General features: G+C 43.5%; 4 protein-coding genes and 1 pseudogene across 8 annotated transcripts in view; 3 read left to right on the forward strand and 2 right to left on the reverse strand.

The window, feature by feature from the left end:
* The window catches only part of ZDHHC3 (zinc finger DHHC-type palmitoyltransferase 3), a 40155-nt gene extending 1227 nt beyond the window's left edge, over positions 1–38928 (reverse strand). The window contains exons 1-8 of one of the 5 annotated variants that reach the window (XM_035129274.2): positions 38741–38925; positions 24914–25057; positions 18251–18580; positions 16169–16293; positions 13666–13762; positions 11856–11937; positions 9166–9296; positions 1–1752 (exon numbers count right to left, since the gene is read on the reverse strand). The exon at positions 1–1752 is cut by the window's left edge and continues 61 nt beyond it. In XM_035129274.2, the coding sequence (XP_034985165.1) occupies positions 1594–1752; positions 9166–9296; positions 11856–11937; positions 13666–13762; positions 16169–16293; positions 18251–18556 (900 nt within the window). In that variant the 5' untranslated portion in view covers positions 18557–18580; positions 24914–25057; positions 38741–38925 and the 3' untranslated portion in view covers positions 1–1593. Of the gene's footprint in view, positions 1753–9165; positions 9297–11855; positions 11938–13665; positions 13763–16168; positions 16294–18250; positions 18581–21859; positions 24830–24913; positions 25058–35910; positions 38624–38740 lie in introns of those variants that run through there. The other 4 variants (XM_035129269.2, XM_035129271.2, XM_035129272.2 and 1 more) reach the window with 4 other exon arrangements.
* A 1716-nt stretch (positions 38929–40644) lies between these two features.
* EXOSC7 (exosome component 7) lies at positions 40645–58527 on the forward strand. Its single transcript, XM_060280631.1, has 8 exons — positions 40645–40978; positions 42154–42255; positions 43469–43563; positions 50417–50582; positions 50829–50899; positions 52772–52892; positions 54355–54510; positions 56270–58527. Exons 1-8 carry the CDS (start codon positions 40922–40924, stop codon positions 56372–56374), a joined length of 873 nt encoding a protein of 290 aa, XP_060136614.1. The 5' UTR covers positions 40645–40921; the 3' UTR covers positions 56375–58527.
* A 2807-nt stretch (positions 58528–61334) lies between these two features.
* CLEC3B (C-type lectin domain family 3 member B) lies at positions 61335–67470 on the forward strand. Its single transcript, XM_035130070.2, has 3 exons — positions 61335–61580; positions 64297–64395; positions 66406–67470. The coding sequence occupies exons 1-3, from the start codon at positions 61484–61486 to the stop codon at positions 66804–66806; spliced, it is 597 nt and encodes a 198-aa protein (XP_034985961.2). The 5' UTR covers positions 61335–61483; the 3' UTR covers positions 66807–67470.
* Positions 67471–82196: 14726 nt separating this feature from the next.
* CDCP1 (CUB domain containing protein 1) lies at positions 82197–121322 on the reverse strand. Its single transcript, XM_035129484.2, has 9 exons — positions 121101–121322; positions 100229–100429; positions 98041–98394; positions 95433–95795; positions 94003–94215; positions 92590–92976; positions 90098–90463; positions 87837–87924; positions 82197–83461 (listed from the first exon to the last, which is right to left on the reverse strand). The coding sequence occupies exons 1-9, from the start codon at positions 121177–121179 to the stop codon at positions 83026–83028; spliced, it is 2487 nt and encodes an 828-aa protein (XP_034985375.2). The 5' UTR covers positions 121180–121322; the 3' UTR covers positions 82197–83025.
* Positions 107138–107724, forward strand: LOC118091904 (myosin light polypeptide 6-like; annotated as a pseudogene).
* Positions 121323–131723: the final 10401 nt, after the last annotated feature.

Consider the following 131723-nt stretch of genomic DNA (forward strand, 5'->3'; position numbering starts at 1 on the left):
ACCTCCTTGGGCGCAAGTGGTTGTTCAAAGATGTTTAACAACAACAGCAGCAGCAACACCAACAACAACAACATAAAAAGGCACAGGAACAGTGTTCAGAAAAAGTTTATTGCATTTGTTTCCCATATGGAAGCATTGACAGAATTGAAAAGATGCAGCATTCACAAAGTTTTGAAACGAGACAGATCTCAGCCTCCTTCACTGATTCCCACCCCGGCTTTGATTCAGTCAAGAGAATTAATTCAGGAGCATAGCTTATTTGCAGTTCTACCATTTTATAGTGCTGGGTTTTGTTTTGTTTTGTTTTTTTGCAATTACTGTGATGGCTCTAATCAGTAGTTTTTCGGATCCAAAATATACAATGAAATCCCTGTCGAGATACCAAACAAAAAAACCCAAAACAATGTTACAGGCTCAAGTCATTTCGGGTGTAATCTAGTTAATTCTAGCGCTTTTGTTCTATACAGAATGCCCTCTACTCAAGTCCCTGTTTCCCAGATCTTACTACATACAGAGTTTGCCGTCCACAAAGCCATGACAGAAGGCATGCATGATCCTTTTAACACTTGACATCTCCCCAATGTAAAATATATAATATGTATAAATATAAAGGAGGACAGACATTTACAGAGATATAAAAAAGTGGCAATATTTCTTTTAAAAAAAGACAACGCATCTACAGAAACGTCCTGTGCTTAGGTTTTCATTTGGACCAGCAAGCCTACATACATATGAACACTGTTGAATAAGCATCCCTCCTTTCATTTTTATTTTCCAAAACAAGGACAGACATTCTCTTGCTATTCTATACATGGAAATAAAAGATTTCTCCCTCCTCCAATCGTAAGGCATCAAAACCCACACACGCCGACAAAAACCTTCCGCCGTTTAACCCAGGAACCAGGGAGAGGATGGAACCAAACCAAAAAAAAGAAGAAGAGGGGGTGGGGAGATGGAATCCTTTCTGTAGCTTTCCAAAGTACGGTAATGTCGGCAATAGGTTTGAGACATTAAAAGCTCGGCAATTTTGTTATTAGCGGACCCTTTGACGGGCTCGAACGTTTGTTCTTCCATCACTTTCGGTTCTTAGCTCGGGGTGGGGGTGGAAGGGAATATCGCAACACCCAGAGACCCCACAGCCCACCAGAAGCGTCAGATGCCATCCCAAAGTCCATAATTTGTTACGTGGCGAGATGGCACTGTTGGCACAGACTGTCACTCGGGTGCCAGTCAGGGTGTGTAAAGACTGGAGGCGGGCACCAAGAAAAGAGATTCACACACACACACACCCTTCCCATTAGTTATGTCATACAGAAAGCAGAGAGGAAACCAAAACAGACCCATAAAGTTAACAGGTTAAAAAAGAAAAGAAAAAAAAGCTTCAGCCACCAGAGACAAAGAATTACCGAAGAGTTCTCTTTTTAGTTGTTGTTTTTAGACTACAGGGCTTTTTTTTGTCTTTTCTCTGCCATCATCAGCCATTTAATAGGCGTTTTTTTTCTTTAAAAAAATTTGTTTGAAACATTCATGTAGAATAACAGTAGTGCTGTAAATGTGGTTTTGTGTTTTAGTGGCAATGCTGTTCATGGATTCTTAGACCACATACTGATACGGGTCTGCTTTTCCTTGATCGGGAGTGGCAAATGGGCTAAGCCAAACTATAGAGAACGGGTGGCCAAATACTGCTTTCATGTTCATCCATTTTGTTTTTTTAGCCCATCTTCTCTCTTCTTTTTTCAACTGTTCTATTCCCTGAAAACAGAAACATGACATTTTCAGTCAGGAACTTAAACTTTGTAGTTCTGGTTTCGGGGAAAAAGGGCCCCTCTTGCCTATACCCTTTTATCAAATGGCTGGAGCAGGAAAATAACCAATTCCCTGAACATTTCCCCACTTTGTGAGTTTGCAAAAGGATAGAAAAAGAGCGTACACAAACCAGCAGCAAATTTATGAACAAAGAGGAAGTCATATAACTGTTATGAAAGTTTTAGGAACTGTCCAAATAAAAGCATTGGATACGGAAGTCAAAAGGTTTTGTGCAAATGGTTAATTCCCTCCAGCAGCTTCCAAGTTCTCCACAAGGAAGTTCGAGAAATGCCCGCTTTTGAAGCCCCACTGAATCTCCTGACTAGGAAGCTACAGGCTGTGTCAACAGGGGGAAAGAGTTGCAGGATAAAGACGAAGCACACATCAAAGTGAAAAAGGTACCCCATTAGTTTAGGTTAGGAACAGTTAGGGGGAGAGCAAACAGACGCTTCTGATAGCATGCCAATTGTTTGCTGACCACTTCTGTGTTAGCATTTGCAATCATGACTCCAAATCTGGAATAACACCGGCACAAAGTGTAGAGTTGAACACTGGGAGTGAATCGGTTTTCAAAAATACAGTGGTATTTTGGTTCTCAAACGCCTTGGTGCTCAAACAACATGGAATCCAAACACTGCAAACCCGGAAGGAAGTGTTCCGGTTTGCGAACTATTTTTGAAAGCCGTACGTGCTCTGTTTTGAGTGTCATGCTTCCAATTTGAGTGCCACGTTGAGGTCTACAGGTATCTGTTTTTGCTATTTATTTTGCACTTTTGTGGCTTTTTTGTTTTGTTTTTGCGACTACAGTGGTACCTCTACTTACGAATAACTCTACTTACGAATGGAGCTCCGTCCGCCATCTTGGATGCGGTTTAGATAGGGTTGCTTCTACTTACGATTTTTTCTCCCAATGCATTCCTATGGGATTTGACTTACAAATTTTTTCGACTTACAAATGTGCGTTTGGAACCCATTAAATTCACAAGTAGAGGTACCACTGTATGTGGAACCCAGTTCAGCTACTGATTGACTGATTGTGTGGCTGCAGTACATTGCTTATTGCTTTCATTTTATGGATCCACGGTTCTCGTTAGATAGTAAAATTCATGTTAAATTGCTGTTTTAGGGGTTGTTTTTAAAAGTCTGGAATGGACTAATCCATTTTGCATTACTTCCTATGGGAAAGCGCGCCTTGGTTTTGGAATGCTTTGGTTTTGGAACGGACTTCCGGAACGGATTAAGTTTGAGAACCAAGGTACCACTGTATGAAGATTTGAGGCCCATTTTTCACAATGACATTTAGAAAGGTAGGAAGGACAGAGTGCAATAAAATGAGAAACTCTAGGGAGAACCAAGTCACAGAGCCAAAGGAAGCTGGGGCTGGGCCCTCACAATACCAAGCCAAACACAGGGGAACTACAGTTGTCACGTTTATCAAAATGGGGACCTGGAAATATACTGAAATCTTGGGTATAGCCAGAAAGGATCATGTGATAACAGGTGTTAATTATGCAGAAAATGTGTCATGGTGGTTAAGTGTACACACTGTGGCAAAGAAAATAGTCCTGTATTTCTAAATATTTCTATGCACACACACACACACACACACACACACACACACAAATGACTTTGCCTAAAAATAGCCATGCAAGCCAAGGAGAGAGAAGGTGATCCTTGATTTAAATGCTCAGCAGTGACTGGATCTCATCTGAGCAGCGAGCAATTTCAAGCCACTTGAAGAGCAATTAAAACAGTATCAAATTCATCGTATACACACCAGAAGAGAATTGCCTAGAAAGTGCCCCATAGTCAAATGCATTTCCAGAAGCAGCCATCCCTCAAAAAAGGGGCAGGGGGGTGGAGATCAGTTAAAAAGGACGTTGAAGGGGAGTGTCGGGAAGGCCAAACATTGCTTTATAGCCGCTATTAAAAAATTGATCCAACAGAACATAAACTCCAATTTAGGCAGGCATCAACTGATGGGTGCTTCTGGAACACTTCAAAAACTTATTTGCTCAGGCTTTTCCAGGTCATTAATGCCAGTTTTTAGCAGCCTGAATCCTGTAGTTTATATTCCTATTTTACTGAAAGGTTTTTTGTAGATGTTTTATGATTCGGGGGAGAGATTAGTACACTCTGGTGTCTTTTTGTGGCGCTTCCTGGAGTCAAAGGCAGTACAGAAAGTTGTATTAATCAATAAATCAGAACTGGTATGAATACAAAAAGAGCTGCAAATGTGTTTCTTTAATAAAACAGAAATCTTGCTAACGGAAGGAAATGGGCGGGTGGGGAGATGGAAAAACCTCTGGCAAAATGCAGAAATCGCTAAGGCATAGAGATAAGAGATGGGAGGAGAGATTTGCTGGAGGCACAGACGCAGCTAAATATTTATTTAAGAAACATCATAGGCAGAACCCCAGTCATGGAGATGGTAGGACCTCTGGATAAAAGGGTCATCTGAAGGAGGACCTGGCGACAGCAGAGAGCCAGGTGGATTATTTTCATCTGCTTACACCGCAGAGATGCCAACATCTGACACATCCGAGAAGTCAAACCAAGAAAGGCAATGTGTTTCAACTAACGATCGCTGGGTCTGGATGACATTCATATGCAAATGTAAAACTGCTCATCTAAATATTCTACTTGAAAACCAACCGCTTTACCAACAAATATAACACTTCTTTTTTTTAAGGGAGAGATTCGGAGGCAAATTGGGCTAACCACAGACTCATCATAGCCTAATTTCTGAGCCAGGTAAGATAAAGTTATGAAGCGTATCGAAGAATAAGCCTTGCTGAGAATGAAGTAGCACGGCTTCTGGAAAGCCAACTTCTGCCTTAACAATATTTGAGTCTCAACAGGTGTGTGAGCCAGTAGATACTGAATGGATTCAGTTGTAACAGCAAAACATGATTTACTGTTATGAACAGCTATAAACCTGGGACCTGCACACACCCTCTTCTCCTTTGGGATTCAACCAGAGGAGGGATTCAGAAGTTTCTGCTTGCAGCAAACCTAGTAAACTGTGGCTTACGCAAAGCAAGATTAGGCCACAGTTTGAAATCCTGCCTTTGCCTTGATGCTTGTGATGGTAAAGTACTGTTTGCCATCATGCCTGGAAGCATAACCTGATCTTTTAACGAAGTTTGGCAGGATGCACTAAGGATGGTGGAATCCAAAGCAGAATGGAGAACTTTTGGAGCATCTCTAGGTGATGGGCAACAAAATGGCAAAACGATATTCAAGTAAGTGCAAAGTGATGCTCTTGAGGCACAAAAAAGACCCCAAAGTCTAACTTCATATTTACATCGGTGGGATCTGGATTTACATGCAATTACCCAGAAAAGAAATTTTGTAGTTCTGGAGGACTGTGCATAGAAAACGACAGCTCAGCATGCAGTAAAAAAGCAAACTCAGTGCTGGAAAGGAACCGATGATAAAGTTTCCAGTCCCATAATGACATACGAAGCTCTCTGGCCCCTGGCTATGCTAGCTGATGCTGGTGTGAATAGGGGTCCAATAACATCTAGAAAGCACATAATGCCCCCCTTTGTCTGAACATTTGAGGCATATATATACAGTTGTACCTTGTTCTCAAACAGAATCCGTTTCAGAAGTCTGTTCCACTTCCAAAAACCAAGGTGTGGCTTCTGATTGGCTGCGGGAGCTTCCTGGACACAACCAGTCGCATTGGACATTCGGCTTCCAAAAAAAGTTCGCAAACCAGAACGCTCACTTCTGGGTTTGCGGCGTTTGGTAGCCAAAACGTTCGAGTCACATGGCGTTCGAAAACCAAGGTACGACTCCGTGTGTGTTGACAGCAATTTGTCAAGATTTACTTTAAGCCGTTCTAAAGCTGATCACATATATGAGCATCTGTATTCAAAATATGAGTTGTAACTTTTCTAGATGTCCGAGTACCTTATGGACTGCCTTCTGCATGGACCTTTCCAGGTATCAAGATCTCCCCCCCCCCATGTGCTTCTCTGTGTCATTCCCCCTATACACACACATGAGGCAAGGCCTTCTCTGCTATGGCATCATGGCTTTGGAATGCCTTCCTCAGAGAAACTGACCCGCTACTGAATCTGACGTCTCTTTGGCACCAGGTGAACAACTTTGTTTTGCTCAAGTCATTTAATATCTCTTAGCCTTCTGCTTGCTGCCATCAGTTAGTAACTTGCCATTTTTATACAGAATCATTTTGTTGTGTTTTAACTCCTGCCTGCTGCTGCTGGAGTTTTGCATGCTGTTCTGTTATGGATGCTGAGCTTCTGGCACCTACTGAAGACTTTTATATTCCAGCAGACATTTTAATTGAAGTTTAATTTTGCAGTTTTAACTGATTTTTACCTTTTTTAAAGCCAATGGTAGTCAAGTGGTATATAAATAGTTTGAATAAATAAGAGCACCCAATTAAAATTTCATAGCGACAACAAATGTGAGTGACATTGGAAGCAGTGACTGGGTAAAATAACAGTACTGTATAGCCGTACCTTGGAAGTCGAGCGGAATCCGTTCCGGAAGTCCATTCGACTTCCAAAACGTTCAGAAACCAAAGCGCGGCTTCTGATTGGCTGCTGGAAGCTCCTGCCACCAATCGGAAGCCATGGGACGTTCAGCTTCCAAAAATAGTGCACAAACTGGAACAGTCACTTCCGGGTTTGTGGCGTTCGGGAGCCAAAACGTTCAAGAACTAAGCTGTCTGAAAACCAAGGTATGACTGTATAGAACAGTTTCTTCTTTGAAGAGAATTCATATTAACTCTTTCTGCTTTGGCACTGAACTTACGTTCAGCTCCCTAGAAAACATGGATAAGAACAATGCAGTTAACCTGAAAGTGAGCATAGAATTCTTGGAAGGTTTATGCTTAAGCAAATCCCTCTGCAGCCTGGGGGCTGCGGTCTTAAGCATGCTTACTAGGGAGCAAATCCCACATAAAGTGAAATATGCTTAGAATCACAGCATGACATGTAAGTTTAGGCAGCTGAACTTAGACATGTTCACCTGGTAGGATGTGGGTGGGTGTAGGAGATTAAGTAGTGACACTACAGGTTCTGACTCCATTTATGCACTTTCATTGGTTCAAAGTCGTTTACTCCAAGAACCAAGTATTTCCTCCCCACACATAGCAATGGATAGTTAAATATTAGCTCATCATCTGTAGGAGAGGCCCTTTGCAGAAGATGCTCGCAGAAGCGCTTTTTTAAAAAACGGGGTAACTGTGCCCCTGAAAGACCAGGTGTGCAGCCTGGGAGTCATTTTGGACTCACAGCTGTCCATGGAGGCGCAGGTCAATTCTGTGTCCAGGGCAGCTGTCTATCAGCTCCATCAGGTACGCAGGCTGAGACCCTACCTGCCTGCAGACTGTCTCGACAGAGTGGTGCATGCTCTGGTTCTCTCCCGCTTGGACTACTGCAATGCGCTCTACGTGGGGCTACCTTTGAAGGTGACCCGGAAACTACAACTGATCCAGAATGCGGCAGCTAGACTGGTGACTGGGAGCGGCCGCCAAGACCACACAACACTGGTCTTGAAAGACCTACATTCTCTCCCAGCACGTTTCCGAGCACAATTCAAAGTGTTGGTGATGACCTTTAAAGCCCTAAACGGCCTCGGTCCAGTATACCTGAAGGAGTGTCTCCACCCCCATCATTCTGCCCGGACACTGAGGTCCAGCGCCGAGGGCCTTCTGGCGGTTCCCTCACTGTGAGAAGCAAAGTTACAGGGAACCAGGCAGAGGGCCTTCTCGGTAGTGGCACCCACCCTGTGGAAAACCCTCCCATCAGAGGTCAGAGAGATGAACAACTACCTGACATTTAGAAAATACTTAAAGGCAGCCTTGTTTAGGGAAGTTTTTAATATGTGATATTTGATGTGTTTTAATGTTTGTTGGAAGCCGCCCAGAGTGGCAGGGGAAGCCCAGCCAGATGGGCGGGGTATAAATAAATAATAATAATTATTATTATTATTATTATTATTATCATCATTATTTAAAGATACTACTAAGTTGCCAAGCATAGCTGCATGACAACCTTTTTATATAAGTAAAGGACCCCTGGATGGTTAAATCCAGTCAAAAGCGACTATGGGGTGGCAGCGCCCATCTAGCTTTCAGGCCGAGGGAGCTGGCGTTTGTCCACAGACAGCTTTCCGGGTCATGTGGCCAGCAGGACTAAACCGCTTCTGGTGCAACGGGACACCGTGGCGGAAACCAGAGCGCACAGAAACGTCATTTATCTTCCCGCCACAGCGGTACCTATTTATCTACTTGAACTGGCATGCTTTCGGACTGCTAGGTTGGCAGGAGCTGGGACAGAGCAACGGGAGCTCACCCCGTTGTGTGGATTCAACCTGCCGACCATCTGATCGGCAAGCCCAAGAGGCTCAGTGGTTAGACCACAGCGCCACCTGCGTTGATAATGGATATCAACAAAGGAAATAAACAGGCCTTTCCCTCTGATTTATGAGGGGAAACAAGCAGAGGACAAAAATGACTATTTGGGGTCAGAGTGGCATCTATTTACAGCTGTCAATTCACACACAAAAAATAACATCCTACTAGGGAGGAGCCAAGGAAGAGGGGCAAATATCCATACACACCCCTTGGCAGCCGTGTCGTAACACAGACACATCCATCCTGTGACACAGAAGTTGTGGAAGGATGCAGAGTCTACAGGTTTTCTCCAGGTGTGCCGAGCGAAGCTCAATACTATAACGTAATAGTTCCTCACAATTCTCCTTTGAAAGGGGCAGAAGGCAGAGACCCAAGACATCCACTTTAATCAAACACACTATGGTCCAACAATTTGCATGTTTCCCACCTAACTGGATGGTGAAGATTTTTATTTTAGGATACAGCTCCTCTGCAGGCCCCATTCAAGCTGCACGTGAATAAAAAAATGGCTTTCTACCATGTATCTCATATCGTCTTTGCATGTCACTTCATCGAGGTGTGAACAGTAATAAGAGACAATAGGTTGTACCCAACCAAGTTCTGCCTAGTGTAGACCCACTGATATAGTTAAGTGATGTTTATTAATGTCAATGGGTTTACTCTGAGTAGAACTGACTTTTGCTACAACCCAGTGAAAACTGGGAACTTGGAATTACAGAAGCCGTTAAGATACCAGACTGTTGTGTGAGATTCTAGTCTATTTGGTGGAGTGAAAGAAAACTGCAAGACGATTCTGATTACCATTCATAAAAAAACTTTTTACACATGACTGCCTGGGGAACATGCTCATCAAAGTGAGGAAAGGCGTTTTTCTTAAAAGTGGCACTCACCTACTAGCATAAAGCAAATTCACGCGCTGTACAGAATTGGGGGTGGGAGCAAGAGATCAGGTAAGTACTCACCGTTTCATCAGTGCAGATGGAGTGTACCTGCGTTCCAAACATTACAGACGTGAAGATTAGAAAGAGGAGAGCCTCAAAGCACAAGAGGATAAGGAGGATCACAGTCGTCGGTGGAGAGAAAGAACTGCACTCTGCAAAAACAAAGCGTGATACGGTGTTCCAGGCAGAAGCAGGAGCCAATGGATGTTGTTATAGTACAGGCAACTCCCCGTTTAGGCGCATCCGAATGACAGCGCCAGACCCGGAAGTAGTCTTTATGACATCATAAAGATGTCATGAAAAGGGACACAACAGGGTGGGGAAGATTTAGGTGCGTGGGGGTCTGCAACGGAATCCTCGTGTGAAATGGGAATTATCTGTACAGTTGTACCTTGGTTTTCGAATTCTACCCATTCTGGGAGTCCGTTTGACTCCCGGAACGCTTTGAAAACCACAATGCGGCTTCTGATTGGCTGCAGGAGCTTCCTGCAGCCAATCAGAAGCTGCGCCCGACATTCGGCTTCCAAAAATCGGAACAATCACTTCTGGTTTTCTATCGTTCGGGAGCTGACACGTTCGAGTTCAAAGGCTTCCGAGTTTCCACTGAACTCAGAGTGGGTTACAAAAAACAATGCAATTCAAAAAACAATAGACTAGAGAATTTTTTAAAAAATAAATAAATACCTGCAATTAAAATAGTTAAGAACAGAATTGAGTCTTTTAAGCCTATGTAAATAGTAGTTTTTAGGAATAATCAAAGTCGTTTGCATTTTAGTCATACCACCCAAGTGTAGAATTGGAAATTTGGCTTTGTCAAAACCTCAGTTTTCAGTTTCTTAAAAATAAAAGCTTCTGGCTTTTTTGTTCCGATTGTTTAAATGCACAATGCATGGTTAGATCTCAGTAGCAAAAGTTTGTTTTGGGGGGGCGGAGGGGGGGGACATTGAGCAGAAAGCTGGCAGCCAGAGACATGGTTTCAGCTCTTTGCAGGAGCTTAAGCAAAACAAATATAGAGGGCACAATTTATACACTTCCTAGAAGGTTCTTGTATAAATTGCATAGAATTTGGGTTGCGCTTAAGTGAAAATATTAGCTTTAAGCATTGTGCACTAAATGGAGGCGTGGTATGAGATAGAGAAAGAAGTACCTGTTCAACTGCCAAAGCTAGAACACACTACACCTTTGTGGAAAGGATGTGAGGAATTTAGGCAAATGTTAGTTTTATTGATCTGAAGACATTCAGCTGTGTTGGTCTCTTGCAACATGAACAGCAAAGTATTGTGACCCCCTAAAAACTACCCAAATTCATGCTGTGATAGAATCTGGGTTCCTATTCCAATCAAGTACAGTGGTACCTTGGTTCTCAAATGCTGAAAACCCGGAAGTAAGTGTTCCGGTTTTTGAATGTTTTTGGATGTTGAACGTTTGATGCGGTTGTCGGCTATTGTTTCAGGGGTGCCTGCGCCAATCAGAAGCCATGCCTTGGTTTTCAAACATTTCAGAAGTCAAAGTTTGGCGTTTTATTTTTGCTAGTTATTTTGCGTTTTTGTTTTTGAGGCTTTTCTGGTTGGTTAATTTGTTTTTGTGGCTGTGTGGAACCCAGTTCAGCTACTGATTGATTGATTGATTGAGCGACTGCAGAAATGGATAAAAGCCCCCCACCCAAACAATGACTATCTTCAGTGCAAGGAAGAATACTCTCTTATTTATTTTATAGTACAGTACATTGATTGTTGCTTTCATTTTATGGATCAATGGCCTCGTTAGATAGTAACATTCATGTTAAACTGCTGTTTTAGAGGTTGTTTTTAAAAGTCTGGGACAGATTAATCCGTTTTGCATTACTTTCTATGGGAAAGCGCGCTTTGGTTTTGGAACGCTTTGGTTTCGGAACGGACTTCCGGAATGGATTAAGTTTGGGAACCAAGGTACCACTGTATCTCTCCAGAGCTTTGACCTAGCCCTGGGCTCTTGTGCATTCTGAAAGCTAGAGAGGACTATTATACATGGTTGTCTTTAATACATTGATCATCATCTATGTAACCTACACTGTGACCTTAGGGCGAAGGGCAGGAAATCTCAAAATAAATAAAACACAAAAGTGTAACCGATGCTCTGCTTTAAATTTATTTTTTTGTAGAAGAGAGGGAGAAAATTAATATAAAACAAGTTCAGTCACAGCACATAGATTAAACTGTTAAGAGGAATTTTTCAAAGCCTTACAAAATAGGCGCCTCACTCTGCTTCACACAAGGAGAGGTTATTATTTTATTGTAGGGGTTCACTGAAACATGAAATGCTCTATGTTTCTTGTAACACATGTCTGTGAGCGTTGTACCATGCAGATGGTCTCCAATGGGGTAGTTTTACCCAAATCTGAGTAGGATGGGAAAACAGCTTTTAAAAAAATGTGTCACTTAATAGAGTCTTCAGAGCATTGGCTCAAGAGCAAAACGAAGGATGCTGAACAGTCCCTGGCCTCTGAGAGTTCTTCAAACTTATACAGGACCTAAAGGGGCTGATTCGTGCACAAAAGCACAGTAGGAAGAGACTATTCTGCATGTCTGGATACCATCCTGATTTGGCAAAACCTGCACAAAGCAACTTTGTGGCTCGGGGGGCACAAAGCAATTATTTCCCACACATTTCGCTAGCTCGAAAAGAATCGGATCCAGTTCACGAGAAAGCATTGCATCTGTCCATATACTCACTTGTCCAGTCTTCTTCAAAGCAATACAGGAAGTGAAATCCAACCATGATCAGGGCATGCAGGGAAATAAGTGCTATATACATCTGAAACACAATACGATTTTGAACTATGAAGACACAGAGATTTCAAGGCGCATTTCTGCATGCCCCAAATTTGTTTGCCGGTTTTAAGCTGAAGCCGAAATCAAAGACATGGCATTCGGGACAGATAAATATATTCAAGCTCGCATGCTTATAGAGATCGCCTTATCTTCAACCTTATCTCCTAAATTACTTCTGCCAAACAATTAATAGGCCTAGCTATATCCAGTGGAAAAATACCTGGAGCAAACTGACTGAACAAGAGGTCTATTCTTCTCTAACAATACTGAACTATGAGAAAATGGCAAGGGTAAGAGGGAATCTATTCTGCCATGCGATAATAGCAGGGTGTTTTCCCCCCAAGCCAGGTCAAACCCTTTTGAAATATGATTGTTTATCAAGCAAGCAAATTAATCTATAGAAGATAGACTTGATTTAAATCATTTTGTTTTTACAGAAAGACTCATTCTTGCTGGTACAATCTTAATATTTACAACCAGATGAAGGTTTCATCTTTGGAATAGTAATTTTTTCAGAGTAGTTTTTACAGTTATATAAAAATGACTGATTTGGTTATACTATTAGAAATACACAGACAGATAATTATGAAATTATTGTGAGGTTTAATAAGTTAACTGTTTATATTTGGACAACTTTTCTGCTGTACTTTATTGGAAGGAGACACTTCCTTAATAACAAATTATTTAACTAAAACAATAACATTATAGCATATGTATCCATGTTTGTTAACTGGTGTGGTTAAACAATTTTTTAAAAAAACTTAGACTGAGGTTTAGCACACATAAAAAACTTAAAACAAATCCTTATTTCCTGATGAATAACCTTTGGACTATAACAGGCACAGGCAAACTCGGCCCTCCAGATGTTTTGGGACTACAATTCCCATCATCCCTGACCACTGGTCCTGTTAGCTAGGGATCATGTGAATTGTAGTCCCAAAACATCTGGAGGGCCGAGTTTGCCTATGCCTGGGCTATAATGTAACTTAAATAGAAAACTATATTTAGAAAGATTTTTCCTCGAAATGTATTCTATTTTAAAAATCCGATTTAAATAAAAAAAATTGATTTACATTTTTAAAAATCTATTATTTTTTTAAAAAATAATCATTATCCACCCCTGCTTAGAAAGGACCAAAGGCAACCTAGTCTCCCCTGCTGCCGAATGCAAGGCTGCTTTAAGCCACACACTTCTCTCTTCAAACTCAAATCAGCTAAGTTTGTTCTGGGTATAAGCTTTCGTGTGCATGCACACTTCTTCAGATACATGAAAGCTTATACCCAGAACAAACTTAGTTGGTCCCTAAGGTGCTAGTGGACAATTTTTTAATTTGAATGGATGATTATTATTGTGTCCTGATATGTAAAATCACAGCATTCAAAGAGGATATACCTTCTTTTTCACATAAGTGTGTGTGTGTACATATATATGTACATAAATATACATATATGTATGTATGTTGCCCACCACTGTGAAATCTGATCCAATCCAAGATGGGATGGTTTAAATAGGTAATAATGGATACCTTTGCCAGCTTGCTTTTATCCTTTTAGACTACTTTGACCCGCACATTTTGCAGTGTTAACAATCCATTACTTTCCCACAAGAAGTGCAGTGTAATTATTTCAGCCGATAGCCACAGAAGTCCCACTTGACATTTCAAGGCCCCTTTATGAATTCCAGGAAAAATCCACACAATGAACTACTTACTGTAAACAGTACAAAGTACTTCTGGTTGTTCTCTCCTACGCAATTGTTAACCCATGGGCAGTGGTGATCCATTTTCCGTATACACCTCTTGCAAACACTAAAAGAGAAACACACACCGTAAATCAAATGCACATCGTAAATCCTTGTGGACTTGTAAAAGGGTAAATGAGTATTGGGAAATAATCCATAATGAAGTGAAGAAAAAAATGTTTAAAAGTACTTTCCCAAAAAAAACCCAGAGTCCTTTCTGTCAGTGATAATTCAGACTGAAATTTCCAGGTGTCAAAAATGGTTATTTATGTAAGCTACTAGTGTGGCCTGTGTTTTGTTAGTGGGTGCTTCCTGCAGCCAATCAGAAGCAGCGCTTTGGTTTTTGAACGTTTTGGAAGTCAAACTGACTTCCAGAAAGGATTCCGTTCGACTTCCAAGGTACAACTGTATACAAATCGAAGTGGAATTCCATCCACTTCAAAGACCCATGTCTTCTCCTGATATCAGATCGCAATAGAACTATTTCCACTTGGCCAAAAGCTTGAGGTCACATTATTTTAGGTGAACAACTTCATCCAGCTGATGGAGGAAAACCACCACTTGACACGGAAAACGGGTGCATCTAAGATGTACAGTGGGACCTCGCAAGACGAATGCCCTGCAAGACAAATTTTTCGCAAGACGAATGTGTCTTGCGATCTGATGGTGACTCACAAGATGAATTCGTTTTGCGAAAAATTCGTCTTGCAACCCAGAGATGCATTTTAAATAAAAGGACACATTCTACTCATGTAAAAACACACTGATTCCTGGACCGTCCACGGGCCGGATTTAGAAGGCAACTGGGCTGGATCTGGCCCCCGGGCCTACCCTTTGCTGTCGGTCGAGGCTCAGGTGGCCTCAGTGGCCTGGAGGGTCTTCCATCAGCTTTGGCTGGTGGCCCAGCTACGCCCCTACCTGGACAGGGATAGCCTAACTAACTGTTGTCTATGTTCTGGTAACCTAAAGGTTAGATTACTGCAATGTGTTATATGTAGGGCTGCCTCTGAAGACGGTTTGGAAACTTCAGCTAGTGCAGAACTCAGCGGCCAGGTTGCTCAAGACGGTTTGAGCGTATTACACCGATCCTGGTCTGACTGAAATGGCTACCAATTAGTTTCTGGGCCCAATTCAAAGTGCTGGTTTTGACCTATAAAGCCTTAAACGGCTCAGGATTGCAATACCTCAAGGACCGCCTCTTTCCATATGAACCTACCCAGACCCTGAGATCATCTTCTGAGGCCCTTCTTTGTGTGCTTCCTCCTTGAGAGGTCCAGAGACTGGCAACACGAGAAGAGACCTTCTCTGCAGTGGCTCCCCATCTATGGAATGCTCTCCCCAGGGAAGTTTGCCTGGCGCCTTCATTATACTTTTAGGCGGCAGACAAAAACGTTCCTTTTTAACCAGGCCTTTGGTTGATTTGATTGACATACTCTCTTATTCTATTGGGAGCCGCCCACAGTGGCTGGGGAAACCCAGCCAGATGGGTGGGGTATTAATAATAATAATGATAATGATGATAATAACAATAACAATAATAATAATAAATGTGGATTGGGGGCTATTGGGTTGTTGTTCCTATTTTGATTATGTATTTTGTGGTTTTACATTTTGATTTTATTCTGTGAACCGCCCTGAGACCTCCAGGAATAGGGCGATATAAAAATAATATAAATGATTAATATAAATAAAAAACAAGAGCCGAAATGCAGCGAAGGTGCAAATGAAACATGGAAATGTGCTTGCATCACAATAATGACCAGTACAACCAGCCGTATACAATGGTGCCTCGCTAGACGAATGCCCTGCAAGACGATTTTTTCGCTTAACAAATAGGTTTTGCGATCGGAGGTTGCCTAGCAAGACGACGAGGTTTTCTATGGCCGCCGCTTCATCTTGCGAAGCATGGCCATAAAAACCTCCGATCACAAAACCTACATTTGTCTAGCGAAAGGGGCATTTGTCTAGTGAAAGGGGAACCAGCTGTAGCAAGGAAAGAAGGCAAAGGAAGATCAGCTGAGAGGCGCTGACAGCTGTAGCTGGTTCCCCTTTGTGTTCCGCTGGTCTCTGCCGGTTGTCATGAGCAGTGAGGGGCAACCGGCAAAGACCAGCGGAACACTAGCATGGGAAGAAGGCAATGGTTTTTCCCCAATCCGATCCAGGCGGGAGGCGGCAGCGAGAAGAGCTTCTCCCCGCCACCGCCTCGCGCACAGCCGGCATCAGACGGGGCTTCGGAGATCTTCCGACGCCAGTCCCCCGGAGCCCATAGGAGCGCATTGATTAAGTTTCAATGCATTCCTATGGGAAACCGGGACTCGCTAGATGAAAAATTCGTTACACGAATTGACTCGTGGAACGAATTAAATTCGTCTAGCGAGGCACCACTGTACTGGGTTACTGCAGATGTAACGTATCAAGCCATCCATCTCATCATCATCGTAAGTAAACCATAAACAAAAGAAAGTGCCCCTACCTGCAGTGATGTGCTCTGTCAGGTTTGATGCTACAGCATTTTGGACACTTGTAAACTACTTGCCCGGGCTTCAGCTGCAAACTTTCTATGAACTCTTTTGTGGCGTTACCTTTGGGCACTGCACCCTGCAAATGAAAATAAAAGGGTTTTGGAGTGCTTTCAGTCACGATCAGAAAAAGCTCAAGAGGCCCCATCACAGAATTGCTGAATATACAGGGTAAAGTTAAACTTCGCTCTCCTGGGTACATTAACAGAGTTCTGTTGAAATGGTATTCAACATCAGTGCAAACATTTTGAAAAGTTAAAAAACACAGGACCCTCACCAACCCCGGGTTGGTACAACCAGCCTGGAACTCTTCCATTAACTATAGTTTCCCGTTACAGTGGCATCTTGGTTCTCAAATGCCTTGGTACTCAAACAACTTGGAACCTGGAAGTAAGTGTTCCGGTTTGCGAACTTTTTTCGGAAGCCAAACGTGCTCCGTTTTGAACGCTACCCTTCCATTTTGGGTGTTACACTGAGGTCTGTCTGTTTTTGCTATTTCTTTTGCGTTTTTGTTTTCGCGGCTCTTTTCCGTTTTTTTTTTGTGACTGTGTCGAACCCAGTTTAGCTACCGATTGATGGATTCTGTGACTGCAGTTTACCGCTTTCATTTTATGGATCCATGGTCTCATTAGATAGTAAAATTCATGTTAAATTCATGTTTTAGGGGTTGTTTTTAAAAATCTGGAACGGATTAAACCATTTTGCATTACTTTCTATGGGGAAGCGCACCTTGGTTTTGGAATTGTTTGCTTTTGGAACGGACTTCCGGAAGGGATTAAGTTTGAGAACCAGGGTACCACTGTATGTCCAAACTGGGGGACTCTGGTTAACGACTTCAGAGCAAGGCAGGACACGAAGACCATTTCAAACCATGGCTTCTTATTCTGACTTATTCTGAAGCCATCAGCCACTTTCCCTGCTGAAGTGTAATGGGAAGCTGTAGTTAATGGAAGTCCTGTTCATTTGAAATGTGAAACAATACAGGGATAGAGGGAAGACCATGGATTTTAATGCCTCTTTCAAGGTCGGCTAGAACTCAAAATGAAAGGTTAGGAAAATGGAAACAGGCCCACCCATTTTGCTAGACTGGGAGATTCCCATCTATGTCATCTGTTACTAATTTGCAAGCTGAAGCCCATAGATAACATTTGGGCAATAATCCAGAGAAGAACATAAATCAAGACTTAAACGCAAAGGGGAAAGCTGCTTCTTCATTGAAATTTCAATCTCGCAGCCCTCTAAAGAGCTGAAAGTTTGAAACAGTACTTTAGACAGGACCCACAGTTAAAATACACTTGGATAAACCTTGGGCGTCCTTCAATAGCCACTAGCCAGTGCTAACACAAAAGACGGAGCAAACGCTTTTACAGTATTCAGAATAGATTTTGGTCGCGGTGGAACTTTCCCAAAGAAACAGGAATGCAAGACAGGCTTTCCCCAGCTTTTCATGCCACAACATGTCAGCAGCATTGCACATACTACTGAAGAGAGAGAAAAGGACAGACTTCTTCTCCATCCTCTTTCATATCTTATTCAAATGATGCCTTATTGCCACTCCATAGCTTCATTGAATCATGACTCCAGTATAATGATCTGCCCCACCCCCACAAAAATGCATATAAAGGGACAATGCTTCAAATAAATCAGGTTGATAGAAACCCAGACGTTTTATCAATACAGTGGAACCTCGGCTCTTGAACTTAATCCGTTCCGGAAGTCCATTCAACTCCCGGAACCGTTCAAAAACCAAGGCACATCTTCCGATTGGCTGCAGGAGCTTCCTGCGCTCAAGCAGAAGTCGCGTCGGACGTTTGGCTTCCAAAAAACGTTCAAAAACCAGAAAACTTACTTGCAAGTTTTCGGCGTTCGGGAGCCGGTTTGTTCGCCAACTAAGCTGTTTGAGAACCAATGTTCCACTGTATCGTGCTTGTGTGTGTTCAACAGGTTCAATCTAGAATATTTAGTCCCTAAATCTCCCTCAAAAGAACAAGAGAACTAGCTAGCAGCTGGTTAATATAGCCTGAGAGGAAACTTACTGGATCTGTTACCATAGCTCTCATGTGCGAAGCCAGAGCCAGGAATGCCAATGTGTTGAAAACTATGGCGTTGATCACACTGTAAATATAGTCTCTGGAGGGAAGCAGCATTACGAGGATGACCACAAAGTCGGCATAGAGGACCAGGAACCAAGTGACGACCGCACAGGCAATACCACAGCCATCACGGATAAACCACATTGTTCCCGAGGAACCACGGCTGGGAGGTGGAACGCACTGGTCCGGTTGAAGGTATTCCGGTTTCCTCTCAATATCTCTGCAGCGGTGGATTGGAGGAATCATCATAGGCTATAATGTCCATTCTTGCATCTGGAAAAAAAGATGAAAAATAAGGAACGGTCCTTTGTCTCATGAACTTCGTCTCTAGGAACTGTATTAAAGGGAGATTCATTGGGGGGGGGGCTCGTTTAAAAAAATCATGGTGGTGGTGGTGGTTATTGAACCGGGGGTCTTAGGGTAGTTCACAGAATAAAATCAAGATATAAAACCACAAAATACCTAATAAAAATAAAAAAAACCCAGTGTTATGTGCGTAACACTTCACAACCAAACACGTTTTGGCATGCTGCATTAACATTAAAATTAATATGAATAAATTGGGTATACATTTCCCATTTTGGACTGATTCTTTTTTTAAGTTTAAAAGATCAATATGGCACAGGGATATAAAGGAAAATTGTTAATGAAACTTGAGATCGCCTAGGAATGCTACAAGCACCTACTATTCTACCACACATGCTACAAGGACTTGTAATTTCCAAACCATGAATGGCTCGTTTTCATTGTAGAGGCCGATGGCGACAAGTTTTATTTTACAGTATAGGTACAATTAAGATGAGTTCTCAGGCTGTTTGGATACGCAAGTGGAATCCATAAATAAATGTTCCATGCTGTATTACACACAGAGCGAGACACAAAACTATATCCACATACAGAATCAGCTCCTGAGAACGTTCTAAAAATTCAAATGAGGAATTCTATTCCTTAATATGGGTTATATGTAATTAATGACAATCTCACTGCAAGACCGTGAGTTGATTATTCTAATTATCACTGTTCAGATTGAGCAAACACATAAATGGAAATTGCTCAAGGTCCACAAATTAAAAACTAGTTGAACAGGGCATGAGCTACATTATGCACAAGTAAGTATTCTGCAATTACTACCGTGTTTCTCACATTTTAAGACACCGTCTTATATTTGTTTTACTCAAGAAAATAAGCCTATGGCTTATTTTCGGGGGGTGTCTTTTTTTTTTTTACCAACCGGTAAGTTGCTGCTGCTGCTCAAGCACCGACAAAGCGCCCAGCAGCACGCACTGCGTGGAGTCCCGAGCAAGCGGGACCCAGCAGCGCACCCCGCTGAAGCGCCGACAAAGCGCCCAGCAGCGCCACGCGGACCACCCCGAGCCAGCGGGACCCAGCAGTGCTCTATAGCACTTTGAATCCTCCTCCTCCTCCTGCGGCTCGGGGCGCTCTGTGCGGCGCTGCCGGGCACTTTGTCGGCGCTTCAGCTGGGTCCCGCTGGCTCGGGGCTCCACGCGGCGCGCACTGCTGGGTGTTTTGGCGAGGCCCTCCAGAACTGCACTTACGGTAGCACTACGGCTTATTTTCAACGCATGAAAATCGTGCCATGGCTTATTTTATAGGCACATCTTAAAATGTGAGAAACACGGTACTGTTTAGAGAAGGCCGGGAGGGGATAGTTACCAAGAGGATATTTATTTTTAGCCGGAATAGGTTGGGGTTTTGTGTTAACTAAGACAAAGGAAATTACAATCTCTGGGAAGAGACTCTTCTGTGCTACGGCTTCACGCTAGTTTTCAATCCATTAATCATATTCAAGACTTAAATTGTGAGAAGCCCTAGAAACCCAGTAACCTCCCTTCTACCCACCACTTTAAACATTCAATGGATTTTTTTAAAACCTGCAATTTCCAATTGGGAAAACATTTAAACTCAGCAATCCTTTCTTCTTTGGCCATCACTCGTAGCCAAGGAAGATTGTCTTCCATAAACATGGTTTTAACAATGAGTCTGTAAGTGACTGTGGATGCCAATTCTGGATCCACACGTCCTTCCACAGTGGGGACATTGGTTTCCAGGCGGGAGTTGATCACGGTGAGGGTTTGCCAAGCGTGCCTTCCTCTTAGCGCGTTTCTCCCTTGCGTCCTGAGTTCGAGTGTCTTCAAAGCCCATGACACCTTTGGTAAAGGCTGTTCTCCAACTGGAGCGCTTGCAGGCAAGCCTTTCCCAAATGTTGGCGTTTATACTACATTTTTAAAAATTTGCCTTGAGACAGTCTTTAAACCTTTTTTGTTGACCACCAGCATTACGCTTTCCATTTGTAAGTTCGGAATAGAGTAGTTGCTTTGGAAGGCGGTCATCAGGCATCCGCACAACATGACCAGTCCAACGAAGCTGATGTTGAAGAATCATTGCTTCAACACTGCTGATCTTTGCTTCTTTACGAGATTCCCAACGGCTTCGCTCACAAGGGTCATAGGACCGTGCAAGCCCACTCCCCACGGCAAGGTGGTGATCCAGCGAGTGAGACTCAGCAATTAAACAAGTTTATCACTGACTTCTGTTCGGAATCTGGGATACAGGTGGTAATGCTGTAACAGCTTTACACACTTGCATTGCCCCCGCATCTGCCTCCCCATGCTCGGCAAATGTCCAAATGCTGAGAATTAAAGATCAAAAGACACCACCTTTGCAGCTTCGCAACCCACCACAGATGGCAAGGCTTTGTCTGCAATGATAACCACAGCGACGGCAGCTTCCTATTCTTGAAGCCAACCAGAACTACATCTGCCTCCACCCCAGGGTGGATAAAAATGAATGTTTTTTTTTAAAAAAAAATTAAAATAAATTTAAAAAAATTTTTTTAATTAAATCGGATTTTAAAAAATGAAATGATTTTTTGGGGGAAATCTTTCTAAAGGTAGTTTTCTAGTTAAGTTACATTATAGTCCAAAGGCTATTCATCAGGAAATAAGGATTTGTATTTAAGTATGTAGCATGAGGCTTTGTATGCAATGTTTTAAATGTTTTGGTAAATGAATTCCATTAATCCACTTACAATGTCATGCTCTTGCAGAGGTTTCTGTAAGATTATTTGGGGCAGTTTTTCTAACAAGAAGATAATTATCACAGGTGCTTGTTTTTGCAGTTCTCAAAAGTGTGAATCTGTGTCTGCCTTTTCTTCAAAGGGAAAAATATTATAAGCATACACAGTTGAAGAAAAAAACCTTAAACCCATTGTTCCTTTCCAAATTTATATACAAAGAATTTTAGTTAAATAAATTGTTTAAATTGTTATTAAGGAAATGATTATTCCAATAAAGTACGGCAGAAATGTTACCCAAATATAAACTTAATAAACCTCACAATAATTTCATAATTATCGGTCTATGTATTTCTAATAGTATAACCAGATCAGTATTTTTTTGGTATAACTGTAAAAACTACTCTCAAAATTTATTATTCCAAAAATGAAACCTTCATCCGCCTGTAAATATTAAGATTATACCAGCAAGAATGAGTCTTTCTGTAAAAAAAAAAAAGATTTAAATCAAGACTTACCAACTAGTGATTTAAATTGTGATTTAAATCGATTTGATTTAAATCAAATCCGTTCTGCTCCATCCTCTCAGCAATAGCCACCAAGCCTCCGGGAATCCAGATTACTCTAAATCAGCCTTCCCCAACCTTGGCTCCTCCGGGTGTTGCTTGACGAAAACACCCATAACCCCCTACCACTGACCATGTTGGCTGCGAACTGCATTTCAAGAACATCTGGGAAAGCCGAGGTTGGGGGAAAGTGTCTCCATACAAGAGACTCCAAAGCCATAAACCTAACCATTAGGAAATCTTCTGCAAAGTCAATGAATAGAGCTGGGTCCGTCCCTCCCCTCCAAAAAACCTCCCCAACCTGTTTGACCAGATTCAACACTGGGGGAAAGGCCGTAGGTGTGGGTAAGCGAAGCGTCTTCAAACTACTGTTTCAAACTCTTGCCTGCTTTTAAGCCTTACAGTGCTGTAGTCATTCTCCGATCCAGTTATGGATTATCAACCGCCTCACATTTTTATGGTGTCAAAATACAAGGGTGACCTTCTGGGAGCACCCATTCTTCAAGCGAGAAGCACTTTGTGGTTTGAGCAAATCACTGGAGCTCATTCCCGTTCCTCCGCCTATAATACTGCAGTATTAGTTATGTAACACCTTACGCAGAGCTGTTGTGAGAATGAGTAACATCAAGATTATGCAGCTGAGGGGCAGAGCTGCCTATAATCAAATAATACATTCACGAAGAGCAAAGACCTCTTTAAGCGGAAGAGAAAAGAAAAACAACAGAAGAACGAACAGTCTCCATTGAAAGCAGTGCCTGTGTCCAGGCAGCAAACATTTTAATGACTTCTCAAAAGCTAAATGGACACGAAAATCAGGGTACAGTACTTATTGAGAAGAAAAGACTCCCTGGAAAAGACCCTGATGTTGGGAAAGATGGAGGCACAAGGAGAAGGGGACGACAGAGGACGAGATGGTTGGACAGTGTTCTCGAAGCTACAAACATGAGTTTGACCAAACTGCGGGAGGCAGTGCAAGACAGGAGTGCCTAGCGTGCTCTGGTCCATGGAGTCACGAAGAGTCGGACACGACTAAACGACTAAACAACAACAATTATTGACAGTAGCTGAAAGTGTCATAAAAGTGACTGGAATTATTGGGATTATAACCGTCCCTTTCAATCCGACAAATCATTATGGCGCACCTACAACATCCCCGACTGAGAAAGTTGACAGTGAGACCTCCGTGCCTAATTTTCTCACGAGGAACTGAGTGAAATAGTGAAGACCGAGACAGAATTCCAGGCCTTGCTGACAAATTAAAAACCAACAACAGCTCCAGATGACATCCTCGCAAGAGCTCTTAAAAGAACTCAAATGTGAAATTGCTCATTTTCTAACAAAAATATGTAATTCGCCCCTAAGACTGGCGAGGACCAAAACTCAGTAGTGTAACACCAGTGGATTCCAGGAAATTACAGGCATTAGCTTGATGTTAGTTCCAGGAAAACTGGTGGAAGGCATTATTAAAGATATAATCAGCAAGTATATAGAAAATGTCTTGCAGGAGAAGAAACATCATGGCTTACACAGAGTTAAGTCTTGTCCTTTCAGAGCACAGTGGTACCTCCAGTTGCGAATGGGATCCGTTTCGGAGGTTTGGCCGTATCCTGAAGTTTTCACAACCGGACGACCGCTTCTGTGCATGCACGAGCGGCGAAACACTTCCGGGTTTGCCACTTTAACAACCCGAAGTTTACGTTACCCAAGGGTAACGTAACCCGAGGTTCCACTGTACTTTGAGAGCATCAATAAGCACATCAATAGGGGAGATGCAGTAACTGGTTAAAGAATTGGAAGTCTCAAGAGTAGGGGGGGAATGGCAGTTCTCTCAAAGGAGGGGTGTAAGAAGTGGGGTTCCCAAGGATCTGTATTGGGGCTGGTACTTTTTAAACTTGTTTTTAAATGATTGGCATTTGGGGGTTAGGAATGGGATGGCTTGGTTTGCTGACTGCTCTGGGTGGTTTAATCTAAAAAGGATCTCTCTAAACTGGGTGAATGGGCATTAAAATCAGAAATGCAGTTCAATGTAAGAGAGTGCAAAGTGATGTTCACTAGGGCAAATAACACATGATTTCACGTAGACGCTTCCGGCACATGAAGCAGCCAGGGAAAGTAGCAGATCGCTTGATGAAGATGTCGACCAAGTGAATGGCAGCCGTGAAAAGATTCCAAGTTAGGGATCATTAGATTGAAAGTAAAATTGCCAATATTCATGGTGTGACTCCGCTTTGAATATTGTGCTCAGTTCTGATTGCCACATCTCAAAATGGATGTTGTAAAAGCTGGAAAGTTTCAGAAAAGGGTAGCCCAAAAGGGGCTGGAACAACTCCCCTACGAGGAAAGGTTACAACATTTGGACTTAAGTGCTGGCTATGAGTGAAGTGTATAAAATTGTCCATGTTGTGGGGAAAGTGGGGAGAAGGGAGTTTTTCTTCCTCTCATATAACAGTAGAATTACACTGAGTAAAAGCGAGTTAAGGGACGCGGGTGGCGCTGTGGTCTAAACCACTGAGCCTAGGGCTTGCCGATCAGAAGATCGGCAGTTCGAATCCCTGCGACGGGGTGAGTTCCTGTTGTTTGGTCCCAGCTCCTGCCCACCTAGCAGTTCGAAAGCATGTCAAGTGCAAGTAGATAAATAGGTACTGCTTTGGCAGGAAGGTAAACGGCATTTCCGTGCGCTGCTCTGGTTCGCCAGAAGCAGCTTAGTCATACTGGTCACATGACCCGGAAGCTGTCTGTGGACAAACGCCGGCTCCCTTGGCCTATAGAGCGAGATGAGCGCCGCAACCCCAAAGTCGTCCACGACTGGACCCAATGGTCAGGGGTACCTTTACCTTTTTAAGAGCGAGTTAATTCAAGGCTCAGTAGGTAATGGCTGCAAGCCTGGAACCTACTCCCATGTCTTTTTTAAAAAAAATACATTTTAATACTGCTAAAAACCACTACCAATTAACCACAAACACCCAGCCTCCAAAATACAGTACAAAACTGAATGTAAAGGGTTACCTAGCAACCAGGATACAGGGCCAACTAGGGCCTTTGGCTGTGGGATGGAGAGAAGGGGGCATCAAACTTCTGGGTCTGATAAGGATACCATCACCAAGGAGCCTTTGACCCTCCGCATCTCGGCTGGGGAGAAGCTGGCCATTCCTGAGAAGATATAAAAGTTATCTAAATGTTCTCCAAGGTATTTGCTTTCCTGCAACTGTTAGCATTCAACAGTGTCTTTGTTGACATAACATAGGTGCGCGCACACAGATGCCCAGATAGTTGGCCGGCTTGAAGCTGAAGCCAATTTGCTTTTAAATAAGTCGGTTTTGCCAGTAGCATGCATGCTTAAACTTTCTGAGACCGACTGCATGCTTTCAAGGATCCAGAATCTCTGCATCGCCGAATTTGGTGATTCAGCCAAGAGTAACAAGTTCTCAAATAGCAACAGGTACTTGCAAAGGATATTAGTTAACATAGCAAATATATCAATAAACTCTCCTTTAATATCCAGTGGAGGGGTCACCTCGCTCTCTCTTTTGTTTTATTTATTTGGGGTTTTTGCTATTTTTGGTGCTGCCTTCCTTTCTATTGTAGTCATTTCCATTTTCCAGAAAGCCAGGTATAGGATAATCACAGAACCCTTTGTCTGATACGCAGTGCCACAGAATAAGTCTTCAACTGGCTATACTGTTAAGAGATTTTTTTTATATTAACTGCAGTGGAAAAGAGGAGGTGATTTTAGTTGGGATAGTGGCTGGGAAGCAACATGGTGTGTGCTGCAGGCCCAATGAAAATTGGGATATCGACACATCTACGTTTAAAAAAATTTAAACCTCCTGATGTGGCTACTAATCAGGCAGGTAATGTAACAGGTAACTTGACCCCTACTCAGTTCCATCTTCCAGAATGAACGCACAAAAGCACCTTAGATTCAACTACTGCTCTACCACCCAACCCCATATGGCCTACTCTTAGTTAGTGGCAGCTCTCCAAGGTATCAGGGTCAGTCCCATTGCCAGCTCAAGCCCTGAAGATGCAGAAGTCTCCTCCTCTTTGATTTTTCATATTCCCAAAGACGCTCACCTACTTTCCCATTCACTGCTCTGTAGCTTGAGTCCTCCCCAAGCAGCCTAGATATTTATAGCTTAATTAACAGTGTCTACTCCACCCTCCTGTTTCTTCACTTCATTTTAGAACAGACTCAGTGGGTAATCATCAGCTTGTCTATAGGAAAATCTGTTATATTTTTCTGCTGCAAAAACACACAGGGTGGCCCGCACAAATAATAATAATATACCCTTCCACCTGCTTTTCATGAAAGGCTAGCTGAAATTTGCTTTTACTGACTCCGAGATCAATGCTATGTTAAGAGACACAAGCTCCCCATTTTCATGTACACTGTTTTTTCCCCTCTGTGCTAATTGGTCTTTTAATTTATTTTTAAATGGATTTTCATACGTTCAGTTTTTAAATTTTTTATGTACAATATAAAATAATAATCTGCTTGGAATTAAGAACTGCTTCATATGGTACAGAAAAAAGATGGGATTCCTATACCTCCACTATGAAATGATCGTGTCTTTTATGTAAAATTCAAACAACACTTTGTCTGAAAATAAATTTACTCAAGAGGCCTTGAGCAAACACGACTCCCACGTACAAGATTGTTCAGATCCTTAAAAAAAATTCAAAACAAATAGCAGAAAATCTGTGTCATAAATACAGGGTGCTTGGTATAAACTGCTCACTTATATGGTACAGTGCTACCTTGGTTCTCAAACTTAATCCATTCTGGAAGTCCATTCCAAAACCAAAGCGTGCTTTCCCATAGAAAGTAATGCAAAATGAATTAATCCGTTCCAGTCTTTTAAAAACAACCCCTAAAACAAGAATTTAACATGAATTTTACTATCTAACGAGACCATGGATCCATAAAATGAAAGCAATAAACAATGTACTGCAGCCACACAATCCATCAATCAGTAGCTGAACTGGGTTCCACACGTTCACAAAAAATAAATACAGTAATACCTCGGGTTACGAACGCGATCCGTTCCGGATCGCAGTTCGTAACCCGAATAGTTCGCAAACCGAGCGCTATGGGCGCCGCCATTTTGCACATGCGCAAAGCGCGCGATCGCGCGCGCGCGGCTTATGCGCACGCGCGGGCGGCGAAAACACTTCCGGGGTTGCGCAGTTCGTAACCCGAACTGTTCGCAAACCGAGGTGGTCGTAACCCGAGGTACGACTGTAAATGCAAAAACAAAAGCGCAAAATAAATAAATAGCAAAAACAGACAGACCTCAGCAGACAACACTCAAATCGGAAGCATAACACTCAAAACGGAGCATGTTCAGCTTCTGATTTATTTATTTATTGCAAACCGGGTTTGCAGTGTTTGGCTTCCAAGTTGTTTGAGTACCAAGGCATTTGAGAACCAAGGTACCACTGTGCTTGAATTCATACTGGATGCCACATGTAGCCTTGACCTGGGATCAGACGCTGAGTCCTCAGAGGACAAACCAGACATCAAACATGTCCACTTGATGGGTCATCTGGGTCAATGAGTAAGATGTCTGCTTGTGAGTAAGCAATCCCTGGTACGCCTTCACTGCCAGGAGGTGTGACTTAGGCAGTAAGAATATACTGTTGTACCTTGGATCGGAACTCGTACATTTTGGTTCCTGAATGCTGCAAACCCAGGAGTGTTCTGGTTTGCGAACTATTTTTGGGAGCCAAACGTCCAATGGGGCTTCCGCAGCTTCCAATTGGCTGCAGGAGCTTCCTGCAGCCAATCAGAAGCCACGCTTTGGTTTCCAAACTTTTTGAAAGTCGAACCAACTTCCAGAACGGATTCCGTTTGACTTCCAAGGTACGACCGTATAGAGTCTCCCTCTTCAACAAAAACCAACAAATGAATAGAACCTCCCCAAGTGATACTGACACAAAACCTTACACATAGACCATGTTGAAGAATGGAAGTTTACATCCCCACCTCTTTTCTCCCCCAACTTTACACTGCCTATAACATTGGTGGCTCACATCGAACATGAATGATCTGTAGAAAGAACTCTATGAACTTCTTTAAGAAAAAACCAATTTTAAAAAAATAAAGCCTCCCTCTTGAACTTTCCAGTTGCTAGAAACAACATAAGTCTTTCACTCCTTGGTGAAATATTAGATTGTTTCCCGATCGTGTTTTGTTTTCTGTTTTTAAAAAATATTTTTTATTAGTTTTCAATTACAACAATCCAATAAAAGCCTCATTACAACAATGCCAAATTATAATACCATTAATAAGGCCAAGCATTCAAAAGCCAAATTATACAATTTAGGTGGGAGAATTGATGGTTTGATGATTTACTCTATTTCTCTGTTTCAAAATCTTATAAATTTCCATTACGCTCCATTCAGAAACCCTTATACCGCAGCTGCAATTTTAACGACTTCCATTCGCATTAACACCTTAAATGATTTATAGTCCTAGAGGTCAAGTATTCAAACTCTCTCTCTGCTGTTGTTATGTGTGGCAATTATTCTGTCCATGATGTTTCTCCCTGTCCTTGTAATATATTATGTCTATCCACTGTCAGATGCTGCTGTTCTCCATAATGCCTTGGTCCCACCTTCCGATCACATTTGGGAACTAAAGTAATTCTCTGTGCTTGTCCCTGGCTTTGTTGCGCCTATATTGCACACTGAATCCTACTCCCCTGGGCAAGTATTTGGGTAAAAAGCTTTATCCTCCTTGGACTTTAGGTCCTGAGGGCATCCCCGGAGCATAACCATTGATGAATCAAACCTTATGAATAAGCCAAAAGAAGATAACCAGCCTGCAAACATTTTCTCTAGCCTACCAAGAAGTTAGCAGCCTGTGTTTCCATGCTGAATATGGAGAAAGGGAACCTGTCTTCCTCCTCTACAGTCAACATGAAAAAGTATTCTACCAAGTGGATTTGTGGCAAAGCAACAGAGCAATATTCTGCAAATCTGCTCCATTTCTGGGCTGGCTGCAGAGGAAAGGGCTTTTGCTCCTAACATGGCTAATACAGATTCATCTCTCTTCTGCCAACCTGCTTGTCTTCGTGGGATTTCCAGGTGAACCATGAGGCTGCCAGGATACTCCCTTCACCTCCGAATTGTGCAAAACGGAATGGGAAACCACCATAAAATGAGATGCAAGTGTAGCAGCGGCTCATTACTTGTTGGTACAACTAATTATTCCAACCACTTGAGAGAGAGAGAGCCGAACAGAGCAAACGTCCTCATAAATATAGCTCAAGTCGAGGCAGGTGCCTTCATTTACATTTAAGAAACGCCCCGAACTCTGTGATCCACCAAGAGTTTGTGAACGGTGCCAATCGCTCAAATGTGTGTGTGTGTGTTTTTTGGCGTAACAGCAATCCTACTGTATCTGAACATCTAGTCTATCATCAAGTTTCTCACAGTGGCCAGTCAGAGGATAGACAACTGTCCTTTGTATTCAAGCTCCAACAACTAGCACAGTGGTACCTTGGTTCTCAAACTTAATCCGTTCCGGAAATCCATTCCAAAACCAAGGCGCGCTTCCCCATAGAAAGTAATGCAAAACGGATTAATCCGTTCCAGACTTTTAAAAACAACCCTTAAAAGAGCAATTAAACATGAATTTTACTATCTAACAAGACCATTGATCCATAAAACGAAAGCAATAATGAATGAACAGTACGATGAAATAAATAAGACAGTGTTGTAGAGGATAAAAATTAAAATTCATTTTTTTCTTTACCTGCACTGATGATAGTCATTGTTTGGATGGGGGGCTTTTATCCATTCTTGCACTCACACCATCAATCAATCAGAAGCTGAACAGTCACAAAAACAAATGAACCGAAAAAGCCCCAAAAACGCAAAATAAATAGCAAAAACAGAAGCACTAAACTCAATCCGTCCCAGAAGTCCGTTTGACTTCCGAAAAGTTCGAAAACCAAGGTGCAGCTTCTGATTGCTGCAGGTGCCGTTGAAACAATAGCTGACGGCCGCATCAAACGTTCAGTTTCCGAAAAACGTTCAAAAACCGGAACACTTACTTCTGGGTTTTCGGCGTTTGGGAACCAAGGCGTTTGAGTACCAAGGTACCACTGTATTTGGAAACATGTTCCATTCGTGGCTAATAGTCACTGGTCTGGTTGGCAAAAAACGAGAAGGCAAGCTTACTCTGACTGCATGGGATATGTGGCTGCAGCCAAAGGCAAATGTTCGTGATTTAAATCATGCAATAAAATGCCTGCGATTTCGCTCAGTCCACACTCCGCTCTACCATATTCATGCAATCACTCATTTTATCTGAGCTTTGATAATCCTGGTTTCTTCCTAATGTCCCGAGGATATTTGATCATCCTGACTTCAACTTGCTTTAAACTAATCCTCCGATATATTTCTTTACAAATGACTCCTTTAGAAATTATATGTCACCCTGTTGGACTTTCTAGGCAAGTTTCCACTTCTACTGTAGTTGAATTTGACAGTGTGGCCCCTGTTTCCAAACAGAGTGACAGTGGTTGCATCTCACACTAGATTCTAGCATCACGGGATTAAATCCTGGACTGGCTCCAGGGCATACAGCAGATCGCATACAAATTTACTCCCTTTGTTCACAAAACAACACAAAAAGCAACAGAAAACAGACTCGTAATGCCTCTGAAATGCCTGTAAATGATTCAGTTATGTCCTGGAAGAACACAAGGCAGCAACAGAATAATCCCTAGCAGGAGTAAATTGCAGAACGTACCCATTTTTTAACAAGACGTTTGGAAAGCTGTACTCCTTGAGCAGGAGGGTAGAATTAAATATTAGCCCTTGGGTTCACCAATGCAAACTGTTATCTCCTGGTTAATAACCTACACCCTGTAGTTGGGGTAAAGTATTAAATGAAAGTTTTTGGAAATATGTATTTTTCGCACAGAGTGACAGGAAAGCTTCCATGCGGGCAAGACTGCTATGTATTCCATGTGTGGCATTGGAGAAACAGTATAATAATATATGGTTTCCCCAGCCACTCTAGGCAGCTCCCAACAGAATATTAAAAGCACGATAAAACATCAAACATTACAAAAATATCCCTAAACAGGGCTGCCTTCAGGTGTCTTCTAAAAGTCAGGTAGTTGTTTATTTCCTTGACATCTGATTGAAGGGCGTTCCACAGGGCGGACGCCACCACCAAGAAGGCCCTCTGAGATGGACCTCATGAACGATGGGGGTGATGCTCCTTCAGCTATACAAGGCCGAAGTCATTTAGGGCTTGAAAGGTCACCACCAACACTTTGAACTATGCTTAGAAATGTACTGGGAGCCAATGTAGGTCTTTCAAGACTGGTGTTATGTGGTCTTGGCGGCCCCTACCAGTCACCAGTCTGGCTGCCGCATTCTGGATTAGTTGCAGTTTTGAAGGTAGCCCCATGTAGAGTGCATTGCAGTAGTCCAGAGTGCCCAAACTTTCTTCAAAGAAGGCCAGATTTGATGAAGTGAATATGCGGGGGGCCAACCAAAGTTGCTGAACTTTTTTAGAATTTAAGTTGTTCAACTTTGGGGGGATTTTTTCCCCAGAGTTGTTGAGCTTTTTTTAGGATTGCAGTTGTTGAGCTTCTTTTACAATTGAAGTTGTTGAGCTTTTTTAAGGATTTGACCCCAATAAATTCAGCCAAGGGGCCGAATTAGGTCCCCAAAACAGATTTTGGACATGCCTGCAGCAGTCCAAGCCCATGAGATAATAAATTGAACAAAATGAGCTGTTTAAAAACATAGGAGGAGGATATATTCTCCCTGCGCTCCTGGATTTATCAGAAACAGAAAACCCTGTTTTCCCAAACTATTGCAATTGGAAACAGATGCAGCAGGGGATAACATCTGGGCACTGGTGCATCTCTTAATGAGTCATAGCAAAGCAAGGTAATAAAGCCTTCATTGTCCAGAGTTGCAGAGAAGACCAGAGATAAGTTATCTCCTGCAATGAAATCCCCTCTATTCACCGGCCATCTGAGTTTGATGGGAGGGTGCAGCAAGAATCAAAAAGGTGCTCCTCTATCCTGGCTCCTTGAATTCTCAACTCTTCTGCAGAATCTGCTAACCAGGGTTTCAAACATCTGTGTGATTTAAGACGATGTCCAAAATATTGATCAAGTGTTCTGAGACCAGGTCCATGTACAGTCGTATCTTGGATCCTGAATGCCTTGCGAGTCGAACCTTTTGGCTCCCGAATGCCACAAACCCGGAAGTGAGTGTTTGTGAACATTCTTTGGAACCCAAACACCCGACAGGGCCTCCGATTGGTTGCTTCCTGCAGAAAATCAGAAGCCATGCTTTGGTTTCTGAACATTTGGAAGTCAAACGGACTTCCGGAACGGATTCCGTTCAACTTCCAGGGTCTACTGTATGTAGATTTCCATTGGTACAAAATGCATGGTATTGCTGAGTCTTCCATTATCAGCAACTGCCTGTTTATCTTTGTTCAACTGCAAATGCACGCCCCACTCCTTCCCTAAAGGTAAAGTAAAGGGACCCCTGACCGTTAGGGTCCAGTCGCGGACAACTCTGGGGTTGCGGCACTCATCTCGCTTTACTGGCCGAGGGAGCCGGTGTACAGCTTCCGGGTCATGTGACCAGCATGACTAAGCCGCTTCTGGCGAAACCAGAGCAGCACACGGAAACACTGTTTACCTTCCCGCCGGAGCGGTCCCTATTTATCTGCTTGCACTATGACGTGCTTTCAAACTGCTAGGTGGGCAGGAGCTGGGACCGAGCAACATGAGCTCACGCCGTCGTGGGGATTCGAACCGCCGACCTTCTGATCAGCAAGCCTTAGGCTCTGTGGTTTAACCCACAGTGCCACCCAAGTCCTTCCCTAGTTCGTTGCTAATCCCCCCTTAAAAATCATACATACTGCTTTGTAGCTTTTACTGAATCTGCTTACTGATCAGTGTTAGAAACTCAGATATATAAGCTAATCCACCAAATGGCACTTTAAACCTAGGTTCCAGTTGCCACAACGGTATGTCTAGGCGGCGCCTTAATAATAATAATAATAATAATAATAATAATAATAATAATACTGTAATAGTTTTCTTTTCTATATTGCTTTATAGTTTAAAGAAAAAACTCAAAGTAGTTTACAACACATTAAAACAGCCCAGAATAAACCAAACTCAAGCTTCAAGAAAAATATTTCAAGATCCTTCTCTAAGTGACATTTTGCTTTCCCCATGTTTATTCACCTTGTTAATTTATAGAGCTGCCCCATAGCAAAAGTGCTCCAGGAAGCCAGTGTGGTGTAGTGGTTGGAGTGTCGGACGAGGACGCGGGAGATCAGGGTTCAAATCCCCACTCAGCCGTGAAGCTGCGGGTGACGTTTCTCCAGTTGCAGCCTCTTAACCTACCTCCCAGGGTTTTTGTAGGCATTAACTGAGGAGTGGAGGGAACCATGTACTCCTTGGAGAAAAAGGTGGGATATAAATGGGGTAGGTAAGCTCTCCTGCTGACCTGCTGAAGAAAGATGGGAGGGGCCGGACAGAGGGAGATGTCAGTCGGCAAGCTGGCATCCAGAGATCTCCACGTGGTCGAAACTGGACCCGTGCCAGTCGCAAAACATGCCTGGCAAATTTCCATCACTGCTGCTTTTTATGAGAAGTGTGTTTCTTTGCCTATTAGGTTATGCCACATACAGGGCTGGTGACTATCTTTCAGAAAAGCCACTGTATTCACCTAAAGCAGGCATCCCCAAACTGCGTCCCTCCAGATGTTTTGGCCTACAACTCCCATGATCCCTAGCTAACAGGACCAGTGGTCGGGGAAGATGGGAATTGTAGTCCAAAACATCTGGAGGGCCGAAGTTTGGGGATGCCTGACCCAGAGCTTCAGAAGGAACCACTGTGTTACTTCAGAAACCTACTAGTTTATGTCTACACGAGAGATCATAAGCAGCAGTCTACTTCATCCGATTGCCGTAACTGGGCTGAAAAGGCAGTAAACACATTCCTGCAAGCAGAAATGGCTTTAACGGAGTGAGATTAAAGATAATGGGGATACAAAATACCGCCTAGCTACTTCTATGCAAACACAGTGTACAGCCAAATGAAAAGCAATTTACTTGTCGTACTCATCTCATTTAACGCTTACTCTAGCCTTAAGATACTAAAATCTATTAATTCATACGCTGTGGCTTCGCACAGTAACTATCCTGTGAAACTGCTCTGTGAAGCCATTGTAAAGCCAAAGAAGAAGTACCAAAGGAGCCTGAGAGTTTGTCAAGGCGGCGGTCTTTCCCCCGGCCAGCTCTGCGCCACAACACAAAAACCGATGTATCTGTGTACAAGTGTGTTTGTGCAATACTATAGGGGGCATTTAGAACTTCGCCAGCAAGCAAAGCCTGGAACAAAATGAGCTCTCAGTCTTATTTTCCATTGCTTTAAATCCCATACGTTTGTTCGTTCCATTTGCATTCCCACTGAGAATTCGAGGCAGCCTCAAACATCCCTGTGAAGTAGGACAGGCCAAGAGATCTAGTGAGCTTGGCCTCTCCAGTTTGTGGCCTCATCCACTAACTACAGCACGTAAAAGTTCCTTCAAATACGTTAATTGTGGCTAACAGGCATGAAGAGCACTGCAGGGAAGTGATATGCGACATTAGACAACATGTCTCAGACATAAAATTTGCTTATGGTCGGCAAATCAAGGGAAATTCATGGCTTGAAATATGTTACGATTCTGCGTAGCTTCTCTTCTGTGCCCAAACATGCTTCAAGAAATCTATCCATGATCAAGATATGAAACGGTTTACCATTGGAGCTGCCTGAACCAGTAGACTGAACGTTCTTTTGGAACTACTAGTTCAGCAGAATTTGCAAATATGATACACTTATCGTATCACAATTCAGGGCAGACATGCTTTTACTGTACTTTAATTTGTGTGCGATCCAAGTTACACGGGGGCAGATTATGCAGATGCAATGCTTCTGCTATCCCTGTTCTGAATCACTTCTCCCTCTTTGCATTGATGCGATTAACCAATTAACTTAAAACAGGAATACAACTTAGAGAATGACAAAAACAGAACGCCTGTATAAAATGAATACTGTAGTTTCTTAACAGCATAATCCTAGGCTCCTGAAAAGCAAATTCAAGTGCAATGAGAGTTGCTCCCAGGTTAAGAATGTGTTATCATGGGACTACAACCTCAGGTAAGAAATAACATTCATGTAAAAGGGCAAACAGATGATCAGAATAAAGTTATTTACTATCCCACACAAAGGGAAATCTTAAGCCCTGTAACTAAAGGCTACCCACAGTCTAGATAGCATGAAGAGGCTGTAACAAAGAATAAAACAGCTCTGTACAAGTAAGAAAAGTTACAGATATACAGTATATTGCTAAACTTAATGGAAAAATAAGCATTTCACCGCTTAAAATGTACTCCTATTGCAAATTTATGCAATTGCCTCCTTTTGAAAAACACTGCAGTAAACTAATTTATGTAGCTTGAAAATTACAAATTAATATGAGAGATGAAACGATCTAAAAAAGTGCTGCCTGAAACTTTCTATTTGTTTTAACTGTTCAGGCCGAAGAGTAGGGTCCCCACCTTTTGTTGGGATAACTGAAGAATGCTAATGGAAAATAATTCAAGGCTGCACTACAGAGTACTTTTTTTTTTCCTGGACAAGCACTTCGAGTACATTTAACAAAGAACTGTTGGTTACAGCGACAAACTTCTACATTCCTCTTAGAGTTTAGGTTACTGATCAATTAACCATTTACAAATCAAGATCTGAATACTTAATACATTATAAAAGAAAATCACTACTGAGCACTGCAAACATTGAAGCCTCCCATCCATCTCAAACACCACCAGTTTAACAAGGAAGGAAACAATCTACACAGGAGGAATCTTTTACCAGGTCCACACATTCATTTACCAGGCAAACCTTGAGGTCACAAAAATCTCACCATCCAGAATACACCTACATATTTAACGAATTTACCCTTAAAGCAACATGTTGCTGTCCGATTATCAGGAAAATATGCCCTGTTTAACTTTTATCTTCTGGAATTTACTGCCGCGATAAATCAGACCCAACCATTATAAGTATTTGCCCAGGTCCTCAAAAATAAGAGTGTAACTTCATAGGCTTAGAACATGAAGAGAAGGCTTCTTCTTTCCAGAGACCGAGTAATATTGCAACACTCCTCTACGCAATAAGGGCGTGTCGAGATTGGAGCTCTTGTCTCATAGAAACGTCCTTTTTGTCCCACAGAATTCAACACATGTGTATGCATACATGCAATTCCTCTTCCAGTAAGTTCAGGCTTAGCTTTTTTCAGTTCCAACATCACCGCAATACTTAATGTTGATCATTACACTTCCCCATTTGAGAGCATGCTGAATTTCAAGGGCTAACATACCGGTAGTTTATTATGTTTTCCTCCTGCCCTTTGAACAAGGATCTCAGGGAGGCACATATGAGTCCGTCCATTATCCCTGCAGTTACCCCGCAAGACAGGCTGAGAGATAACAACCAGCCCAACATCACTCAAGAGATCTTCATAGATAGAAAGTCCCAACAAAAAAAGAGTGGGTAACCAAGGTGATGTACTATGCCGAAATGGCAAAGATGACTGTCAGGATCAGGCACCAAGAGGACAAGAAATTCAGTCAAGAGTGGGAAAAGTTTACAGAATATCTTAAGGACCGCTGTGTATACTTAAAAATGTTAGGAGGATGGTTGCAGCGCTTGTAATATGACTTAAGGCAAAAAGGAGATAATACGGATTGGAAAAATGTAATTAGATGCAAATTAAAAATAGGGGGAAATTGGAAACCGGGGGTGGGAGTGGAAGTAATCCCATCAGTGCAGAAATTGAAAATGATGTGAATTTATAAGAATAGTGTTTTAAAAATGAAAATAAAATATTTTAAAAAAGAGAACGTCATAGATAAGCAGATACTTGACCCGAGTGTTAAAACCCGGGATAGAAAAGCTAGGAGCAACATGGTTTCTGGGACCTGGGTTGTAGGTGTCAAAACTGAATGTCTATTCCATAGCTGCCAAGTTTTCCCTTTTCTCACAAGGAAGCCTATTCAGCATAAGGGAATTTCCCTTTAAAAAAGGGATAACTTGGCAGCTATGGTCTATTCGCCACCGGGGGCAGGGAGAATTGGCAACACTTTTTATTTATTATTTTAATAAGCATGAACTACTACTCAATTCACATTAGTGACACATTGTTAATACAGTATCACATTCCCCCCCAGAAATTGTTAATACATGTTTAATTTGGTGTTTACAATAAAAATATTGGTACCGTACTTGAGTTTTCAAAACACTCTACTCTTTATTATTAAACTCCTTAACATATTGTCTATCCTTAACTTGGAGGCTTCAAAGCACATACTGTACATTTCAGTAATCCTTGAGTGTCAGCCGAGCGCAAAAAAACGGCACCCAGACCTTTGGAGGTGCTCGCAAATGGAGAATCTTTAGGTGAAAAATGACCCTTGCTAATTTCGAACCCTGTTTGACCCCAGTGTCTTCCCTAATTCCAGCGCTTCACCAACTACACAACACAGATAGAAGGTAGATTTGTATGGTAGCATAGTTCCACCAGGATCACAAAGCAGGTAAACGTGAACTTCTGCTAACAGAAATTAGCAAAGAAAACAGAGTAGTTCTGTAATTTTCCTAAGAATATAACTCTTGGGTTTTATTCCGTTTTTATGTGTGTTGGAAGCTGCCCAGAGTGGCTGGGTGGGGTATAAATAATAAAATTATTCTTACTGCTATTATTATTGCAAGCAATGTAGCCCAGCAAACGCAGCCCAGCAGCCTGCGGTTCAAGCATTTCATCCAACCCCTTTCCCTTTTAAACTTCATCCAAAACAAATACAATCTAACCGGTTAGCTCAGGTGGCTTAAGAGTGCAGGGCTGAGAACGCCAAGGTCATGGGTTCGATTCCCTGTACGGGCCTCCTGCATTGCAGGGGGTTGAGCTGGATGACCTTCAGGTGCCTTCACGGGAAATCCAGCCAGATGGGCGGGGTATAAGTAATAAATTATTATTATTATTATTATTATTATTATCAGTGCTTTTTTTCTTTAAAATGTTTAGGGGTACTCTCATTTTGACTCAAGAAAAATCACCATTTTATAGTTCAAGTCGGGCAAAACAAATACAGCAAATGGACAAAAGTACAAAGATTCACAAAATGTTTAGGGGTATGCGTCCCCCCTGAGGCCCCCAGAAAAAAGCACTGATGATGATTAACTCTACCATTCTACACATGGGGCTTGGGGGGAGGCATATTGATTCAAAAAGTTCCTATTAGGTAGGTTCACATTAAAATCCTATGCCGTTTTAAAATTTGGAGGTTTTTTTGAGGGGGGGTTATTTTATTATGTATTTTGTGGTTTTGTACAGTATATACTCAGCACAGTAGCCCCCAGGACTGCCTGCAAAGTGCATATGCCGAGAGTGGCCTTGTATGGGGAGCATATATCCATTCTCAGGGTCGTGGCTTCGAGCCCCACATTGGCCAAAAGATCCCTGCCTCTGCAGGGGGTTGGGCTAGATGACCCGCGAGGTCCCTTCGTATGACACTCGACTCACCTTGCAGGAAGCAGCGTCCCAGGACCTGCCCCCGGCTTCCTGAGCCACATTCACACGTGCACGCGCTCCCCGACAGGCGCTTGCTGCAGAGCGGCCCACCGCTGCCAACCCCCCCCCCCGGGTCCTGCCAATTTTTTTCCCCACCCCGCCCCGGGAATCCCCCTCCCTCGCTACCGGGGTCTCCAGACTCGCCTCCCTTCAACCTACCAGGACTGGGGATGAAGCAACACGCCGCCGCCGCCGCTCGCGCCTCCCGGGTCAACCTTCCAGCGCCCAGCCAGACGTTCCATCCGCCCCGCCAGCGGCGGAAGGCAGCTCGCGACGCCCCGGCAAGCGCGCGCCTCTACACCTTCCTCTCCCCCAGCGCGCTACATTCACGCTCCCGGGGGCGGGCGGGGGAGGAGAAGGAACCAGGAAGTGAGCCTCGCAGAGGCCACGCCTTCTCCCCATCCGCTTCCTCCTCTTGCCAGAGAGGCCGCGCCCTCCCCCCATCCGATCCCTCCTCTTCCCAAGAGAGGCCACGCCCTCCCCCATCCGATTCCTCCTCTTGCCAGAGAGGCGGCGTCCCTTCGCCGCCCGGCGTTGTGCGCGGGTCAAACGTTCCGGGCTGCTCCGAGCACCGCCGTTTTTTTAGTTCCCGCCCTTCGCCCAAAGATCCCAGGGCGGTTCACCACAGGAAAAAAAGATACAAAATATGGAATACTGTACTGTAAAAGCAAAAACCAGCGAGAAACTCACACACACCCGAGAAACACATTGAAAGGCCGTAGGAGGTTTGATATCCTGTTGGAAACCGCCCAGAGTGGCTGGGGAGGCCCAGCCAGATGGGAGGGGTATAAGTTGTTGTTGTTGTTGTTGTTGTTGTTGTTGTTGTTGTTGTTGTTGTTGTTGTTGTTGTTGTTGTTGTTGTTGTTACTATTACTATTATTAAGCCCAAGGTTACAATGAAACGTTTTGTTGCTTCATTGTTATTTGTTAAAATTGGTATCTTCGCGGGAAGAGCCCAGGGCGGTTCACCATAGAAAAATAACAATGGCAACACAAAATACATAATAAAAATAAACCAATAGTAATAGTAATAATACAATAATAATAAACCAATCATCATCATCATCCAATAATAAACCGCACAAAACTAAGATATAATAATAATAATAATAATAATAATAATAATACGGTAATAATAAACCAATAATAAACCAATAATAAACCGCACAAATGCATTTAAAAGGCCACAGAATGCTTAATCAGTTAAAATGCCTGGGAGAAAAAGGCATTTATTATTATTTCTTAAACTGATCACCCAAGGATCCCAGGGCGGTTCAGCACAGGAAAATAATGACAACACAAAATGATACGGTTTTCGAACATTTTTCGGAAGCCAAACATCGGATGTTGTTGACGGCTATTGTTTCTGGGGCGCCAGCACCAATCGGAAGCCATGCCTTGGTTTTTGAACGTTTTGGAAGTCAAACAGATTTCCGGAATGGTTTAAGTTTGAGAACCAAGGTACCATTGTATTTGGCAATTTTGTTTTTGCTGTTTATTTTGCGTTTTTGAGGCTTTTCTGGTTGGTTAATTTGTTGTGACTGTGTCACAAAAACTATCATCAGTGCAGGTAAGGGGGGGAGAATTTTAATTTTTTTCATCTACAATACTGTCTTATTTATTTTATACTACATTACATTGATTGTTGCTTTCATTTTATGGATCAATGGTCTCGTCAGATAGTAAAATTCATGTTAAATTACTGTTTTGGGGGTTGTTTTAAAAAGTCTGGAACGGATTAATCCGTTGTGCATTCCTTTCTATGGGAAAGCCTTGGTTTTGGAACGGACTTCCGAACGGATTAAGTCTGAGAACCAAGGTACAGTACCAGTGCATTGCTGAGGGCAGGCTGAGATTTCTTGCCTTTGCCCTGAATCCATTCCCTTAGCTGGCAGAGGATTTTTGAGAACTGAAAAACGGCTATTAAACTCGCAGCGTTTCTCAAACGTGGGTTCTCCAGCCATTGTTGGGACTACAACTCCCATCATCCCTAGCTAGCAGGATCAGCGCTTGAAGGATGATGGGAGTTGTAGTCCGACAACAGCCGAGGCGCTTTAGCCACTGTGAGGCCATGCACAGGCTCTCCTGCGTTTACTGGGGAGAAAACTCGAGCGAACTGTCCGTTCACGAGCGTCCAAAAAACAACAACAAACCGCTCACTTTTAAAAGAAATTATCCCGGACCTGCGCGGTCAGGAAACCGGGGTGGAGGGGGAGCGGGAGCATCATCAGACAGTGCCGCAGATTTGGGCAGGCCGGGAGTGGGCGCCTTTTTGCTGACGGCGACGGCCGGGCGCGCGGCGTTCGGAGGACAGAGCATTCGTGTGATTGTGTCCTCGCCATGGCGTCGGTGGCGCTGAGCGAGGCGGAGAAAGTGTACGTCATGCACGGCGTCCAGGTAACTGAGGCAGGGCTGTAGGCCTGTCTGGGGCCGGTTACTTATTTATTATTATTATTATTATTTGCATTTGCATTTATAGCCCACCTGTGTTCTCTATGGCGCTCAAGGGGGATTCCACCTCATTCAATCCCCACAACGACCCTCTGAGGCTGGGCTGCCTTGTATAATACAGGATTGTCCTAGTTGCTAATTATTATTATTATTAATTAATTAATTTTAAAATTTATTTATTGCATTTATAGCCCATCTGTTTCTCCATGGGGCTCAAGGGGGATGGTTCTTCCCCTCATTCAATTCCTCACACCTGCCCTGTATAATACAGGATTGTCCCAGTTACCGTACTAATTAATAATAATAATAATAACAACAAATTTATGTATTGTATTTATAGCCCACCTATTTCTCCATGGGGCTCGAGGGGGGTGGTTCAATCCCCACAACGACCCTGTGAGGCAGGGCTGCCACCTGCCCTGTATAATACAGGATAGTCCTGTGTTTCAATGAAAAATGCTCGGTCCTGATTAATACAGGGTATTTATTTATTTTATTTCTATACCATTCTATACCCAAAGGTCTCAGGGCGGTTCACATAAAATATCAAATACATAAAATCAAAACAGAACCAACAACCCAATAACTCCTCCCCCCCAAATAAAAGAGACGGCATTTTAAAAAAGGGTATAGGATGTAGATCATGTCAAGCAAAGGCCTGGTTGAAAAGGAACATTTTTAACTTATACCGTAGAATAAGAGAACAACAAGAGAGTACATTCAAAGAAGTTTGGGAAAAATTTACTGAATATAATATGGGTGAAAATTGTGTACATTTAAAAACACTGGTATCATTAAGATAAATTCAACAGTGAAAATAAGTTTTGATGGCTGTAACAGTGGATTACTGAATGGTTTAGTTCATGTAAAACATGTAGGGATGTATGGTATGCAAAATGAACCACAGAAAGAGAAGAAGGGAAGTCATTGATTTAAGGTTGTTTAAATGAATACTGTACTTTGAAATGTACATTAGAAAATTTAATAAAAATTAGAGATGACATTCACTTATCATCACAAACTCGTGAATAATATGCATTCGTCTGCCTCTCTCAGCAACATTTATTTGTGTGATCAATCAATGGCATTAGGTAACAAATTGTGATAAATGACTGTTTCAGGAGGATCTCCGAGTGGATGGCCGTGGTTGTGAAGATTACAGATGTACTGAAGTGGAAACAGATGTGGTATCTAATACAAGTGGGTCTGCCAGAGTAAAACTTGTAAGTACACCTTGTGGGGACTTCTATACATTGCTAATGATATTGTGTATTTTTCATTGAAGCTCACTCTGCACAGTGCTAAAACATAGTTTGGGTCTGCCCTACCCTAGCTAGAACAGTCTGGTGGCACCTGAAAAAGTAACTCCTTTATAGTGGCATAGGAAATGTATTGTTCATTTATAGTGCAGGAGAGAGATGTGTCACATTAACATGTAGAACACAAATAGAAAGGAGAACCAGATGCAAGACTAATGGTTATGTTGTAGTGGCCCAGTGTTCTTAAACACCCAGTAGTATTTAAGGAATAGAAGGATGGCATACAGTATGGAAAATGAAAGGTTAGTATGAATGAGAAAAGGATGTTGGCTTAGGGGCTGTTTGCTGTTGGAGGAAACGAGGAAAGAGTTGGCTGAATGCTCAACATAGAAGGAAGCTAAGGGGGTGGGAAGCTCAGTGAGAGGGAGACCCAACATGTCTTGGAACCAAGCAACAGGAAACCTAAAAGCAAGGGTGAGTGAAGGAATACAAAATAAGCATTGGTGTGAGAAGCAGGGATCAAAAGGGAGGGGGGGGAGGAGACAGATTTGCAGGAAAAGGGACTGAAGAAGTAAATCGTCAGAAAAGCGATTGGGTTATTACAGGCATCCCCAAACTGCGGCCCTCCAGATGTTTTGGCCTACAACTCCCATGATCCCTAGCTAACAGGACCAGTGGTTGGGGAAGATGGGAATTGTAGTCCAAAACATCTGGAGGGCTGAAGTTTGGGGATGCCTGGGTTATTATATTGAACAACCAGTACTTTTTTACAGGGTATTCAAGGGTATGCAGTACCTCCACCACTTTTTGTTGTTAGAAAGTGTGGCACTTACTATAACAACTTCATTATGAGTGCCAGTACCTGTTTTTCTAGAAAAAAAAAGCACTGTAAACAACAAATATTAACAAATGTTAATCTCACAGTCTATCAGACTCAGTGCTGTTTATTAGCAGTGCGTGTCTACAGTAGTCCGAATCAGATTGTGATATTAAGTTGGTGGGCCCTTTTAGTGCTTTGAATGTGCTTCATAGGTTTGCCACTGTGTTTTCAAGGCTTTTTATTTTTTTAAGGAGAAATACTGGGTAGTACTGGCCAACACAGAAAGTAAAGGGAGGTGTGCTGGTAAGATCATAAGACTTGGAAAACATCTGTAGCAGAGTGCTGTTATTTTAACAGGGGCACACAGACATCCTGGTTGGAGTCAAGGCAGAAATGGGAGCACCGAAGCTGGATAGACCAAATGAAGGATACTTGGAATTCTTTGTTGATTGGTTAGTGCAAACCGGGCCACAGAGTGGTCTTCTATTTAACTAAATACCAGCAACCTTAAAGTGATGCTAGTTGCAGGACTATATGCTTTGTGTTTGCTTTTTTTTTCAGGATTTCAGAATCCCAGATAACAAATCATTAATTTGACTGCCTTTTTGCCTTTTCCTTCCCCATCTTTTGCATTTTGCAATTCATTTCTTTACTTCCTTCTGCTCATGGCCAGTGTCCCACCCTTTCCCAAAATGGACACCCAGAACCTTCTAGTCCTCCCCAGATCTCTGTAGGCTGTTCCTTTCTGCAAATTCCTTTTACCTGCTGCTGATGGTGGTACATCATTAGTTTCCTTCACCGTGATGACCTTGCCTCCTTTGCCAGAGTAGTGAACACTGCATGCAGTTCTCTGCTGCAATTTGCATTTCTCAAGGTGACATTGGTAGTCAGCAAGATACTGCCCAGAGAGGTACATGCAGTCAAAACATTTTCAATAAGCCCTGGGCAGAGGAGCCAGTGAGATTCAGAGCAGCATTTCTTTTGCAGACATGCCAGCTCCTATAGACCAAGGCTGAAAGCAATCATATTTTTTCTTTCTTTCTTTTTGCTATGCCAGGTCTAGGCTGGTGCAGTAGATGACGCCCATATCAGGTCCCTTTCTGGAAGCTGGACCAGCAAACCGATGGTTGGCCAAACTCTACCCTTGCCCCATCCCAATAACACAACTTTTCAAAACCAATAATAATAATAATAATAATGATAATGATAATTTAGGTATACTGGGCCAAGGCCGTTTAGGGCTTGAAAGGTCAGCACCAACACTTTGAATTGTACTCGGAAAAGTACTGGGAGCCAATGTAGGTCTTTCAGGACTGCTGTTATATGGTCCAGCAGCCACTCCCAGTCACTAGTCTAGCTGCCGCATTCTGGATTAGTTGTAGTTTCCGGGTCACCTTCAAAGATAGCCCCACATAGAGTGCATTGCAGTAGTCCAAGCAGGAGATAACTAGAGCATGCACCACTCTGGCAAGACAGTCTGCAGGCAGGTAGGGTCTCAGCCTGCGTACCAGATGGAGCTGATAGACAGCTGCCCTGGACACAGAATTGACCTGCGCCTCCATGGACAGCTGTGAGTCCAAAATGACTCCCAGGCTGCACACCTGGTCCTTGAGGGGCACAGTTACCCCATTCAGGACCAGGGAGTCCTCCACACCAGCCCGCTGCTACTGTCTACTTCTGTCTTGTCAGGATTCAACCTCAATCCATTAGCTACCATCCATCCTCCAACCGCCTCCAGGCACTCACACAGGACCTTCACCGCCTTCACTGACTACTGCCAGCAAGAGCACCATGAACTATAGTAGGAACATACGTGCTTTTAAAGGGTAAAGGGACCCCTGACCATTAGGTCCAGTCGTGACCGACTCTGGGGTTGCGGCGCTCATCTCGCATTATTGGCCGAGGGAGCCGGCGTACAGCTTCCAGGTCATGTGGCCAGCATGACAAAGCCACTTCTGGCAAACCAGAGCAGCACACAGAAACGCAGTTTACCTTCCCGTTGTAGCGGTACCTATTTATCTACTTGCACTTTGACGTGCTTTCGAACTGCTAGGTTGGCGGGAGCTGGGACCGAGCAACAGGAACTCACCCCGTCGTGGGGATTCGGACCGCCGACCTTCTGATCGGCAAGCCCTAGGCTCAGTGGTTTAACCCCCAGCACCACCCACTTGTGGCCTGACTCAAAAAGACCTATACCTGACATTCAGCTATATATGCCAGCATATATGCTTCTGGCAAACCAGAGCAGCACACAGAAACGCAGTTTACCTTCCCGTTGTAGCGGTACCTATTTATCTACTTGCATGTTGACGTGCTTTCAAACTGCTAGGTTGGCAGGAGCTGGGACCAAGCAATGGGAGCTCACCCCGTCACGGGGATTCGAACCGCCGACCTTCTGATTGGCAAGCTCTAGGCTCTGTGGTTTAACCCACAGCGCCACATCCATCCTCCAACCGCCTCCAGGCACTCACACAGGACCTTCACCGCCTTCACTGACTACTGCCAGCAAGAGCACCATGAACTATAGTAGGAACATACGTGCTTTTAGATCTGCACATATAGCTACTGGTATACTGTTAGGGCTGCCATACGTCTGGAATTTCCTGGATATATCCAGGATTTGTCTGTCAGAAATAGCGTCTGGGCGGAATTTCCGAAAATCGGTTAAAATGTCCATATTTCCTTAAAAATAGCTCAAAAACTTCTTCTTTTTTTTACTGTGCATGCTCAAAGCAACTGTAGAGCCTTCTCTGCCACAATTAGAAGTGGTAGGGTTTCATTCTCTGGCACATTATTGGCCTGCCTCTAGATGGTGCTAACTGAGCGTTTTTGAACACCTGGAGCATTTTGACAATTCCTCCTCTCCATTTTAAAGGGTTGTAAAATCATCGTTTTGAATTGCTGTCCTGGTCCCTCCTGCACTTTCTGAGATAATATAAGATAAAATTGAGGAGCAGAGTCTTCCACTGGAATTTTTAATGTGTATGTTGATACGCATTGTTGAGATGAGAAACGAGGTTCACACTCTTGTCTGTGGTTGCATGTTTAAGAGCAGGGGTTGGCAAGGTTTATCTTGCCTGGGTTGGATCCGTCCTGCGGAGATTCCTCTGTGGGCCGGATCGCGTATGAGCACCCACCCCCACGATTTTCGGCGTGTGAAGACGCGATTTCTGGCGCTGCAGAAGCGAGTCCCCGGGCTGGGCTGTGCCGGTTTAGCTCAGCGTGTGAGCGGGCAACTCAGTTCAGGGGCAGCTCTTGGGCTGGTCAAATGGCCTCCGTGGGCCGCTTCCGGCCCATGGGTCTTAGGTTGCTGACCACTGTTTAAGAGTGACCTCGGGGATCTGTGCCATGGCTCTGTGCCAGGACAGTGGGCAACAGAAGAGCATGGCAAACACATACAAGGTTGATACTAACTTGATTTAGCTCTAATTAATATACGGTAATTTTTCCTAAATCATGGGGTACAGGGTGGGATGAAATTATATTCTGGATTTCTTAAACCTGCACACATAAAACCTTGACCAGGCACTCACATATAAGATAGGTGTGCATGCCCAATTTCTAATAGCTGGCTAACATTTGTGAGATTCCCTACCATTGGCAGAACCGCTACAGTATCCTGGAATGTTCATAGTTATTCCAACTGCTCATGATTGGTTATTGATAAAGAACATGGATAAAGTGCAGCTCCTGTGGTGAAAGTGAAAGGACAGTGTGAATGGGGGAAACAGCTCCGCTTTCAATAAACTAGGTGGGGCTAGCCTCCCGCTCACACGCTCAAACAAAACTCACGTCAGTCCATTGGAGGCAACCAACCATGCCCTCAGCCCCCCAACCTCTCTCACTGCCAATGAAAAGGAATGAATGAATGGAAAGAGTACCTACACATGTGACACTGACACAAAAACCTTCCACAGGCACTTTGTAAAAGAATGGAAGTGTAATACCCCCCCTTCTCCCCCTTGCTCTCTCTCCTTACCTGTCTTCTCCCCATGCCTATAGCCGTGGTTCCCAGTGTGGGGCACATGCGCCACAGGGGGGCAATTTGATTTTTAAGGGGGGCCATTCAAGAATGGGTCATTAACAGATATTTTAGGCTTCCTCCACATGAATAGGAGTTCACTTTTTGAATTATAAGAATTACCGATATATGTCACCGGGGGGGGGGTGCATTCAGGATTTTAGTGGTGCTTAGGTGGGGCATGGCCAAAAAAAGTTTGGGAACCACTGGTCTATAGCATTAATGTCTCACGTTGAATAAAACTGACAATCTTTAATAAAAAACATTTTTTTAAAAAAACTAAATGGGGCTAGTAGGCTAGTCTGACCTATTTGTACCTGTCACTTGGCAATGACAGCTGTTGTGGGAGACTCTTGACTGCAGTCATACATTGGTTCTCGAACGGAATCTGTTCAGGAAGTCCATTCAACTTATGAAAACGTTCGAAAACCGAGGCGCGGCTTCCGATTGGCTGCAGGAGCTTCCTGCACTCATTCGGAAGCCGCACCAGACCTTCAGCTTCCAAAAAAGTTCGCAAAGTGGAACACTCACTTTCGGGTTTGCAGCGTTCAGGGAGCCAAAACGTTCGAGTCACAAGGCGCTCAAAAACCAAGATACGAGTGTATCTGGCTTTTAATCATTGTGATTTGGAGAGAAAGGCTGATCCATCCTGCTCTCTTGCACCAAGCTTCTGCATCCTGCTTTTATGCATATACAGAGCAGGATGTATAGTTTTTTTGTTTTTTTAAAAGAATTCTATTGTGGGTTTGGGGGCCAAATGTAAGTCTATAATGGGGACGCTTCTGTGTGCTTAACACAAGGTGATATGGACAGAAGCAGCAACAGACACAGAGTAGTGTATTACTTGACTTTTTAATTGGAATGTTATCCTACAATAAAGTTCTAAAACGCAGAAGTTCAAAGAGGCACCCTCAAGGTGTTGCTATGAGAACTGTGCATCTGCCCTTTAATTAAACATAACTTAAAACTCGCCCTCAGTGCGCTAGAGATGACTGTGTGATTTGATATTCATATAAATTGGCTATTAAAACTTTGACACAATTTAAAAATCAAGTGTGCTTGGAGGCTAAATTACATAGTGCAGGTAAATTAGATAATTGTCGGAGTTATTTTTTATATAAGCTGCTTCTCCCTAGGACACCTTTAAGGATTCTTTGTAAGTATACCATTAAGAAATGTTCCATTTCTAACTAATTGCTTGTAAAGGTAAAGGTAAAGGGACCCCTGACCATTAGGTCCAGTTGTGACTGACTCTGGGGTTGCAGCGCTCATCTCGCGTTATTGGCTGAGGGAGCCGGCGTACAGCATCCAGGTCTTGTGGCCAGCATGACTAAGCCGCTTCTGGCGAACCAGAGCAGCACACGGAAACGCCGTTTACCTTCCCGCTGTAGCGGTACCTAATTATCTACTTGCACTTTGACGTGCTTTCGAACTGCTAGGTTGGCGGGAGCTGGGACCGAGCAACAGGAGCTCACCCCGTCGTGGGGATTCGAACCGCCGACCTTCTGATCGGCAAGCCCTAGGCTCAGTGGTTTAACCCCCAGCACCACCCACTTGTGGCCTGACTCAAAAAGACCTATACATGACATTCAGCTATATATGCCAGCATTTCTCAAACTTGGGTCTCCAGCTGTTGTTGGACCAGTGGCCAGAGATGATGGGAGTTGTAGTTTGACAACGGCTGGAGACCCAAGTTTGAGAAACACTTACACATACTATAGGAAAGCGGACAAGATGAATGCCTAAGGGGCCCACTTTAATGGGAGCATTGAGAGTTATATGCTGCCCTCCCAACAGTAGGGGCATTGTTGCTTAATTATCAAAGTAGGACAGTGGTGAAGCAGGGGCTGCACAGCAAACAGGAGCAGTGGATTGGATCCACCAGTGTACCTACATAGTCCCAGCTTGCTTCTGCCTTGCCCCACATTGTCCTGGTGGTGGCAGTGATGCTGCTGTTAGGAGGTTGCCTCCATGTCCCTCCCACACCAGCTTCTCCTGCCCTTAAAGGTTTGCTATGATCGGTGTTTCCACGTCGTAGTGATGTATGGAAGTGAGAGCTGGACCATAAAGAAGGCTGATCGCCGAAGAATTGATGCTTTTGAATTATGGTGCCGGAGGAGACTCTTGAGAGTCCCATGGACTGCAAGAAGATCCAACCTATCCATTCTGAAGGAAATCAGCCCTAAGTGCTCACTGGAAGGACAGATCCTCAATACTTTGGCCACCTCATGAGAAGAGAAGACACCCTGGAAAAGACCCTGATGCTGGGAAAGATGGAGGGCACAAGGAGAAGGGGACGACAGAGGACGAGATGGTTGGACAGTGTTCTCGAAGCTACCAGCATGAGTCTGACCAAACTGCGGGAGGCAGGGGAAGACAGGAGTGCCTGGCGTGCTCTGGTCCATGGGGTCACGAAGATTCGGACCCGACTGAATGACTAAACAACAACAACAAATGGTTTGCTGTGAATGAGAATATTTTTCCTCCTTTAGTTACTTTCCTAGCTTAAGTAGGAGCAACAGACCCATGATCCCCAGCTTCTGTCTCCAGGCAAACCATGTTTGTCCTTGGCTCACCAACCGCAGTTTGATTGAACAAAAAAGAACTGTGGTCTCCAGTTTGGACAGATCACTAAGCTAGGGATCATAGGGTGTTTTGGTTTGGTTTTGCTTTTTTGCACCAGCTTCTGCTAAGAGGAGAACCAAATTTGAAGCAATCTTATCTCCACGTTCAGAGGGTGGAATTCAGCTTCGCGATATTTAAAATGTTCTGTCGGCACAAGCATTGCAGGTTTCCAAATGAAATGATTGCCCCTCTTTCCTCCCCTCACATTGCCCCCCCCTCTTTAGAGCCCATCACGACTGACACTTGTTGAAGGCAATGAGACCTTTTCAGTAGAGAAATACCCAGGACAGGAGAGGCCAATTAAAAATTTGCCAGTCTTCCTGTCAGTTTATCTGTTCTCTCCCGCTGTCATGCTTAACAGGCTATATTGTTAGCCATGCAACTTGCTTTTCTTATTCTTAACCTGAAGATGGAAGAAAGCAATTGTTCTGAACTTCCATCAAACCACAGTAGTTAGACTGTAACTAAAGAACTGGAGCTGCGATACCAAACTATGTTGTTGCCTGTTTCAGGTAATCTATAGATCTCTCTGTCCCCTTTATTATTTTGGTTTGTTAAATCTTATTCCTAGGGAAAGGGCGGTATTTAATATCCTGTGCTGAGCCGTAGATCCCTGAAAGGTGAAAACTGCTTTTTATTTTTTATTTTTTTCCTTTCAGCTCAGCCAATGCCACTCCCGAATTTGAAGGCCGCGGCGGAGAGGAGCTTGGCACTGAAATAGCAAATACCCTCTACAGAATTTTTAACAACGAGAGCAGCGTTGATTTGAAGTTGCTTTGCATTGCTCCCCGAGAGCATTGCTGGGTGCTTTACGTCGATGTCCTGGTAAGTAAAGCAAACATCAGCTTAATCAAAACTAGATATTCAGAGAATTCCTCGGGCTGTTGACGGGTTGAATTCTGATGAGATTCTTTCTGTCTCAAAGTCAGGGCAGATAGTTTAAATGCCATCACAACCCTTGTCAGCCTTTGCTCATTCAGGACTGTATCTTGATTTAAAAAGTCAAGATAAGAACAAGCCTATCTGCCACAATCATGTAAAACACACTGCTTCTTCTTTTTAACATTTCAGTTACTGGAGTGTGGTGGAAACCTGTTTGATGCCATCTCTGTTGCAGTGAAGGCAGCACTGTTTAATACCAGGTAAGGCACACACAGTTTTCTAAAAGAAACTTGCAGAGGAAAATGCAGAGGTCTCTGTTGCAGCCACAAGTTAACAAATTTATTATGGTATAAGTTTTTGCGGACTAGAGTCCACTTCATCAGATAGACACTAGCTAAACAGTGTGATATATTGGTATATCATGGTGTCTTAAATAAGGATGGAACTGTGTAGAGGCGAACACTAGGGCTGGGTGCTATCTGGTTTTCAACATCGTGATTTATCACCAGCTAAACATTGTGATATACCAATATGTCTGAAATAAGGATGGAGCTATGTAGAGGCATTGGCTGGCTTCACAGTTTTTCCTGGATCCTGGGTTTTTTTCCAGTGCCTGCTCTTGTGATTCCCTGTCCCCTGTAGGAGGCAGGGGAGAACGGAACCAGCAAAGATAACAGGGGCTGCAGGAATCAAGAGAAGCATTGGCTGGCTTCACAGTTTTCCCCATATTGTGATTTGTGCATAGCGCGCACACATACAGTACACACACACATATCATGATTCACGATATATTGCCGGGTCAAAACCAATATCACTATATGGACTTCAAACTGGTTTTTGATGATATATCAATATATAACTGCCCAGCCCAAGGAAGGGGATGGGGGGAATTCTCCAGTGTTCCTCATCCTTTAGTGTTTGTTTGTTTGTTTGATGGATGGATGGATTTATATATACATACACACTGCCCTTCTTCATAAGATCTCAGGGCTGCTGTAACTCCATCAGGCTTCCTAACTTTGCCAAACAGCCTAGTTGAAAACATCTTGCCTTGTGTTTTGTTTCTCACTGTATTATATAAAACCTACATAACACTTTGGCACAGCTGCTTTGAAAAGCAGTCCAAAACAGTTCTCGGCTGTTTATTTTAAATGACCTCAGCTTTAGAATGGAATGAACCGTATTATACTGGGAATGTGCCTTTTTTTTTAACAGATGGGAAGCTGCTCTAAATCATTTTGCTGATACAACTTCCATTTTTTAAAAAGTTCAGATAAGGAAAAGAACACGCACACCCTGCAATTTTGTGGAAAACCTCCCTATTCGGAAAATGAATTGGGTCTCTTCCTATTTTTATTGTTTAAACTGCTTACTCCATTTCTGCACTAATAATCACCATTTCTGCACTAACTACAATCACAATGCTATCCTTTTAAAATGATAAATATGGTGTGTTTTTCCTCCTCATGTTGCCAGGTTAAAAAGCTATACAGTGGTACCTCTACTTACGAATGTTTCTACTTATGAACGGAGCTCCGTCCGCCAACTTGGATTTTTTCTACTTACGAATTTTTAGATAGGGTTGCTTCGACTTACGAATTTTTTCTCCCAATGCATTCCTATGGGATTCGACTTACAATTTTTTTCGACTTGCGAATGTGCGTTCGGAACGCATTAAATTCGTAAGTAGAGGTACCACTGTACCTCTTAAAAAGATGCTCCATCACTGAGCTATGTCCCTTCCGCAAACTTCTGAGAAATTTCGTTGTTCCAGCAAGGGGACAATGACAATAAAGATTTATTCTATTCTAAACTAATGTTCTCTTAATTGTTTGTGGTGTTGGGTGAGATGGCTCTGGAGCAGGCATCCCCAAACTTCGGCCCTCCAGATGTTTTCGACTACAATTCCCATCTTCCCCGACTACTGGTCCAGTTAGCTAGGGATCATGGGAGTTGTAGGCCAAAACATCTGGAGGGCCGCAGTTTGGGGATGCCTGCTCTGGAGTATGAAAGCTAATAGGATTTATCTTTGGAAACTAATCTTAGCATATGAATAGGAATTGGAGTGATTCCATGTGGCAAAATGTGCAGAAATGACATCTTAATTTGACATCACCTTCTGCTTTCTTTAGAATACCCAAAGTACGTGTTTTGGAGGATGAAGGTGGACGGGAAATTGAACTTTCTGATGATCCTTTTGACTGTATTCGACTTAATGTAGATAATGTACCTTGTATTGTCACACTAAGCAAAGTAAGTCACTGACAATTCTGAGCTTATCTCCTATGGGCTTGTTTTGATAGAAAAGTTCTAATACAAAAGGTGGACCTGCCATTTTTCTTGTGGACACTGCCATGGAAACAATCAGATTATTTCAATATTTCTTTCTGGGTTCTTGAGTTTCCAGTATGGGAGAGATTAGGCATTTCGTTTGTTTGTTTGTTTGTGTGTGTGTCTGTGTGGTGGTGGTATTTTTATTATTATTATTATTATTATTATTATTACTTCTACTACTACTACTACTACACTTTCTCTGCTTAGAAATGGAACTCTGTCCATTAATACCTTTAACAACGTGGTTGACTATTATGTCGCTTGTGAGGGCTTCTCTTCATCTTGGCTTGGTCTTTTGGTGAATTAATTGTATGAGAATTCTGGATTAAAATGCTGTGGATCTAGAATTCCTTCCCCGTGTTATTTCTCAGTATTGTTCTAACTTTCTTCACTCAGATTTGCAAAAAACCCAGAAAATTGCACAAGCAAACCACATGTAAAATTTGTAAACCAGATATATTGGGCTGCAATCTGAAAACGCTGTGTTTTTCTTTAGGGGGTACTCAAATGTACACAGTACTGGCACTTCTTTTTTGTTGCTAAAAAGTGTTGCACTTACTTAACAACTTCATAATGAGTACCAGCATCTATTTTTCTAGAAAAAAAAGCACTGGTGCAAATAAATTTTCAGTTGCTTTCATTTCCTTTCCAGGGTGTTAGTAAGGTTGTGTGAAGAACGTAGCCTTTTATATTTATTTTTTCTTTTTATCCCTTGGATTTGCACAAAAAAACCCAAAAAAAACATGCACAAGCGAATTTGCGATCACCTGCCTGTGTTATCACACACATCTCAGGTGGGGATTAAAAAAAAAAGCCACAAAGGTGCATGTGCAGCTCTTTGCACACTTTGTACTTAATTGGTGTAATAGAATCAACAGATTAGAAGGAAGGAATAAACACAAAAGGGAGTACCTAGAGAGATGAACAGGAAATATCAGAGTTGCTCTGCATCTACAGATTCAATTACTTGAGGGTGTAGATTACTCTGTTCTAATTTGAATAGGGGGTGAGTGGGGAATGGATTAACAGCTAAATAATGCTGACAGGCCCTATGTTTACTTGGAAGTAAGTCCCACTGTGTTTACCTGCCTTACTCGCAGAGAACTGTACAGTCAAACCTCAGTTGTCAAACATAATCCGTTCCAGAAGACTGTTAGACAACCAAGGATCAAAGGGCGGTGGGCAAAGAAAATTGAGAGAAAGGGGGGGGGAGTCCCCGGAAGCTGTTTGGCTTCCAAAAAAGTTCAAAAACTGGAGCATTTACCGTACTTCTTGGTTTTCTGCATTTGGATGCTGAAACGTTCCAGAACGGAGCTGTTTGGAAACCGAGATTTGACTGTATAGGATTGCAGCTTACGTTTGTTTGCTGTTGCTTTTCCAGATCGGCTATAGGCATGTAGTGGATGCCACACTTCAGGAGGAAGCATGTTCTCTGGCTAGCCTCCTCATTTCTGTGACCAGTCAAGGTGTCCTAACCTGTATGAAGAAGGTGGGAAGGGGGAGCCTTGATCCAGAAAGCATATTTGAGATGATGGAGGTAAGTTGTGGTCAGGTTGTTGTAAATCAAGCCGTAGTGGGATTTTTGAGCACGTTAATAAGTACAGTGGTACCTTGGTTCTCAAACTTAATCCATTCCGGAAGTCCGTTCCAAAACCAAAGCGTTCCAAAACCAATGCACGCTTTCCATAGAAAGTAATGCAAAATGGATTGATCCGTTCCAGACTTTAAAAACAACCCCTAAAACAGCAATTTAACATGAATTTTACTATCTAACGAGACCATGGATCCATAAAATGAAAGCAATAAACAATGTACTGCAGTCACACAATCAATCAATAGCTGAACTGGGTTCCACAGTGTCACACACCAAAAAAAACCCCACCAAAAAAAAAGCAAAATAAATAGCAAAAACAGACAGACCTCAGCGTAACACTCAAAACAGAAGTGTGGCACTCAAAATGGAAGTGTAACATTCAGAATGGGAGCATATTCAACATCCGAAAAAAGTTCACAAACCGGGACACTTATTTCCGGGTTTGCAGTGTTCGAGTTCTAAGTTATTCAGGTACCAGGGCGTTTGAGAACCAAGGTACCACGAAAGACAGCTGAAAGACAGTTTATATCAATCAAAAGCATTTAGTTATTACTGTTAACAAACAAGGATTCCTGTTTTAAAAATGATGTTTATATAGATATTTTTATATATTGTGTTGCATACTCATCTGAAATGGTGATCAGAGTCTTTTCGTAGGAAATGGAATGAATATTTTTGCTGGTGCAAGCAAGATGTGAAGAAAAAGGCTGGGGAACATGATTTGTAACAGTTTCATAGCTCTTCCTTAGCATTCTTAAATGCACTAACATATAGACGCCGAGTCATGAATTGCATCATGTTTGCCAGACTTGAGGCAGACAATAATTGTATACAGCCCACAAAATGACAGATACAAGATAGCTTTGGGAAAGTACAGCGAATTACAATCCAGGTCAGGTGTATTTATAGTACACATTGTTTGTCTATAGTTTTTAAATCGATATCATACTTATTGTCTTTGTTTCATGTTCCATTACTTTTATGTCTATGGCTTACACTCCCTCCCTCTTGAGATATTCAAGAGATTCAAAAGGTTAAATTCTTTTATTTCCATTCCAAGACATACAGCATTGGCAAAGTTGTTGTGCTTTGTTTTTACTCCATGAACTCTTGCAGTGTTTTCTGCATCTTCCCTATAATCTTTGCAGGTATCAAGAAAGCTAAAATGCTTTTAGGGAGAACATTCTTTGCTTCCTGTGGGAGGCTAGAGTATTTCATGCTAACCCTTCTGATTTACTACTGTTGTCGAAATCTGCAGGGGGAGAGAGATAATGTTAGCATCAGAGCTTCTTCTGGTCTGAAAGGCTAGACGCTAAGGTCTAGGGGGAAGGGGGAATGGGCAAGTCTATAACTCAAAACTCCACTGGGTTGTTAGCAAGTAGAAGTTTTCATCAGCTAGACAGAGATCTCCAGCCTTTTTTTGGGGGGGGGTGTCTGGGGACATATTTGGAAATCTGTAGTTGTCCTGGGCACCGCAAAATAACTGCTTCACAGTAGAAAAAACTGGTCCACCAAACCCCAAATCTCTACACCTGCCCACACCGAAACAAATAGAAAGTAGAGAAAAAGCAGAGAGGTAGGTATTAACTTTTAAAGAAAAACATGTCCACAAAAGAAGGAAGCTTCTCTGTGGATTATTATTCTTTTTACAGTTAAATTCTCCTGCCACACATTGGTTTTTGTCTTTTCATTTGCATTTCAGACTGGAAAGAGGGTGGGCAAGTTGCTGCACACCTCTTTGCAATCTGCCTTGGATAAAGAAGAAAGTCTTGGGCCAACACGGAAAAAAGTTGGATTCCTGGGATGAGCCTCATTGCTACATTGAACATCTGTCAAGGACTGGGCTGGTTTGTTTGTTAGCTAGTTGTTCAATTTTTTTTATATATACAAAGTTGGCTATATATTTGTTAAATAAAGTTGGTTTTCTCTCACACACTTGTCACTTCAGCTCTTTTTTCAATGGGCGTTGGTGGCAAAATTAAAAGATTTGATCAAGGGCTGAGTGATATGTCGCTATATCGCCCAAACCAGTTTGAAGTCCACATCGTGATACCAGTTTCATAATTTTTGACCTGGCAATATATCGTGAATCATGGTGGGTGGGTGGGTGTTATGCAAAAATCGCAATGTGGGGGGGAAATGTGAAGCTAGCCAGTGCTTCTCTCACTTCCTGCAGCCCCGTTAACTCTGCCAGCTCGACTCTCTTCTGCCTCATGCAGGGGGCAGTGAATCACAAAAGCAGGCACCGGCAAAAATCACGATGCCGGAAAAACTGTGAAGCCAGCCAGTGCCTCTACATAGCTCCACCCTTATTTCGGATATTGTGATACGTTGGCGTTTTGCAATGATTATCTGGTGCTGAAAACCAGATATTGCCCAGCCCTAATCTACACCTTGATAGAAATGTAAAAGCAAGCAATGGATTGTAAAATGGTTGTATTCACTTTCCCTAGGGGTGAGAGGTTGCTTTCGCTTCTCCCAGGGCCAAATGCTGGCAGCGGGAAGGACCAGAAACAAAAGGGGGCAAAGCAACTACAGTGGTACCTCGCTAGACGAACGCCTCGCGGCACGAAAAAATCAAGACGAAAACGTTTTGCGATATATTTTTTTGGCAGACTCGCAAGACGAAGTTTTCTATGGCCGTGCCATAGAAAACTTCACAAGATGAAGCAGGGCGCCGCAAGGAGGTGACTTTAATCCACCGAAACGGTCGCCAGCAGCCGGATCCCCCTCACTCTCACCTTAAGCCACCTGCGCGCAAACGGGTGAGCTGTCTGGTTGGGCGCGAGGGTCCGGCTGCTGGGGAAGGAGGGAGGGAGCCTCTCCCTGGCCCTCCTCCTGCTTCCTCCTCCCCTTAAAATATGACAAACATCCAGCCGTGGCGGGTGAGTCGGCGCCCTTTTTGTGCTTCCCCCCCCCAATAGGAACGCATGAATTAAATTTCAATGCATCCCTATGGGAAACCACGCTTCGCAAGACGAAATTATTGCAACATGAAACGACTTGTGGAGCTCTTGCGAGGTACCACTGTAATGCTTCTTCACGCATTTAGATGTCCTTTGCTTCCACCCAGGAAAGTAAACAGCAATTTCAGAGTTCAAGGGCCCATTCTAGCCTGGCCTAAACACTTAGCAGGCCAATGAGAGTGTGACCTGGGTAGAGTCGTGTGGGCTAGATAGAAATTTGACCTTCAAGCCTGAGGTTCTCCATCTCTGCCTTACCCCATCCATCTTGGTCGGGGTGGGAAACCTTTACAGCAGTGCTTCCCAAGCTCTTGACAACCAGGCTAAGCCTTTGATCTCAGCCCCATCTTTACCAGCCTCTCAGTTAACTGACCACAAGTGTAGGGCAGGTCGGCATGGCTTGCCCAAATTGTGGAGAGGGCAAATGGGGGAGGTCTCTCAGGCCAGAATTTCCCCGCCTCTGATCGAGGGGCACTCAAGATGCCGAAACTGATTATCTGCATGGTTCTTAGCTCACTACAAATGATGAAGTCGGTGCTGTCGTGGTTATTGCGGCATAAGATGTACCAGGCTAGATATTGATGCAGATACTGATGCAGGAAGATGAAAAGAGGAAGCAGTCTTGACCAAGGGAGATTGGCAAACCAAGTTAATGACTATGCCGAAATGGCAAAACTAACTGGAAAGCTCAGAAATCAAGATGATAAGAAATTTTTAAAAGAATGGGGAAAATTTGCCAAAGTATTGTAAACAGGTTAATACATTGTCAGGATTTTAAGAACACTTGTAATTTTAGAATTCATATAGGAAATCTGAGAGAGAAAATAATTTGGAGTAGAAATGACATTCAGTTGAAAAGGCAATTTAAGGAACCGGGGTGGGTGGGGTCACAGGATTCAGAGAATCCTCTTTTATGGATTTGATGTTGTTGTGTATAATTTTCTTTGTTTGTGGTGGTGGTTGTTTTTTATTTTTGTTGAAAATTTAATAAAAATATTTTATAAAAAATAGATATTGATGCAGAGCAAGGAAGACACAACCAAAATGTTAGTGTCTGGACTCATGCTCTGGCTTCGAAACAGGTGGCTGCATATCCCACAAGAAAAGTGCCTGAGCTTTTTCCAGAGCAAAATTGGAACATCTTAATCAATACAGGGATGCCACAGAGCCAGAAGCTGGGCTTTTAAATACCCTGAGAACTAGAAGGATACTGTGCTCACTTGGAGTACAATAGCAACAAACAACTTCAGATGAACTGTAGTTTACAGGTTCAAGTTTCCATTTAAGGTTATATTGAAAATGGAGCTCACGCTACTTGCCCATTGCAAAGTATTTCCCTTTGGTGCCTAATAAAACTTTCCCCACAATTTAGAGAAAATCATTGTTATAACCACAGCTTTGGAGAGTGGCCTACCATCGGCAGTGATGAAACAAAATCATTCAGAAATACAATAAGTACAGGGTTAAAATACATTCCTGTTTGAACCCCCCTTTTTGTGATTATCTTCATGTGACAGTTGTACCTGCTGAACACAGTGGGCTTGAATAGTTGTTTGAGTGTACAAGACACGAATAAGAAAACTTTAGCCCGTAGATGTCTATCCTAGTTTAATCCCACCGTATCTTTCTTGAAACGGAATTGAAAGCCTCTTTCAAGTCAATAAACATTGTAAACAGTTCCCCTCAAGTCAATAAACATTGTAAACGGTTCCCCTCTGCTTAGATTAATACATATTTCTGCAGATTGGACCGACACAATACAATGATCCAGGGTGGATTTGTTAATGGCAAAAACCAGTTTGCTCCTGCCTCAAAATAACTGATAAATGACAAAGGACTGATTGTGCACGGGAGAGGGGACTTACAGGCCCAGGAAAAGACACCAGAATGATTTGTGCTCCGGTTTAAAGAACTGCACTCAAAGCTAAATGGCTCAGAGGTGAACTGTCTGTTCCGCACTGCCAGGAGAGGTGTGCCCACTTTGTTGGCAAGATGCACTGCCTGGCACAGAAATACATCAAGGCATGTTGCTCCAGACAGGCAACAGCCCGCACGCCCAAGCGGAATTCCTGTCTGATTCTTGAACAGGCTTTTGCCATGGCAGCTGTTGCCATTATGGCTGGTGGAAATTTCCATGTGTTGCTGCGCATTTATCGCCACGTTTTCATTGTCATGTGTCCAGTGGAGCAATAACAGGAAACACATGTGGAGCAAAGAGCTCGGTGTTTGTCCCAGAAACATTTCATTGCTTTTGCTCTAAAAGCCTCGTGGAATAAACCAAGGATTTCGACAACTCCTCGGAGCTTAAGAGAGTATAAGAAATAGCCTATCTGGTGGTTGCAAAATATTTCTTGTGTCAGCTGTAGAAGCATTCTTCTAAACCAAAACAGTGGGAGCTGAAATGCAGGTCAACACCACATTAAAAAAAAAACTTGTTCAAGAGCAGCAGTTGGTTATTTATTCTTTCAAAATCTTTGCTCTTGCTCATTTTTGCTCATTTTTCAAGGTAGCTAGTTAGTGTGTCCCAAATCACATATTCCAAGCTCTTGCAGTTCATTTTCTCCCCATTAGGAGGGTAAAGGTAAAGGGACCCCTGACCATTAGGTCCAGTCGTGACCGACTCTGGGGTTGCGCGCTCATCTCGCATTCTAGGCCGAGGGAGCCGGCGTACAGCTTCCAGGTCATGTGGCCAGCATGACAAAGCCGCTTCTGGCAAACTAGAGCAGCACATGGAAACGCCGTTTACCTTCCCACTGTAGCGGTTTCTACTTATCTACTTGCATTTTGACGTGCTTTCAAACTGCTAGGTTGGCAGGAGCTGGGACCAAGCAACGGGAGCTCACCCCATCACAGGGATTTGAACCGCCGACCTTCTGATCAGCAAGACCTAAGCTCAGTGGTTTAGCCCACAGCGCCACCTGGGTCCCCCAATTAGGAGGGTAACATGAACCAATCCTTAGAATTTTCCTCCTATGGGGCCATCATAACTCCCAGCTGGAATATGAACCTTTGAAATACATATCACAATTCAAGGCTGGTTTACACAAACAGCAGTGCCACCAGATCTCTGCATATTCAGATCTAGCATCGGAGGCAGGAGACAAGTTGTACCTAATTAAATGTAACTGAGTTAGCATTTCAAGTCGCCAAGAGATTAATATTCAGATTTGGGCAATCTTTTCTAACCAGGTAAGTGCTTGCTTCTGGTTCGCATGTTACTTCCTACGAATGAATGCAGGTAAGCATAAGTTTAAAGTTTGATATCATGCCTGTATATATAAACCAGCTCTTGAGTATGGATAGAATCTCCATTTTAAGAGATAAGATTTAAATTTCATAATAACGCAGCCCTTAAGAATTGCAATTCCTAATCAACCAAAGTTATTGCTTGCTGGGAAGCCAGCAAGCAAGACCTGAGCCCTCTCTCCTGTAGTTTCCAGAAACTAATATCCAGAAACATTACTGCCTCCGTCCATGGAGGCAGGGCATAGCCACTGATAGCTTTGCCCTCCAGGAATTTGTCCAATCCTCTTTGAAAACCATCCAAGTTGGTGACTGAAAAGCATGGCAGACTGAAAAGTTGGCAACCTTGGCTGTTAGGCTGTTCAGGAAAAAAAGTTGGCTGCATACTTTCGGAGGCCGAATAAATCCATTGGAAATGAACATTTCCTTCTTAAGTTATTTCATCTGCAAGTTTGTACAAGACCTTTAAAAAAAAATCCCATTCTACTCCCCTCTGTGTTTATGGGAGAGTCTGAAAGCTCTTAGGATGCTGGATCTCTCCCAACAATCTGTAAAATAAGCTCCAGTCCCTGCGTTGCTTACCGAATAATCTGGAACTTGTTTCTTGGCCAGACCTTTTTGGTTAAAGCCCATGTTAAGAAGCTTGACTCAGGGCAGCTCAAATTCACTTCAGCTCCTCCACTCCCTTTGAGAACAGCAGCCGGAGAACGATGGAGCTCCGAGGAGTTTGCCTTCTGGTGTGCCTCTTTTCTGTGGTACAATTGACAACTCAGCAGAACATCAGACCCAAGAAAAAGCCAGAGAAAGGTAAGAGAACCAGAAGGAGAGCTCCCCAGTGTGTGTCTGTTTATATATATATACATATACACATACATTTAATGGTGTTTTTCCCGCTATGAGTTTGTACAGTTTAGCAAAAGCTGCATGTGTAAATGGGTGTCACCTGTGCCCTGCTGTCAACTTCATCCTTTCCTGTGTTGAAATGACTCTCCAAACGGTTTATTAAAAGGTCAAGAAACAGTAACACTATTATCACCCCATTCCCCTTATCCACGCTATCTAGCCCAGTGGTTTTCAATTAGCTAAGTACTGCAGACCCCCTTTTTTCTTTTTTACCATAATTTTTATTAAATATTTCTAATTCACATTTCAAAATATTCATTTAAACAACCTTAAATCAATGACTTCCCTTCTTCTCTTTCCATGGCTCATTTTGCATACCTGCATGTTTTACATGAACTAAACCATTCGGTAATCCGTTGTTCCATCCATCAAAACTTATTTACACTATGGAATGTATCTTAATGCTACCAGCGTTTTTAAATGTACACAATTTTCACCCAGATATTCAGTAAGCATTTTCCAGTCTTCTTTGAACGTATGTTATTCTTGTTCTCTTTTTCCTATATATTAAATCTGCAAGTTGTAGCGTTTTCCACCAGTTTAAGTTGCCATTCTTCTTTGGTTGGGACTTTGCTCGTTTTCCATTTTGGGGCTAGCAAAACACGGGCTGCAGTAGTGGCATACATAAATAACCTCCTTTTTTTGACAGACCCCCTGTTTTTCAAAAGCCAGTCGTGGGCCTCCTACTTTCGAAAATTTCAATATATCTATGGTAGTTTTTGTTATGTGAATGGTGCCATGGACCCCCCTGGGTGGGTTATGCAGACCCGCTGGGGTCCTTGGGGCCACTAGTTGGGAACCACCAATATAATAATAATAATAATAATAATAATAATAATAATAATAATAATAATAATAATTGTGCCCAGCCCATCTGACTGGGTTGCCCCAGCCACTCTGGGCTGCTTCCAGGTATGACTGTATATCATCTAAATTGGGTTTTGCAGTATTGCATGGCAGACTGGAAGAGATCAAGGCAGATTTTTTTTCTGGCTTTGTGGCAGAGCCCTCAGATCACAACCAGTGCGTGTTTAAATAAGCTCATGCACAATATGTGCAAATCGCATTGCTAACTAGCGAGGGCCTGTGACCTGCTTTGCAGAGTGTAGTCTTCTGTTTTGAAAAGCTGTCTGGTCCAAGTCCAGGTTAAAGATGAAGAACCACAAGAAAGAAGAGCGAGGATCATGTCGCAGTCATAGCATCATGGAATGGTAGAGTCGGAAGGGACCATGATGCAGAATACAGTGGTACCTCGGTTTTCGAAACGCCTCCATAGTCGAACATTTCGGAACTCGGAATGCCGAAAACCTGGAAGCAAGTGCTTTGGTTTTCAAATGTGCCTCAGACGTCAAACAGGAAACACTGGTTCTGTTTTGAGGTTTCCATATTGAGGCTTCCACTTTCAGTTTTTGAATGTTTCGGAACTTGAACTGACTTCCAGAACGGATTATGTTCGAAAACCGAGGTACCACTGTACTTAATTGAACAAAACATACCCGCTGCCCTGTGGGACATCTTCGGGAGAAGAAGAGGCTAAGGAGTAAACCAGGCATCCCCAAACGTCGGCCCTCCAGATGTTTTGGACTACAATTCCCATCTTCCCCGACCACTGGTCCTGTTAGCTAGGGATCATGGGAGTTGTAGGCCAAAACATTTGGAGGGCTGCAGTTTGGGGATGCCTGGAGTAAACCCTACACAAATCTGGAGTGGAGTTCCTAAGACAGTTTGGATGGCATCTTTCTGGTCTCTGCCTCCAAAGCAGGTGCTGTAATTCTCCAGCAGTTTTAGGAGGCACAGACAGATCCCAACAACAACAACAAAACATAATGCAGCATTATTGAAGGTAAAAAAATGAAAAGGACCCCTGGACGGTTAAGTCCAGTCAAAGGCGACTATGGGGTTGCGGCACTCATCTCGCTTCAGGCTGAAGGAGCCAGCGTTTGTCCGCAGACAGTTTTCCGGGTCATGTGGCCAGCATGACTAAATTGCTTGCGGCGCAGCGGAACATCGTGGTGCAAGCCAGAGTACATGGAAACACTGTTTACCTGCCCATCGTGGTGATACCTATTTATCTATTTGCACTGGTGTGCTTTCAAACTGCTAGGTTGGCAGGAACTGGGACAGAGCAACGGGAGCTCACCCCGTCACGTGGATTCAAACCGCCAACCTTCTGATTCGCAAGCCCAAGAGGCTCAGTGGTTTAGACCACAGCGCCACCCGCATTATTGAAACAGAGCATACTTAGATGAGGGCATTGTGCTACAAATATAAAGCATATTGATAAAAAAGAGGGAAAGCATATAAAGTAGTAGGAAATGAAAGAAAGAGTAGGGAATGTTGAAAAGTTGCTAGGAATACCAATTTCTAACCAAATTCCATGGGAGTGAGGCGCAGCAAAGAGGTGGGACGTTTTACTGCATGGACCCGTTACAAATTGCCAGTTCCATCTATTGCAAACTCTTCGTAACAAACGCTGCATAATACGCTGCTTTCTTCTTTGTTCATTGTACTCTTTGTTGTACTGCCAATGAGGGAAGAAGTTCTGGTTCCATTCACAAATGTGATTCCATTCATTCCGTGTAGGCAGACATGATCATCAATCTCTTCGTTTGCTCTGCAGATGTTGTAAGCCTCAAAATGTTTGAAGACCTGAAGGAGCAGTTAGAGAATATCTCCCAGGAGGTGACTTTGCTAAAGGAAAAGCAAGCGCTTCAAACAGGTACAAAACCCAATGACCTATAATTTTCCATACGCCACAAAATGGCCTCACTTTGTGAAATAAGGCTATTCGTGACATAACATTAAGCCGTGATGTGTTAGCTAAAACGTGGTTTGTTTGTATTTCCAGTACATTAACATGGACTGTTCAGTAACCATAGTTTGTTTGGGATCAATAAATCTGGATTGTAAACTACGATATGAAACACCATAGTTTGTACTAACTAGTTTCCCATTATGCTAAAGCTCAGGTGTACTGATTTGTTCTGTTGCTGCATCCTCACACCCTGCCTGGTTGCAGACATGGAAAGGGAGAGTGGTTAGAAAACAAAACCACTCCAGCATTTTAGAAGACTCTGCTTGTCCACTTCCTTACTGTCAGCCTCTGCCGATCAGGCATCTAACCTCCGAAACCAGCTTGCAAGCGGGGAGGAAACACAAGAGCTTTCGTAGACAAATGCTTAATGTTATTATCCTCGCTCTAGGAGCGAAGTGTACAGCATTGTTCAAATCAGGTATCCCCAAACTCCGGCCCTCCAGATGTATTGGACTACAATTCCCATCTTCCCCAACCACTGGTCCTTTTAGCTAGGGATCATGGGAGTTATAGGCTGAAACATCTGGAGGGCCGCAGTTTGGGGGTGCCTGGTTCAAAGCAACATATGCAAACAGCTGAAAATAATTTTGCAGCTTGCATTGTCTTTCCTCCCAATTAGTGCTCTAAACATGTGTGATATGCTGTGTCCTCCATTCTTTGTTTACCAGAGAGCAGGCTCAAATGATCCACATTGTCCCTGCATGTATCACCCCCTCTGTAGTGCCCCAGGGGTCACTAACATCGTATGGCACATGCTGAGGACTGCACCTCTTCAGATGGACCGGGGCCGGTCCCTAGATCCCTCTGAATCCCACATTCATGTTGATGCCTGTTCCTCTCCCTGCTGAGTGACTGAGGAATGAGCAGACCGAGGAGGAGCAACCTTTGAATCACATCATCTTCTCCCTCTGCCTGGTTGTGTGGTTTAGGTCCAAAGGAATAGGGCAGTAGCAGCAGTGTGGAGAAGAAGGACCCATTCAAGAAAGGTGGCCAGCTGAAGGACTCTTCTCCAAGGCCTGCCCAAAACTCGGAGAGCTAACCAGCACTGACTACCATTCACAAGGACAGCTGTGATTCCAAGACTCTCATCCAGGGGCAGATCTGCTTTGAAACTAATGAGTCGTAATTCTAGGGGGGGGGGTCCCAGAAGCGACATTGCTTAAAACTTTAAGGTCCAGTAGACCTAATTTGAGTCGCATGATTCAAAATGATTACTTTTTTGTTGTCAACAATCCCAAAGTTTGAGAGTCAGTAGCACAGATGCCATAAGGGTTTAGTGAAATGTTGTGGAACAACCCCATTGAAGAAGATGACAGCGGTTGCCCGGACCTCATCGCTGGTTGCGAAGGAGCCCCCATAACAGTTCAAGCTTCAGCCCCCCCCCCCAAAATGTAGGTCCGCCCCTGCTCTCAGCATCCTTTTGTTAAGTCTAATGCAGTGTTTCTCAAACTTGGTTGTTTTGGGACTACAACTACCATCAACCCTAGCTAGCAACACTGGGATGGTGGGAATTGTAGTTCAAAAAAAGCTGGAGACCCAAGTTTGGGAAAGCCTGCTCTAATGGAAAGGGCAAGAAATGCCTTCCTTGCAGATACATCGAGCAGAGCTAGTACAGTGGTACCTTGGTTCCCGAACTCAGTCCGTTCTGGAAGTCCGTTTGACTTCCAAAACATTTGCAAACCAAGGCGCGGCTTCTGATTGGCCCCATAAACAACGCCGACAGCTGAAACGGCTTCCAAAAAACGTCCGCAAACTGGAACACTTCTGGGTTTGCGACATTTGGGAGATGATTTGTTCGGGAGCTAAGCCGTTCAGGGACCAAGGTACCACTGTATTGTACTCCAAAGCACATGGTTCCTTTTCTGACGACACTGTCTCCCCGCCCCATATCCTCCCCTTTTTGTCTCTCGCTAGTTTGTCTGAAAGGCACCAAGGTCAACCTGAAGTGTTTCCTGGCTTTTCCCAGTGCGAAGACCTATCACGAAGCCAGCGAAGATTGCATTTCTCAAGGCGGCACCCTCAGCACTCCTCAGACAGGAGATGAAAACGACGCTCTGTACGACTACATGAGAAAGAGCATCGGGGCTCAGTCAGAGATCTGGCTCGGCATCAACGATATGGCCGCCGAAGGGAGATGGGTGGACATGACAAGTACCAGCATTCGCTTCAAGAACTGGGAAACGGAGATCACCACTCAGCCTGATGGTGGGAAACTGGAAAATTGTGCCACGTTGTCGGGGGTGGCCACTGGCAAGTGGTTTGACAAGAGGTGCAGAGATAAGTTGCCATATGTCTGCCAGTTCATGATAGTTTAACGGTGGGACTCCTGCTGTGGAAGAGGAGGTCAAGGCGTTCCACTTGGCCCCAGGAACAGAGCTGCAAGAAAATATGCAACTCATACATACCCTCATATACTCTTGGCAGATAAACACATGGCTTGGCAAAACCTATGCTGCATTTTAATTGGCTAAAAACTACATTCCGCTCAGTAGCAGCTACGTTTTTCTCACCGAGGCATGAGTTATAGATATCTATATTTTTACATCCAAAGCCTAATAGGATGACTTCATTAGTCGACAGCGTTTCAACTTTGCCAAAATAATACAATCTTTAAGACTCATTAGTTGTTCGTCGCATGTACTCTTCCAGCCGACCCTTTTTCCTTCCTGCTGATTGCACCAAATTAAACCAGCTTTTGCAGAATTGTCCTTATTATCATCTTTGGGGATGCCAAACCGAAAGTGCTTTAGCACAGCTGCCTTTCATTAAATGTTATAGCTCCTCATGGGCAAATTAACCCAAATAAATCCATCGCACACCTTTTGTTCCACTGAAATAAGAGTTCAGTAGAATTGTCTCAGCCTCAGTTATAATACTGGACAATGCTGGTGTAAAGAGGAAGGGGGGGAGGTGCTATCGAGAGCTTTTACTCTGTTGTGCAGAAAAATAAAGATAATTTTTTTATTTTAAAAAAGAACGTCTTGCATATGTTGATGGGGCAAAGTGTGTTCTCTCTCTCTCTAAGCTACAGTAACTTCCTTCTGGGCACAACTGGCTGAAAATATAAGGAAGGAATTTCAAAAATTTGTAGTAGTAGTGGTGGTGGTGGTGTATTTGTACCCTGCCCATCTAGCTGGGTTGCCCCAGCCACTCTCGGTGGCTTCCAACACATATAAAAACATAATAAAGCATTAATCATTACAAACTTCCCTCCCTCTGATGCCCTCTCGAGTCTCAGCCTCCCAAAACCGACGCTGAAGCGACGCTGCTTGGCTTGGGAGTCGTGGGGGGGGGCGCGCACCGAGTGTCACCCACCCTCCAGGGTGGCACCCCGGGCGGACCGCTTGCTACTCCAGTGGCTGGGGGTACCCATCACAAAATGGCTGTTATGAAAATGAGAGTGATGCCTTATGTTTATTCTGATGTCAGCTGTGCCTGGCTGGTCCTGATTGCGGCACAGCATACCCACAGCGTCTGTCTTAAAGCTACAGGAGAAAATATCCAAGTATCCACACCACATTCACTTTCATTTCACAGAAATCACCTCGAAGATACCCGTACATTTCACCCCATAATTTTCTTTCTAGAGACTTTTTAAAAAAAAAAATGAAAGCTAAGTCTGAGGCACCCGTTTAAGGGCACCACTGAAAGCGCTGACGGATGCCTCTGGGCACCAGATTGGCAACCCCTGAGTTAAATAATTTTCCATTGGTTCCAGCTGGATGTCAGTGTAACTTAGATTGGGGTCACCAGTAAGGAGGAAGAAAGAGAGGCTACGTCATGAATTTACAAAACATGTATGCAAAAAAGTGCACAAATGTGGTTAAATTTGCTTAATTTTCTTTTGCATATTGGGATTTCACAAAATCTGGACATATTTCAGCAAATTGGGTTTTTTTAATGTATGAACAGTTCATAAATCTGTTGCTGAAAATCTGTGCTTACAGATGTCAGTTATGTAACTTGGCAAAGGCCCTCTCTCTAGTAACTTGTACCATAGCGATGACGACAACTCTGGGAGCAAATTAAAGCACACTTAGAATTGTGCAAGAAAAATGTTTGGAGACAAAGTATATGAGCCCCATCTGAACAACCACCAAAGCAATTTCCACCCAGCAAACTGTGGGAAATATTCCACTTCACTTCAATACACCCTAAAAATATGGGTTGTGAAATATTGTTTTACCATCAACCTCTTTGACTCCAAAAAACTCAAGGCTGGCCTAGATTTCAAATAATAAACATATTTGAAGATTTGCTATTTTCATAACTTTTTTCCTTTTTATTAATGGGCTGAGTTCTGAAATTTAAAAGTACATGGAAAAACTTGAGAGCATTTGTGCTAGTATTAAACAATCTGTGATGGGGAGCATCTCATTATCGGCAACTATGCTTCAGTAATCTGTCAGAATATTTTCCCAGCAACCTACTCTTGCGAACACCCTTTTCTCTTTCTGTTTTGCATTTCTCTCCAATGAAGGAGAGTCCATCACCTTCCAAGGCAGTCTCTTGAACAGCTCTTTCTGTCAGAAAGTCCCTCCTAGTGCTTAGTTAGAATCTCCTTTCTTGTAATTTGAAGCAATGGTTTGGGTCCTAACCTCTGGAGCAGCAGAAAACAAGCTTGCTCCATCTTGCATGTGACAGGGAACCAGGCAGAGGGCCTTCTTGGTAGTGGCACCCGCCCTGTGGAATGCCCTCCCACCAGATGTCAAAAAGAAAAACTACCACCAGACTTTTAGAGGACATCTGAAGGCAGCCCTATTTAGGGAAGCTTTTAACCTTTAAGAAATTAGTGTATTTTAATATTTCTGTTGGAAGCCGCCAAGAGTGGCTGGGGAAACCCAGCCAGATGTGCGGGGTATAAATAATAAATTATTATTATTATTATTATTATTATTATTATTATTATTATTATTATTGCCCTTCAGATACGTGATTGGTGGAGATCAGATACAGATGGTGCAAAAATAGTGCATTCATTATGGGATTGCAGTGGTGCCTCGGTTCTCGGACGCAATCTGTTCCAGAAGACCATTCGAGTTCCGAAACGTTCGAAAACCAAGGCACAAAGGGCTGGCTGCAAATGCAATTGAGAAAATTGAAAAACACGCAGCGGAAGCCGTTTGACTTCCGAAGCGCACTCAAAAACGTAAGCATTTACTTCCCGGTTTTCGGCGTTTGGGTCCTGAAATGTTCATCAACGGAGACGTTCAAGAACCGAGGTACCACTGTATACCGGTCCATCTACACATCATTCAGCTTTGTTAATTGTTCTGTGGTGCTCTTCCGACATTGTCACGTTGTTGCCATCTGGAAGGGCACCCTTGTGCTATAGTACGACAAATGTGGGACAAAAAAACCCAGAACATTTATGGTTTAATAAGGATTTCAGCAGGGCCATTCATCAACTGGAAACAGAGCGGTAGGTCCTTCCCAAAACGTTAACAGGTGCAAACAACACTGAAAGCAAGATTGCGTACAACCACACTAATGCTATTATCAGCGCAAATAATCAGGAACGCACCATAAAAAGAACATCTGGAGCGGCCCCTCAGAAGCTTCTGTCTCCGTTTCCAAAAGCAACACAGGCAAAGAAAAGACATAACAACAGAGAGATAGTGCTGGTCCTTTGTGAGCGATGACTGAGCCCAGTCCAGAATTCTGTGGTATTTGCTTTGATGTCTAGAATCCTGGCTTTATTTAAAATTGTGAAGGCGGCAATTATCAGAAACAAATGAATCCCATCTGCTCAGCACTGACTCCTAGGTCTATGTTAATGAGGTTACAGGGAAGCAGGCAGGGGGCCTTCTCAGTAGTGGCGCCCGCCCTGTGGAACGCCCTCCCTTCAGATGTCAAGGAAACAAACAACTACCTGACAGTTAGAAGACATCTGAAGGCCGCCCTGTTTAGTAAAGTTTTTAAGCATTGGTGTTTATATTGTGTTTTTGATGTTCTGTCGAAAGCCGCCCAGAGTGGCTGGGGAAACCCAGCCAGATGGGCAGGGTAGAAATAATAATTGTTTTATTATTATGTTTTTTTATCTTTAAAGCTCTAATCCATTTGGGACCAGGATATTTAAAGGACTGCCTTCTTCCACATGACCTTGCCTTCCCGCTAAGGCAAGCATAGGTAAACTCAGCCCTCCAGATCTTTTGGGACTACAATTCCCATCATCCCTGACCACTGGTCCTGTTAGCTAGGGATGATGGGAGTTGTAGTCCCAAAACATCTGGGGGGCCGAGTTTGCCTATGCCTGCACTAAGGTCTTTGGATGAGGCCCTGCTTGATCTGCCACCTCCGTTAGAAGTGCAGCTGGCGGTTCGATGGGATAGGGCTTACTCAATTGTGATGCTCAGACTGTGAACCAGGATGGCCCATTATATATTTTATGTTTGAGGTATATGACAAAATGCCTTCATTTAGGGCAGGCATCCCCAAACTTCGGCCCTCCAGATGTTTTGGACTACAATTCCCATCTTCCCCGACCACTGGTCCTGTTAGCTAGGGATCATGGGAGTTGTAGGCCAAAACATCTGGAGGGCCAAAGTTTGGGGATGCCTGATTTAGGGTGTCAGGAATCTTACCAACACTGCTGATGGGATATTGTCCTCCTGAACACCAGAAGACAGCAAATTAACTTAGCGGACCCAAGACAGACCATGCAACACATCCGGTTCTGCCTTCTAACACTTTTACCGCTACCCCACAGGACCTCCCACCTGAGGCAGCTGCCTCATTCTGCCTAATGGTAGGGCTGGCCCTGGCTGTTAAATTCCCTCCTTACTTACTCCCTCGTTAAGTGGGTACAGGATTGGTACAGGATTGGAGCCTCAACTATTTTGTTGCAAGCCACTTTTGTGGCGCTATTTGGGTGGGAAAGCAGCCAATAAATATAAATCTAAGTCTAAGCAAATCAAATAATTAGATCCAGCTTCTCCGTACACACTGAAGGCCACCAAGAAAGGAACGGTTTCCTCAGCATGTGGCTGCCAAGACCATTCTCAAATCAAAGCCATACACATTATTTGAAGCACATTTAAAAGATTTCTTACAGAATGCATGTTTCCAATTAGGTTTTATGATGTTCGAGGAAAGTGCAGCGCCGCCTGCTCTCCAAAACGATGAAGTGGGAATATTAAACGGATAAATTTCTTTTAATCAGCTAACGAGGCTTCATTTTACCCAATTAAGTTAGCATTAAAGTCTCACTTCAGGTGACATTTTGAGATTGTTCAATGAAAACAACCCCTGTTGTCGAGCAATTTAAGCACATGCGTCTCTACTTAAAATACCTGATAGGAATAACATATTTAAGACTTTAAATCAGGGATAGAGAGCCCTCCAGATGGTGCTTTCAGAATCTCTGGCTATTGGTTATGCTGGCTGGGCAGATGTGAATTGGAGTCAAACCACATCCATAGATTCTTCATCCCTGTTTTAAAGCCTTGTCAAGCCTTGGGCCCTTATACATAAAGGACTGTGTCAGATGCTAACTAAGGCTTTGCTATTACAGTGGTACCTTGGTTCTCAAATGCCTTGTTTCTCAAACACCAAAAACCCAGAAGTAAGTGTTCCAGTTTCCAAACGTTTTTTGGAAGCCAAATGTCCGATGCGGTTGTTGGCTACTGTTTCCAGGGCGCCTGCACCAATCAGACGCTGCACCTTGGTTTTTGAACATTTCAGAAGTCAAACAGACTTCCAGAACAGATTAAGTTTGGTGCTTTTGTTTTTGCTATTTATTTCACATTTTTGTTTGTGTGGTGTTTTTTGGTTCATTTGTTTCTGCGACTGTGTGGAACCCAGTTCAGCTACTGATTGTGTGACTGCAGAAATGGATAGAAGCCCCCCCATCCAAACAACGACTATCAACACTGCAGGTAAGAAAAAAAAAGTTACTTTTAATTTTTATCATCTACAATACTGTCTAAATTATTTTATAGTACAGTACATTGATTATTGCTTTCCTTTTATGGCTCAATGGTCTCGTTAAATAGTAAAATACATGTTAAATTGCTGTTTTAGGGGTTGTCTTTAAAAGTCTGGAACGGATTAATCTGTTTTGCATTACTTTCTATGGGAAAGCATGCCTTGGTTTTGGAACGCTTTGGTTTTGGAACAGACTTCCGGAACAGAATAAGTTTGAGAACCAGGGTACCACTGTACATTGTGAGTGAAATTCTGCTTGCAGCAGGATTCCACCGGTGTTTACTTGCTGCAGCGCCGGCAGTGCTTCAGTTAGGCCCTACAATCTACAAACAAGGCACAATAATATTAATAATAATAATGATAATAATAATGTAATAATTAATTAATTAATTAAATACTTGTACCTGACTGGGTTGCCCCTGCCATTCTGCGGGGCTTTCAACATACATAAAACATAATAAAACATCAAACATTAAAAACTTCCTGATACAGGGCTGCCTTCAGATGTCTTCTAAAAGTCAGATACAGTGGTACCTCGGTTTACAAACACAATTGGTTCTGGAAGTCTGTACTTAACCTGAAGCGAACTTTCCCATTGAAAGTAATGGAAAGTGGATTAATCTGTTCCAGACGGGTCCGCGGAGTACTCAACCTGAAGCGTACTTAACCCGAAGTATGAGTGTAATTGGTTCCGGAAGTCCGTACTTAACCTGAAGCGTACTTAACCTGAAGCGAACTTTCCCATTGAAAGTAATGGAAAGTGGATTAATCCGTTCCAGACGGGTCCGCGGAGTACTTAAACTGAAAATACTCAAACCGAGGCGTACTTAAACCGAGGTATGACTGTAGTTGTTTATTTCCTTGACAGTGTAGCTATGAAGGAACAGGAAGCATTACAGAATATATTGGCAGGGTTGTGGGTTGTTTTTGCTTTTTTTTAAAAAAAAGGGTTCTAATTACATTCGTTTAAATAACATTTGAATTCCATTTTTCCAGCTAATTCTTCTGTTTTGTAAAAGGGTGGGTGGAGTTCTTTGGCCTAGATTTACTTTCTGCACACCCTTCTGCAGCTGCATTATCTCAAGGCTTCAGGATTTGGTACGGTGTTTGCACCAGATTTGGTGAAGTTTGAATCAGAATAAGAAAGGGGTGGGCGTTAAAAACAGTTTGTCCTTCCAATGGTGTGCCCAGACACTGGGGGACACACGCTCCAATTTGGAGAGTATGTGGGTGCCTAGGAGCCAAATTGGGAAGATCACACCATTTTCCACGGACGCTTATTACAAATAGCCTTGGGATGACTAACATTTGAGCAAACAGCTCAAGAGGTGACCTAAGTGACTCTTGTCTTGGCAGGCATATCTAATTCTACAACTTGTAGGCAGTTTTTAAATGTCAGGTTTTAGGAAACATTCCAGATATAACACCATTGCTTATAAACATGTTAAAGCAAAACATGGCATGTGGTGGGTTATGTGGATGCATAGCTGCCAAGTCTCCCGTATTCCCCGGGAAATCCCCATTTTTCCAGCTGTTCCTAGCTGAAAAAACGGGGGTTTTTTTGTTCCCCCCCGGTTTATCCTGGCGCGACGGCCATTTTGAAACTGGGCGGAGCATGCTCAGAAGTGACTTTTGATGCTGCTCTGCCCAGTTCCAAAATAGCTGCAGTGCGACTTCTGGTGCGGTGGCCATTTTGGAACTGGGCAAAGCAGCATCAAAAGTCACTTCTGAGCATGCTCCGCCCATTTCCAAAATGGTGGCAGCGCTACTTCCGGTCTGCTACTTCCGGCCCAGTCCCTTATTTCTCGGACAGCAAGTTGGCAGGTATGTGTGGATGTTGTGTGGCGACTGCTCACCGAAACAGGACTGACAAAAAAAAGCTTTTTGCGATTGCATGTGTAATCCACTTAAAGTTCTGGGATCTTGCCAAAGGATAAGAGAGCGGCATCACCTTTTGTCCAGTTTGTTCATCTTTAAGAGTTCCACAAGGCTCTGATAATCCCCCTCTCCAAATGTCCTTTTTGTGGCACTTTTGTGATTCTTTGTGCTCATTCGTGCCACAAGCACAGCCCCACATAATCCTGCTTTCAATACTACTTAGGCCTGCAAAAGTTTTAGGGTGATCCATTTGCGTGCCCAGGCAGAGACCCCAACCCCCAACCCCAGGCGACACCCGGGTGGAATAATGACTCGTGGCAACGTGCTATGGGATTAAAATTGGCTACTTTATTAAACTTTCAGATGTAGGAAGAACTTGGCTTAGGCATTGGGCTTATATCCCTCCCAGTCCCCGGCCGGGGAAGTGGGAAACATCAGGGTTAACCAATCTGTCTGGGGATTGGGCTGGCTCTAGAAGATGTATGTTTAAGCAGAGAGCCCGCCCCCCCATTTCACCGCAACACTGACAACCTTTCAGTGTGTGGCCAGTGACTCCCCTCAACACAACCCATTTAACGGGGAACCCTGGGATTGCTGCCACAGGGAGGTCATGCGCCCCCCCTCCCATTTAGGGAAGATAGACTAAAGGATTCCGCCCAAGGCCTAAAATCGCCAAAGTTGTGACATTTTGCTACGGGAAAGGTGAAACCTGCCAATGCAGGGAAAATCCCTTAACAGCAATCATCATAAGACCGCAGCAGCGCCCCCATACCTGCAAAGAAGAAGTTAACCTGCAATAAAAGCCCTAAACGAAGGGAGGTTAGGGCGGGTGAAGTTCTGGAGCTAACTGAGAGCTCCCAGGTAGGCTCCACCCCCTTTATGCTTTATTATTATTATTATTATTATTATTATTATTATTATTATTATTATTTATACCCCGCCCATCTGGCTGGGTTTCCCCAGCCACTCTGGGCAGCTTCCAACAGAAATATTAAAATACACTAATTTCTTAAAGATTAAAAGCTTCCCTAAACAGGGCTGCCTTCAGATGTCCTCTAAAAGTCTGGTAGTTGTTTTTCTTTTTGACATCTGGTGGGAGGGCGTTCCACAGGGCAGGCGCCACTACCGAGAAGGCCCTCTGCCTGGTTCCCTGTAACTTGACTTCTCGCAGCGAGGGAACCGCCAGAAGGCCCTCAGCACTGGACCTCAGTGTCCGGGCAGAGCGATGGAGGTGAAGACTCTCCTTCAGGTATACTGGACCGAGGCCGTTTAGGGCTTTATAGGTCAGCACCAACACTTTGAATTGTGCTCGGAAATGTACTGGGAGGGTGACCAAACTGCGGGAGGCAGTGCAAGACAGGAGTGCCTGGCGTGCTATGGTCCATGGGGTCACGAAGAGTCGGACACGACTAAACGACTAAACAACAACAACAGGTCAGCACCAACACTTTGAATTGTGCTCGGAAATGTACTGGGAGCCAGACCCTTACCTGGTCTCCTCCCATGGCTCCGCCTCCCCAGTCGTGATTGGTTATTTGAACTGAGGTTTGGCGGGAACCTCAAGGTTCGCAAATTGGGGAGGCGGTTCAGGAGCGCTCTGCCGGGAGTCACGTAGGATCTCAGGGTGCTGCATGTGGGCACGCAAAGGGCACCCTCCGTTTGATGTGGAGAGCGGTCATTCCAATCAGTGCATGTTCTGTAACTTCCTGCTGAAATCCCATTGCTTTTCATACCACAATGTTCAAGAGTGGGTGGGTTGTTCCACTTTTCTTGCACTACAGCCCCTGGAGGGGGGGCAATAATGTGCCGGCACTCGGGAAGCATTGCAGAACAATTAAGAAAACAGATTACCTTCCCCCCACCCCAACGCACTATTATTGTGTCCAGAACATGACTCCGAATACACCACCTACAACAGATCTGGAGGAGCACACAAATTGATTGCGGATCACCTTTGTTATTAACCAAGCTAGTTTGAGCCAGGCTAAAAGAAATAGTTCAATGAAACAAGAATGGCAATTCCTGAATTAAAATATACAAAGGAGGTCACAGCAGCAGCAAACTATGTTTAGTAAGATGTCATCTCATCTGTGGGCAAAAGATTCCTGCATTACAGGGGGTTGGACTAGATGACCCTTCCAACTTCACAATTCTATGATTCTGTGCTTTGCAGGTATCAGGAGGGAGCAAGCAGGCACTGGTTGTGATCAGCCCTATGGAGCCGATAGGCAAGCTATTGGAGGATTCCCCGTGTGCATAAATGATAACCATGCTGCCTTCTCTACTGCTATCAGCCCCCCAAAAGGGACCTGTGTGTTCACAGGCCAGTTTCTTCTCTAACATAAAAGAATGAAAATACAAAAGCGGACTAAAGCTCAACACACACATCACATCTGCTGCAATTCACGTGCAGTGCAGCAAAAGCCCAGAGTGTTTACAATGCTTGCATTTTAGTTCGGCTCCTATTAATAAAGTTAATACACTGGAACCTCGGTTTTCAAACTTAATTCGTTCCGGAAGACCGTTTGGCTTCCGAAAAGTTCAAAAACCGAGGATCAATGGGGCTGGCTGCAAAGTTAATGGGGGGAAACGAAAAACGCGCTTCGGAAGCCGGAAATTGTTTGAAAACGTAAGCATTCACTTCCAGGTTGTCGGCATTCGGGTTCCGAATTGTTCAGCTTCCGAAGCGTTAGTGTACTTGAAAGTCAGCACAATATGCATGCAGAAAAATCTAAAAATCCTATTAACTGCTGAGCATTTCCACAAGGAGTCACTGTTGTTCCAACCACAGACAGAACAGAGAAGTAAGCAGAGGTTGTCCTATGAATGTGCTTGGTTTTTAAAACAGAGGCCAGCAGTTTGTAGTATTTGCGGCATGAGGATAGCAACAGAACACTTGCTTTCAAAACACCCATGAACCCACAAACACAGTACATATCTTATTCCTGTGGCCCTGGTGTTTTCACAGGAGCAAGCCCTGGAGACAGAGGGCAATTGGGAGAGGAGAGTGGAGGATGGCAGGATCCCACCCTGACTCCACAAATCTCCAATGTCTATGTTATAATTTGCAGCCAGTTCCAGTCAGTCTGAAGTTTGCAAGCTGCAGGAAGTGTCTTCTTAAGAATTTTGATTTCTTTTAAAGGTCCTCTTGAGGCACAAGGGCAGTGGGATCCAAACTTTTTTCAAAGAGGGCCAGATTTGATGAAATGAAGTTGTTGAACTTTCTTTAGCATCAAAGTTGTTGAGGGTTTTTTTTAAGATTTTACCCCAGGAAATAAATTGCCACAGGGGCCAGATTAAACCAACTGGCGGGCCAGATTAGGCCCCCAAAACAGACTTTGAACATGCCTGCACTAGGGGGATCTGAGGGTCTGTAAGAGCTTCTTTTGAATGAGACACACGGGTTTTGTTAAAACCCTTGGCTCACAAAAGCTCCCTTTTGTTCATAAAAGACACATAGTCCAGTTGCTGATGGTTGCTGGAGACACTTGGTGGAGGCATTTGGGAGTTAACTTCTGAGAGTAAACTTTCTTGAGTAAACTGGCTGTGCCAGCCAAACCAAGGCCAACTCGCCCTTAGTATGTAGGCTTCAGAACTTTATCCATGCAGACATTTTTAGTAAAAAGCAAGAAGCCTTCGAAGGGCTGACACATCAAGGTGCAGGCATGGACATGGCAGAAAGTTGTATCCAATGGTTTTTTTTGCCAGCTGAAAACAAAGAGTAACTTCCGTCAGAGAGATTCAGTATGCTGATGACAACGTAGTGTACGCACGCTCAGAGGATGACCTCCAAACCATCCTAAATATCTTTGCAGAAGCTTCCAAAAAGCTTGGCCTATCACTCAACATCCAAAAAACCAAAGTGCTGCACCAACAAGTACAAAATAACCCCTCTGCAGCGCTACAGATCCAACTCAATGGTGTAACGTTGGAAAATGTCATTCACTTCTCCTACCTAGGCAGTTACCTTTCCACAAGGGCCAACATTGATGCCGAAATCCAGCATTGCCTGATCTCTGCGAGTGCAGCTTTCTCCCGACTGAAGTGCAGAGTGTTTGAGGACCGGGACATTCGCAGGGAAACTAAAATGCTTGTCTACAAAGCTATTGTACTACCAACCTTACTATAGTTTTTGTAAAATACGTAGGGATTTATGAGGAACCGTGGAAAGAGAAGAAGGGAAGTCGTTGATATTTTAAGGATGTAAAAATGAGTATTTTAAATTGTAAAACAAAAATTTAACTAAAAAAACTTATAAAAATACATAAATACCTTGATCCTCACCTTCACCGACAGAGTTAATCTTTGTGGTGATTTTCAGCGTCTGAATTTCAAGCATGAGTATGAGGAGAGACAGGCTCGTTTTCCACAAGTGTACAAAAATGTATGATGAATGCCATTATTCACACAGCTATTAATGAAGATGAGCTATCCTATGTCTGGCCTCAAGTCCTTAATTGGGCATTAATCATGTAATTCTGGGAGTTAGTAGCCAACGGAGGGTGCATATGACGGAAAAGAGAACTGGCACATCTTTTATTTTATTTTTTAAGCAGCCAGCGGTTAACTTAAAAATCAGCTTTCATTTATTACTCCTTTTAGGATTCTCACGGTGGACCACACAGCTTGCCCTAACAAGCATACCGGTAAATCAAATCTCTGGTAAGGAATGTGATTCCTTGCCTTCATCAGAATCTTTGTTGATGTTGAATGGGGTCTGATTCATCAAGGTTATTTAAATCACAAGCAAGCAGGCACCGACAGAGCAGTATGAGGAAGAATGTGTCACAGAAGTCAAAGGAATGTGCTTGGATTTTTAAAGAACACACTAGGCGTTTCCAAGTTACCTACCTAACTTTTACTTCCAGTAGATCTACTGAAATTCACATGAGCAGCTTGGAACACAGCAAGGTCACTATCCTCTCTGCTGTGTTACAAGGCACATTCTTACATTGCTGTACACAGTGCTTTTTTCTGCAGGGATGCAGGGGTACTCATACCACTAAACATTTTGTGAATCTAAGTTTGGCCTCATTGAGGGGCAGTATTTCAATATGAGTAGGAAAATGAGAGCACCCCTAAACATTTTTTAAAGGAATAAAAAAGCACTGGCTGTACAGACCAGAGAAGAGGCAGGAATGTCTTTCTTCCCCAGACCTAACCTGTGTCTGCACATGGACAACGGTAGCCTGAAATGTACACATCCCAGTTTAAGGCTCAGTGTGTCTTGGCTGTTAACCAGAAGGTTGGTGGTTCGAGACCATAAACAACCAAAACCACCACACACTGGCTGGAAAATGTAACAAGGAATTTACTCGAAAGCTAATCTAAAAGAATGAACTCATGGTCATTCAACTAAGCCAAATAATTAACAAAGCCATGTATAGGTTACATCCAGGAGGTGTCTGTTTTAAACCTCTGAAGAATTCCATCATCATTCCACCCACTATTACTTGTGAACTTTTTGTTGGCATCAGGACTTTGTTGAATATATAGCCTATCGCTGAATGGTTCAGTCGCGTAAACATTTATCTTACACAGTGCATTTATTCTATGACTCTGACCTATACATGGCTTTGTTAATTATATTGTGTTCCTTTTTCACATGGTCTAGTCCTTCCCCTGCCCACCCACCCTAATATTCTTAAGAGGGTCTCCAGTCTCCAGTGAGTAGCTGGAAGTGGGGAGGCAGAAAAAGGTCCTGCTTTCTTTCCACTGCAGTTTTTAAAGTCTGAAATCTTAGGTGCAGTATTGTGCCCAGAGCTCAAAAATTGCTCACGCTGATGAAATTCCTTGTCGCAAAATGTGCCTAGAACAATGGGAGTTTTGAACACTGCTGGCCCCTAAGCAGAAATGGTCCTGTCAGAAGGGAGGATACGGGTTAACAGTATGCTGTCATTCCTGGTTTTTTTCACCAATGATTCATAGCCAATTACACGCACATCAAGCAGCACCAGAATGATGCCATTTTTGAGCACAATTCCTGCCAATCTGGGGCCACCAGCAAACCCAAAAAGGAGTTAAAAAAAGCCCTTCTATTAAGAACAGTAGTTACTTAAGATGCAGGTAAGCAGCGGTTAACTGTAAACACCATTTTATTTCAGTTTTGAAGAACTCACAAATGTAAAAAAAAGGCCCTTTGCATCAACATGTCCCTTTTCCGTTAAACACAGAAAATGCATTATATATATATATATATATATATATATATATATATATATATATATATATATATATATATATACACACAGCCTGGAATTTAAAAAATTACAACCTTTTAAGACTGTGGAACAGAAACACGGCGGATTTCAGTCAGGTACAAAGGTGTCACAAATATTTACAATGACAGCATCTTTAAGAGAACACTTCATATGCAGCATTAGAAAAAGAGGACTATACAGTGAATAAGTTACTGAGCGGCATATAGAAATAGTGGCATAAAAACAAGAAACTTGGGGGATAATTACGCAGCTCCAGTCTGATCCTGCAATTCTCATGAAGGTTCTACTGCATATTGTTCTGCATTCACAGATGCTACAAGAGTTCCCCTATTAGTAAAAAATACAACTCTATCTGAGGGGGGGTCATTTTGGAAATAGTCGTACTGCCAGGAAATGAGGTTTTACGCAACTCTAGCAAGACAATGCCCAGTGTCATAACATTATAAAATAGGCCAGACCTTCCAGGACAAATTCGTATGATATATGCATACAAAAGTGATGTGTACAAAGACCCAAGCCTCACCCATTTCACAACCGTGCAATGGCCTCGTGTTCACTGTTGGGCATCTCCCAAGATATTTCACAGACCGCAGAATGAACTGCAAAAAGAAATCCTGGCTACGTAATTTAAGTGACGAGCGCCAATACACAGACTAGAAGCACGATTAATGTGAAAATTAAATGCTAATGATGGAAACTGGAGTTGCTGGCTTCAACTGACACGCATTTAAAAGACCGAGTTAATAGAACTGGGTGGTGCAAATTGACGCATATGGCTGCACAAAATTTGCTGAATGCATTACTTTGAAGGAATCCAGAAAAGTTCTTTGTAAAAGTACAATGCACTGCTCATTTTTGCTAGCTCAAAAGTCACTGCTGGTATTTCACCCGAGTTTCAGAAGCAACTTGAACTTGTTAAGGCAGCTTCTTTGGGGAAGGGTGCCCTAGGAAGCCCCATTGCTCTCGCACAACATCACCAAACAGCCTTCTGGATTTTAACAATTATCCTTTTCCTGCGACTAGTTAAAACTCTGCGTACTATGCACGCTCACTCCCACAAACACACGCTGCCCTTGCTCAAGAACTACTGAGGTAAATGGGAGTTGCGCAAGAGGTCTTGCGCAACAGTCAAACACTTACGTACAAAGATGAAATGTTTCCCCACATTGTATTAACTGCTGAATATTTCTGAGTGAAGCCTGTGTATGGCAATCGTATTCAGTCAAGTGACATAGTGTTGTGTCATTAAAAAAATGCAAACTTTGCCCTTCCATCCTTTCCTAACTTGCATTCTGTTTAATCATCACTCTGCGAGAGTTAATTCACACTGAGCCAGCTGGAAGTCTAGCACAGTGCGCAAAATCATTTATGTTCCACAAAGCGGCTCACCAACCCACAAAATTAGGCATTTGAATACATAGGTTTGCGGCAATTTATGCTAACAAAATCCAGAGTTGTACAGGCCATGAAAATGGCATTGTTGTCTTCCTTATATATTTGAAGGCAAGGACTTAGTCATTGGTTGCATATATGCATAAAAATTTGCATATTTTCACGCGTCTTCAGAGCATAAAATTGTTCAAACAGCCATCGAGTTCAAGCCCATAAATAATTTTGAATTTTTTGACACTGAAGTCTATTGTTTTTGCACTATAAGGGTTGCACAGATTAGCAACCTCATTCATGCTGAACTAATCATTTATTTGCACAGGAACCTTGGCAATATTATATCATTTGCATATTTGCTGGTGAAGTGGAAACTGCTATGTTATATGCATTAATAAAAATTAAATATGTTTTATTTAAATAAAAATAAAAAAGAACCTGGATGTCTTAGTTTTAAAAATATCACTGGAGGACAATCACAACAAAATTATAGATGAAAAAAGAAAGAAAATGAAATGTCCTGAACTGTATATATATATACACCATACAACTGATTGAAAAGAGAAGTATAATTCTTTTTCACGAGTAGCACAATAAATTTTGCTGTTCAGTTGTTATAGGCCTTGTCCTTTCAAGGACTAATGTAATCCTCGTCACATCCTAGGAAATGAAACCATGTGAACAATAAAAGTCATATTCCTATGACACGGTTACCATGTGAAAAAATCATCTTCAGACTATGCCATTCTGCACACCCGCATTTTTTGTTCTGTAGTATGGCTGAAATCTTCACAAGAAACACAGGAAGGAATATATTTTTGGCAACGTAGTTCTCCAGCTTCGTTTACGCTCCAATGTGCCATCTCTTCTTGCCTTTTAAAAAACCAGGTCTGCTATTACGACGACTGAAAATACAGCTTCGCTGTCCTTTTCCACGTTCAAAGTTACTTGTATCCCTGCAAAACATGCTACGGAAATACATTGTCCGAGCATGTTCATTCGAAAACCGGAACAGAGCTGCAGCAACCAAAGCATTTTGTTTTCTTCCTTTTTTTTTAAACAGGTAAATTACGGGAAAAATGGGTGCAAGATTTAGTTTCTTATCCGAACCGTCAAATAAACATTAGAGCTCTGAATTTTCCTGTTCGTTTTCCTCAAGCAAGGACTTGCCTACATTTCCATTACCACTTGAAGTCACGTCACCATTGGCTTGGAGTTCTTCTGGTTTGCGATGTGCAAAGGTATAGATCTCACTGTCAGTCAATATCGTGAAAGAGGGCTCCTCCATGCTGGGCACTTTGGATATTTTCCTGATCGGAGGCGGGGAAGGGGCCGTACTGACTGGCCCAGTAAAAGGCTGGTACACACCTATTTCGGCATTTTCCGGTTTCATAGACTCATCCAGCAAGTGGCCATAAACCATGGTGTCATCAATAACTGCATAGATATGAGACTCGTTCTTTTTCCTCTTTTTGAATATGCCCTGCTTTCCGGGCAACTGGGTGTTGACGTTACCATTATACACTCCTACGGCTGGAGCCTGGTTTTCCTGTTTCTTTCTGGTGGAAAAAAGAAATAAAGCAAGAAACGTTAAAAATAACGCTGCTTTTGCATTTACAGCCGTATCTCGGAAGCCGAATGGAATCTGTTCCGGAAGTCCATTCGACTTCTAAAACGTTTGGAAACGTTGGCTCCTGCAGCCAATCAGAAGCCCCATCGGACCTTCGGCTTCCAAAAATAGTTCGCAAACCGGAGCAGTCACTTCCAGGTTTGCGGCGTTCGGTAGCCAAAACGTTTGGGAACCAAGCTGTTTGAAAACCAAGATACAACTGTATTGCACATACACACACTTTCTCTTTAATCATTTTGATCTGCAAAGCTTAGGAAGTATGTGCTAGTTTGACCAGTTATAAAAAAGGGTCATATTTAATTATAAACTTGCATTCTCTGTCCGGCCACCCAAAAAGAGCTAGGTCTACATCTATAGACATTTGCCAGAGTGATCAATTGTTACCTTAGACCTGGCATCCCCAAACTTCGGCCCTCCAGATGTTTTGGACTACAATTCCCATCATCCCTAACCACTGGTCCTGTTAGCTAGGGATCATGGGAGTTGTAGGCCAAAACATCTGGAGGGCCGCAGTTTGGGGGTGCCTGCCTTAGACAAACGCTAGATCCTAACCCCAAATCCTGCTTTTCCAACCTCCACTCCCAGGTAGGCACTTAGATCTAAATATTCCCTGTAATATCCACTTTAGTTTGGCCAATTAGCCCATCCAGTTTGTTTAGAACAGGGGTCCCCAAACTAAGGCCCGGGGGCTGGATGCGGCCCAATCGCCTTCTAAATCCAGCCCGCGGATTGTCTGGGAATCAGCATGTTTTTACATGAGTAGAATGTGTCCTTTTATTTAAAATGCATCTCTGGGTTATTTGTGGGGCATAGGAATTCATTCAAAAAAAACTATAGTCCGGCCCCCCACAAGGTCTGAGGGAGAGTGGACCGGCCCCCTGCTGAAAAAGTTTGCTGACCCCTGGTTTAGAACATCCTTTATTCTGCCTTTCATATGTACATTTTGCAGCCTGCCAGCAGCTTGATAGGCTCAGCAGTTTAGACCACAGCACCATTAGGATAAGATCTATTATTGATTATCAGTGTAAACCTCTAGAATGTATTTTGCATAGCTAAGCCTTTACCCCTATCTTCAGTGCATTTTATTGCTATGGCTAGTGACTGATGCAAATAACGATTCTTCTGATCTGAAGCTTTGTGGAATAAAAACAGCGATAAGGAAACTTAACAGGACGGGAGTTTTACAGCTATTTTAGTGTAACCACAGAGCCTAGGGCTTGCCAATCAGAAGGTCGGCGGTTCGAATCCCCGCGACGGAGTGAGCTCCCGTTGCTCGGTCCCAGCTCCTGCCAACCTAGCAGTTCAAAAGCACGTCAAAGTGCAAGTAGATAAATAGGTACCGCTGCAGCGGGAAGGTAAACGGCATTTCCATGCGCTGCTCTGGTTTCGCCAGAAGCAGCTTAGTCATGCTGGCCACATGACCTGGAAAAACTGTCTGTGGACAAATGTCGGCTCCCTCGGCCAGTAAAGAGAAATGCGTGCCACAACCCCAGAGTCGTTCACGACTGAACTTAACAGTCAGGGGTCCCTTTAACTTCATTTTGTATGTGTCCCAGTTCACATAGTATGGGAAGATATACACATCTCAAAAATAAACGTGACTCAGAACTCTAAGAGTTCATATGGGCTAAAGTCTTCGTGACAGGGGCCCAAGTGCCTCTGAACGGGGGCTAACTACAGACATGAATCACACAGTCACTACTGCTTCAACACGACGTGACTTCCATAAGCAGAAGATAATTGGGAAACTCGGGTCTGTAAACTTCCTGACCGTATTCTGATCGAGACAGTGATGCATAGAGCCAAAGGGGTGGCTGGGGGGGGGCATTTGTTGGTGCTGGTAAAGGAAAACTTTCATGAAGAGAGGTCAAGAAGTCTGTGGTGGAAACCAGCAAGTTCAACCAACGGTCTATATTAAATTGCCTTAAACCAGGCAATGGTGGAAAAAATTACTTTTAGAAGAAATGATTCATAATAAGCAGGCATTCTTGGGAGAGAGAGGTTGGAACAGTTTTGGCAATATCCCTATTTCAAGCACTAAGAAATAAGTCTCAGAGGGAGAACATGTCCTTCAAGGGGACCAATTAGAAGTCAGCCTTGAAAATCACTGCTAGTCACCTCCGGCTACAAAACACCATATGAATGTTAGGCTTATCTGCAGTCCAGCATCCAAACACATCATTTAAATAAGAGCAGGTTAACTGTGCACTGGATTGTGGCCCTTCTGAACTGGATATAACCGATGAGGATGATGATCAATACTTATTAGTCTTTTTTTTCTCACAAAAGCAACTCAAAGTGACTTCTAAAATTAGTGCCCAACTTAAAGGGGGGGGGAACTGGAAGTACATTTCCAAAATATAAGATAAAAAATAAAGTAAAACCTACATACAGCAACAGTGTTTTGTGTTGTGTAGGCTCCTATGATGTACGTCATGGGCCCCGCCTGCTAGCCTGCTCCCTAAGATATCACTGGTTTGCTCATTTCTATATACAGGGTGCCTACATTCTGCATGTGCAAATGGCTTTAGATACCTATTAGGTCCATAAATTACCATATAGCATATATTCAACACAAAAAAGCGACAATTTGTTGTTGACAAAAGACAGCTGGGCATATAAAGGGCCCCATTACCTTCAGTAGCTTAGGGCCTCATCAGCCTAAATCCGGCCCTGGCCGCAGGACCGTGCAAACTGAGTCTGGCTATCTGGGGAGTCGCTTCGCCACTTTTTGAGGGCTTCCAAGCGGCAGATTGAAGCGCTTGCTTGGTATGTATATATATCGCTTGCTGTTTAGGCTAAAATCTTTAATCTTCTCACTCACTTGTGTTTTGTATTAGTTCTGAATCTCATTTTAAAAGAACCGCCTTGCATTTGGCAAGACACCAGTGGACTTCTGGGGGAGGCCGCCAGGGGTCTGAACTGATTGCTTACAGAGGGCACTATGTTAGGCCAACAGGGGTCCTATTCCTGCCTTAAGGTGTGTAAATAAAGCTCTTGCACCAGTTAACATGCTGCCAGTGTGTGCCAGGACGACAAATTTCCTGCTGTGATTTCTCCCCCATGCCATCGGCACTGCAAGTTCTAACAGTGCAGGTCACACATTAAGTCAGAAGAGATCAAAGCACGTTCAAGGCTCCAGTTTGCAAAGGAATAGTATTCAGGGTTCCCTGGTTCGGAGCCTGCAATACTCCGTTAAAACCTGGATCTCACAGCTGTCCATGGAGGCGCAGGTTAATTCTGTATCCAGGGCAGCTGTTTAGCAGCTCCATCTGGTACGCAGGCTGAGACCCTACCTGCCTGCAGACTGTCTCGCCAGAGTGGTGCATGCTCTAGTTATCTCTCGCTTGGACTACTGCAATGCACTCTATGTGGGGCTACCTTTGAAGGTGACCCGGAAACTGCAATTAATCCAGAATGCGGCAGCTAGACTGGTGACTGGGAGCAGCCGTGAAGACCACATAACACCGGTCTTGAAAGACCTGCATTGGCTCCCAGTACATTTCCGAGCACAATTCAAAGTGTTGGTGCTGACCTTTAAAGCCCTAAACGGCCTCGGTCCAGTATACCTGAAGGAGCGTCTCCACCTCCATCGCTCTGCCCGGACACTGAGGTCCAGTACCGAGGGCCTTCTGGCGGTTCCCTCATTGCGAGAAGCCAAGTCACAGGGAGCCAGGTAGAGGGCCTTCTCGGTGGTGGCACCCGCCCTGTGGAACGCCCTCCCATCAGATGTCAAAAAGGAAAACAGCTACCAGATTTTTAGAAGACATCTGAAGGCAGCCCTGTTTAGGGAAGCTTTTAATCTTTAAGAAATTAGAGTCTAGGGCTTGCTGATCAGAAGGTTGGCGGTTTGAATCCCTGGAACGGGGTGAGCTCCCGTTGCTCGGTTCCAGCTCCTTCCCACCTAGCAGTTTGAAAGCACACCAAAGTGCAAGTAGATAAATAGGTACCACTCCTGCGGGAAGGTAAACGGCGTTTCCGTGTGCTGCTCTGGTTCGCCAGAAGCAGCTTAGTCATGCTGGCCACATGACCCGGAAGCTGTCTGCGGACAAACGCCGGCTCCCTTGGCCTATAGAGCGAGATGAGCGCCGCAACCCCAGAGTCGGACACGAATGGACCTGATGGTCAGGGGCCCCTTTACCTTAAATAATAATAATAATTATTATTTAATATTATTATTATTTATTATTATTTATTATTATTATTATTATTATTATTATTATTATTATTATTATTATCTGTCTCTGGTAAAAAATGGGACATTTTAATCTGCACTGAAAACCTCTGAGAACAAGCAAACTTACTTCTTCCTCTTAGCGCAGAATATGAGGAGCCCAATAGTTGATAGCAGTGCAATTCCGCCAACCACCACGCCAATAATGACTGCCAAACCTGTGAAAAGTTAAAAGTGAGACGTTCAGTGAGATACAGCTGGAGAGGCGGCTCATCTTGTCCTACGTCACAGCTGCTGCATTCACTCGCTTCTGAAACATTTCAGATTTTTATGAGCATGTGCAGATAGACACACAATCCAAAGGAACCAAAGAAGAGAGATAGAAAGGGGGGGGGTCTAGAAGGGAAGGGTTTAAGCTGCGGGATTCTCTCCTGTCTAAATTTTCATGCCATGCATTTAACACTTGGGAGAGATTTAGAATCTAAAATCCATATATTGCAATTTATTACGCACATTGGGGGAGGGCGGGAGGAAACAACACAGCAACTTGTAAATCAGGAGAATTTCAACAAACGCAGGACTGTCTGTCCAGCAGTTAACAGCTGGATGGTGGGAAGGGGAAGAGAGAGATAGAAGTGGTGGGAAATCACGAGACGTTACGCAACTGAAAGAGTCATGCACAAGATGTTCTCTCTTTTAAAAAAATGTTCCCACGTATGACATCCCGAATAGAATAGAAAAATGAGTTTAGGTCAAATAATCTCTCAACTGCTATGACTATCTAGCCTTATTTAAAAGTTCAGCTGTGACAGGAAATATGCTCCAGATTTGCTCTTCAGCACCATGAATATTTATATACTAAAAAAGCAAAGAGTTATTCCCTTCTATATGCAATGTTGACAGGTAGTAGCCATGTTTCAACGGGGAGTTTCACTATAAGCACCCCTGAACATTTCTGCCATGAAAATATGAAAAATGTGTGTGTCTTTGTTTGGGTGGATATAAACACAAAGGGGGGAGAGTCATAAATAAGACAGAAATGAGATCGTTTCAACGAAAGAAAAAAATCTCTATGGAAAACCGGGTTCTAAAATATCCTGCTCTCGGGCGCCATCTGGTGTTGCATGTTTATAGCGCATTCCATTCGCTGTTTCTTTACCAATGCAGCGGAGTCCTCTGATAGATCCATCCCATTTTACACAAAGTTAACAAATGAAGCACAGGTAAACTTGCACCGTACACTGCTTTCACTTACTCAATCGTGCCTTTGCGCACGTGAGGGGGGAGGGAAATAAATAAATAAATAAATAAATTGAGAGCAGAGGAAACCCTCCATTTCTCCCTCTCCATTTATTTATTCCTGGAAGAGTCCCACACCCTTTACACCACCTTCCCAAATCCTTGTAAGTAACTCCTCCACACACACCTTGCGGGCTGGCAGGAGAAGTGGTCCAGTGGTCGGGGGGGGGGGGTGTACAAGCTTGCTTAAAGCAGCTGAAAAGATGCTCAGCATAGAAGTGCGTAAGAGCAGGAAGCCCATGTTGACAGCTAGGAATTACAGTGGTACTTTGGTTCTCAAACGCCTTGGTTCCCAAACGCCAAAAACCCGGAACTGAGTGTTCCGGTTTCCGAACGTTTTTTGGAAGCCGAGTGTCCAATGTGGTTGTCGGCTATTGTTTCCAGGGCGCCTGCACCAATCAGAAGCTGCGCCTTGGTTTTCAAACATTTCAGAAGTCAAACGGAGTTCCGGAACGGATTAAGTTTGGCGCTTTCGTTTTTGCTATTTATTTCAAATTTTTGTTTTTGAGGCTTTTTCGGTTCATTTGTTTTTTTGCGACTGTGTGGAACCCGGTTCAGCTACTGATTGATTGATTGATTGTGTGACTGCGGAAATGGATAAAAGCCCCCCATCCAAACAATGACTATCGTCAGTGCAAGTAAGAAAAAAAAAATTGAATTACATTTTTATCATCTACAATACTGTCTTATTTATTTTATGGTATGGTACATTGATTATTGCTTTCATTTTATGGATCAATGGTCTTGTTAGATAGTAAAATTCATGTTAAATTGCTGTTTTAGGGGTTGTTTTTAAAAGTCTGGAACGGATTAATCCGTTTTGCATTCCTTTCTATGGGAAAGCGTGCCTTGGTTTTGGAACGCTTCGTTTTGGAATGGACTTCCAGAACGGATTAAGTTTGAGAACCAGGGTACCACTGTACTGTCTATAGCCTGGGAAATTAACCCCTGTGCGACTGAAACCAGGTGGAAAGTTCTTCCCCAACTCTGCAGGTTCATGGGAAAAGAACACAGAACTGAAAGATGAACCCTTGGCAGGAAAGAACCTCCCTTTGATTATTGTGAAACAATGCACAACATGTGGTACCTCACCTGCTTTTTTCTGAATGAACTTCACCCTGAATTGCATGCTCAGTTGTTGATTGGTAGCTGGCTTACAGTTAGTGATGTTGACCCAGAAATGATGCTTCAGATCTAGAGTTTTAGGGAGTTTCTGATCTTCGCGGCGCACAGTTTCTTCTGCATTCGGTCTCTGTTCCTGAATATAGATGTTAGCCCGGCTCTGTACACAAGTAACACCCATACGGTCCTTTGGGAACGACAGCTGCGCAACTTGTTTGGCTGGGACGGTGATGTTCCAATACACAGATATGTAAGGCGGCAGACCTTCCAGCCAGTTAGGGGTCTGCAGGTAAACTTCGGTTTTTGGATCTGGAATAACGCTGAATACACACTCTTCTGCGAGGGGACAAAAAAAACAAATGTGCTAAGTCATTGCTGCCTTTTACTTCCCCCGTGCAAAACAAAATAAACCCTTTGTGAAAGAAAGCTTAGCCATCTTGCAAAACAAAATAAACCCTTTGTGAAAGAAAGCTTAGCCATCTCTCAGACACGCAGATCCTGCAATTTAAGCTGTACTGAATTTTTTGTGTGTACATCCCACACCAAGGAATCTGCCTGGTTTAACATCCCACTGCATCACCATAGCTGCCAAGTTTTCCCTTTTCTCACGAGGAAGCCTATTCAGCATAAGGGAATTTCCCTTAAAAAAAGGGGAGAACTTGGCAGCTATGTGCATCACTTCTCATAGAGTCATAAAACTGTAGAGTTGGTCATCTATGTCATACGTGTGGAGGAAAAACTTAAACACGTAGAAGAGTTTCCCGAAAAGTAGACCAGAGGCAATTGTACTTCATCCAGCAGAACTTTACTCCTACTGAAAGCAAATGAGCATAATGGTCACAAATCTAATACATTCAGGAATGGCACAGTCCATAAGAAAAACCAGTTGCAGCAGACTTAACTAACTTCCTATTACTTAACTTATGATAAGACTAAACCTTAGCACTAGGAATACTTTGTACAGAACACCAATCCCTTGAAATACAGTGGTACCTCGGTTTACGACGACGACCCGTTCCGGGGAGCCGGTCGCTCCCCAAGTGCGTCGCTCGCCGAAGGCATGCTTCTGCGCACGCATGAGCTGTGCAGATCGCTTCTGCGCATACACACGCTGTGCAGATCGCTTCTGAGCATCCCCGCGTACGGTACCCGGATGAAAAATACTTCCAGGTCCGCGGCGGTCGCTCTCCGAATTTGTCGTAAACGGAGGCAGTCGCAAACCGGGTTCCACTGTACAGGAATCTCAGCTAAAGCATCCATGACAGATGGCCATCCAACCTCTTCTTAAAAACTTCCAAGGTAGGGGAGTCCACCACCTTCCGAGGGAGACTGTTCTACTGTTGAACAGCTCTTACTGTCCAAACGTTTCCCCCAATGTTTAGTCGGAATCTCCTTTCCTGTAATTCGAAGCAATCGGTTCGAGTCCTACCCTCCAGAGCAGGAGAAAACAAACGTATTCTCCCTTCCATGTTCCCTTCTCCCTGCTTCTCTATTTCAGCCATCCTAGAGTGGCAGCGAAACATGCTGTGGAAGATCTAAGCTCGCCCTGCCACAAAACCTTTTCTGCAAGCAGACATGCTAAACTCTCCTTTGATAAATAAACCCATGGCCCCTTTCCCAGACCCTCTGTCCACCCCGCGCGCCCTGAATTAATTTTTATTAGTTTTCAATTACAAAAATCCAAAGTACACCTCATTATATCCATATCAAATCAGAATACCAAATCAAATATAAATGAATCAAATATCCAATTGTATAATTTTGGTGGCTAGAATTACAGGTTTAATATTTATTATTATTATTTCTGCTTCCAAAGTCTTATTTAATCAATTGTATTCCAATCATAATAATAGTCCCTTATTCAACAGCTGCAATATTTATGACTTCTATTTGTATTAATGCATTCAATAATATATTAGTCCACAAGTGAAGATCTATATCCTTGCTGCTGTGTATAGTAATTATCTGTCTGTATTTTTTCTTCTTTCTTTACCAAATCACACCCCTTTGCTTCATGGCAATCTGATATTATTATTATTATTATTATTATTATTATTATTATTATTATTATTATTTTACAAAATGTATAGGCACAATCATTGCAGACAATGCCTCAAAATCCAAGATGGCAACCTATGCCGAAATCTCAAACTGAAGTGAATTTTGGTGGGGTTAGGGTTAAACATTTTCACAGGGATGACTTTGACCCCACAAAAAGCTCCCTCTCTTGCTCGTGGATCCTTAACCGTATAACCCTTTCAGATGACACCGCCTAGGCTTCCTTGCTATAATCCAAATTTTACTAGATCTCAGATATTACACCTCAAAAAAAAGAATAACCACATTTCAACCGTGGAATATTTAACATCAGTTCTGGAAAGGGCCTTTCACTGGGCTGATACAAGATTTTAACTTTCTTTACTTTTTGATCGCAGAGAAGGACCGAAACAGAATAAACTCACCTTGAATAACTGGCATAAAAAACAACGTGAGGTTCGGTTTCAGAGACTCATTGATCCACCTTCTGCCATAAGTCTTAAGCATTACAGTGATGTTGTCTTTCATCTGAATTTTCTCAATGGCTCCACCAAGGCAGAAGACACCAAGTCGCAATGCCTTTTCTGGGGCGCTGCCATTAATGGAGTAACTATAACCCCCAGTGCATACTTGATTCTGGTTTGGGATATGCTGCTTAAGTTTTGAGGTTGGAGACCTGATTTCTATGATGGTGTCTGCTGGGGCTTGGAGTTTCCACGTAAACGTCTCAAGCAGGATTGGCAGCCAAGTAAGAAACGGCGGTACAACCAGATGGAAGGGTCTCATCTGGCAGGTTTTGGAATTCCAACAGACTGCAATGAGAAAGACACACAGTTATAACCATAGGCTCTGGGCCAGAGAAACAGGCGGGTGGCTACCCATCCCCCTACAGAAGACATATGGGTTATCAAAGAGCTATGCAGAAATTTGATGAAACTGAGAGAGGAGTCAAGGAAAAAGGCCTACTGGTGAGCAAGGAATTTTGCTAAGAGTCTGGTCAACCAAGGGGCTGTTGTAGGCTAGAGCTAGAGGATGGTTTAAGGAATTAGATTTGGTGGACAGAGTGCCTGAAGAACTATGGATGGAGGCTCGTAACATTATACAGGAGGCAGCAACGAAAACCATCCCAATGAAAAGGAAACCCAAGAAAGCAAAGTGGCTGTCCAATGAGGCCTTACAAATAGTGGGGGAGAGAAGGCAAGCAAAATGCAAGGGAGATAGGGACAGGTACAGGAAACTGAATGCAGATTTCCAAAAAGTAGCAAGGACAGACTAGAGGGCCTTCATAAACGAGCAATGCAAAGAAATAGAGGAAAACAACAGAACCAGAGACCTGCTCAAGAAAATCGGAGATATGAAAGGAACATTTCGTACAAAGATTACCATAATAAAGGACAAAAGTGGAAAGGACCTAACAGAAGCAGAAGACATCAAGAAGAGGTGGCAAAGCTTATATAGACACCCGACTTATAACAGCACTGCCCTTGTCGAAACCCCATGCTTTTAAAAATAATTAAGACAGAAGAGTAAGTTTAAAAGCAATGGCACCTGTGGAGACTGAGCTACACTTTTGTTCTCCTGAAAAGAAAGTGGGACTTTCTGCAATCTGATAAAAGATGGGAGGCACCTTAGAGGCAAGTGGGAACTTGCATGCGCAGAACATATGATGGTGGCCCCATCAATTCTACTTAGTCGAGACTAATGAGCAACAAAAGGACAGATGATGAAAACAAACAGCATTTGGAAGTGCAAGTAAAAATAGGAATACATTCTCGTCAGATGTCTCCCCGCCAAACACACACTTTAAGGGAACTAAATTCCAGACATTTTGTTCATACCTGTGGACTGCACAGCAGTTACCCTCACATTCTCTGTATTTTTACACAGTAAGACGATAGTGTAACTGGAACCGGATACTAAAGTCACATTGGTCTCACATTTTTTACTACGATTAATACAGATCAAGCATAAACTTCCAGGCTGTGTTGGCTTCGAAAATATTGTAAGATTTAAGCCTCTCTCTTTCTTTAGGTCAACTATGTAGGTTACATCTGAAAACAAGAAAACAGAGAAGATCATTTAGAAGAACTGCAGCACTTAGTCCCTTTCTTAAAAAAGAAGAAAATGGTGCAGCTATTGTTCCATGATTTGCAAGATCTAAAGAAGAATTTAAATTACTTCGGGGCGTTATGTTTTGAAACCGTTAAGCTGTTCACCTCTTTCTGATTTACAAGGACAGGTAAAGAAAGTTACCCTCTCTCTATTGAATAGAACTATGAACTACCTGAATTCTCCATATAAGCAACTGTCAAGGCATATTAATGGAATACTTTATCAATAAGTGTGTCATCGATTGTGGGTCCTCCTTTAAGTTTGTGCTTTTGTACAGTTAAGTGACTTCAATCCACCAACAGCCACAAGAAATGTCCACTCACTCTCCCTCATTTCTTCCAACAGCAGTTTCCTGACATTGGCGACCATCTCCTTTGCAACAATCCCATCGTAACCCCCGATGAGGAGAATGCCCCAAGGTTTGCTTTAACGTGCCATTCTTCATAATTGTATTACCTCACAAACGTAGTAAACTTTAGTTAGCCCAAAATACTGAATGGATGTCCAACACCCCTGTCTAAACTTAATCTATGACAGGGAAGTCATGTCGACAACGGCCTTCTAAATCACAATAACCCAATTTTCAATTGTAACCAATATAAGGCGCAGTTCAGACTCCAATCCTACAGGTGGGGATGAAAATCACCAGAAAGCAATGCTTTACTTTTATTTTATTTGTCTGAGATCTTTTCCAGTACAGTGGTACCTCTACTTACGAATTTAATGCGTTCCGAACGCACATTTGTAAGTCGAAAAAAATTGTAAGTCAAATCCCATAAGAATGCATTGGGAGAAAAAATTTGTAAGTTGAAGCAACCCTATCTAAAAATTCGTAAGTAAAAAAAATCCTATCTAAACCGCATCCAAGATGGCAGACGGAGCTCCATTCGTAAGTAGAAAAATTCGTAAGTAGAGTTATTTGTAAGTAGAGGTACCACTGTACAGTGCAATATTTTTCCAAAATAAAAAAGGGTGCCTGTATTACTAACCCATAATGCATATTTTGCCCCATTAAGTTTTGCTGTGTACACAGGCGTGTTCGCTCACTCTCTCTTTTACACACACACACACACACACACGACATACCACAAGCATAAATCAAAAGATCCATTAACCAAAGAAAAAAGAAAAGGAAAAGATGGAATTGGTTACTTACTCTCTTCGTTTTCAGGGCGCTGAACAAAAAGTTTAAAATGCAAATTGTGGGCCCCAGCATCCTGCTGATATTGCTTACAGCCTTGCATGGAAAGGTTGAAATTACCAGCAAGAACGACAGACTGCCCCTCTTTGGGCACCAGTTCTTGAGGGTGCTGCCCGGGTAACTGGTACTCGACTGTCTGAAAGTTCCGTTCACATTTTGCGGTGGTGTAGTTGAGGATAGAGATACGTGCCCTTAAGTTGAATGGAATGACAAATTGCCATGCCACGAGTTCATTTTCTGGTAACCCCACCGGGTAGTTGGCAGACATCAAGGTTGCTTCTCCTTCTGTTTGAAATGTGGATTCAACTATGCACAATCCTTTTTTAAACACAAAGGGAGACAAGCATTTGTGAACATACACAATCACCGGCGAACCTCAAAATTATAAACTTGTTTGAACTAGAGAGTGGTTGCATTGCAGTCGTTCTTCCCAACCCAGCAGTCACCAGAAACCTCAGGATAGTGAATCTTGCCTTGTTAGAACTACTCTCAAGACCAAGCTGGTGCCAGAATTAGGCCCCCAGGAAAAAGAGTTTCAATTACTTTTGAATGAGAAAGTATATCCAGACAGACATGACCACTATGAGCATAAAAGAGAGCTTATGTGTTTAGTTTCTAAGGTGATATGTGTGTTGTATTCTCTCATGTGTGGGGCTTAGCTTGCAGGTTCTGGCTCAAGTGAAGACAGTTATACTGTAGTTTTTATGGAGTCCCTCAGTGTCAGATTTACATATAAGCTAAACAACCTGTAGCTTACGGCCCCACTCTCTTGGGGGCCCCAAAAAAATTAAAGGAAAAAAAACTGGGTGTACATTTCCAAAATATAAGATAAAAAACAAATAAAATAAAACCTACATACAGCAACAGTGTCTTGTGTTGTGTAGGTCCATAAATTACCATACAGTGGTACCTCAGTTTAAGTACACAATTGGTTCCGGAAGTCTGTACTTAACCTGAAGCGTACTTAACCTGAAGTGAACTTTCTCATTGAAAGTAATGGAAAGTGGATTAATCCGTTCCAGACGGGTCCGCGGAGTACTTAAACTGCAAATACTCAAACCGAGGCGTACTTAAACCGAGGTATGACTGTATAGCATATATTCAACACAAAAAACAGTGACAATTTGTTGTTGACAAAGGACAGCTGGATATATAAAGGGCCCCATTACCTTCAGTAGCTTAGGACCCCATCAAACCGAAATCCGGCCCTGGTGTCCCTCTATATGTATGTGGGTTGGCATAAGCTAACTTACTCTTTATTCTGACTAAGCAGCTTTGGCTTACAAGAAAAACCCATTCTGTACGGTCTGGTAGGCAGATTGAACCATGGGAGTTTGGCAGAAGTATTATAGATCAATACCCAGTCAACATACAATGCAGACGAGAATAATCACACACACACACACACACACACACACACAGAAATTGGTCCACTATCAATTTGGTTAAAACGATTTAAGTTGCTTCAAGGGAGGTTGTTTGAAAGCACACTCACATTACACAGGTAATCTATTTATTTTTAATGAAGAGCAATTTTGTTGCAGGGCCCTTTCAAACAACCCTTGCCCTTAGGTGATATAGTTGTGAAAGAGAACTGCAACATTCCCGATTCAGAACACGGAAAGAAACAGGTAATTTCCGTTATGACAAAAAGAATAAGTATCTACCAGGGCCGCTTCTCATATTACGTTTTGAGCATATACTGTAGGTCACACACACCTCTCTTTAAAAGTGTGAGAAGTAACATGTGCCTTCATCCCTTCTCACATCCCTTCTCCTGGACAGGCCTTTAGGATTTAGCTAGTCTACATCTTCTCTAGATACATATAATACCATTCCTGTGTTACGTTGGGACATTATTTAATATACAAATGCACACTTGTGTTTCAGAAATAGCCAAGTGCATTAATTAGCCCCTTCCATATTGCTTGCAAGTAGGCTCAGGATGCTAAATGAAGGTCAGGATTCTCCCTCCTTTCCTTAAAAAACTATCTTCTCCTTCTCTGATCTCCCTCACCCACTGCAAAAACAGAAATGTCTTTTGAGAGAAAACTACTTCAGGAAGTTCCCCCTCCAACCCACTTAGCAGAAAGCAAGCCTACAGAACCACACTTAAAGATAGTGTGTTAAAAAGGTAAAGGTAAAGGGACCCCTGACCATTAGGTCCAGTCGTGACCGACTCTGGGGTTGCGCGCTCATCTCACATTATTGGCCAAGGGAGCCGGCGTACAGCTTCCAGGTCATGTGGCCAGCATGACAAAGCCGCTTCTGGCAAACCAGAGCAGCACATGGAAATGATGTTTACCTTCCCGCTGTAGCGGTTCCTATTTATCTACTTGCATTTTGACGTGCTTTTGAACTGCTAGGTTGGCAGGAGCTGGGACCAAGCAATGGGAGCTCACCCCATCGCGGGGATTCGAACCGCCGACCTTCTGATCAGCAAGCCCTAGGCTCAGTGGTTTAACCCACAGCGCCACCTGGGTCCTGTAGTGTGTTAAAATACCATTATTATTATTTTTTGCTGACAACAAAAGCAAATCATAAGTAACCTCCTTATACTCACTTTGTATGGAAGACCTGCCTTCGAGCTTAAACCCAGAGACACCGACTTTAGAGTTCCATGGGAGTTTCAGGGTCATAATAACTCCCCCCTGCACCTTGATTCGTGACACAGTACCATTTCCACAGAAGTTTCCGATGTTGACTCTGTTCGTATTAAGAAGGGTGCCAATGGTGTAAAGAACTTGGTCGGGGCAAGTCTCTCCAGGCAGAACTTGTTTTAAGAACGGATAGAACTTCAGTTCAAGCCCATCTAACCTTCTGGCTTTAACGTCCCATATGAAAGTCTTGTTAAAGGGCAGGAACCCAGAAGGCTGAAGCAGAACATCCCCAAATGGACATGGTCCTCTCATGCAATCTAGAAACACATAATGTAAGAATGATCATCACACAAGACCATCCCATTAAATTCCAATCCTTTTACTCTTGCATTTATGTTGAGCTTTTAGTAATTCTCTATACACATTCTAAGCCAGGGTTTCCCAAACTTGGCCCTCCAGCTGTTTTGGGGCTACAATTCCTATCATCCCGGACCACTGGGCCTGCTAGCTAGGGATGATGGGAGTTGTACTCCAAAAACAGCTGGAGATCTAAGTTTGGGAATCAGAATTGTAGAACTGGAAGGGACCGCAGGGGATCTAGTCCAGGGGTCCCCAAACTTACCCGGCTTTGGGCCAGATGCTCGCCGTGCCGATTGCGTGGTGGGCCGGAGGGTGGGGTGCGGGAGCGTGCATACGCTATTTCTGGCACACTCCCGACTTGGAAAGCGCTGGAAATAGTTTGTGCACATGTGCAGAAGCCTCCTCCGACCTGGAAGTACACCGGAAATGATGCTTGCGCGTGCACACAAGCTATTTCCGTCACTTTTCCGGGTCGGAAGGCAGCAGCCACGCCACACTGTGCTGGTAAGAGCGGGCGGCGGGGGTCCCTGGGGGCCGCATCAAAGAGCCTCGGGGGCCATATGTGGCCCCCGGGCCATAGTCTGGGGACCCCTGATCTAGTCCAACCCCTAAAATGCAAGAATCACAGTTAAATCATCCTGGCAGGTGGGTGTCCAAGCTCTGTTTAAAAACCTCTAGTGAAGGAGAGCCCTTCTGAGATAGTCCATTCCAGTGTCAAACAGCTCTTATAATATAATATAATGAGATTTGATTGATTGATTTGAAGAGCTGGAGGCTCTAATCAATTTAATTGACAGATCAATCAACTAAAAACATAGTTGATTAAACCACGGGCCAAGAATTCTTAAGTGGATACGTTGGTTTGTTTTATGAACCATTCTTGTTTTGGTTTTCTCCTGTGAAAAGCAACGGTCTGTAATTCTGCTTGCCACCCCTGGCCACGATCCATCACCCTCTGGCAAGGGTGGATAGAGAAGCTTTAGCCTTTCCCAGCTTGGAATGGGGGGGGAGGGGGTCATCCCTGTGGCTGCACCACACTCAGAAGTTGAGCTCAAATGCAGGAAAAAATAGCCAACCTGAGGCTGCCAGATGGAGGCCGGGGAAAGTTGCGATGGCGCTTAGAGCATCTTGAAGCCCAGCACCAAAGCAAGACCAATCCACCTCTTCCTCTTCCCCTACTGAAATCTGAAGAGAAGCAGTGGTGGGGGTGATTGTTACTGAACCCTATAGCAGTGCAGCAGAAAACCAGCAGGAAAGGAAAGGGTGGGGTTCTGGTTTGGCTTGGCAAACAGGGCCAAACAAAAACCAAAAAGGAAGAAGCGTCTATATTTTAATTTACAAGTTCTTTTACATTTCCCACAATAGCTCAAAAAGGCCCTTGGTGCGCATACGTTTTGGCTCCCGAACAATCGAAAACCAGAAGTGAGTGTTCGAATGTTCTTTGGAACCCAAACTTCCAGCAGCCAATCGGAAGCCACGCCTTGGTTTCCAAACGTTTTGGAAGTAAAATGGACTTCCGGAAGAACGGATTCTGTTCGACTTCCGAGGTACCCCTGTATAAAAACAGCTAAATGATCAGTTAAAAGGAAGGTGATTCATACAGTTAAGTTATTTCAGTTCAGTTGACATCCCCAAGCCCTTATTTAGCAACAAAGAGGATGGTACTGTATAAAGTAGAAGATAAATAATAATTACCCTTGTCATTTAGGCTTTCAGCATGCAGCTCAGGTTGACAAATATCCAAATTACTTTAAGAAGCTCATAAAAACTGGATTGCACAGTGCAACTTACCAATGTCCCTCTCAATCACCAATTCCCAATAATTCTCCGGCGTTCGACAATCAAAAGTAAAATGAAGCCACTGCCCAGAAGTTATTTTCCTTTCGGAATAAGACTTGTTTCCTCCTACAACCAGTGCACACCTTCCTGGCGCTGCAGGTTTAATCTTAACTGATGTGTTGTCAAGACGCTGAAGGGAGATTTCAAAGGCACCTGAAACGATTTTTAAAAATGCAGGTTATGTTTTTGGTTCCAGGGTGGTAGCCATATTAGGCTGTTGCCCCAAAACAAACAAAGATGCCTGTCCCCCCACCCCACCCCCTAATTAAGCCTTCAAAAAAAATAAAAGCATGGCCTTTTTTGGACTATTTAAAGAAGTATTATAGTCAAATGAAATGGAGGGCAGAATTCGAGATTGGAAGAGCGGAAAACAACTGTCAGGGTTTGTTGTGACTACTCTTGAGTAACGACCGTCCACATGCTTGTCTTTCAGACGTTTTTATTGGTGCACATTATTTACAGTGTAACGGACTGCTCATTTCATGTCTACCCGCTCGAGTCAGATTCCTGCACTACCCCTTCCGCGTTCGGGACCAGCATAAAAGCCTCGGAACTGAGAAGCGCCTCCCTTTCCTCCTCCTCCTCAATTCCGGCGTCGGGGGGACGGGTCTTCTGTCTGACCTATTCCTGTCCACTCTTTCCGCCTCCCTCTCTTCCTGCCTATGGAGCAGGGGCTCTTTGATGTTGCCAGAGCCCTGGCACTCCCTCTCCGTTTCCTGACTCACCCCTTCAGACCCCTCGCTCTCATGACTGCTTGGAGACTGGCTGCTTCTGATGAGGGGGGAGGGTTCTCTATAATCCCTCCCCCTTACAACAACTGATAAAATAATTGTACCAGAGGGTTGTGGGGTTTTTTTTGCAATTGATAAGAGTCTGATATATAATGTAGTAGAAAAGGGTTTGAGCATAAACACTGCAGATGCGAGGGTGGGAAGAAGTCAACATATCAATGTGATTATTTGATGTGAAATCAATTTGTGAAACGTTGGAAAGATCTAATAAAAAAATACACAAGTATGGCTTGGAGATAAGTATTTAGTCTCATCCACACATACACCCTACATATATTCATACACAGCTGCAGTTCACCACCCCAAATCACTTCACATTCTGCTGGGGGAGCGTCCCCTAACTCTATAGAGCATATTTCCCAGAGATTGTAAGGGCAGCGCCTGGAGGAAGAGAGATGCTCTGTCTGTTCCTTGCCCGAGTCGAAGGTGTTTTCGCTCTGCCACAGAAACCTTTGGCTCCAAACCAAAAGTCGATATAACTGGGAGAAGGGAGTATATTTGAACCCCACCGTCTTTTTTTTTACCACCCCATTTCCAGATCAACAAAGAAATGCTGAGCAACACATATATGAACATTTGTTACTGGAGAGTGTTTTGCAACAGTTGCTCAACACATATGGTCGTACCTTGGTTGCCGAAAGGAATCTGTTCAACTTCTGAAAACGTTTGACAACCGAGGCACGGCTTCCAATTGGCTGCAGGAGCTTCCTGCACTCAATCGGAAGCCACAGAAGCCACACTGGACATACGGCTTCCAAAAATTGTTCGAAAACCGGACCACTCACTTCCAGTTTTCGATCGTTCAGGAGCCGAAGCGTTCGAGTCGCAAGGCGTTCGGCTTCCAAGGTACGGCTGTACAAGGTTTTGGCTTTCAAACATAGCCTTTTTGTCTAAGAAAGTGATAAACTGCTTTTGGTAAGGTGCAGATTTATTTCCAGTGTCATCAATTAATGAAGCTGTCACGAGGGAGCAATGCTTCTGAATATCAGTTGCTGAAAACCACAGGAGGAAAGTGCTTGTGTGCTTGGGTCATGTTTATGATCCAGCAGGCTCTTATGTTCTTAAGATGAAATAATAATAATAATAATAATAATAATAATAATAATATATTATATATGCTGCCCATCTGACTGGGTTGTCCCAGCCACTCTAGGAGGCTCCCAACAAAATCTTAAAAACACAGTAAAACATCAACCATTAAAAACAATGGGAGGGCATTCCACAGGGCAGGCGCCACTACCGAGAAGGCCCTGTAACCTGGTTCCCTGTAACCTCGCATCAGATGTCAAGCAGATAAACAACTAGTTGACTTTTAGAAGACAGCTGAAGGCAGCTCTGTTTAGGGAAGTTTTTAATGTATGATGTTTATCACATTATTATTATTATTATTAATGTTGGGAGCCGCTCAGAATGGCTGGGGAAATGGAAACCCAGCCAAATGGGTGTGGTATAAATAATATATTATTATTATTATTACTACTACTACTACTATTCCACAAGGTGGATGCCACTACCAAGAAGGCCCGCTGGTTTGTAATTTTAAAATTCTCAGAATAAATTTCAAACAGTTTTGAGACTGATATGATAGCTCGTGAGACTCTTAAATCTCAGGGTTGTGGGTTCGAGCCCCAAGTTGGGCAAAAGATTGCTGCACTGCAGGGGGTTGGACTAGATGACCTTTGTGGTCCCTTCCAACTCTACAATTCTATGATTCTATGATGCTAATCAGATAGGGTTTTTAAAAAAGAAAAAGAAAAAAAGAACCTGCATTCCTGAACAGGAAAGGAAGAAGTCCCTTTAACAGAATCATCATGTTCACTTACACATGTGAAATTAACAGAAGGTCAACAATTTTTTAAAATCTGCGTTAAGAAGTCCACTGTGCATTTTTATGAACTAATTTGATGTTCTGCCTCAGGCAGCTGTGTTCCTTCCATCTTCAGCGATGAACAACACTGATGACCCTTACAGAAGTAATTGCACAATGGGCATCTTTAACTGCCAGCAGGCTGCATAACAGAAGTGCTAATTAGATCTTCCTTTAGAGAAAATTAGTTTGGCAGTCATTAACTAAAAGCCATGGTGGCTCCATGGTCCAACGTTAAATTTCTGAACCATGTTAAATTTCTGGTTTACGTTGAGCGGGCACGTCCAACCGGTCGATCGTGCCAGATGGGCAGAGTATAAATATTATTATTATTATCATTACTACTACCACTACTACTAAATATCTGTAGCCACTTTAACTATTGCTCATTTGTTGCTTAAAGAGTCAAAAAGGAACCACATGCGTAGAGGCACACCAGACTATAAGAGCCTAATGTTGGACAGAGGAGTCACACTGAACTGCTTCGCGGAGTCCAAGGCGGGGGCAACATATCAAAATAAATTTGGGCCAACCATTCTGTCAGGAAATAGCACAGTAAACAATTGCTTTTTGTATAGGCAAAAGGAAGGAAAAGTTCCACTGTCGCATGAGCAAAACCTCTTTAAAAGCCAAAAGATCTACCCAAAGTAAGGCAAACACAGTCGAAAAGTGTAAGCAAAGATCTCCGCTCACTAAACATTACGGCCCATTGCATAAGCAAAGATAATTACTTACTCAACGTTCAGGAGGGTCAAATAACTTAGGAAGGATATGGTGAAAGAAATATATATATATAACGTTTCATTTATCAGTGCTGTTCACAAGCACGGTGATAGCAATGATTCATGTCTTGCTTTTTTCCCTTTCTTAAGCCTATGTGTCTCTCTGCATGTATCCTTGCTAGGATTACAAGAAATGCAAAACTTGCTCATAAGGAGGGGAATTCTTTGTGTGTAAAAACCTTGGCTTAGCATGATGACACATCGGATGATGAAGTGAAGCGGGGCAAGCTAAAATCTCCCAACTCCCACTGCGCTTTCTTGCTCCGTCAAGGTACACACACATGAGGCAGGCTGAGTGCACATCGTTCACTGAAAACACACCACCTCCCCCAAAGAATTCTGGGAATAATAATAATAATAATAATAATTTACTATTTATACCCTGCTCATCTGTCTGGGTTTCCCAGCCACTCTGGGAGGCTCCCAACAGAATATTAAAAACACAATAAAACATCAAACATTAAAAACTTCCCAAAACAGGGCTGCCTTCAGATGTCTTCAGAAAGTCATATACTTATTTATTTCCTTGACCTCTGGTGGGAGGGCGTTCTGCAGGGTGGGCACCACTACCAAGAAGGCCCTCTGCCTGGTTCCCTTTAACCTCACTTCTCACAATGAGGGAACTGGCAGAAGGCCCTCAGAGCTGGACCTCAAGTGTCTGGGCTGAACGATGGGGGTGGAGACGCTCCTTCAGGTATACATGACCGAGGCCGTTTAGGGCTTTAAAGGTCTGCACCAACACTTTTGAGTTGTGCTCAGAAACTTACTGGGAAACAATGTAGGTCTTTCAGGACCGGTGTTATATGGTCTTGGCGGCCGCTCCCAGTCACCAGTCTAGCTGCCGCATTCTGGATTAGTTGTAGTTTCCAGGGCACCTTCAAAGATAGCCCCACATAGAGCACATTGCAGTAGACCAAGCGGGAGATCATTAGAGCATGCACCACTCTGGTGAGACAGTCCACGGGCAGGTAGGGTCTCAGCCTGCGTACCAGATGGAGCTGATAGACAGCCGCCCTAGACACAGAATTAACCTGCGCCTCCATGGACAGCTGTGAGTCCAAAATGACTCCCAGGCTGCACACCTGGTCCTTCAGGGGCACAGTTACCCCATTCAGGACCAGGGAGTCCCCCTCACCTGCCTGCTCCCTGTTCCCCCAAAACAGTACTTGTCAGGATTCAACCTCTGTCGTTTACCCTTCACCAGAGCTACAGTTCCCAGCACCCTTAACAAACCACAGTTGCAAGGATTCCTGAGGGAAGTTAAGCGCTGCAAATGTGGAACAGGGAAGCGCTCATCCCCACTTATTCACATCTCCTCAGGGATGGCCAAGAAGCAGAGATACTCATTTTATTCTTCATCATTCCCCATACACGATTCCCAACTCATTTCAACTTGCTGCAACAGCGAGTTCTTTACTTCTTGTTCAGGCCTGCATTAGCAATAACTGGTGTTGACAGACGCGGCTGCTTTTGATTTAAGACACACACACACACACCCGATTCAGGCAGTTCTTGCCTTAATAGGCTTTGCTCAGCCAGCCTCCGTTCTTTCTTATCATACTCCGTGTTCTCACTATGAATTACCTCCAGGCTGTTGTTAATATCACACGCAAGGAAATTTAAAGATTGCCTCCAAACTGGAGCTATTTGCAGAGGATATTAAGTACCACGAGAATTATCTTATTTATATTCCTTGTAGTATATGGGCCAAATTTAGACATTACACAGAGGAATCATGCAACCGGTGGGGTTTTTAAGACGATGCTGGAGGCTGTGAATTTAATTAGAGGAACGGCAGAGGAAAGAGAGTCATCGTTAAATTTTCAGGTAACATATTTTGTAAGTTCACAATGTGCTGTGCAAATAAGTATTTTCTCTGCCCTGGTGCTAATGCCAAACAACCTGGAGGAATTAAAGAGAACATATTCCTTCTACCCGCACCATATGTAAGTTTTGTTTCTAAAAGCAAAAATTCACATCATTTCTCCTGCTTCAATTCATATTTGCACCTTGTTTTTCCTTCTGAAAAAAAGCCCAAAGCGGCTGACAATAAATAAAACACGAATCAACAGACAAGCTGTATAAAACACACACACAAAATAAATAGTTCAATAGCATACCAAATCCATAATGGCAAACCAACAAATAAAACAGTTCCAGCAGCTTAACAGCAATATTGAACTAACAAACTAGCACAGAAGCAGTAACATACAATAACTATAATGCCATCCCAGAGCAGCAACAGTACATTGAAAACAAAGGAGGTTCTCCCAGGCTTATAAAGGTAAAGGGACCCCTAACCATTAGGTCTAGTCATGACCAACTCTGGGGTTGCAGCGCTCGTCTCGCATTATTGGCCGAGGGAGACGGCGTACAGCTTCCAGGTCATGTGGCAAGCATGACTAAGCCGCTTCTCACGAAGCCGCTTCAGAGCAGCACACAGAAACGCCGTTGACCTTACCGCCAGAGCGGTACCTATTTATCTACTTGCACTTTGACGTGCTTTTGAACTGTTAGGTGGGCAGAAGCAGGGGCTGAGAAATGGGAGCTCACCCCGTCGCAGGGATTCGAACCGCCGACCTTCTGATCGGCAAGCCCTAGGCTCTGTGGTTTAACCCACAGCACCATCCGTGCCCCCGCCCCCTCCCAGGCTTATACCTTTGGGCAAAACTTGAAAGAACGAACTCCATAAATATGCTCTTTGATAGGGCCTCTTTGATAGGGCCTCTGAATAAATAATACCAGATAAAAAACCAGCTATAGGAAAGAGCTTTAAGACATGACAGAAACGTAGATAGCTTAACCTAAGAAATAGTTGTTGTTTAGTCGTTTAGTCGTGTCCGACTCTTCATGACCCCATGGACCAGAGCACGCCAGGCACTCCTGTCTTCCACTGCCTCCCGCAGTTTGGTCAAACTCATGTTCGTAGCTTCAAGAACACTGTCCAACCATATCATCCTCTGTCATCCACTTCTCCTTGTGCCCTCCATCTTTCCCAGCATCAGGGTCTTTTCCAGGGAGTCTTTTCCAGGGAGTCTTCTCTTCTCATGAGGTGGCCAAAGCAGAATTGTATTAATATACAAGAGGGGAGCTTAAATGATGCAAAAGCTAAATCATAACATTTTGAACAGCTGATGGTAGAATTAATAGGCTGACTGCAAGTGTTAAAAAGAGACAGTAGAAATAGCAGGCGTGTTAATGACTTGTGATGAAATGATATCGAGAAAGCAAACAAACAATACATCAAAAACAGCACAACAGTTCAGTTATGCTGGAAGACACGGCTTACTAGGCAGGCACAAGTTGATCACAAGCCTCTAACACGCCACAAGGTACTATATATATGGTTCCTTTGAAGTTGTTCATAAATTCATTAGAATCACAGAATTGTAAGAAAGACTTGGCACATGTTCAGGGCGGAAGGAGGGAAGAGTCAGAGCGCCAGGCGAGAGCAACTGTGAGCAGCCGGAATCATGTGTGACTTGTCGGAAGATCAGACCGCTGAGTTCAAGGAGGCTTTCCAGCTCTTTGGCAAAACTGGAGATGGCAAGATCCTGTACAGCCAAGTGTGGCGATGTCATGAGAGCCCTGGGCCAGAATCCTACCAGTGCTGAAGTCATGAAAGTTCTGGGGAATCCCAAAAGCGATGAAATGAATGCAAAGACACTGAGCTTTGAGCAGTTCCAGCCAGATGGGTGGGGTATAAATAATAAATTATTATTATTATGCAAACCATTGCCAAGAACAAGGATCAAGGCTGCTTCAAAGGATTATGTGGAGGGGCCGAGGGTCTTCGACAAGGAGGGCAACGGGAAGGTCATGGGAGCAGAGATACGCCATGTGCTTGTCACCCTAGGGGAGAAGATGACCGAGGAAGAAGTAGAGATGCTTGTGGCCGGCCTTGAAGACAGCAATGGCTGCATTAACTATGAAGAGTTGGTGCGGATGGTTCTGAGAGCCTGAACATCACCTCTAGCTTCTCCCGAGAACCCCTTCCAGTTTATCCTTAAAATGCTGGTGCCTTTTTCTCTGTGTCTGAAAGTACTTTTGGTTCCCTCTGTCTCCAGCCTCTTGGTTTAGTCCTTGAGGCGGGGGCTAAGGAAAGGAAGACAAAACATTTGTTCCTGAAGGGAAGGGAAGCAAACTGCTGGCTTGTCTTGCATTACTTTATTTTCAGAAGTGTTCAGCTTATTTCCTCTTGGTTGCTTTAATAAACTGTTCCCAAAAACGTCTTTAAAAAAAGAAAGAATCACAGAACTGTAGAGCTGGAAGGGACTCAAGGGTCATCTAGTCCAGCCCCCTGCAATGTTCTAGCCAAAGGTCATGACGAACTTGTAGCAATAGTATTAATAAAATAATAATACAGAACATATGCCCATAATATAAGCCCACATCCATGTGAGAGAAATAAGGTACCAGAGGCAAGCAGAAAGCTGAAATCTAGCTCTTTTTCGGAATAAACCTCCAAATCAGCAAAACAACTTATAGTGATTTTATCTTAACTCCCTTTTAATGTGTTACACACACCCCAGCTGATGCAGAGAGCCACTCTCTGTCTTATGAAGCTATGATTGTCATGCAGAAGAAATTGAACCATTTCTGCCATGGTGTGCCTGCTTGCTTCTGAGAACAAAAGTTTCAGAAAGCAATTCCTTTGGTCAGCAAACTTGGCCAGTACAGGGGTCAGCAAACTTTTTCAGTAGGGGGCCGGTCCACCATCCCTCAGACCTTGTGGGGGGCCGGACTATATTGGGGTGTGTGTGAATGAATTCCTATGCCCCACAAATCACCCAGAGATGCATTTTAAATAAAAGCACACATTCTACTCATGTAAAAACACCAGGCAGGCCCCACAAATAACCCAGAGATGCATTTTGTGTCTGTCTTCCCTTGGGTCCATAAAAAGGGAATATTGGTGGTAACTGCAGTGGATGTGTGAACACTGCTAAACATGAGAGGGAGGCAGGCAAATTAATGACCTGTTCTTGGAAATAAGTCTAGCTCTTCTTTCAGATGTAAAGGAAGTGGTTGCCACACTCCAAAATCACTTTCACAGTTTATTCCACAATACCAAATGTGGGAAGAATATTGTGAAATCTTGTGTATGTGCACATCTGCTAATGAGATTTGGTGTTCATGAACTGGTATAAAAAAAAACCCAACTCGTTTTAATTCAGCATTCAACACAACAGAGGGACTCTTATTCAGGGATATGTAGCAGATTTTCAGAACAACTGCAAATGCTCTCGAATTATCATTCGGGTGTGAGCCTGGTCAGGGCCGGCTCTAGGGGAAGGCTGGGTGGCGTGGGGCGCCAGGGCTGCACCCACCCACCAGCTGTGGCAAGAAACGGGGTGGGGCGGGGGCGCCGGAGCAATCTCCGTGCCACGGCACCCGACATGTTTAAGATGGCCCTGAGCCTGGTACAGATAGGTCTAGTCGGGAGGCGTGTGTCTGAGAAGGAATACACAAATTGCCAATAAGAGCTACAAACTGTAGCCGGTCCTCAATGATGGAAGCAGTAGGTACTAAGAAGTTACAGGCAGCCGGTTCACCAAATTTGAACCCCATTGGATGCTGTCTACATTGCAAGATTTCTAGCGTTCAGTAGTGCTCATGACAGTCAGAAAGGGCTCAAAAGCCCCAAGCCACCTGGGAATTAATGAACATGGAGGAGGAGTTAAGAAGTAGGGGGAATTATGTAGATATAAACGTAGCAACTAACAACATTCTTTCCTCTACATTCCCTATCTCCTTATCTCTAGAGAACTTCATGAGGACATAGAATCATAGAGTTGGAAGAGACCACAAGGGCCATCCAGTCCAACCCCCTGCCAAGCAGGAACCACCATCAAAGCATTCTTGACATATGGCTGTCAAGCCTCTGCTTAAAGACCTCCAAAGAAGGAGACTCCACTACACTCCTTGGTAGCAAATTCCACTGCCAAACAGCTCTTACTGTCAGGAAGTTCTTCCTAATGTTCAGGTGAAACCTTCTTTCTTGTAGTTTGAATCCATTGCTCCGTGTCCGCTTCTCTGGAGCAGCAGAAAACAACCTTTCTCCCTCCTCTATATGACATCCTTTTATATATTTGAACATGGCTATCATATCACCCCTTAACCTTCTCTTCTCCAGGCTAAACATACCCAGCTCCCTAAGCCGTTCCTCATAAGGCATCGTTTCCAGGCCTTTGACCATTTTGGTTGCCCTCTTCTGGACACATTCCAGCTTGTCAGTATCCTTCTTGAACTGTGTGTCCTAATTCCCGGCAGCTCAGAATCTCCCGGCCAGCAGGAAAGATACTCGGATGGGGGGGTGGGATTGTGACAAGGAAACCACCGCAAACAGAAAGTTTGCATTAAAAGGGACAAACTACATCTTTGCAGCTAAGCTGCAGGTTTTTCAAAATGTATTGTCTGTGCATTTAGGATATGTGTGTGAGAGATATTTGATGGAATCAGAGCAGGCACAGGAAGGGGATTTAATTATTATTACTAGTAATACTCACTTTTTTTAAAAAGAAAATTGCTTCTTGTGCAAGAAAAGTCTCAAAACGACTTACAAATCTGTAAAATACACAAAGCTTACAAATACTGTGTTTCAAAACTTCCCTGCTGTGCTCCTGGGGGAAATCCTTCTTTTGAACCTCGCATTTGCCTTTGATGTGTGTGTGGGGGGGGGGATTTGCCACAAAAAGACATTTCCCCTTAAGGCAAATAGCACCTTCCCAAGGCGGATTTTCCTCCAGACTACAGCAGGGGAGAGTAAGGATTAAATTCCCACTCTCTGCTCTCACCTTTCCCAACCACCTGCTGGTGCAATTTGCATTTTAAAAAATCAGCAGGTTAGACGCAAAGATACAATTAACATCATGTCTAACTTGTCCGAAAGAGATATAGAGTATGTACGCCTCGGGCTGAAATGAGAAGTGAAACAAGGGCAAGAGAGTGAGAGAACAGACATGAAATACTCAGAACACACACACACACACACACACACACATCATTCCAATATTTTCTGCAAGGCACTGCTCAGTGCTGCACAACACCCAGCATGTAACTCAAAAGCAAGGGCACGACAAAAGAACAAGGAAGTTGTCAGCTGGACCCAGAACTAGTCAGGCCAAAGAAGCATGTTTACTCTGGGAAATGAGGCTTCTGCAAACATTGAGCTACGAAGCTAAGCCTGCCTTTCAAAGGGACTAACTAAGCATGCATTTCTCCTAGATTGTGTACCTTGGACCAGATTGCTTAGGCGCCCTTTATGCCTTACAAGAGTGCTGAGGGAGGCACTTTCCTGTGAATTCTTCCCATGGTGTTCCTGTAAGGTCCATGGTACTGTTGGGGTCCGCTAATTGGGCCCAAGCTGCCTTGGGTCACTGAAAAGCCAATAAATGCCATAGGCAGAGGAGATTCCCATAATCACTTGTTTATTCAGCTGAGTAAAGCCACACTCGCCAGTGTGTGGGGTGAAGCCGCCCCAAATAGCCTCTGTTCATACTTTTTATAGGCATTCCTCCTTTCGAGGTTCCTTGCGCTGATCTAAACAGGACGCCCTGCCTGGAGACCTTGAAGGGGAGAGTTGCCTGGCAGAGGGAGGTTTTTTCCTGAAAATCGCCTAGCAACGTTATCTGGTCTTCACATATTTGTGGCTCAGATCATAATGCTATTTCACTTCAGTTCATTCTCAGTTGTTGCACAGCTGTTGCCGCTTAATACTTTGGTCCTTAAACAAGGTGGTACTTCCTGTCAGTTACACACTCCTTTGACAACCCTACTCCCGAGATACTCCAAGTAACAGACCCCTCTTAACTGGTCTGGGAGTCTTCTCTTTTTATAGAAGAATCTCTCCCCTCCTGACTGGAATGAGACCTAAGGAGACTGTCTCTTCACAGCTTCAATTTCTCCTGGCTCAGCCTCAGCCTCCCAGTTAATTCCTGGCCTATTACTCTTACAGGACGCCACACACTGTCCTTCACGCAAAGCTCAGAGACTCCTTTCTCTAGCTTGTGATATATTCCTCAGTGTGGATGTTTCTACCCAGAGCCAACTCTCTCTCCTCTCCCAACCTACTCCTCAACTGTCTCTCCAAATCCTCTCCTTTTCAACTCTCCCACTCCTGTAACCGAGGCCAATCAGAAGCTGCCATTCATTAACTGTTTGCTGGCAGGAAAAAGGGGAAACAAAACACTTGTTGACCCAACCTGCCCAGCAAAACAAACTTTTCCGGCACACTAACACAGTGGTTTGACTTCACACACACACCCCCGGAGTGGCACTCCAGGCAGACGGAAGAAACAAGACGCCCTACTTTTTATACTTCAGTTATGGTGTAGTCCTACACAAATCCACCCCACTGAGTTCAGTATGGCTTCCTCGCAAGTAAATGGGTACAGGGCTACAGCCGTCCCTTGAATATGCTTCTAAGTCACTCTATCCTGGCTAGTGGTCAATAGTAGATCCTTTCAAACAAAGCACTGGGTATATTTATCAGCAGATGACTAATGCTACATAATAAAACATTATAATGCCATTACCACCAAGTTGTAGCCATTGATGTGGCTTGTCCAGGAAACTGTTATCAGACCGTTTATTAGTAATACTGGTGCTCCAGACAATTTTGAATCAGATGTATTTCCAGAAAATGTTCTGAGGTTCTAAATATTTTAGGACCCGATTTCACATGTTTGACTTTACATTCAGTAAACAACACCCAAAGGAGTGTGCCATGTTAATTTTGGGTGCTATGATATAAGTATCTCATGTATTCCCAATAGCCAAGGTTCTGTTTCATCAGTTTTACTTGGAAAATATTTATTGGGGTACAGTAGTTGCAAATAGGGGGAAGGCCCTGGCATCTCCAAGCAGGGCTAAGAGAGACTCTTTCTGAAACCTTGGGACGCAGCTGCAAGTCAAGGCAGAGCTACTTGGTCTCATTACAAGGCAGACTCTTATGTTCCCATTGTAAAACCCAACAATGCAACAGCAATTACTGCCTCTACATTGCTAAAACTCTTGAGGTAGAAAAAAAGAATGTAGGAGCTGAAAATTGCTAATATACTGTTACCCAAAGAGCCCTGCGGAGCTTCCTAAAGGTGGTCACCTGAAACGCTTAATCACATCTTAAGGCAGTTTCGATTTTTCTGGTGTCGCCTCCATTGTGCTAGTTATTAAAGAGTTTGCGTTCAAAGGCAGCATGCTTCTGAAGAAGGTTCGCTGCCAACGCAGAGCAGGTGGAAAGTGACAAAGCCACAAGAGAAACATCTGTGGAATCTCCATCTCCAGCTTTAGCTAATGGTTGGACCAGAGTACCCTTGGGGTCTCTCCCAACTCCACAATTCTGTGATTCTATGAAATATGCTACATTGCATGGAAGTACGTACTCTGGGAACTTTCAGATATTACCAGGTTAGTCCACATCTATGATTCCACCAAACATAAACTGCTTGGAGCCAGCTTTGTGATGTCAATGATTTTGGATTTGGAGCAGCTGGCCGGTAAGTCCAGGAAAGTTCTCTGAAATGCACAGAGCTGCTGTCCAGTTCTGCAAGGGTACTTTAAGGAATGCTTTTATTCATTTGATTTGTAATTCGGCCCATCTCAATGTTTGGAGCGAATAATTAAATCGAGTTGAAACAAAACACACTAAACCTTATTAATGGCACATTGTACATCTTACCATTCACACCAGTCATCAAAATCTAGTTTGAAGATCACACGTCTTGAAGAAGACGCTTGCCGTCAGACTTTATGAAGCCTCTTAGACAGGGGTGTCAAACTCAAATTCATCGGGGGCCGCATCAGCAGTTTGGTCACCCTCAAAGGGCCGGTTGTATCTGTAGGACTATGTGTCCACTCTTTATTATCATAAATTATTGTCACTGCATTCAATTATTACTGTTTTTTTGTAATAATGTAAGTATTAACTAGCTCTGAAAGCAGAAACATAGTCAGAATAATGGCAAGTAGATATTCAAATGTACAATTATTGTACAATTTATTGAAAAATGATTTTTGGTAACTGCACTGGGTGGTGGAGGCTCGCTAGGGTTTCATGCAGGACCTTTGCAGAGCTACTAGTACCTGGAGATGCTGGGGTCCTTCTGCATGCAGGACAGATGTTCTGCCAGTGAGCCACCACCCTTCACCAAAGGGACTGGCTGAGGTTGACTCACTGGAGCTGCTCTCCTGGTTCCAGGGTTTAAGGGCCAGAAGTATAAAGCAGCATCCTATGTTTCTGAGGAGAGGAAGAAAGATGGGAAGGACGGAAGGAAGGAAGGAAGGAAGGAAGGAAGGAAGAAAAGAGGGAGCAGGAGGGAGAGAGGAAGGAAAGAGGTGAGAGAAAGAAGAGTAGGAAAAAAGGAATAAAGAAGGAAAGAAAAAGAAAGAGGGAGAGAAGACAGAGATAAAGAAGGAAGGAAGGAGAGGGAAAGAAAGAATAAGAACGAGAGAGAGGAAGAAAGAAAGGGAAGGGGGGGGTTAACGCCTTGATTCAGCGCCAGAAAAGAGCGCGAAGGGACCCAGGGGCAAAAAGCATTTCCCGTGCAGCGTGAGGCAGCGGGTGTCCGTTTTAGGAGAAGTGTGTAAAGCCTCAGAGTTGCACATTCATGAGGCTGAGCTGCGGCAGCAGGAGGAGGAGGTGAGGCAAGAGGAGGAGGAGGAGGCTTGTCGGGTCGGTGCCCGGCAGCGCCGTGCGGAGAGTCCCGAGCCTCTGGGACGCAGCAGTGCTCTGTAGCACTTTGAATCCTCCTCCTCCACCACACGGCGCTGCTGGGTGCTTTGTCTGTGCTGCAGCAGCAGCAACAGCAGCAGCCGTTTCCAGGCGCCGAGCCGTGGCAGGAGGAGGAGGATTCAAAGCTGCCTCCTCCTTCTCCTGCTGTGGCTCGGGGCGCTCCACGCAGCGCTGCTCCGGCCGCCTTTCTACCCCCCCCCGGCCCCAGTTGTTTGTCAGCGCTTTGTCGGTGCGGCGCTTGAGCAGCAAGGTCCCGCTGCTGGGTCCCGCTGGCTGGGGCGCTCGGCGGACCACATGACGAGGTCTGGAGGGCCGGATTTGGCCCCCGGGCCTTGTGTTTCACACCCGTGCTCTTAGATATAATATTCTGCAATTAAAGAGGCGTTATCAAGAACGCCTCTCCACATCAACCTTTTCATCCTTAACTTGGCACATAGCTACCGGTATGTACACTTAAGAGAACTCTTCTCCTGTCTTAGGAATGGCAATAAATGTTGGGTCCAAGCTATATAACAAGCACATAGAAAAACAACAGGGAGCAAGAATAATAGATACCAGAGAGATGGACTCCCAATGACACATCTAACATCTGGAGTAAGGCCATGGCCATCTGACCTTCCTGTTCCTGTTTAAGCATTATAAAGGTCAGTCCCCTGTAGAGAGCTTTACAGTGGTCTAGCTTTGAGTTTACAAAGACATGAATGGTGGCTGCTATGTACCAGGGTGGATTTTATTTAAATCAAATCGATTTAAATCACTAGTCAGTAAGACTTGATATTATTATTATTAGTATTAGTATTTTTTACAGAAAGATTCATTCTTGCTGGTATAATTGTAATATTTCATCTTTGGAATAATAAATTTTCAGAGTAGTTTTTACAGTTATATCAAAAATGACTGATTTGGTTATACTATTAGAAATACAGAGACAGATAATTATGAAATTATTGTGAGGTTTAATAAGTTAACTGTTTATATTTGGACAACTTTTCTGCTGTATTTTATAAGAAGGAGAAAAATAATCATTTCCTTAATAACAATTTAAACAATTTATTTAACTAAAACAATAACATCATAGCATATGTATCCATGTTTGTTAACTGATGTGGTTAAAAAATTCTTTAAAAAAACAACAACTTTGACTGAGTTTTAGCACACATGAAAAACTTAAATAAATCCTTATTTCCTGATGAATAGCCTTTGGACCAGAAGGTAACTTAAACAGAAAACTACCTTTATAAAGATTTTTCTTCCAAAAGCCTTTTGTTTTAAAAATTCAATTGAAATAAAATAATCCGATTTAAAAAAAAAATCATTGATTTTTATCTACCCTGGTTGGTCAATAGGATTTTGAAATGCCTTTTTTCCCCTCTGTGCAAATCTGGATCCATATATATGCATAATGCTGTTTTCTAAAATGTTGCTCCTATCTCCAAGAGATTCATAATGTATTTCTCTAGACTTGAGTTTGTAAATAAACAATAGCATAGCCACAATATGTTTTCCAACTTTAAAAAAAGATATTGTAGGGCTGGGAAAAGGTGCAGAAAAAAGCGATCGAAAGGGTGGGGCGCCTTTCTTCAAGGTATTTCAATTGTGGCGATGATACTATATTGTTCAGGGTGGTAAACAAAACAAGGTATTAAAAGGAGCTCCAAAAGGACCTCTCCAAACTGGCTGAACTGGCATTAAAATAGTAAATGCTGTTCAACACAAGCACATAGGGACAAAAAAAACAACAACCCCAACTTCACATATACACTGATGGAGTCTGAACTGGTAATGATTGGATTGTGGTGGGGCTGGGCCCATGTGAAAATGGCAACTTGGCGTGTGGCAGCTGTGAAAAAGATGAATTTTGTGTGGGAAAAGAAGAAAAGGGCCCAATAATTAAAAAAAACAGCTAATATCATCATGCCATGATAGAAACCAAATCCATGTGTTGTTTTGGTCACCCCATATCAAAAAGGATATGGAAAAGGTGGGAGAAAGGGCAACTAAAATTATCCCTATGAGGAAATTTGGGGATAATTAGCTGAGAAAAAGGGTGATTGAGATAGGGTAGAGGTGTCTAAAATGTTGCACATCTTGGATAAAGCATGTGGAGAGGTTTATCTCCCTGTCATAAAATACTAGAGCTTGGGGGCGTCCACTGAAATTGGTTGGCGGTAAAGTCAAGACACAACGATGGTCACCAAAGGGGGCCTAGACAAAAATCATGGAAGGTTTGTTTGTTGGGGCTGTTTGGAAACAGAACATCACCGAACGCCAGTTGTTGGGGAAAGAAACATTGGGAAAGGGGCAACAGCCTTCATGCCTTCCTTGTGTGATTCCCAGAGGCAGCTATGGGAAGCAGGATGTGGAATTTTTCGTGTAAGCCAGTCAAGATCTTATGTTCTTATTTAATCACCATTAGGGATAAGATCCAAAACCTTCCGGCAAAGATAAGTCACATCCTTCATGGATTTTTTTCTTTTTCTTTTAGGCACAATAATTCAAGAGTTATCTTCCAATGCTGTCTGGGTGATATTTAGTCAACATTCAGCTATGCAGTTGCCTGACTACAAGCCACAAATCTTCCTATGGGACAGCCCATCCCTAGATCAAAATAATAGCACTCATTCACACCTTTTTGTTTCCTAGAACAGAACCTTCCCATACCATCATGCCTGTTTCTAATTCTACAACAGCAACAACAAAACCGTTTATTGTGAGGACCATGCCTGTACACAAAATATCAACACAACAGTAATTAAAAATGTTAAAATTCATTACATACTATCCCAACAGAACCTTCATCCCACAAAACAGAAAGAGAAGGAAAACAAGTTAAACAGACGATGAAGGGGTCTTTGCTTTATCATCCATAAATCTTTCCCTGGCTTTCATGGCCTTCATCACAAAGACCGCTACCACATGGGTAATTTGTGGGTTAGCATCAACTAACAAAAATTCAGGATTGATTATAGAGTTGGATATAGTTTGCAGCATCGCGTCTCTAAAGCCCGAGTAAATGGGGCAATAGAGGAGGTAATGTATAAGATCCTCTTTAATTTTCATGAAGCATGGGCATAAACGGTGTTCTGCTGGGATTTTTGTAAATCAGGTATGCAGTTAGCAATGTTTGAAACCGGGCCATGGTGAAAGCTCTCCGAAGGGTGGGATCAGTGATATCCACCAGGTAGTTGGCACAGATTTTGACTGCCTTTACTCGGGGGAACCAGTAGGAAAACGCAGAATTTTTTTATCTTCGTGGTGTCTAAAAAGGCGTCTTTTTCAAAGATCCATTCCCGAACTTTATCAGGGCTCCACAGTTTGAGAGTATTAAACTTGGGTAGATCGTATCTGGATACAATATCTAATAGGTTTTGATGCCAAGTAGTATTATGTTCTAAAGATACAAAGGCTTGTTTAGCCAATAAGGTGTTTGAGGCATCTGCGAGGTTGATGAAAAAAACGCTATAGTACAGAGGCAGGATGCATTGGAACTTCAGAGATAAGACTTCTTGGGAGTTTTTGTTGCTCAGCTTAGTAGCTTTCTTTAGATTTGTTGACTTCCAGATCCAGTAAACCAGGCCTATTCCATTCTTATCAGTAAAAAAGGCTTTGGGGGATTTATTGAAGCCCCACTTCTCTGAAAGGACCAAGAATTTGGATTTCCTCAGTAAGCTAATAAAATTGACTGAAATGCGTAGGATAACAAGCATGTTTTGTGCATAGCGTCCGAACAGTCAGTGATGCAAATATAGCATTAAGAAGGAGCCAGTTAACAACTGCTATTTCCTGCCTCTTTTGTCTCAGGGAGGCCTAGTTGAACGAGTAACATCAGTTGCATGTTGTAATAAGATTGCTCTTTTTTATAACAAAAAAAATGTAAAAGATAGAAGGAGCTTGGAAGGACAAACCACTTGTATTCTGGAGCAGGGAATTAAATTAGGTTTAAGTGTGCCGGGACAAAAACTGGATGTAGAGTACTACTTTTCCATTGGCGTCTGGAATACCTTCACAAATCATTAACTAACTCAAATGAGGCAACATTTGCATAAGTTGTGTATAATAAAAGTTCGGGGGGGGGGGAGCTCTGACAACACAAATATCGAGTGAGAGGTGTATAGAACTCTGTGCATCAAAACTACTCACAGGGAACACCAGAAGTGTTTGGATCGGATAGAACAACTTTCTAGGTCAGTGTTGCAACACTTCTTAAAAAGCTGCTTTCTGATAAACTGTTGGGAGAGTATGGCCAACCAACAGTGTTCCCAGTCACAACCTGACGGTCCCTGCAGAAGAGCATCAGAATGATATCCTGGCACCAATTTGTGCTAGATTAACCATCATTCAGATGCATCAAAGCATGGAGTCACTCCAGACAAACTAATAAGAACTCTGTGCTCCACCCTCTCATAAAAGGGATTACTCTCCTTAAACTAAGGTTACGATTGCCAAAACGGAATGTCGAGTTGCCATTTTGGCATAAGGACCCCTAACAGTTAAGTCCAGTCGCGAATGACTCTGGGGTTGCGGTGCTCATCTCGCTTTACTGGCCGAGGGAGCCGACGTTTGTCCGCAGACAGTTTTTCAGGCTCATGTGGCCAGCATGACTAAGCCGCTTCTGGCGAAACCAGAGCAGTGCATGGAAATGCAGTTTACCTTCCCGCCGGAGTGGTACCTATTTATCTACTTGCACTTTGACGTGCTTTCGAACTGCTAGGTTGGCAGGAGCTGGGACCGAGCAACGGGAGCTCACCCCGTCGTGGGGATTCGAACCGCCGACCTTCTGATTGGCAAGCCCTAGGCTCAGTGGTTTAGCCTACAGCGCCACCCGCGTAAGACAGCTCAAAAGCCTTATTTTTCAAATGATGGACTGACTGTGATTGATTATCAGTTAAACATCTGGCTAGTTGTGATGAGAACCTTGAGCTCCATTAAGAGCTTTGAAAACGTAAAGAAGAAAAGTCTGAAAATGAATGAACTGCAGCTAAAATTCATTTTTCACATGGTCTAGTCCAGACATCCTCAAACTCGGCCCTCCAGATGTTTTGAGACTACAATTCCCATCATCCCTGACCACTGATCCTGCTAGCTAGGGATGATGGGAGTTGTAGGCCAAAAACATCTGGAGGGCCAAGTTCGAGGAAGCCTGGTCTAGTCCTTCCCCTGCCCATCCACCCCCCTAATATTCTTAAGAGGGTCTCTTATCCAGTCTTCAGAGAGTAGCTGGAAGTGGGGAGGGAGAAAAAGGTCCTCCTTTCCTTCTACTCTGCAGTTTTAATCTGAAATCTTAGGCGCAATTCTGTGCCCAGAGCTCAGAAACTGCTTGCGCTAATGAAATTCCCTGTCACAAAATGCACCTAGGACAATGGAAGTTTCAAACACTGCATTGGAGAGTTACGGCGCCTGCTGTGGCTACAGAGACTGGTATGGGAGAGACATGTTTTGCTGCAGACGGGGCAGATAAAGGCATCCAGTTTTGCTGCTACATGTGCGGATAGTACTGGAAGTACAGTATATCCATAGAATCATAGAATTGTAGAGTTGGAAAGGATCCTGACCCCTGCAATGCAGAAACAGGCTGCCGTCCCATACGGGGATCAAACCTTGGCATTATCAGCACCATGCTCTACCCAACTGAGCCATGAACTGTGGTATAATCACATCTGCAGCACTAATAACTTGGCCCAAAGCAGCATAGATATACCAAAAGCAACTACAGTGGAAGTGAAAAATATTGCAGTGTTTCATTAAAACAACCAAACAAACACACTAGCAGCCACCAATCACTTCACCAATCACTTCAGGATATGCAGGTTAAGAACAGCCCTGCAGGATCAGGCCAAGGGCCCATCTAGTCCTGCATCCTGTACTCACAGTGACCAATCAGCCTATATGGGAAACTGGCAAGCAGGACCTGAGCACAAGAGCATTTTCCTCTGCAACTGGTATTCAGAAGCATACTGTCTCCTCCTACCATGGAGGCAAAAGCAGTCATCAAGGCTAATAGCCACTTATACAGCCTGTCCTCCACGGATCTGCCTTTTCCTCTTTTAAAACCACCCAAGCTGCTGGCTGTCACTACCTCTTGTGGCAGCGAGTTCCGCAGTTCCAGTGCGCCAACTACCAAAAGGAGACATGAAAGTTTTCCTTGGTAGAGGGAATAAGTAGAGATGCCGTTCACTTCCTCCGCACCCCTTTCAAGTTTCAATGCCATCTCCGGACCAGCCCGATCCCCTTTCCTCAGACGGAAAGAAAGAAAACTCCGAAACGAAAGCGCTCCCCACTAACTCGCTTTCAAACTTTCCAGGGTCCCGCGCTAAGGCGCCGCGCACGCCAGGAAGTTGCCAAGGCGCGCTGGCTGGCGCTGGCGGTGGGAATCTTCGTGGAATCGGAGACTCGCAGAGTTGGAAGGGACCCCGATGGGTCATCTAGGCCAACCCCGCGCGACGCAGGACTCTTTCGCCCAACGCGGGGTTCGAACCCACGACCCCGAGTCCCACGCGCTACCTGCGGGGCTCTCCGGTTACCTCTCCAACCCGCCCTCCGCGATTCGGGCAAGCCTTACTACCCGGGGGGGGGGAACCTCCCCGCTTCCGATCCTTACGCGGACCCCACCCAAAGCACGCGTGGGGCGCACGGGCGCCCGATCGCCGCTTACCTGCGCGCTGCAGGGTCACAGCCGCCAGCAACAGGAGTTGGGCCAGCGGCAAGAAAGCGACCCAGAAACCCGCAGCCATCTCCGCGCATCTGCGCCCCCTGCGATCCTGCAAGGAGGGGGGGTGGTTTCTCTCCTCCCTGGTCAACGGACCGTGGAGGAGACTCCTCCGGGGTGGCTGATCTGGCGGTGGCGACGCCCTCCTCTTCCTGCTCTGCCTCGGGACTCAGGAGGAGGGAGGTGACGGCTCCTCCCTTTCCCTGCCGCCCATCCCCAGGTGCAAAAAGGGACTCCGCCTCTTCCCCGGTGCGCGCGCTTGTGGGAAAAGGTCTGGGCTGCCCCGGGGAGGAAGTCGAAGTTCCCGATTGAACGGCGTCTCCCACCCACAAGCTGCCGCGTCGGGTGCCTCGAGGGTGCCCACTTTGCGCACCCTTGTCGGAGGGGGTCCGTGGGATTCTCAGCACATCCCCCTGCTCTTGCTGATGTGCCTTGGCGCGCCCTGTCTTGGGAAGCCAGGAGATCTAACCGCCCAAAATCCTACGAATTGTAATGCAGGGATCATGAAATGGCCGAGTTGCAAGGGAACCCCGAGTTCCAACCCCCTGCAATACAGGAATCTCTTGACTCGAACCCACGACCCTGAGATTAACAGACTCCTGCTGTACCCGCTGAGCTAATCTCTGGCTATTCTTAGCTCTTAACAAATTGCCTGCTTTTTTTATCAATGGGGAGGGGGGCGTGAAGATGGGGGCTGCTGGTGAGCTTTTCATGAATAAATTTGGGTGTTAAAGCTCTACCCCTCCAAAAATTTGCTTCATAAGTAGGAGTGTGCTCAACTGGCCAAAGAAAAGTGTGGGGCGATTGCATGACTGCACTGATATTTGTAGAATGTGGTTGGTTTGTGTAGAAATTGCTACACAATTATTGGAATTACGCCCCCCTGAAGAAAGTGGGGCTCACTTCTGAATAAAGAAGCAATACTGTATGGGGCATGTGAAAAAGCCAAGAGGACCTCAAAAGTGTGGTCTCCGTCTGCACATGTCTGTAGTTTCCAAGTTCTTACTCCCCCTGCCCCACTTCCCTGTATCCCCAAAATGTTTTGACTTGTGGTGTAGACGTGTAATGTGTACACTCAAGGTTGGCTTGGGAGATTTGGGTGTCTGATGGCATCAACTTCCCATTCATACAGAGCACAATGCAACAGGAACCCCATTCAAAGGTGTCGTTCTGCTGTATAATATGTAAAGCTGTCCTGAGAAGTGAAAAGACACTCTGTGTGTGCTCAGAGGCATTCTTTTTTTACATCCTTGCTCCCAGGCTCTGACCTTGGAAAATAAGCTTTAAGGGCAGAGCCCCTGTCTGTGAATCCTGGTTCTGCCTGCACTTTAACTGCAACCCACTATCGTACAAACGTGTAAGAAAAGTTCTGGGTTTATTTCTTCCAATCAGGGCCTTAGGATCAAGATGTGCATCTTAAACTGAAAGAATTTTCAGGGCAATTGACTTTAAGCAGAAGTTTATCTGTCTTAGAGGGTTGGGGATTCACACCTTTACACTCCAACCTGTACAAATTAATAGGACTACACCGCAAGCATTGCTTTTTGGGCTAAAGTGCTAGACTCTGGAGAATCTTTCCCAGAGATCAGTGGTGAGGAAGATGCCCTGTAGGTTTGCCAGCTTTTTATGTTTGCCAGCTTTCTAAAACTGTCTTTGTGCTTGTGCCTTTAACATACTCTGGTTAAGCTGCCACGCCATGAAAAAATTCATCTGCCGTTACTGTTAAAGTCAACCCACTTTGTTGCAGTGTGCATTCGGAGCCTCGTGGGCTTGCCGATCAGAAGGTTGCCAGTTCGAATCCCCGCGACGGAATGAGAGCTCCTTGCTTTGCCCCAGCTCCAGCCATCCTAGCAGTTCGAAAGCATGCCAGTGCAAGTAGATAAATAGATACCGCTGCAGAGGGAATGTAAACGGCGTTTCTGTGCACTCTGTTTTCCATCACGGTGTCCCGTTGGGCCACAAGCAGTTTAGTCATGCTGGCTACGTGACCCAGAAAGCTGTCTGTGGACAAACGTCGGCTCCCTCTGCCTGAAAGCAAGATGAACGCCGCAACCCCATAGTCCCCTTTCACTAGACTTAATCTTTACCTTTACCTTTACCTTTATTATTATTATTCCCTACTCCCTTCCCAAGCCCCTGGATACTGTGTGACTTTTCCTAAGTACTATATTATTGCTTGGCTTTTCACTTGGCCCCTTTTCCTCCTTTCTTTGTCCTTCCCTTCTTGCTCCTCTCTCTCTCTCTCTCTCTCTCTCTCTCTCTCTCTCTCTCTCTCTCTCTCTCTCTCGTTTCTCACTCTTTTCTCTTTCTCTCTCTGTCGCTCCTGCATTTTCCTAGCTATTTTTAGCTCTCCTTTCACCCCTTCCGCTTGCCACCCAAAAAAAATAAGTCGTGAGGCAATTTTGACCTAACGGAAAAACATGCACAGTCATCATCAGTAGCCGATTGGGTGACAGAGTGCATGATTAATGGAAGTGTTGTAAGGGGGATTTTGGCGGTGTGGAAGAGACATCAGCGGTCATCTGGTTCAAAAGCCCTTCTTGGTGGCAGGATCTGTCATGTCCAGAGCCTTTCCTATCCTGGAAGAATATGGTCCGCTGTGATGGGAACAAAGAATACTCATTTATCAGGCCGAGAGTCCAAAGTTCTCTCGCTGCCTATAAGCTTCTAAAATAAGGGACGTGTTGTTTACATTATAATAAACACAAACTCCTGAAATAAATGGAATGTACCATGATTTACAGTGGGAAAGGGGGGGGGGAGAGGTGGAATATCATGTGAGTCATTATCCAACCTGACCTGATGTACTTGCAAATAGTATGTGGTTTTGTTGAGTTTTGACTGAGCAATATCGTGAGAAAGAGAGGGAAACTTTAGATGTGACGGGGTTGCCGGAAGGCAGAAAATGCAAGTTCCTCCTGCTGCCCTGCCTCCTAAAACAGAAATTTCCCACCTCTTCCTACCACTCTTGCCCCAAGTAAAGGTAAACGGACCCCTGACCATTAGGTCCAGTCGTGACCAACTCTGGGGTTACAGCGCTCATCTTGCGTTATTGGCCAAGGGAGCCGGCGTACAGCTTCCAGGTCATGTGGCCAGCATGACAAAGCCGCTTCTGGCAAACCAGAGCAGCACACGGAAACGCTGTTTACCTATTTATCTACTTGCACTTTGACGTGCTTTCGAACTGCTAGGTTGGCAGGAGCTGGGACCGAGCAATGGGAGCTCACCCTGTCGCAGGGATTCAAACCGCCGACCTTCTGATCAGCAAGCCCCTAGGCTCTGTGGTTTAACCCACAGCGCCACCTGCGTCCCTTGCCCCCAAGTAGACATGTGCAAAAACTATTTCTAAAAGTTCTGCTTCTGTTGCGACCTTAGGGGGAGGTGTAACTCACTGGCAGAGCATCTGTTTTGCGTCAGGTTCGATCCCTGGCATTTCCTGGTAGGATAGGAAATGTCCCCAGCCTTAATGAAGAAGTTAAAGCAATTATGATACATTGGGCTAGAGATTTTGGGTACAATATTCAACTTTCCTCTTGGGAAAAGTTATGGAAAGAGGAAATAAAATCTACGGCATGCTGTTCGTTGAAATAAAATTATATGAAAATGATGTATTGTTGGTACTTAACACCGAGTAAAATTGCAAAAATGTACAAAACGAGCTCAAATTTATGTTGGAAGGAAGGTGGACATGTACACTGGTAAAGGCTTTCTGGGAGATGATATATAATGAATTAAAGAAAATGTTTAAAAACACATTTGTTAAAAAAAACCAGAAGCCTTTTTGTTAGGTATAATAGGTGAAGAGCAGATAAAAGTCTTTTTATATATGCAACAATGGCAGCAAGAATGTTCCTAGCTCAGAGATGGAAGGAAGGAGAAGGACCAACAAAAGAAGAATGGCAGACGAAACTGATGGAGTATGCAGAGATGGTGAAACTGACGGGGAAGATCTGACACCAGGAAGATCAAGTATTTTTAAAAGACTGGAGTGAATTATTAATTTGTTAAAAAGGCCACTGTAAACAGTTAAAATTATTGGTAGGGATGTAATGACACTTGTAATGTGGGGTTAATTCTGATAATTATGGATATATAAGATGGAAAACGGTAAAAGATGCAGTAAATTTAATCTTAAATATGGAACCTTTTATTGTAATGTTTGAAATGGTGAAGTTAAAATGTATAAAACTGTGGAAAAACCAATAAAAATATTTAGAAAAAAGAAATGTCCCCAACCTTGAACCTTGGAGAGCCATTGCCAGTCAGTATCATCAATAATGAGCTAGGTGAACGAATGTCTAAGGAACTAATGTCTTAGACTCTGTCTAACGCATCTCTCTAAGCAACAGAGCAATGAAAGTCAAAAAGCCCAAGATACTGTGGGAGATAGTAGTCCAACAATGCATATTCTTGCTAGTTAGTAAGTTTAGGCACCAACGACCACAGAGCTGTATTGCTGATAGGCAACGACTCAGCTCATAGAAAATTAATTGGTAGACAGGGCTCTGTGTGATGTCATTTCTCCTCTACTGGGAGGGAAGGAGCATATCTAATTTCCTGTTCCTCTCTCCCTTTGTCTTCGACCAGCCATGAAGGAAGACATGCCTTCCACTTGCTCTGCTTTTATTGTAAATATAAGTATTTTACCTGCATGTGAAGCCACTGAGTTCCTTTTGCATGTAAATCACTGGGTAAGTCATCATTTGGTGACTCCTAGCTGAACATGTGAGTTGTTTCCGTGGAAAAGCATAGAGTATGAGATGGTGTCAGGTGGAAGATGAAGCTCTGCATGAGGCAGTGGTTCTTGGGTTTCTGCACGGAGCATTATTAAATGAGCTGCTGCAGGCTAGTGTCATCGCGAAATTAAAGTCTAGGCTGTCAGGTGTATTTTTAGAAGAAGAAGAGTTTGGATTTGATATCCTGCTTTATCATTACCCTAAGGAGTCTAAAAGCGGCTAACAATCTCCTTTGCCTTCCTCCTCCACAACAATCACTCTGTGAGGTCAGTGAGGCTGAGGGACTTTAGAGAAGTATGACTAGCCCAAGGTCACCCAAAAGCTGCATGTCGAGGAGCAGGGAATCGAACCCGGTTCACCAGAATACGAGTCCACCGCTCTTAACCACTACACCACACTGGCTCTCAGTTTATAGATGATAAGAGAATGTAATTTTTCAAATAATGGAGGGATAAGAGGAAACATCAAATCTTTTTGATCTCTGGACATAATTCTGGCTCTTCTTTAAGCATTAAAGGGAGGTGCAGAATATCACTTCATTTAGCTTACCGTTTCTGAAAATTGTCGATGAATAAAATCCCTTACCTTTTAATGAACACTGGGAAACGACAATTAAACTTGACTTAAAGCAGTAGATTGTGGGAAATTGTTCTAAAGTAATGACCCAGGAGGTTGAAATATATTGTAATTACAGGCAGCAGGACGACAGTGAGCAAAGGGTAACTTTTTACATGCAGGAACAATTACAGATTGTAGGAAGTATTGGGCTGGGTAATGATTTCTCAAGGGAGCAAGCGAAACACGGCAACTTGATTAAAATTGGGCTCGGAAGCATATCAATGCAATTTGGAATATAAATATTTCTGTCAGGGCTAATAAACCTTTAACCATCTAGATGTTGATATACCCTAACACCCATAAGCTCTAGCCAACCTGGCCAATGAGAGTTGGAATCTCCCAACATCTGGAGGGACATAGGTTCCCCACCCCTGCTTTTTATCAAGGATATTGTCCAAACAGTTTAATTCACAATCGTAGTAGTTTCCTCCAGCTGTGAAGTGCTTGGATTTAAGCTGTCTGGAGAGCCCTCTCCATGGGTGTGTGTGTGGCATGGGAGCTACATCATTTTCTATGATCCCATGTTGCTGAGACCATTTATGTGAATTAAATCACATGGCTGAAACCACTTGGAGAAGTCACACTACTCTGGCATCCTTTCTGCTGGAAAGCTGTTGACCAGGTGGGAAAGAGCTGCATGACTGGTCCCACACAACATGCGGTGGTTTCATTCATACACACATGCCAGTGGCATGGAATCGCACTGTATGGAAGCAGATCCCATGAAGCTTATGTGTATATAAAGATGGCCTTAGAAGGCTTATGAGATGGGATGTTTGCCTTTTCCCATGGCACCATTCCATGCCATTTTGGTTAATCGCTGTGTGCATGAGATTTCTTAAGCCAGTTTAATGACTTGGTTACTGAAATATACTCAGAGTCCTGTAGTGACTTCATGCTCTTTATTGCAGCTTGTAAAACAGTGAATGAAATGCCCCCCCCCCCACCTCAGGCTTTTATATACATTATTTACACAATGAGTCCTGTCTGATTGGCTGATTCTGCTTCCCTCCTGCAGCCTGATTGGTCTTTTCCTGCAGGCCAATCAGTTGTTGCATTCTACGATCCTACCAGCCTAATAGGCTGATTAACTTCTTCCTGGAGCCTGATTGGTCTTCTCCTGCAAGCCAATCAGTTGTTGCATTCTAGGAACCTACTTGCCTATTGTTCTAGGATCCAAGCTTAGTACATAACAGTTACTCCCCTCTTGCTCTCCTTTAAATGGGGGAAGGGATGTCCTGCATTTGTTATAACTATCTATCTATCATCTATAATTTTATTTATAATTTTCATTTATATACATTACAACAATTATTCAACCATAATTTTAACATCTTCGACTCCCTTCCCCCTCTTTCTGCAGTTCTTTACATTTATTTTGGCCCTTTGCTGCATCCTCTAAATCAGGCATCCCCAAACTTCGGCCCTCCAGCTGTTTTGGACTACAATTCCCATCTTCCCTGACCACTGGTCCTCTTAGCTAGGGATCATGGGAGTTGTAGGCCAAAACATCTGGAGGGCCACAGTTTGGGGATGCCTGCTCTAAATGATCTTAACTTATTCTTTTATTCGTCTGTTCTCAAATATATCTCATTTTCCACACTATTTACTGGGTTATTATCATTGAATGTTGCGTTTGCAATATCTTAATGTCCTGCTTCACTGTATTTTCGAGGGGGATTTATTAATTATGTTTCTTTTCTTTTTCTTTTTGCAAAATTTCTTGTTTTCTTCCTGCTCTCTTATCTTTCTCTGGTTCGCGCTTAGCTGTATTTAAAAAAGCCCCGCATTACCGCTTTACTCGCATCCCAAATCAGCTTTAAATCTGTCTCATGATTTAAATTAATTACAAAATAATCCTTAAAATTTTTGGCCCCTTTCCTAAAATTTCTTGATCATTTAATACATTTTCATTTAATCTCCATCTCATTGGGAAACTTCCCTGTTCTTAATTCCACTATTATAGAGTTGTGGGCTGATAATGATAATGGTAGAATTTCTACCTTCTTTACCTTAGTATACAAGTCTCTAGATGTCCATATAGTCTATACGGCTTGCAGAATTGTTCACGCTGCCCTGCCGTTCCCCCTCTCTGATTCTGTGAAAACAGCTTGAGTGCAAAAGTGTTTGCAAAAATGGTTTCTGGTGGCACTAGAGCATGGGTAGGCAAACTATGGCCCGGGGGCCAGATCTGGCCCAATTGCCTTCTCAATCAGGCCCGCAGACGGTCCGGGAATCAGTGTGTTTTTACATGAGTAGAATGTGTCCTTTTATTTAAAATGCATCTCTGGGTTGTTTGTGGGGCATAGAAATTCATTCCTTTTTTTCTCCCCCCCCCAAAAAAAATAGTCCCTCCCCCCACAAGGTCTGAGGGACAGTGAACCGGGCCCCTGCAAAAAAAAGTTTGCTGACCCCTGCACTAGAGTAACATATTCCTGGTGACTTGAAGTACGCATTTAGATGATGCAAATTGTGGTTAAACCTGGCTATTCACCTGTGCCATAGGGTGCTCTTGCTACAGATGAAAACTGTTGAACTGATCTGGGCCCACAGAGCAGGCACAAGACTTTTTGCTGCCTGAGGCGAACGGACAAATGCTTCCCCGCCCCTCAAGACGCATAGTGCTATTTTGGTACCTGAGGCAGTAAATCCCACAAGTGCTTCTTCCTATCCCTGGCAATAAAAACAACAGTGATAATAAATTAAATGACAAATCCTTTGCTGCTGTTTCCTGACACTGAAAACCAGCTGCCTGAGGCAGCTGCCTGATAAGTCCAGCTTGATGTCTGAGGGCTTCATGCCAGAGTCAGACCTCCAGAGTTCAAATGGCTTCAGAGCACTTTTGCAGCACCGTCTTTCAGTCATATACTTGCTGCTTTGGGGCAGCAGGCCAGCACTGCTTTCATTTCAAGAATACAGGCAGCACTTAGCCCAAAGACTGACATCTTTATTATTTATTATTGTATTGCACCATTCTACGTTTGTATCATTAAATAGTCCCCCTTGAAGCAGTGATGTCTCAGTTTGTTCTGCTTTCGCCACAATGCTGCTGTTGAGCAGACACATTTTACTCTCTGGGCTGGAGCTCAAATGGTCCCCAACCAGGGCCAACACTTTAGACCAAGGGTAGGCAACCTAAGGCCCGGAGGCCGGATGCGGCCCAATCGCCTTCTAAATCCAGCCCACGGACAGTCCAGGAATCAGCATGTTTTTACATGAGTAGAATGTGTGCTTTTATTTAAAATGCATCCCTGGGTTATTTGTGGGGCATAGGAATTCGTTCATTCCCCCCCCCAAAAAAAATTAGTCTGGCCCACCACATGGTCTGAGGGCCGGTGGACCGGCCCCCTGCTGAAAAAGGTTGCTGACCCCTGCTTTAGACTAGCACAGCAAGGCACCAGTTTCTTACTTCATGTCCTTATCCTCCCTGCTGCACTTTGTTGAATGGTAGATCTGGCACAGCACAACATATATATATATATATATATATATATATATATATATATATATATATATAAACTCCTTGCTGTTAAAATGTTTGTCAGCATTTCAAAATTCCTGCATAACAAGCTGCTGTTGAGGGGGCTTAAATGGGGCTTGTTCCTCAAGTAAATGTGTATTGGATTGAGGCCATATTCTGTGCTTTTACTTAAAAATATAACTCCACTAGTAGCAAAAGTCTTAAATTAATAATAGATTGGGTTTTAAAGTAGACGGATGATGATCCTTCATTAGGCATTAGTTGGGGTTTGGGGATTTATTTCCCCCTTGTTTTCTTTTCCAACTTTGTGTCTGAGACAAGGAACGAGGCATCATTAAAGAAGATTACATAAAAGGAACGGCACCTTCAAATCTGCAAGACTTGTGCAACTGAGCTGCACAAATTGTTGCAAGCAACGCTTGTTCCCATCGTTCCCTAATGCGGTTGAAAATCCCAAGCTTCTTTGCTATGGCTATGGCTATTACAGGAAGCGTTCGCATTTACTGAAATTGTTTATTACATTTTCTGTTAGAAGCTTGGGGGGGGGAGGCAACCTTTACCTGCTGTTAAAATTCCCAGAATCTGTATTTCCTACATGTTGTTTTTAGGAAGATCGCTCAAGCCTTACATACAGAGGTTGAGTAGAACTGGTTTGTGCGCAACTTGTCTACACATGCACTACTAGCTTATGTAATCGTTGACTCTTCCCAAGAGACAGGAGTCTTGTCACACTAAGTCAACAGCACAGGGTGGAAGGACAGTAACTCAGGTGTGGAGAGCATGCTTAGCATGCAAAGGGTCCCAGTTTTAATCCCTGGCGTCTCCAGGGTAAGATGCTGTCTGTCAGATAGACAATACTGAGGGAGATTAACTACTGGTAATAGGTCTCACCTTATATAAAGCAGATTCCTGTGCTTGCTCAGTGCAGAAATGGAGAGTTCAGATGTAAAGGAGAAAGGGACTATGCACTTCAAACCGCTGTATAGAAAATTACTGTGGCTACAGTCATACTTTGATTCTCGAACGGCTGGATGAAACAGTTTGTGAAGGCATTAAATACTGAAGGTTTTCAAATACAAGTGCACATTCTTACCTGAATAACAGCAGCTTGTATATACTGTTTCTACCCCACCCATCTGGCTGGGTTTCCCCAGCCACTCTGGGTGGCTTACAACAGAACATTAAAAACAGAATAAAACTTCAGACATTAAAAACTTCCCTAAACAGGGCTGTCTTCAGATGTCTTCTCAAGGTCAGATAGATGTTTATTTCTTTGACATCTGGTGGGATGCATGAGCAGGTGCCACTACCGAGAAGGCCCTCTGCCTGGTTCCCTGTAATCTCACTTTTCGCAGGGAGGGAACCACCAATAAGCCCTCATCGCTGGACCTCAGTGTCCGGGCTGAACAATGGGGGTGGAGAGGCTCCTTCAGGTATGCCTGGCTGAGGCCATTTAGGACTTTAAAGGTCAGCACCAACACTTTGAATTGTGCTCAGAAACATATTGGGAGCCAATGTAGGTCTTTCAAGACCGGTGTTATATGGTCTCGGTGGCCACTCCCAGTCACCAGTCTAGCTGCTGCTAGACTATGGTGTCATTGAATTGTTATTAATATGAAGTGGGGACTGGCCTAAGATCACCCAGGGAGCTTCATGAATGAGTTTGGGATTTGAGCCTCAGTCTCCCAGGTTCTAATCTGACACACTAACCACAAGGGTAGTTTACGCTTCACA

Source organism: Zootoca vivipara, chromosome 12 (assembly GCF_963506605.1).
Source record: "Zootoca vivipara chromosome 12, rZooViv1.1, whole genome shotgun sequence".
NCBI lineage: Eukaryota > Metazoa > Chordata > Lepidosauria > Squamata > Lacertidae > Zootoca > Zootoca vivipara.

What these genes read in the sequence shown, in the direction of transcription:
- EXOSC7 (XM_060280631.1), top strand. Translation starts at nt 40,922, where the DNA reads ATGGCGTCGGTGGCGCTGAGCGAGGCGGAGAAAGTGTACGTCATGCAC. An exon ending in TGCTTTACGTCGATGTCCTG is followed by an intron (nt 50,583 to 50,828) that starts GTAAGTAAAGCA and finishes TTAACATTTCAG; the next exon opens with TTACTGGAGTGTGGTGGAAA. An exon ending in GCAGCACTGTTTAATACCAG is followed by an intron (nt 50,900 to 52,771) that starts GTAAGGCACACA and finishes TGCTTTCTTTAG; the next exon opens with AATACCCAAAGTACGTGTTT.
- CLEC3B (XM_035130070.2), top strand. Translation starts at nt 61,484, where the DNA reads ATGGAGCTCCGAGGAGTTTGCCTTCTGGTGTGCCTCTTTTCTGTGGTA. An exon ending in CAAGAAAAAGCCAGAGAAAG is followed by an intron (nt 61,581 to 64,296) that starts GTAAGAGAACCA and finishes TTTGCTCTGCAG; the next exon opens with ATGTTGTAAGCCTCAAAATG. An exon ending in AAAGCAAGCGCTTCAAACAG is followed by an intron (nt 64,396 to 66,405) that starts GTACAAAACCCA and finishes GTCTCTCGCTAG; the next exon opens with TTTGTCTGAAAGGCACCAAG.
- CDCP1 (XM_035129484.2), bottom strand. Translation starts at nt 121,179, where the DNA reads ATGGCTGCGGGTTTCTGGGTCGCTTTCTTGCCGCTGGCCCAACTCCTG. An exon ending in GTTCATTCAGAAAAAAGCAG is followed by an intron (nt 87,925 to 90,097) that starts GTGAGGTACCAC and finishes AACTTTTCACAG; the next exon opens with GTTTGGCAGTCATTATTGGC. An exon ending in TTCTGCGCTAAGAGGAAGAA is followed by an intron (nt 83,462 to 87,836) that starts GTAAGTTTGCTT and finishes TTTTTCCACCAG; the next exon opens with AAAGAAACAGGAAAACCAGG.